The sequence below is a fragment of the Urocitellus parryii genome, chromosome 1 (assembly GCF_045843805.1).
Source record: "Urocitellus parryii isolate mUroPar1 chromosome 1, mUroPar1.hap1, whole genome shotgun sequence".
In the NCBI taxonomy this organism is placed as follows: domain Eukaryota; kingdom Metazoa; phylum Chordata; class Mammalia; order Rodentia; family Sciuridae; genus Urocitellus; species Urocitellus parryii.
In genome coordinates this window covers 139,183,922-139,305,945 of record NC_135531.1, presented here as the reverse complement: position 1 = coordinate 139,305,945, position 122,024 = coordinate 139,183,922, and the positions used below count along the sequence as shown (strand labels likewise).

Sequence of the window (122,024 nt, the reverse complement as noted above, 5' to 3'; positions counted from 1 at the left end):
CGAGGGCCAGGGAGGCAGGGTGGGGCATAGGTGGGGATGGGGAGTTGGGGAATAACAACTTTTAAAATTTGAGTCCGCGGACTGTGCAGTTTTCCTATTTGGAAGGAGAGTACAGTCTGCCCAGAGCAGAAGGAAAGCAATGTAATATATGATATATATTCATGCTTAATATTAATGCAAAACCACAAGAACAAAAGATTTGTTTCTTAACCTATCAGCCTAGTAACTGCTTAAATTTTTAAAGTCACAGAAGTGATGGACAATTTTTCCCAAAGTGGAAACAGTCACAAAATAAGCTTGCTCTGGCATGTGTCCCACATCATACCCCTCCAAATGCCATATCTGTCTTCAAACTGACCCATGTGGACACATGCCAAAAAGCCATTCCACCTCTGCTTCAAGAGGGTTGTACACATGGGCATGGGTAGTGGAGACGGGGAAAGGTGGACAGAGGAGAAGAGAGTGACTAAAGTTCAGAGGCCTGAGGATTGGGAATCAAGTGACCCCACCTCAATCCCCATGTCTCAAGTTGAGGGACCACACTCATTCTCCGGTAAGCCCTCTCGCTTCTGTGCTTCAACACCTACCCCCACTAACCCTCCACTAGTACCCGGAAATGGCCGCCATGGTTTTCTCATTATATTGCCAATATGCAATCTTTTTTATGGTTAAAAAAAGTAATAATCTCAAGAAGTAATATGCAGATAGACTGAGTATAAACAGATGTACTTTTTTCAAATGTCTATTTTTTTGGAGAGTCTCTTTGGAATTGCAAATGGGTGCATGTTGGGGAAGGTGGGGGGCCAGTTGGATGAAAAAGATTTATTACCTAGTGGATCTACAGAGGAAAGTTTTAAGAGGTGAAAGGGAAGTACTGAGGCTGCTGTGGATTAGGTGTATGTGGGGGAAGAGATGATAATATGTAGAAAGTCTATTCATTATATTTTGGCATTTCATGTATCATAGATAATGTGAGAAGTTTGGGGGGATGTCCCCATTATATTTTCATAAGTCTTTTTTTTTTTTCTTTTAGGTGCTTTGTTTAGCTTTAACATTTGGGAAAGTTAGATGAATATTTCCCTTTCCTCCTAACTCTGAAGTGCCAGAATTTTCCTAGGATAGTTAGGGCACTCCAGAGAAAAGAGAGCGGGAGTAGGAGATGAGTTGGGGGTTGGGGGGACTGGAGGGTGCTGATGAAGGACAAAGACATTCACAGATGGGAGGTCTGCAATGCAGAAACAGCAGGACTCTGTCCCCTCTGTCATCCCTATGCCTGAAATGATGGCACCATTGTCTACAGCAGTTTCCCTGCTTGGGCGCATGGCCCTAATACTGGAGTTCCATTTCTTACTTTGTACCTTAGTGGGCTGGCTTCTGATAAAAGTTGTAGGCAGCATGGCGAGAGATGGCTGACAATCAGTGTGTCCTGACGCTTTGGGGTTTTGCTTGTGTCTGTAGAGCAACCCCAAGATGGAGCAGATGGAAGAGGAGCGGTGCCTACCTGCTCCCTAAAGCACCTTTCCCCAGGGAATTACCTCCCATTCTCTGTGGCACAATTGTTAATGCCTATATAGGCTTATATATATATATAGGTAGGCTTATATTTAAAAAAAAAAAAGATTATTTTTAATTAAAAAAAAAAGCAGGCCAAGATGAAGAACTTGAGTGATTTAGATAAAGAGAATGCATTATGTGTCCCAAAAAAGTACTGACTTGGAGGCTTCGGTGTTTGCATCCAAGCCCAAGATCAATTGATTGTTGCCTTCCGTTCTCTTGGCCTGTGTAGACCAAAGAGGTTAACTATAACCCAGCTGTGGATAATGTGAGATAGAACCTGGAGTCCTTTTTTTTTTTTTTCCCCTAAGAAATCTTGAATGGTGGCAGCTGAGTTGCGTGGGAATCTTTCATCTAAGACCATCTTTTCCCCACCACAAATATGTGTCCAAAAGAGGAAAAGTCAAAAAGGACTTGAGCAACTACTACCAGTTCAGGGCTAGTGGTCTCTGAACTGCTATGAGCCTTTTTTCATTAGCACTGTATTCACTTTACTTAGGTAAAGATTATTTTTAATTAAAATAAAGAAATAAACAGTGATGCCCTTCTCCCCACTTTACTCCTTACTGGACTAAATTCAGGAAGTCTGCAGTAGAGGTGAATGAGGCACAAAGGCACCAGGTCTCTGTCAGAGATTAAAGACAATATCAATCCTTCTAAGAAATTCTTCCTACGCACACTCACAGTCAGCAGACTCTAACATCTGAGCACAGAACAAAGGCCAGAGAAATGCAAGAAAATAAATTTTAATTGTTCAAGAAAAAAAAAAAAAACCTGCAGGTTCCAAACTGGCTTTCTCAAAGGCAATATCCAGAATCCCACTGACACAGGAATCCCCTGGGCATTTGCCCAACCTCTGCTGGGTCCCTGGCTTCTGCCACCATACTGCCATATTTAACAAGTGGGGCCATTGGGAGCTGCCAAGACTGGGGGACAGTATCCAACAATCAAGGAAATCAGCTCTCTGGGAAACAGGAAGGTGATGTCCCTAAAATCTTCTCTCAGATTATTTCAAACTTACTCTTCCTTGTAGAGATTTGATGTGAAAGGAGAGTTCTACAAGCAGTGAAAAGAACCTGATTTTAGTCCTGCCACACTAATATGCTGAGTGACCTTAGATAAATGACTAAGCTTTAGTTTCTCTGAATACACAAAGGGGAGAGAGTGGGATAGTATCTAAACTCCACCCAGCCCTAACTGTTCTATGAATCTGTATATAAACAGGTCTATGGGATGTTGGCCCTCCTAAAAAATTTAATGTCACTTTGATTTTTTAACCCTCCTTGTGGGACCCTCACAATTCTTGTTGGCTTTCTTCTCTGGAAAATTTGCAGATTGTTTTTCTTTTTGTACCATTCTATCAAAGGTGAACAATGGTGAAAAAAGGACATCAATCATGATAAAATCAATGATTTAGGAAAGGAAGCATTTTGGAGGAGAAGACGCCATTATCCATGTATAATGTAGTAAGGCTTTAGCAATATATTATGTGAATTTCATCACTATAGAAAATCAAATATTTTTTAGGTGGCCCAATATTTTTTAGGTGGTTCCAAGCAGCAGTGCAATGCTTCTGAATTTCTTCTTCAGTTTGAGCACAGGAGATGGGAGTACAGATGCCAAGTGGTATGGTGAATGAAAAACTGGTTTAGGTGCAATGACTGACTCACTGGTTTCAAACCTTTTGCATGGACAGACTGGTATTTATACATAGTGGGAGGCTTAGATAGTGGCAGAGAGGAGTTGATGACTTCACTGGTCTCCAAAACTGAAACTAATCCCAGGAGCCAGATGGTAATATTTCCCTATTAGTTTACAATGTATTTTACTTGTTTGAAAAGTAGCCAAAATGAATGGCTGAACTCCTTTTTCTTCTTGTAATTTCAAACACCAAGGGTCGGTTCTTGGCTAAGTATATAAAACAGGAACAAAGACAGATGTGAACAGAAACAAAAATGTCTATTTGTGTGTATGTGTAATTAATATCTGGAATTAATTCTATTTTTTTGCTTGAGTCTAGAAAGACAAAGGGGGGTCAATCATTTGACTCCTATTATTTCTTCTTCCAAGCTGGCAATAAACAACAAATGGATCACTTTCAGAAGTTCACCAATATTTTTCATAGGCTTATTTTTTTTTAATACTTGGAAAGAAACTAATGAGAGATGGTTCCTTTCCTTCAGTATATGCATCTTCATGAGCATCATAAAAGAGATGGTGTTTGGTAAGGCTCCAGGATGTTAGATTGCATAGAGGAGGTTCGTGCTCTAGCCAAACTGGTACCACCCCTGATAATAGTCCTTTGTGAAAATTAGATCCTTAATTGAGACATACTGAAACTGAAGGGGGTTATCATTATGCCTATAGCAACTGCTTTCTTAGAAGAAGAATCTGGCAAGCAGAGTGCTTGGTGGTGGTACAGTCTGTATCAGCTTTAGGACTGGGGTCAGGATCTGAGATTTGCAACTATTTCCCAGTTTGGCCAGAAGCCCGGACCAGGGACAATGAACAGCACTCTGGAAGCTATCATACTTACTCAGCCAGCAATTTCTGCACCTTCTACCTACCCTGCACCCCAGCTCTGAAGAGACAGGCAAGACTGTGTTTTCTCTGTGGGTTATGTTTCCTTCGTGACTTACTAGCTAGGTGATTTGTACTCTGAGAAGCTACTAAGATCTGTTGAGAAAGGGTGAAAGGACCTTTATCCCATGATGTATGGAATCTTTACTTCATGAGCCAACCAATTTTTTTCTAATCAGACAGACAGGAAGTACATTCTTAAAATAGAATTTGGCTTCTTTTCCTTCACTAAGCCCCTCCCCTTAGAAACCAACTCCAGAAATATTAATCAAGAAGCTTCCAATGTTCCTCCACTTCTATGAAGCCAGGAACAAGAGCTTATGTTCAAAGGGAGGAATAAAAAAAAAATATCCCTTGTTTTAGTTGAGTTGTTTGCCCTTGAGAACCACTATATCAGTGTAAGAAAAATTATACATATTGGCAAAGCTTTGGTCTCCTGGTATACTGAAGTCCCAATGGACAGAGGGAACATCCTTGGATAGGGTGAAATCCCTGCAGAAATAAAGAACTTTTTGAAAGCCCTAAAATGATACCTCCCCTTCCCCAATCCAACGTTAACAGAAGGGAAGCAGTGACTTGGATCTGACTGTCTCAGTTGAGGATTTCAGAACTTCAGTGTGGTCGAGGGCACCCTACCACCATCTCCCAATCCTGAGTGACCTCCACTCTCGAGGGCCCAGACTAGATGATACCTCTACTGAACTGTTATTCTGATGCTTCCAGAGGATTTCTTAAGCCATAGAGACAGCTTTGCACAAGATAGCTTTGCTCTTACGTGGGTGCTAGTCTGTGCCATTTAGATGGAGCTGTGTGGTTACTTAAAGCAACAATTAAGGTGCTTTTTCATTCTTCAGAACAGCAAAATGAGTTTCAAAGCAGAAATTATTGCCCAATAATTTTTAGGATCATTAACGATTCCCCAGTTAGCATCCCAAACATCCCTTCTCCCTCTTTTGCTCTCCCCCTACTCCTCCCTCTGCTTCCTTCTCTGTTGGTATTTCCTGTTTCATCATTTTGCACGTCTTGTTTTATGAAACCAAGTTCTGCCAGAAGATGCTGATTTATTTCTGAGGGAGACGAGGGTTTGGTTTAAGGCTGAGGTTTCTATTTCTTCTCTTGCTCCATTCATTTTGAAATTTCATTGCTCTGGAAATTTTCCATTGGCACACTGGGTCAAAAAGTCATAGCGTAGAGGATGGATGGCAAGACAAAAACATGCCCTTCAGTGAGCCTAGCAATAAAACTTACATTCTACATAAGACCATTAACCAGCTACAAAGCAGTAACAGCTAACTAATCAGGGGATGAAAGACCTGCTGGCTTCGTGTAGCTTCTGCAATTCCCTGTGTTACCTTGTTGTGACTCTGCAGTTCTCCAAGTTCAATTGCTTTCTTACACAACTGCAGAAACCCAGTAACCTGGTTTGTGAAATAGACAGAGGTCAGTGAGAGGTGGCTCCTTGTTCTGGCATTACCTCAGGCTCAACATGGAACTATAGGCAAGCTACTTATTGGGCTGCTTACTCTCCTGGAAAGATGGGAGTTGAAGGAGATTTTCTAAAGCCAAATTTTGGACATTTTATAGGTTAAAAGAAAGGAGAAAAGGTATGCACCATGTTGTAAAGGATTTTGTCATTTCTCTATTTTAGTGCTAGGTTTGGAACCCCCTCCCAGGCATTCTGGTAGATAGGTAGGGGGAGATTTTTAAAAGAGGAGTCAGTTTGGGCCCTCAAGTTCACAGTCTTGATCTTTTCCCCTGAGAGCCAGGTATTTCACAACCCTGAGAGATTTGCCTCTGAATCCAGCTTCTCACCTGAGACTCTTGTCACAAATCAGGATACCATTTCACTCTGATATTTTAGCATATATGGCCTATGAAGGCTCGAACCCATTTCCCAAGGTTTTTTTGAATTCTTCTGCCCAAGCTTCTGGAAGAATCAAAAAAATGCATCAGAGCAGAACTCATGAGATGCCCTGAGGGAAACAACGCTGGTGACCCCAAGTCTGCTCCCTGCCTGCTTCCCCCTCCACAACTTAATCATAACAAGAAACTTCCCACAAGATTTAAGAATATTTCCCCCTGTGTATCCCTGTTATTTTGGTTGCAGTAGCAGAAAATGTGGGGCCACCTCAGACCATGGGGGGGGGTGTCTAAACTCATACCATTAGCTAAACTACAGTAATATGAAAAGAAATTACAGCAGGTGTGGCTGGTGCTGGGCCAGCTTTCTCCCACCCTCCCCACAAAATCTCACCCTGGGAATGTTCTTGAAATTGCTTCTGGACTCCTGTAGCTCCAAAAAACACTCCTTATAATCAGAAAACACAGTTCCCAACCTTTCCACAGAGACATATGTATGCTTTATATCAATGGAACTTCTTTCAGATGTTTATATGGTTGACACTTTGACAAATGGCCCTTACTCTTGTCTGGCCCTGGCATTAAAATACTGCAGACTAAAACTTTTTCTCAATCCCTGGTTTAAAAATGAACTAAAATGTTTTGACCTTTTAAATTTTTCATTAGTTGATTAAAAGACAAACTTATTTGAAACCAGTTTTTCCCACCCCTATTCCCCATCCTCACATAGCTACTTCTTTGCCCCCAAAAGATTCAAATAACAGACATTAAAGACCACTAGGATGGATAGAAGCATGATAAGACAAGTGGAATGATAAACACTATGTCATATGGTGAATATGGAGGCAGTCACAGTAAAATCACTTCCTGTTTTTCCCCTTACAGCTAGTTTTCCCATCTGTAAACAATAGTATTGAATTACTTGATCTTGAAAGGCTTTTCCACTCCACTTCTCCAGTTATCACTTTATTGCACACACACAAAAAGGACTTCCCCCTGACTCTGAGGTTTGTGGTTTCCTTATTGCAGTAGAAAAGGCACCAGCTTCCCACTCAAAGCCTTCCTGAGGTGCAACTACTGCAGGCCCATGACCTCATTGACCAAGACTTTTGTGGTGCTTGGTTTCTTTGGGGATAATAGTAACAACACAGGTCTGTCATCTAAACAAAATGACAGTGAATGTTAGCCCCACTTCCTCAGTGTAAACTGCAAAGCAGTCTCATTATCATCTCAGTCTCTCTCTGAAATTCTTATGTCCTCTTCCTCCATCAGAAGATGTCATCCAAGAACGGTCCTTCAGAATGGAGGCCTACCTGGGCACAGGGGCGCATGCCTGTAATCCCAGTGGCTTGTGAGGCTGAGACAGGAGAATCATGAGTTTAAAGCCAGCCTCAGCAACTGTGAGACGCTAAGTAACTCAGTGAGACCCTGTCTCTAATAAAATACAAAATCGGGCTGGGAAAGTGGCTCAGTGGTGGAGTGCCCCTGAGTTCAATCCCCGGTACCAAAACAAGCAAACATATTGGAGGCCTCCTCCCCAATCTATCTGCCCTGCAGAGCAGTGGGTTTAGTGACATTCCCTGACTTACGTCATGCTTGCCTCAGGGCTCAGTACTAAGAGACCTAAATTCTAGCTCCGATTGCACTTATCAAGCACTGATATGCCTTTTCCCCATAGCTAGCATTCAAGTATCAACTGAGTAGAAGGCACATAGTAGGCTCTACTATGGCTGTCATCACATGTAGACTAGGAAGATTGGGAAATCTGAATGCCACAATATTTTACTGAGCACCTGTTTTATGTTAGTCTCTATATAATTCCCACCATGACCTTGACCTTACTTTCCATTCATTGATGAAAATTTAAGGTAATTATCCCAAGTCAAAACCTTGCCAAAAAAGTTTGGGCATGACGCTAGACCATAGAAAGCTAAGTTTTGAAAGCCAAATGGCCTTAACTTACCTCTTCCATGTATATGTTTTTAACCTTCAACTAATCTTTTTCCCCTCTGTTGCCCTAAGTCATCCACCTGAAAAGCCTTGTCTTCCCAAACTGAGTATAAAATCAAGGAAACAAAGTGCCAGTTGACTATGTCATATGGATTAAACATTTATTAATTTAACTGAATCTTATAACTGCTGATAAAAGAAGTATGGACTCATTTGACCAAGGACAGCTCAACATACAAAAATTTAATCTAGTAACTTAATGAATACCATCTTGATTATATCTTGATCAGGAACCAAACAAACCAATCTTTTGTCTTTTTTTTCTCCAAACATGATCATAAACATAAATTGATCAGCCCACCTTACAAGGTTTAAGGACTTACTAATCTGGTATTTGATGCACAGATTTGGAGTTAATATGTAGGCATCCTCTAGTTTTTCAATTGTAGAATAAAGAATAAAAGGAGTAAGTACCAGGACAGGAGGGAATGGGTAGCACTTGGAGGATATTGAGAGCATCCATTATTTGTAGTCCTGTATGAGAGAAGCATGGGCCTAGGAGTCAAGGGTAAGATTGTACCTTCTCTGAAATCCTTTTGAACATTCGCTCAAGATAAAGAACCTACTATAAACAACGACAGGCACAGGAATTAAAGTGAGCATCATCCCTAACTACAGAACTTGAATGAAGATGTAATGTGGGTATAAATAACAAGTTTGGCGAGAGATGTGTTAACAAAAGGGGGAGAGAGTTCAGGGGAAAGAAGTCATGTCTCAAATCCAAGGTTTCTTGGACGATGGCATATTTGATCTCAAATTCCCAATTTTCCATAGCACCAGTTTACTGTATGAATTAACCATGGTCTTACTGACATTTTAAATGGTATAACTTCTAGTGGGCAGTTACCTAGTCATTTACTCCAAGCAGGTGTTCAGGTAAAAAGGGACCTTCTTTTCGTGTGGGATACTATTGAAACATAAGTATTCAAAGTGACAGCCTAGCCAGTATTCCAGATAAAGGAGGGACTTCTAATGGCTCTTTACTCCCATCCAAGCTCTAGCAACCGGCTGGGAAAATGGAGTTAGAAGGAAAATATGTGAATAGAGCCTTTCCCCTAACTATACATACACAAAATTAAGAAGATGGCTTCTGCTTGTCTCCAGGTCTTTCTGTTCCTGACCTAAGTATAGCCTAGGTAACTTGATGTGCACAAACTAGCCAGTCCAGTTCATGGGACAAGGCTTCTACCACTGTATCCTAGGACCCACTTGCCCTCACCTGTGTCTCTTAAGCTGCATCTATTAAGTTTGATCTTTGGCAAGACAGGACCATGAGTTACAATACAGTGATATCTGGAATGTCTTAGCACTTTCTAATCTAAAAGCCAGATTAGAACCCCTCTGTACAGCTCTAAATGTTGGTGAGGCAAGTGGCACTCTGGATCCCTCCTAGGGGCCCCAAGACTGGCTGGCTTAGTGAGTCTCCAGGCAACTTTTATACATTTACCTTTGAATTATTTTTCACAATGTCTCAGCCTAGGGAAAGCAAATAGGCCTTTTAGGTTGAAATGTGCACAGGGACATCTCCAAAGTTAGTGTCATATCCGCACTAGAACATATTCAATCATATGAAATATTGTCCAGTTTTTTTTAATCCTTTTTTTAACCTCCCCACATCTGCCTCTTCAAAGCTTCCACCTTTTTCATTAAATTTGTCATAAAAACATGACATCAGAATAAAACACAGCCTACTACTTTCCTATAATATAAAAGTACCAGTAATTATGAACAAGGAATGCATGAAGTATGTAACAGAAAGCAGAGTGTCATGAAGCAGGCAGAAAATAAATCAGCATGTTGCAAGGCCACTTGAGCAGTTAACTTAAAAGAACAGAAGAGAGTTGGGTGCAGTGGTGGCACAGGTCTATAATATTACCCAGTGCCTTGGGAAGCTGAGGCAGGATCTCAAGTTTGAGGACAGCCTCAGCAATTTAGGGAAACAGCATCTGAAATTTTAAAAATAAAAGGATAGGGGTGTAGCAAATAGTAAAGCGCCCCCGGGTTCAATCCTAGTACACCCCCCAAAAAAAAAAAAAAAAACATGAGAGCTGAAACAGACACTCACCTATAATACTAGTCACTGGGGAGGCTAAGGCAGGAAGATCACAAAGTTTGAGGTCAACTTGGACTACTTGGGGAGACCCTGTATCAAAATTTTAAAAAAGGGCTGGTGATATAACTCAGTGGTAAAACATCCCTGGATTCAATCCCCAGTAAGGAAGAGAGAGGGGTTTTGACAGATAGGGACAGTGGATTTCCAGGCAGAGAAAATATAGCATGAGCAAAAATATTGTGATAAAAAAATAAGGGGCACAGGCAAGGCAGCGATTAAACGCTTGGCTTGGGAAAGATACATTTGGAGTACATTGAAACATGCGTCAATAGGAATCCTATTAGGACTCACTGTAGCAGTTCTCAGTGGCAGAGTATTTCTTCATGAGCAGAACGGCTCATTCTGTCCCTTACTAGTTGACACTTCTACCCAGTTCAGATTTTTCTGTTCTTCTCTTGGAGGAACCTACCTTTTCTTCTCTCATAAGTATATATGGTACCCAGTAGCAATTTACACTTTCAAGGGCATCTGCTAAACGCAACAAGACTTGACATTGTATATGTGTGTGGGGAGGGGGAGTTAGTTGTAAAGTCATGGTTCTATACTCAGCTCCCATTTCTACATTAATTGTGAAAGTTATTCCCAGAGTTACTTACCACTTAGTACAATGAAGGAATCTAAAGGGGAGCTTGTGGTTCCAATGTTATCTTTTGTTGATTTGTTATGTGTAATAGAGTAGACCTTGAGAAAAAGTGTAACCTTGAATGTCTCTTAACCTTCAGATTGCATCTGAAATTCCTCCCCTCAACCCAAAAGCATCTCTATTCAAAGCTCGTAATTAGTCGATAAATTAAAAAAGAAAAAAAAAAGACATGATTAGTAGAAATAGAGATTAAGTGTAGTTGAGTTTTACCAAGTCATTGCTAGTGCAAACAGGTAGAAGGAATAGCCTTTTACAGTAAGCAAATCTAGAAAGAATATTGTGGGGAAAGCTTAGTATTATCTACCCTAGTAAATAAAAGATTGACCCCCAATCTTTTTGAAAACTGGTGCTTACATATCAAACAGTCAGTTTGGGAAACTCAACCTTTTCCATGTTAGATATGTTTCTACCTCATTTGAAAGTGTATACCATGTTCAACATGCCAATTTAGCCTGAATATTATGAAAGCAGAAAAAAAAAAAAGGACATTCTCATAGGGCATTTCGGAGTATTTAAAATTCATACTTCATATTTTAATGTTCAATCTTCCAATACCTAAGTCATTATGATATTTTCAGCACTAACAAGTTAAAATGAAATGAGTGAATTCCAAAGGGACCCATCCTGCTACTTCTTATATTGGACACAGATGAAATGCTTACTCCTTGGGATGCTTGTGCATGCTAGCAAGCTCTCTAAAAGTCTTTTACATCTGAGTTCTACTTTCAAAAAACAAATATAGTGGGCCTATCTCAGAGACCTTCAAGTAAAAAAATTGGGGGAAAAAATACAGCTAAAAAAACTCAGCAGCTTTGGTGTGAAATAGGCAGAATGAACCAGAGTGAAAAAAAAAAAAAACTCTTAATAAATTTATTATTATCCCAAGGATATTCTAGTCTCATTGTCTCAACATTACAACAGACCTGTTGGTTAAACCACCGTATTCAGAACAGATGCAAACTGCTGCAGTGTATATAACTAGTATCATTTGAAAGAGTGGTGCGTGACAGGAATGCAATGAGTTTTGCATGTGTTCAAAGTACAGTACTTCCAAATCAAAAATTAAATCAGATTGATTCAAAACATTCCAAATTGAGTTATAACATTGTAAAATAAATGCTCTAATTCAGCCATTGGGAAAAAGGGTTTTTTTATTTACATAATTTATCCTAGATTTAGAAACGTTTCAATTTTCATTTCAACTCAGGATGCATTCCGCCAAATTAAGATGGGCTGGTTTCTGCCAACAGAACCAAAGTGTGCAATCTGAGTCCCACCCAAATCTTGCCAAAGCAAGTGACTTCTGCATAGCTGGAAGTCCCCATTTTACCTGTTCAGGTATTTGCACAAAACTACCTTGTCTTAATAGTTCCCTGGTTTGATGTTTAGGCAGAAAAGCAAATTCCAGGTGATTTTTCTGAGCTACTTCACATTTTTTTCTCCAAAAAGATAGCTGCCAATTTTAACATGTCATGAAATACAAAGCATAAAATATCAGAAATTAAATTTCAACATGGGATATTTCTTGAAACCTAACTCTAGTCTAGTTGCCCATTATTCAAGTGAAGTTATTTTAACCCCAAAGAACAGAAGGGCATTGTATAATTCTTTAGGACAGTGTCTACATGGCTGTGAAGTCTGTTACAGGTATGACGCCCACAAGTTAGTATACTGTGATTCCATGTACTTCTGGGAGGAGATGCAAGACATATGCTTGGCTGGGCATTGAGCTCAGCTTAAAGTACCTGATCACGCGTAACATAAGAGATTCAAGGCGATTCATACTTCCAACATGAGACCAGAAAAATCACAAGCCCATATAGCAGCAACTCTATAAACAGGTAGCCGAAGTAGATTTAAAAGTAGCAGCCTGGGGGCATCTTAACTGGTCTGGAAAATTGAGTCAGAATTACTCAAGAAGTTCCTCAACCTTTCCCAGAAGAAAATGTAATAGTGTCTTTTATATGGAAATTTCTTTGTATATATGTATAAACTTGGTATGGCCTTAATGCTGCAGTTAAGGATTTGTTTGGCTACCACCTTAAGCAGCGTGTTAAGCAATCGCTTCCTTGATGTAACATTTTTACTTTTTATTGGACATTCAACCTTGAACAACCAATTCCCTGTGGCCCCTTACTCTTCCCTTTTTTGCATGGAGTCATAAAAGTTATGGCAGTTATTTTTTGGCTTGTAAAAAAATCTATTTCTGCAGTTTGAAGATGGAATGTAAAATTTCTGTGATACATGTATATAAAAGTATATTTATTGAACCATCCATACACATATCCATGCTGATTCCAATGGAAAAAAATTAAAGTTTTCTGAAATTTTCTGTGGTTAAGTCATAATTGTTATCATCAGACCAACTTCATGTGAGAAAACTTTTGAAGTCTTGCAATTACCCCAGAGAGAAACTTATGTATAACCTGAAAAACATTTCACTTTAGACAAGCTTTATGCTGAGAAATGAGAATTCATTTGTTCATTCAAGAAATATTTATTGGTAGGTGCTACGGGGGATAACAAAGATGACTCTAGACACAGGTCCTGCCCGTAAGGAGCTTACAGTCTAGTGGGGGAGATAGAACACACAAGTGGGTGGGATACATGGTCAGAGCTAGGCTTTGGTAAGATGAATCTAATATTGTGTATAAAATAAGCTGGAGTAAGGAGATAATGTGGAGCTAAAAACTACTGAAATTACCTAGGTGAGGAGAGATGTGAAAGACTACTGAGGTAGAATGATAGAGGACTTAGCTGGAGACTGGAGACTGGATGTAAGGAGTTAACAAAAAGGGAAGCAGATGACTCGTGTAGGATAGGCAATGTTATGAATGAAGAGCAATGAAGGAACAAAATCATTTTGTGTGGAAACCCGGCACTGGGATAGATCAGGGACAATCTGATACAACACCAGGAATGGAAGAAGCTCAAAACAGCCAGTGACTTCCTCCCCATCCCCTCCAAATTTCCAACATTTTCCCCTACTGAAGTGTCACAGTGCCTAAAATTTAGTGCATTCAAGACTACCTCCAGGCATTCTTTGCTTTTAATAATGAAAACTGAAAATTAAATTGTTATTTAGGACTTCTAGAATAAGTCACTGTACCTTCCTATAATTAGAAATATAGGAATTAATTCCCCAGTCCTTGTCCTCTAGGAGCTTATAGTCTAACAAGGTAGTGAACAGATATAATTCTAACTCTAGGTTTAAGGAGTAAGTTATAAACCATGAGAAAGGTATCAAGTGTTCTAGGAACACTTTAACTTTAAAAATGAAGGTCAGTTTGAAGATGGAATGTAAAATTCCTGTGATACATGTATATAAAAGAATATTTACTGAACCATCTGTATACACATATCCATGCTAATTCCAAAGGGGAGGAAAAATTACGTTTTCTGAAATTTCATATGGAAATTTCACATAAAACTCAAAGAGAGGGGACAAAATGGAAGGGAAACATAAGAACAAAACTGTTCCTCATTTTGAATCCTGGATACATCATCAGTCCCCAAAAGGGATTCCCTATTTTTGATACAAATTTTTTTTTGGGGGGGGGGGGGCGAGAAGGGGACCTCCTGAACTGAACCTTGATAAAAATTACTTTGATGGCAGACTGGGGTCCAGGGTACAGATGCAAAAATGTATTCAAGGAGAAAAGGCACTACCGCCAGGGAATTAGCAAGGCCAAGCTGATTAGGGGGACCACAAGCAGTTCAGCATACTGGAGCATCATTTCTATAACGAATGAGAGAAATAACTGGAAAGGAGTATTAGGACCCTGATACACATATGGCACTGCCAGGCACTAAACAGGGTATATGCCTAAGGCCAAATTGCTGCCCCCTAGGAGCTTACAGTTATAACAATACAAGGTGGAAAAACACCACAATGTACAGAATACAAAATGCTGAAGGATTTTAGAAGAAAATTACAGCTGAGTTTCAGCTATTAAAATATTAGGATACCCAATAGCTTTCTGAGAGAGCTAGTAGTAAACCCATCCCTGAGGGAAGCAAAAGTTTTTAATGTCCTTAGACAACAGACCCTGCTAGAGCTGGGCATGAAGCCAGTTCTAAAAGGAAGAAACACACACACACACACACAAAACCTGGGTATGAAAACTAGACTGAAGGGTGAACTGAGTAAGCAAATAAAATGTGGTGCCTTCCCTTCTCTTCCCACATCCTGAACTTTAGCAGCTCTGGCCTTCCTACAGGGAACCTGGACTGGTGATCCCTGAAGATTCTCCATATTTCTTCTACAAGCATATTAGGAACCATACTGACCAATCCTCTGAGCCATCTGTATCATCTGTAAAATGGAGGAGTTGGAAAAATCACGTATTAAGCCTTTCCAGCACTAACAATGTTTTTCTATGATTGAAAAACTACAGGAGTCTTAAGTCTTTCCTGTTGAAGATAATCAGAATGGGTGGGGGGGGGGACCAAGATAATATTCTCATTTTTCCTCACTTAAAAATGTTTTTCCATATAAATCACAAATAATTCCTATTCCATCAGCTAAAGACCACTTTCGTTCAACCCTCCCTTCAATATCTCTAACATCTACTTATACATGAATTTATTTTTAAAACATGTCCTACAAGCTACTCTAGTTAAATGTGCACCCAACTGGAGAGAGAGGGGGGAGAGAGAGAGAGAGAGAGAGAGAGAGAGAGAGAGAGAGAGAGAGAGCGAGCCAGCCAGCCCACCCTCTTCTTTCCTATGTCAGCTTCATGGTGTCTTCATTCAGTGCATACACAATCTTCACAACAAAGTTTTAAAATGTGAACAAATCCAAAGTAGAACAGGTAATATTGAAGCATGGCGAATACCAGCAACCAAAATGGCTTTAATTGCAGCAATAGTTGAAATTGTTTCTGCCCATATTGATACAATCTTCCCTCTAATTACTACCAAAAATATAGGCAAACATCTCATCTCGTAAGTGGATTCCTGAAAAACAAGTACTTGCTAAAGTATTTCAAAATGAATTGATAAATATGCTGTAACGTCCATCCCTTGCAAACCTGTGACTGGCCATATTTCAAAGTATTAAACATTTCTGTATTACTATAACCAACAACATCACACTTATAGAATTAACAGTGGAATAAAAAGAAAAAAGAAAAAGCTACCAGGCTCAAGTTGGAAGCCAGGGAGTAGAACGACTATCCACAAAGTTTTCAAAAAATATAAACAGAATTGAATATAATCTTGATTTTAAACCATAATCATAATCAAAACCAAAATTGGTTAAAGGTGACTTCGAATCAACTTTTCACTCATTCAGGTCATGCTTTCAGACAGTGACATGAAAACATGAGCAAGACAGTCTAATTTATTATTCTGAGCTAAAAACATATCCACTAAGAATGTACAGAATTAAAGTTTTATCTCAAGTGTGTCACCATTTTTCCCTTACTATAGAGTTCACAAGCCTACCTGTGGTCCCTAGAACCTCAACATCAAGTGAACAAATATAAACCCCAAATGGCATTACTTTAAGACCAGAACTCCTTATTTCACTGTCTGTAGTGCCATACGGCTATCATTGAACCAGCAACCTTCATCTGCCCCCCCATTTCACACAGGACATTGCCCAGTTTTTAAAACACTGTGGAAGGCTGTCTCCAACTGTCTGTTGTCTACTTTTGGTATATAAGAAGTTAGCTAAAATCCCCACATTCCTTCTTTTACAAGGTTAAAAATTGTTGAACTAAAGTCAGAAATTATCTCATCTGTATGCAGTTCTGCAGATTCTTTTAAATAGCACAAAAATAAAACGGAAACAACATCTTTAGATCAGCAGATTTGACAAAAGCAACCATTTACTTAAAACAAATAAGTCATTCAGCATAAATCATTGCCTACAAATCTAAACTTCATGGAAAGATTATTTCCATACTGAGACTAACCGCTTTCTATAAAGTGCAACATTTTCCACTGTATCACTAAATTCTAGAAGGGTCTTCAAAAAAGGGCTGAAAAAAAGTGTCAAGAATGGCAACTGTATGTATAAAACAATTATAAACTCACTTGAATTATAGTAAAAATATTGTGATCATCTACATTCAGATTTCAAATTTATATCAAATGAATTATCCAAATAGATTTTTTAAAAATGCAGAAACAGTCAGGCATGATAGTACATGCCTAAAATCCTAGCAAGTGAGGAGGCTAAGGCAGGAGGAATGCAAGTTCTAGGCCAGCTTCAGCCACTTAGTAAGAACCTGTCTCCAAATAAAAAAATAAAAAGGCAGGGAATGTAACTCAGTGGTAAAGCGCCCCTGGGTTCAATCCCCAGTTTAAAAAAAAAAAAAAATTAAGAACAAGTTTACTATTTTATGTTACTATACAATCTGCAAATATCAAAAGAAGCCCTAAATCCAAGTTCAATGATTTGATTTGCATTAAAGTAAGTGAACAGTAATGATAAACTTGTTCTGAATGTATTTCAGACTGAGGTCTCCATATAGTAGTAATTTTATTATAGAAATCCTACTCACTAAATATGCCATTCAAATATAAATAAGTAAACATGATTCCACAGAAAACACAATTTTGAAAGTCATTCTGCTCCTTGCTACAGATGACTTTTAAGGCCTCATAATTTACCTGTTCTAATGCCATTTCTTCCATCTGTTTTATTGAGGATAACACCATGTAATCTACAGAGTAGATGTGAGAATTAAGTTTTCTAACTTAAAACTGAAATGCAATTGAACTAATGCTGTGGTAGTAATCCAGTCATCCACAATCAGATAATTATTTTTGGACTATCCTCTTTACTACTCCCTAACAATAGCTCAAAAGACTTGAGAACACAGGAATACAATCTCACTAAGAAATAAAAATATTTTTAAAAAGCCAAGATCTACATATTATTTATTTATTTATTTATTAGTTGTAGATGGACACAATATATTTATTTATTTTTATGTGGTGCTGAGGATTGAACCCAATGCCTCACATGTGCAAGGCAGGTGCTCTACCACTGAGCTATAGCCCCAGCCCCCAAGATGGATATTCAACAAGCAGGTCTTAAAAGACCAAAACACACCAAACCAAATTAAATTCACCCAGTTAAAATATTTATGGGTCAAAAATCTCAAGCTCACTATCGAATTATGAATTGAGCTGTTCCTACAAATAAAAATTTGTACTTTAAAATCTGAAAAAGTTTTATGTAATAAGCTGCTGCTGCCTACAGAAATCTTAGAGCAACGTATTTCACTTCAACTTTCTAGCAGTGTCAATATATGCATCTTTATGCTCTCATGTTTATTCTGTAAGCAATAATGTAAATAATGGTATTGGGATTCTTAACAGTGTCAACTATGATGCTAAATCCTATTTCTTAGATCCAATGCCATTCAAAACCCCACATCCATCCCAATTCTGATGACTTGAAATTATTTAGGAAACAACTTTTGTTTTCCGAGATAATGCAACAATTCCTTGCAACATTATAAGCAGCCATATAGCACATATTGCTACACCTCTCCCCATTTAAACATTCATTTACACACACACACACACACACACACACACACACAATGCACGTGGCCGTACAAAAAATAGGAATTATTAATTACTTAGAACAGATGCTATTCTAATTCCTCAGAGAGATTTACATTTCCTAATTATTTATCTGAGGCTGAATTTTACTTCCTTCACTAGTTTCCCTAATCCCACTGTTCCACTTACCCACAGGAGTAGGGACCATTAGTGTTCTCAATGGGATTGCTTTACTTTTGCAAAACAACCTTGGTCCCCACCCAGTATATGTTATTGCTCCTCACAATCCTTCCAAATCTCACATTTCCAAATGCTCTCCAGGATGTACTAACAGCACCAACTCAAGAAATAACTATATCAAGTTAGTGCCCTTAAACTTCTGATTGATATGAACTTGTTTTTTTAAATGCACAACTTTGTACTCAATTATAAAAAGTAATTTCTAAGCTATCTTTAATTTATGACCTTGAAGTTACTGCCAATTTAAAGCTTTCTTTTTTAATCAAAAGCTTAATATAAGCTATGAATTTGCAAGTTGATTTCTTTCCAATTATCACTAATCTGGGCCAAATAAAGTGATTATCAAAGAGTTACTTAAAATGATCCACAAAACAGGCACGTAACTCAGTTACATAAATTTCTTTATGTGAAGGAGATGATGGCAATTTTCAAATAGCTGAGGTATGGAGACTAAATTGATAACATCACTTCAGTCTTAACCTAACCTGTTCACAAAAAAATCTATAATTTCTCAGCAATGGTGAAACAAAACTGCTATTTCTATGTTATCCTCAAATGAAAAGTCCTAAGCATGAACACTGTTAAGGGTAAAGACTAACCTGGTTGCCCTAATTATAACAAGTTACCAATATAAAGGCTTGTCTCACACATGTAAACAAAACCTTCACCCACCTCACACACAGCATGCAACAGATAACATACTATATAAAATGAGTATTATTAGTCTATATTGCCAGATTAAATTTTCTTCCAGAAATATTTTAATAAAAATTGGCCATTTCCAAGAAACACCCACTGCATGCCCATCAATAAAAGAGAACCATAACAAAATAGAAAATTTACCATATGGCTATGATTTAAAGAAAAAAAATTGCAGACACTAAACACATCAGCAAAGTCCAATATTAAAGTTGCATTCCTTCTTATGGGCTATGATTAAGAATCTGATTAGATATCAAAATAAAACTTAATACAAATGCTTAACTATTTAGGTCAAACGACCTCTACAAAAGTATCTGTCCTCCAAGGCATTCCAGTTTGAGACTCAGTTTTAGAATAAGGCATAACAAATATTAACAAAAGACATACAAGGTGATGAAAAGAGGAACTCTACAATTCCCCACATACTCTGAACCTAATAAAACAAATCTAATTTTTTTTTTTTATTTTTCTTTAAACAACTGCCAAGATTGGAACCGAAGATAAATAGAAGGCACAACAGTTTTTGCTCTGGTTGTTATTTGGTTGGGGGGGATTTTTTTTCTTTTCTTTTTTTTTTTTTTAAACAAATACAGATGAAACATGAAAAAACTCTACTTCAAAAGAATCTAACAGTTCAAGAAAAGCCTATTAATTGCATTCTAGACATTTAAAACCTATCTCACAATTTAAATTTCAATGGTAAAAACAGTAGGTTTTAGAATTATTTTGTGATCACATATCAAAAGAAAAAAGTTCTATTAACACCTTTTATTCAGTTTTTAACCACATCAGGGAGAATCAAATGTCAAATTTTCCAATGGCAATTTTTCCACATCAGAAGGTAGTCGTAACTCTCAAAGAATAAACAATTTGGATTTTTCCTGCCTCCAAAATGCTTACCAAATCCTGCATTCCTCACAGGTTTTGAAACACGTAGAAAATAAGTAAGAAATATTCCAATGAATGAAACATACCAAATGTCAGTAATAAGCAAGACACATTCCTTTGGGGAAATGGCTGTTTAAAAAAAAAAAAATCCAGTCTGTATATGCAAAGTAAGCAAGGAAATTCAGTCTTTTCGTTTTTTCTTCTTTAAAAATTCGTTATTCCTAAAATAGCGTTCCACAAAACTGGAAGTGAAGGACTAAAAGGCCAGGAGAAGGGAAAAGGGAAGGATCACACACCATTAACACAAAAAGAAGTAAAATTGTACAAACTTAAGCAGTTTATAAGACTAGGATCATCATACTCCAAGATAACAAAGGCTGGTTGAAGAAATTCACCATTCTGCAGAAGCTGGGATTTTTATGCTTCATGAAGACCAGTGAAGAGCAATTCACTGCCGTGGAGCAATCCCCCTTCCCACTCCAAATCCTGGTTTCTGCACCATGCCTCCACGGGGAGGGCCTCTCATTCCACCGCCCAGCCCACCTCGAGGGCCTCCAGGTCCCCGCAGGCGGTTATCTCGACGGTCCCCTTCCCGAGCAGCTCGAGTCTTCTTCTCTTCCACATTCAGTCGGACTTCACCTCTGAACATGATTGGCTGGAAGAAATCAAGGTAACCAGACTCAGCGCTTATGAACTACACCTACCAAAAGTAAAATGACACTACCAGAAAGAACCAGCAGCTTATAAATCAGTCAAGTTCTTGCAATCAATTTTTGTTTTAAGCTCAGACAACATATTTTCCTGTTAACAAAAGCAAGGAAATGTGGTAAGGTAGGCAGGCTAATTAAAAAAAGCCAAATTAAACAACATAAGTAATTGTCATTATATTTACTTAACAAATCCTAAACAGGATAATATAAATAAGAATTGCCACCTTCTCCATGGATTTAGAGGCTTAGGCTAAAACTTCATCATAGAATATGCAGAGATGGTACTATACATATTTATTCTAAGTACATTCTCATCTCAAAAAAATGTCATTATACCGAGGCAAATAAAATTCTAGATACTAGCAAATTAAAGGCCAGGGAAGTTAAGATACTTGTCCCTTACAAGGGACAAGAGTAAGTCTATGGGTCACTGCACTAGTGAATGGGGGGAAAAGGAACGTAATCCACGGCCTCCTGTCTGAGAAATATAAGCTTTAAACCTCTGTGCTATATTACAACATAACATAGCGATCAATGTTGCATAAACTATTTCTGTACTCACAAAACATTATTGAAGAGAGCACAGCAGCAGACTTCTACCTACGCAGTAAAATGAAGAAAAGGCAAGATACATCTATGGTTAACCCCAAAGAAGGAGTAATCTCCAAGTACAATTCCCAGACAGGTCTTAATGGGTTAAATATGATGGAATAAATTACATTTTACATATAAAGACACAGCTTAAGGATGAATACACTCTAAAGAACCAAAACATACCTATATTTCAAACATAAAAAAAGGAAGAAATCAAGATAAAAAAAATTGCTTACTCTGTTACTAAGAACTTTCTGAACAGGCTCAGAATCATCGAATACAACAAAACCAAAATTGGGTAATTTTCCACCACTGTTTATGCGCAGCTCCACCACATTCCCATAATCTGCAAGTGAAACAGATTTTCAAATAATTTATTAGCAGAAAGTTCCCTCTTAAATGTTAGATGTTCACTGTTCAGTATCACTAGACACTGAGCACCTCAAATACATCTAGTCCAAATGGACATGTACCTTGAGTGTAAAATACACACTGGATTTCAGAATTAGTATTTTTAAAAAATAAAAAAGGAAAGCAAAACACAGGCTGAGTATCCCTTATCTGAAATGCCTAAGAACAAAAGATTTCAGATTTTATTATGAAACATTTGTAAATGTATAAAAGATATTTTAGGGATGGAATCCAAATCTTAACACATGAGGTCAAGCGTGGATTTTTTTTTCTTTTTCTTGTTTTTTTTTTTTTTTTTTTTTTTTTTGGTGGTGCTGGGGATAGAACCCAGGGCCTGTGCATGCAAGACAAGCACTCTACCAACTGAGCTGTATCCCCAGCCCCAGGTGTGGAATTTTTCATCTGTGGCATAATGATGACACGCAAGAGTCAGGTTTTAGAGGATTCCAGATGCCTTTTTAAAAAAACTTTTTGGGGCCTGGGGCTGTGGCTCAGTGGTATAGTACTTGCCTCACACATGTGGGGCACTGGGTTCGATCCTCCACACCACATAAAAATAATAAATAAATAAAGATATTTTAAACAAACAACAAACAAAAACTTTTGGTAGTACTGGGGACTCAATCCAGGGTGCTCTACCACTTAGTCACACCCCCAGCCCCTTTTTATTTTCAGACAGGGTTTTGCTAAGATGCTAACACTGGCCTTCAATATAGGATTCTGTTACCTTAGCCTCACAAGTCACTGGGATTTTAGGTGTATACCACCATGCCAAGCTTAAGAGCATTTTGGATTTTCAGATTTAAGGAAGCGTAATCTGTACCTGATTTTTTGTTTTTGCAGGAACGGGTACGGGAGATTGAACCCAAGGGTGCTTTACCCCTGAGTCACATAGAGACAGGGTGTCACCAAGTTGCTTCTTAACTAAGATGCTGAGGCTGGCTTTGAACTAGAGATCCTTATGCCTCAGCCTTCCAAGCTACTGGGATTACAAGCACATGCCACTATGCCCAGATCCTCATATATTTATATTTTGAAATGATTTGTTTATACTTTAACATGACTACTAGAAAACTTAAAATTATATATGCAGCTCCTCTATTTCTACTGGACGGTGCTACACTAGATTAAGTAGTGGTTAAAACTAAATAACTTACTTTGAAAGAAATCTTTAAGTTCTGATTTGTCCACTTCATGAGGCAGGTTGCCAATGAAGAGTTGGTGACTGTCAGGATGTCTCACAATTCTTCGGGGCTCAATATCACCTTGCTCACCAGCCTCACGGACTTAAGAGACAAAAACAACAAGGAAAGACTAGAGAAAGACCTTTCAGGGACTATTCATAAGCAACACTTCTATTATTCCACAGTAAAAAATACTAAAATATCAATGTCTCCCAAGTTATCATCTCAAAATCACACAAACTAGAGAAATTTCCCAATTCAGCTCTTACTTGGTCTGGGTCCCCTCTGAGGAGGAATATTTATTCGTTGCTCTCGTACTCGTTGATCCCTCTGAGGCCTCTGTGGTGGAATCTGAGATTCAGGCTTAGACTCTGGACGGGGCTAAAATATTTACAAGTTAAGTTTTGTCTAAAAACAAAGCAGGCTCATATTTTTTCCTGTGAAGTTTCTAAACTAACAATTAAGGTTCAAAGTAAAATATGACAGTTCCCTCAAAAAAAAATCATTAAAAAACAACTATATGCCAGTTCCTGTTCTCTAAACCTCTGTTGAGTCGTATTAATTTGCCTCCAGTCAGAGCCTTACCTGTGAAGCTGGTACTTTAACTACATGAGGTGGTATTCCAGTAACAGGAACAGCTCCACTGGGAGGAAGGTTCTTACTGGTCACAGATGCCCAAGAAAATGTCTAAAGGACCAATGTTACATGATTACATTACTTATCAAAACAACATAAAAGCTATCAACTTTTGATTCCCTGTGCATAATGTATGTATCACATTCTCATAGATAGAATGGAGATTATAAACATCTTGCAATTTCTTTCCTTCATCTACTCACAAATTTAGGACTAAAACTCCTTGAACTAATGATCAAGTTAAAGTCAAAGATGAAAAGATTGGGGATAAAGAAGCTACTTTTAGTCAATAAGAAGATATACACACACACACACATAATATATGTACATGGATAATCCTCAACTAGATTTCACTGTTATTTTCATTAAACTGATTTTTGCATTTATATTGTGCTATAATACTAAAATAATGATTTACAATTTAAGAAGGATCACTAAGTTTGAGGCCAGCCTCAACAACTTAATGGGATCCTGTCTCAAAATAAATAAACAAATGAATAAACAAAAACAGCTAGGAATGCACCTCCATGGGTAAAAGCATCCATGGGTTCAATCCCCAATTCCACCACTAAAAAAAAAGATGAAGTATCAAAAGACTAGAGATTGTTGATAATGACTGATAAAAATGGAACTTACCATTTGAATACCTAAGAGGCATTCAAGCTACCTTTGAGGGGGTGGGAACCACAGGCCATTTCTTTTGATGTTACAAAGTGACAGGCATCATGCCTCTTATCTGAGACATGGCCTAGTATGTAAGAAATTTCCCTAAACCAATAGGAAATGCATCAAGAAGGTTAACAAAGCAACTAAAAAAGGAGAAAAGAGTTTTTTAAAAAGTAAAAATAGAATAAAGATGAAGACATGTTCCTTACCCTCAAGTCTTCCTGTACTGTTTGAGCTATATCTGTAGGTGCTGGAGAAGAACTCTTCTGAGCATCCTCAGGAGCAGGTTCTTCTAATACCGGCTCAGACTTTTCCTCTTGGATTTCAGATACGGGTTCTTGCTCTGGTTCTGGTTCAGGATCAGGCTCTGGTTCAGCAACAGGCTCCTCTAAATGTTCTTCCAAGTCATTGCTTTCACAGGAAAATTTGAGAAATATCATTCTGCCTCCACTGACTTAGAAATTTTTTGGGGGGGGGCAGGGGGGTGGGATACACCAGGGATTGAACCAGAGGAGCTTAAACACTGAGCCACATCCTCAGCCCTTTTTTACATTTTATTTAGAGACAGGGTCTCAGTGAGTTGCTTATTGTCTCACTAATTTGCTGAGGCTGCCTTTGAACTTACAATCCTCCTGCCTCAGCCTCCCAGGCCACTGGAATTAAGACATGTGCCACAGCATCTGGCAGAAATTCTTAATAATGTATTAACCATGGAAAAAACTTCTCTCAGGGAGGAGGCTAGAGCTTGATGGTGAAGCACATGTATAGGATGAGCAAGGTCTGGGTTGTATCTCCAGCACAAAAAAAAGATAAAAGAAGCAAGTTTAAGGGGCTGGGGTTGTGACTCAGCGGTAGAGCACTCGCCTAGCTAGGGTTCGATCCTCAGCACCACATAAAAATAGATTAATTAATTAAAGATACTGTATCCAACTAAAATTAAAAAAATAAATATTAAAAAGAAGCAAGTTTAAAAAGTTATTTGCTCAAATTCAAGTCAAAATATTTGCTCAAATTCATTCAAAACAAATGGAAAATTTTCTCATCCTATAGAAATTCTAAAAGTTTTGCCATTTACTTATAACACATCACAAAATCTCTCATACCTAATGGGCTGGGGGAAGAGGGAAAGAGGAAGTTGCTGTTCTTAAAATCTATAGTTTGTTTTGCACATTGAATGAAAAGTTCTAGAGATCTTTCATACATCTATGTGTACCTCGTTAAGACAACTGTACCTCATACTTAACACCTCATTCTTAAACTCTCATAAAAACACATAAGAAATTTTAGGAGAAATAAAGATAGTTGTAATTCAGAACACTTATTAAATTTCCACATAAATCACTAGTAATGCTGTTAAAACTGCAAGTGTATGCTGAGGCTGTAGCTCAGTGGCAGAGCACTTGCTTAGCATGTGTGAGGCACTGGGTTGGATCCTTAACACCATATAAAAATAAACAAATAAAATAAAGGCATTCTCTCCATCTACAACTACAATAAATAAATAAATAATTTTTTTTAAACTGCAGGTGTTTTTCCTCCTGAAATTCTAATTCAGCAGATTTGTGGCATGACCACCAATCTTCATTTTTAACCAGCAATCCAAATGAGTAATATCGTTAGACATCATCACATTTTGATAAACAACTGAAAATATTTATTATAATTTTTTGATATTAATTAATATTAAGCACTGAACATAACATTTAGGATGTCTCATGGCAACATCATTTCAATCCCTATCAAACACATTTCTGTCCCAAGCACAAAAATAAAAAAACCCTAAAATATAATGACATATTTGCCATCTGAGGTGGTAAAATTCTTTATTGCTACTTAGCTCACATATTTTAATTTCTACCTGGTCACTCAGTACTTAACAATTTATACTTCCCCAAAAGCATTTAATGAAATACCTTGATTTAGTGAACGATTGATAAAGAAATATTCAAAAATTTGTACTTGCCACCAAGAAAAAACTAAACCAAAAAGTAACTGATAGGTACTATTTAAACAGTCCTCATAGTACACTCTACTATTAATAAACATCATTTTTTTTATTTTGTCAGAGGTACCAAAGCCAAATCATTCTTCTAGAAAATTATAATTTGATATCAAATCTGAGACGGTATGATTGCTCTCTAACAAAGAGACAGATAATGCAATTTCTTATGTAGCCCTGGACATGTACACAAAAATTTCCTTACCTGACAGTCTGATCATAGAAAGTTCCAGAATCATCAGGTACCACCTCAGGTGTCTGCTGTCTTTCTTCAGGCTCCTCTACTTCTTCCTCAGATTCTGAGGAAAAGAAATTTAAAACATAATTTGTGCTTACCTAATTTTCAGTTCATTATAATGTCTACTACAGGAGATTCATATCTTTTAAACTGATTTTACCAATAAAGATGAGAATGGGAAAACAATGTCTACTATTTAAGAAAGAGAAAATGAGGTCATAAAGGGAAACATACATAGGGCAATTTGATAAAATCATGACACAGATTTGAAGGACAGATTAGTGTTTTGATTAACACAGAATATGAGGTCGTATTTCAGCAATCTAATGTACCTTACTAGCTACCACTACCTTAGGTAAACTATTATATTTCAATACCCTAATGTACTTTATTGGAGAAACAATACCTAAAGTACTGTCTATAAGGTGTATATTACATAATAAATATAAAGCACTTAGAACAGTCTGAGCCATGTAATAAAATTCAAACACTATCCATTGGTCTGCTTTTGCACATAATCCACATCTATCCTTTCTTTCAGGCTAATTTTCAAGAATATTTGCATAGCAAACAGCCTTAGAAAAAAGTATTCCTCAAGAGCAAAGGAGAGGCATGTTACTGCCTAGAAAAGATTTGGTTTCCCTGAAATAAGGGTTTCACACCTTTAACAACCCACTGCAATGCATTTATCATGAGACCTTCTTCATGGGGTCCTATGGGAACTAAAGCAAAAATGCTACTGTTGGCTGCTGAGAATGATAATCTACTTCTGACCTCCATGAAAAAAGCTAACCAATTAGCATCCAACAGGGTAAAAGCTGAGATTCTTCATGTCAAATACTACTTATTCACAATAAAGAACCAACAAAACTATTCAATAAACCCATTATTCTCTAAAGGTCCATCAGATGCTGTTTAAAATGTTTAGATAAGTAACATACAGTGCTTCACTACTTACCCTCCTGAGGCTCAGTGACAAAGCCACCAAAGACCTCATCTTGGTATCTGAAGATATCATTATGAACATAGAATTTATTTGCAACAGAGCCCTGCAATGCCAACAAAAAGTTTTAATTTATACAACAGACTTTCAAAGAGCCAAACAACTACACCAGTGTTCTAAACTAGCAGGAGATACTTGGCAATGTCTGGAGACATTTTAGTTTTCATGACTGGTACAGTCACTAACAACTATTAAGCAGAGTGCAAGGATGAATAAGATAGCCCCCAAAACAAAGAATTAGTTAACCCAAAATGCCAAAAGTACCAAGATTAAAAAGTCATGCTTTATACTATAGTTATTTTAAAAACTATATTCTAATATATTTTATTTGTTCAAAACATTTATCCTCATCACCAGATGAATACCAAAAAAAAAAGACAGAGAAGATTAAAAACTCTGAAGTATGTAAGATGCAAAAGCTAACACCTCAAATCATTTAGAGGCAATTAGATATTTTAAATTCCCTATATCTGCATCCAAAAATATTCATTCTAACATTCCGGGGTGGTTTAGCTAAGGGGGAAAAAAAATTGCTCACATTATGTCTAAGACATATCAAAGTCCAAATCCAGTTATGTTATTTAGTAGTTACTCAATTTCAAAGCTGTTCCCTCATCCATAAAAAAAAAGATCAACATATATACCACAGTGCATGTGTTCTCAAAGTTTATAAAACAATGCATTATGTTAACATGGAAGAGTCATCCCTTTAAAGTCTGATGTATAAAAATGAATAAAAATTTTAAAATAAACTTTTCCCTTTAAAAGGGAAAAAAAAAAGCTATACAAGAAAGTCCTTCAAATATTTTTTTGGGTGGGGGGGTACTGGAGATTAAAACAGGGGCACTTAACCACTGAGCCATATCCTAGGCTCCTTTCTATATCTCATTTAGAGATGATGTCTTATGAGTTGCTTATTAGGGCCTTGCTAAGTTGCCGAGGCTGGCTTTGAACTTATGATACTCTGGCCTCAGCCTTCTGAACTGCTGGGATTACAGGTGTATACCATTATACCTGGCTAGAATAGAAGTCCTTCAAATTTTTACCTTTCAATATAACCCTCCATTTAAAAGATGACTAAAATAATTTCATGTAACTTTTTCAAATAGACAAAAATATTCTCTTCTCAGTAAAAATATAGTATTGCATTCATTATTCTAAATATTAAAAATTATTTTAAAGATTAATACTAAAAAATAATGATCATTTTTTCATCAAGTTTTTAATGAGCCACTTCTACATATTTAAGCAGACAGGATTCTTGACTGTGATCAATCTGGAAGACTTTCATGATAAGCCTAACTACAAAGAACTACGGTTCCTTGAAGAAACAGCTGATTCTAGAATTGTGCTAAAGCAGGGTCTGTGCAAGCTGAGCCCAGAACATTTTGCTCCACAATGTTACAAAGTGGACCCCCCTCAAAAAATAAACAAACAAAAAGACACAAAAGAAGCTTGAAGGGGTTCCCTCTGCTTGGATCTAGAACATTTTAGACATGACAGTAACAGATTACAACTCATTAAATAAACTAAAAATCCACAAATGATTAACAGATAAGAAAGGGAAAGTCCTTCATAGCAGGATGCCAACTAATAGGGGATTATATAAACTCAATTTGTCACCATCAAAATAGCAACTGATTTCAACCAAGAATCAATGATTGCTAAAGTTAGCATACAAAAAGTTGATAAGTAACAGGATACAAATCTCAAACAATCTGCACAATGCATAAATCAGAAAAGGAAAAATACTTAACAACACAGCAGCAAAACCTAGTGAACATCACCTTACATAAGGTTAACATCATTAATAAAACTAAATAACAGGACTGGGGTTGTGGCTTAGCGGTGGAGCACCTGCCTGGCATGTGTGAAGCACTAGGTTAAATTCTCAGCACCACATACAAACTAATAAAATAAAGGTCCAGCAACTAAAATATATAAAAAAATTGAAAGACCCCTCCTCCCCTGCCCATCTAAAAAAAAAAAAAAAAAACTAAATGACATCACATGCCTCTTTGAGGTACTAAAAGATACTTAAGTATGAAGTGTTTACAAAATAACATGACCGTTCTCGAAAAACATCACTGCCATGACAAATAAAAGATTAAGAAACTACTACACATTAAGAGACTAGAGACACATTATAGCTAAAAGCAATGTATAACTGTGTATTGAATCTTGGACCTGGAAAAAAAAAAAATCACTATGAAGTTCAATATTCTGAAATTCAAATATGGACTACAGAATGATAGTAACATTACATCAATATTTCCTGAATTTAATTACTGCACTATGATTACAGGACAGAATTCCTTATTCTTAGAAATTACCCACTTAAGCTGGGAAGGTTGTGTGGTAAATCCCTTGCCTAACACAAGCAAAGACCTGGGTTCTTCCCCCAGCACCACAAAAGGAAGAACAAAATCAACATGCAAGTATTTAAAACAAAAAGAAAGAAAGAAAAAAGAAAATAAATGTCCACATAAGCATCTGAGCATGATTAGAAATGTCTTAAACTTCCTTTCAAATGATTTAGAAGAGGAAACCTTTTTAGGGATACATAAAAAAAAAAATATATAGGCTGGAGATGTAGTGCAATAATAGAGTGCTTGACTAGCATGGGCAAAGCCTTGTGTTCAATTTCCAGCATTACAAAAAAAAAAAAAAAGAACACAACCCACCATAAGTGGGCAAGTATTGACAGTAACTCTATAGCTATAGGTAAGGTTTACATAAGCATTGCTGCACTATTCTGACAACTCAATATGTTTGAAAGTTCAAAAACAATTTAAAGATATGCAAAACCTTTCATTTTTTCCCCACATTATTTCACTACTAAACATACCTCTGGGGCAAGGACAAATGTTTGCATGAATCTCCGCAAAGCCTGGTTGTTGTTTGATAAGAGACCCATCACCTGGACCACCACACCATCATTTAGAGTAGCATGAGCATCAACATGGCGAATCTTAGTGTGGCAGTTGGTGAAGTTTTGTGACATCACCTTCCTGTGAATTTCCTAAGGAATCAAGGCCAGTAGTTAATGCTTTAAATTTTACACCTTCAAAATATCCCCAAATATCCTAACACAACATAGCTAAAAGAGTATATACATGTTTAAGTTACAACAAGAGTTTTTTCTTTATTACTCTATTCCCAGTGAGTTGACTTGAATCCTTTAAAATAAATGTCCTGGATTAACACTTTTAAAAGCTTAGAAAACATGATCCCAGGCTAAAAGCAACTATATTCTAACACACAAAGCATTCAGAGTATATCATCCAATGTGAACAAATGAAAATCACAGGCCATTCAACAACTATCATATTTATAAAATAGTAACTACCTAAACTTCTATTACAATGTTGAAAAATTCAATCTTTCAGTATTATCAAATTTACTAAGCATGTATCTACCTCAACTTTATTATAGATTGGTTTCTAGATACTTCCAGATCCAAATAAAACTTGTACTTACTTTCTGTCCATAGACTGCATCTGCTGGCTTTCCATTTGAATCCAATCCCCCATGAACATAGGAAGAGTTCTTTCCATAAAATCTGTATCACGGGAAGATAATTTATTTTCTATCTTTAAGTACCCTAACAGTAAGTAAGTATTTTTCACATTATAAATCTACTTCACTGGCTGATTATTGAAGGCAGGAATGTGTTTTCTTTCTTTATCTATATGCAATCATCTATCCATCCCCTCCATGCCACTCAGTTAACATTTTCTGAATAGGAATGGATTTGGTTAGTGAGGCAGAACACTTATTTTCCAAGTGGTAACTTCCACATTTCAGGATTATCATGTTGGAAAAGATCTTACAGTTCATGACAGAATGATCAGTCACTTAAACTTAAGATTCCGTTTTCACTAGAAGGAAGAAAACAGCAGTTGGGCTGGGGGCAGTCACATTCTCCATAGGCTTGAAATCCTTTTAGATTTCAGAATGCATGTGAGCAGTTCCTATTAACTACTTGCAAACTCACACAGGCAGTTTTAGAAGTTTTTAACAATTTCTGCTGATGCAGTAAGAATTTTTAATTTCCTGTAGTTTTCGTTCATCTGTGTCTTCAAATACCGTTTTCACTACAACAATATTCTACCATACACACACACACAAATGCCCCCAAACTAGGCAAAAATCGCTATTAAGTATTTTTTGTTATCTGTCTTCCAGATAAGTATATTTTTGAATAAATAAGCCCATACATATTATTTTATATCCTGACTCCACTCCCCAACCCCCAAAAAAGGAATAGGTCTGGAATCACTAGAATAAGTCTTCCTTTCTACTTTTAAAAGCTACTAAGATGATGTACATGTGTCAGAGAATCCATTCACTACTGGCTAAGCCACCTTTCATTCTAAGATGTGCCTATGTACTTCAGAAATTAAAAAAAAAAACAGAGGGAAGGAAAAAAGCAGCCTTAGAATGACAATATTGACAAGAAAATACATTAATGCATTTGATTAGTTTCTTTAAATTCTTGCTTCTTTTTAAACTCCAAGTTTAACTAACTTCTAAGGACAGAAAATAATAAAACTTTCATAAAACAATGAACAGGAAGAATAAAAACCGATTTGGGGACTTGTTCTACCACTTAATAGACATGAGGATAATACTAGCAAATTTTTAACTCCTCTGAGCTTCTACATCCACAAAGTGAAGTTAATACCTTAATGTCTTACTGAAAAGTTTTTGTAGGTAAAGTATAAAGTGCTTGGAAATGATAAAACCTTAAAAAAATGTTTGTTTCCATTTTCAGTGTAAAGCCAAACCAGGTATTAAGAATGAATTTAGGGCTGGGGATGTGGCTCAAGCGGTAACGCGCTCGCCTGGCATGCGTGCGGCCTGGGTTGGATCCTCAGCACCACATACAAATAAAGATGTTGTGTCCGCCGAAAACTAAAAAATAAATAAATATTAAAAAAAAAAGAATGAATTTATAGGGCAGGGGTTGTGGCTCAGAGGTAGAGATCTTGCCTTGCACATGTGAGGAACTAGGTTTGATCCTTAGCACCATATAAAAATAAACAAAACAAAGGTATTGCGTCCATCTACAACTAAAAGAAATTTTAAAAAAGGATGAATTTATAGGGGCTGGGGATATAGCCCAGTTGGTAGAGTGCTTGCCTCACATGCACAAGGCCCTGGGTTCAATCCCCAACACCACCAAAAAAAAAAAAAAGAATGAATTTATAAACCAGGCACATTGGCACATACCTGTAATCCCAGAGGCCTGGGAGGCTTGAGACAGGAAGATCAAGAGTTCAAAGCCAACTTCAGCAACTTAGTGAGGTTCTAAGCAACTTAACAAGACCCTATCTCAAAAAATAAAAAGGGCTGGGGATGTGGCTCAGTAGTTAGGTACTCCCGAGTTCAATCTCCACTACCAAAACAAAAAACCAATCTGCAAATTTTCCTCATAACCACCGTACAAAGGAAAAAACAGTTCTGGCCCAACAAATATACATTTTGGAAATTACATGAAATTATCCCAACAAGTCCACATCAATAGTTTTGTATAATGTAACACTGTTTATAAAAGGATATACTGGAAGCAACCTACATCATTAGGAAATTAAAACATACTACATCTCTATAAAATATTCTGTCATCACTAAAATTAAGTGATACATGTACTACCATTAAAGATGACCTTAGATTACCAAGCAAAATAAGCTAAAAGAGTTTGTTAATGGAGTTTGTTAAAACATGTTTGCATATACAAAAAAAAAATTGTTAGTATGCTATTACCAAATTTTTTCACAATTTGTTTTGTTTTTCTGGTTTTTGCAATGCTAGGAATCAAACTGATGGCCTCTTACATGCTAAGGCAAGCGCTCTACCACTGAACAACATGCTCAGCACTTCACAATGTTTTTGTACATCTATGTTTTAACTTACAACAAGCATACAACATTTCTTGATACTTCCGTTTTTAAAAGCATATTAACGCAGAATGTTACTTCAGGAACAAACCTGGATCTTCTTAAATATATATAGTCTTAATAAGTGAGATTATAACATTTGTAAAATTTAGTTAATAGTTCTTTTTAAATACTATTTGGAAATTCTTTTAAATTTTATAATTTTAACATCCAGTACTTACAGGTACTTATGTAAAAGCACTGTTATACAACAACCTCATAAGAAATATGCTGCTGAATGGAAAAATCTCACGTATAAGCACCACACACTATAAAAGAAAGAATTAGATGAATAACTTCTTACCTATGTAGCATGTCTGGGGCCTGGTTCAGCAGTGTGTAATACTGTCTCACAAACTCCCGCCCGACCAGCAGGGGACTAGGCTTCTCCATAACCATTGCTTTGGTCAATTCAACCTGGGGAGTAGGGATGGGGATAAACATTAAAAAAACAAAACCCACACATACCAGGTAACATTTTACACATTCAAATTTACTAAAATCAGATGAACATGTGAGGGAAAAGTCACTATGAAGAATTCACCACTGGGGCTGGGGTTGTGGCTCTAAGGTAAAGTGCTTGCCTAGCATGAGGGAGGCATGGGTTCGATCTTCAAGCACCACATGAAAATAAAGATATTGTGTCCAACCATAACTAAAACATAAATATTAAAAAAATTTTTTAAATAAAAATTCACCATTGTTCCCAAAACTCAATTTCCTTAACTGGATAAAATAACCTCAATATACACCCTACCATAATTTTCTTGAGTTAGTAAGTACACAAAAAACTATGCTGTATTGTATGCATGTACATATATGTAGCAACTAATCCTGTCATTATGTGCATCTATAATGCACCAATAAAATAATGTAAGGAAGGGGCTGGGGCCATAGCTCAATGGTAGAGCACTTGTCCAGCACATGTGAGGCCCTAGGTTTGACCCTCAGCACCACAAAAAAAAAAATAAAAAAAAGTATTGTGTCCATCTACAACTAAAACAAATAAAATGAAAGAAAAAGTGAAGGGGATAAAACCAGCATTCTAATTGCAAAATCATAAACACATTCTTATTGTGGCAATAGAAGATTCAAGGACAATAACCTTAATATGGCTTTAACATCTAGGTACAACCTATCACACCTTCAACTCCATCTAAATCAGATAACCTTTAATATTATTTAAAAATAGAAACTATATATGTGTAATAAGAATTATGATGCATTTTGCTGTCATGTATTTAAAAAATAAAACCAATTAAAAAATAGAAACTATAAAATCAAGATTTCTAAATGTACTTATTAGCTCATCTTATAATGGAAACAAAATCTGATATTCAGACTTTTTATTTAAAACTGGAAAGAAAAACATTCTCAACTTACACAAATATACACACATACACACATATTAACCTAATTATGATATGCAAAAGGAGAAGAACTTTATTTTATATTTTAAAAAGATTGGCAAAATGGATTTTTCCCCTTCCCAGAACAAGGGACATGTACGCGCACATGCTAGGTCAAGTGGTCTACCATTGATCTACATCCCAGCCCCTTTTCTTCAATTTTTCTAGACTAGGTCTTAAGTTGCAGAGGCAGCATAAAACTTGTGATCTTCCTGCCTCAGCTCCCAAGTTGCTGGATTACAAGGTGCATACTACCATGCACAGCAAAATGGATTGATAAATTTCTGAATAAAAGATTTGTTTGTCCTAAAATCTAGTTTGTTTGTTTATTTAATAGATAATCTTGCTATGTTTTTCAGGCTAGCCTCAAACTCTTGGTGCAAGCTCAAACTCCTTAACAAATAATCCTCCCACCTCAACCTCATAAGCAGCTAGGATGAAAGAAGCAGCACTGAACATGGCTCTTGCATCATTCTTGAAGAGCTGTCCCGACTTACTACTTGTTTCACCAAAATCTGTATCAGTCCTAAGACTGTTCTTCATTTTCCCCCAATTATAGCCCCTCAACATGGATCAGCTTTCATAATAGGAAAATACATTGCCTTCAGGCATGGTTATCAAGATACCAGAAACAAAACTCTGGAACTGAAGTATTCAACTAATAAACTATCAACCTGAAGCAGAACGAGAGCCACATCCTTCACCTGTCTCTTGATCTAAAATAATTCCAGCGGGGCTTAGTGGCACACACATATCCCAGTAGCGTGGGAGGCTGAGAAGCAGAAAGCCAACTTCAACAAGTTGTCAAGGCCCCGAGCAACTTAGTGAGACTGTCTCAAAATTTGAAAAAAGGGATCTGGGGATGTATCCGTGTACCTCTGGATTCAATCCCCAGTATCAAAAAATAAAATAAAAATTTGAAAAATAAAATAATTTCAGGTTTTCTTATAGATCCCAGAATTTAAAGATATCTGGACATTAGAGATTCTTAGTTATCTATCTATAGCCTGCGGTTTCCAAGATTTAGATTTCCCCTTGCCGCACTTACATGAAAGCAATTTCACTTATTTATATATAAAAATTCCTTCTGTAAGGTTTCCTTTCTTAAAAGGGGTTCAGAGGGGTTAGTGGTATAGCTCAAAGGTAGAACACTTGCTTAGTATGCCTGACACCCTGGGTTGGATGTACAGTACCACAAACAAAACAATCCAGAGGGAAAAAAATTCCTAAAATTAAGATAATTTCAAGGACCTGGGTTCAATCCCAGCACAACAAAAGGGGAGGGGAAATTAACTACTCTCATTCAAAATTATTAGTATCTAACCCAAACAGATGAACAGGAAAAAAACACTATGATTATGTTATACTCTCAGACCTCACAACTAGTTTCAGAAATGAAGCAGATCTCTCTATCTCAGGAAAGGTAAAATATTTTCATTCCAATAAATTGCACTTTTATATTTATATAAAAGGGCTGAACATCAAGTTTTGCTTTCCTGTCTTATTCAAAATACATACTATATACACAATATAAAAAGTAATTCAAAAGGCACCTACTTCACAGGATAAAAGAAATCAGAAGCTGGTCATGATGGTACATACCTATAATCCCAGTGACTAGGAAGGATGAGTGAGATGCAGGAGGATTGCAAGTTGGAGGCCACCCTCCACAAATAAGCGAGACCCAGATTCCTTAGAAAACTTGGAATGGAACCACCATTTGATCCAGCTATGCCACTCCTTAGTATATACCCAAGGACTTAAAACTCAGCATATTAAGTGATGCAGCCACATCAGTATTTATAGCAGCTAAACTCACAATAGCTGAACTATGGAACCAACTTAAGTATCCTTCAACAGATGAATGGTTAAAGAAAATGTGAATACATACACAATGGAATATTACTCAGCCTTAAAGAATAAAATGGTGGCATATGTGGGTAAGTGGGGTGAAGCTGGAGAATATCATGTTCTAAGCAAAATAAGCCAATCCTAAAAAAACAAATGTTTTCTCCAATATGCAGATGCTAATTCACAATAAGGGGGATGGAGGCTAAGGAAGAATAGAGTTACTCTGGATTAGGCAGAGAAGAGGGGGGGGAAAGGGAGGGAATGAGAGTAGGAAGAAGAGTAGAATGAATTGGACAATGTTATTACCCTATGTGTTTATATGACTACCCTATGGGTATATGTGTGACTCTATATCATGTACAACCACAAGAATAAGAAATTATACTCCATTTATGTACAAGGTATCAAAGTGCATTCTACTGTCATGTGTAACTAATTAGAACAAATAAAAAGGGCCAGGTGCTTAGTAACTATTTTCATGTCCAGCCAAGATGTAGAGATTGCTGTGTGCTATAGGATTTTCTGTTGGCCTATTTTTTCAAAATGACAAACCCGTCTGATCCAAAATAAGTGGGAAACTGGTTTACCTATTACGGGTATATCTCAAATGATCTGTACATTTGGGTAGAACTCAATATTTTCTGTAGCTGGAAACTGCTAGTCTATCTCCTGTCACTATGTGGTAGTTACCTCAAGTCACAAGAAGTCATTTTCTTGCCTTCGATGTAGAGCCTAAAGGATTTTGATTGTATGAGAGTAGTAGTAATTGATAGAGTGTTATTTAGGAATTTATATTATGATGTAATTGGTATACTAATCATGCTTCAATAAAAGCTATGAGATGAATAGTCCTCTAGTTCCAGGAAACAGTCTTTAAAAAAAAAATGTAACAAAGATGCCATGGTATTTTTATTATTTTTTTTTAAGAGAGAGTGAGAGGAGAAGAGAGAGAGAGAATTTTTAATATTTATTTTTTAGTTCTCGGCGGACACAACATCTTTGTTGGTATGTGGTGCTGAGGATCGAACCTGGGTCGCACGCATGCCAGGCGAGTGCGCTACCGCTTGAGCCACATCCCCAGCCCGCCATGGTATTTTTAGATAACTCGGGATTATATTCGATTTAGTGACCATTTTATCATTTTATACTATGCCTTATTCTTTATTAATGAACACACTTTGATTCAAAAAATTAGCAAATGACTTTTCACTTATTAAAAAAGGGGGGTGGGACAAGGATGTGACTAAGTGGTGGAGTGCCCTGTATTCAATCCATAGAACTGTAAAAAAATTTAAAAATTAAAAAAAAAAAATCAGTAATTTACTTAATATGTACCTTTTTTCCCCTTTACTCTCAGTACTCTCTTCACCACTATCTGCTCTTCTTCCCTAGTTCATATAACAAAACACGATTAGTAGGCTGATGCAGGAGGATCACCAAGTTCAAAGCCCACCTTAGCAACTTAGTGAAGCCCTAAGCAACTTGGCAAGATCATCTCCAAAAATAAAAGGGGTTGGGGATGTGGCTCAGTGATTCAGTGCCTCTGGGTTCAATTCGTGGTACCTAAATAAATAAATATTGCTCCAAAGAGCTCAAGGGAAATGGTAGTGGTTATTTAGAATATTCCACATAGGGTGGATATACAGCAGGTTTATTTTCTAGGTCCCAGTGCTAAAAAAAAAAAAAAAAAAAAACGGGGGTTGGGGGGACCTAACATAATGAAAGACTGAAAGATTATCCTAAATAGTAAATTTCTTTTAGATTAGGGACAGACCACATATTGCTCAATTTTTTTAGCCCCTTAATTTTTTTTTTCCCTCATGGTACTGGTGATTCTATTCAGGGCCTTGTATATGCTAGGCTACCACTCTACTACTGCACCACCAGCGGCCCCCCCCCACTTTAAATCTTTATTATTTTATTCTGCTGAATCTGGTCTATAATTGACCCATCTCAGTCTCCCAAGTAGCTGGGATTATAAGCATGCACTATATCTGGCTACCCCCTAAAATTTAATGTCTGATAGATAAAAAAACTCTAAAGAACTTTTGTTCAACATTCTTACACAAGAGGAAGTTAGAATTCAATACAAACAAAATAGATTTTTTTTTCCCCCAGTGCTGGGGATTGAACCCAGGTCTAATGAACTCTAGGTAAGCTCTCTACCACTGAACTACATCCCCAGCAAGGGAAGCAGATTTCTTACCATCTATCAAAACTGAACTGTCAGATTTTTCAGTATTTACATAATAGAGGATACAACAGTCTCAATAAGATCAAAGAGAAAACTAACCTAAGGTGTCAGAATCCAAAAAAATGGTTGCCTAAAGGAAACTGACTAGTAAGGATGAAAAAGGAACCAGCTAGTTTAGAAACTTATGCAGTTGGATGGTTATATGAATATGTACAATTTAAAAATTATTCAAACTGAACTCTCAAAATTGTGTATATTTTATTGTGTATAAATTAAGACTTCTAAAAATAAAGAAACTAAAAAGCACTTTGACATTAAAGAAGAAAAAAAAAACTTCCAGATAAAGCGGCACATGCCTGTAAACAGCAATTCAGGAGGCTGAGGAAGGAGGATTTCAAGGTCAGCCCTGGCTGGCTGATGAGATGTAAAATAAAAAGAGCCAGGGATGTAGTTCAGTGGTAGATAGTCCCTGGGTTCAATCACCAGTGGGGGGGGGGGGGGGGGAGTCCTGGCGATATCAGAAGAATACATTAGAATAATTAGGGGATTTTTTTGGGGGGGGGGTCTGGCAGTAGGGACTGAACCTAGGGCCTCTGGGCACACAATGCTCTGCACTATAATTCCAGCAGAATAATTAAGAATATTAAAACAACATGTACCTGTACTACCAGTTACTACAGATAGGTCAGGAAAGTTCTTCAGTTACGTAAGATGATACACTGTTTTGTGGGTAACTTGATCATTCAATTTTAAAAAGTAGTCTGTTTGATCATTCTTAGTTTTTTTTTTTTTAAAGAGAGAGAGAGAGAGAGAGAAAATTTTGATATTTATTTTTTAGTTACCGGCAGACACAACATCTTTGTTGGTATGTGGTGCTGAGGATCAAACCCGGGCCGCACGCATGCCAGGCAAGCGCGCTACTGCTTGAGCCACATCCCCAGCCCGATCATTCTTAGTTTAAAAAAAAAAAAACCTTTGGCAATTTGAGCCCAGAAGACTTGTGTCTATTAAATGTCTCTATCAACCCTAATTAGAGGAAAATTTGTTTTTTATAAATCACTTCTGAAATCTTTATTCTTTTCTCACCCAAACATAAAACACAAGTTATGAGAAACACAGGACTAACAAAATAACTTGAGAATAGTCTCTATTCTCTTTATTCATCAACTCTCAATTATATAAAATCAAAATAATAAAAAAAAGCAAACTGAAATGGATTTATCATAGAAAGAACAATATTTTGCCAGTTACTGATCCACTATGACAAACGTTTTATAAAAACTATTGGGCTGCAGTTGTAGCTCAATGGTAGAGTGCTTGTCTAGCACATGTGCAGCACTGGGTTTGATCCTCAACACCATATAAAAAATACAGTTAAAAAACAAACAAACAAAAAAAAAACTATTAAATCGAAGGAAAGTACACACACCCAGAACTATGAAACTACTAGAAGAAAACACAGGGGGAAAGTTCCAATGAAAATATACACTAAAAAAAAGTTCCAAGATTCTCCCATTCTAACACTCTTGGATACACTGTGTCCTTTCCCCAAAGAATTTTTTAGAAATGCCTACAAATAGATTATAGTTATTCCCAATTTAAAAAAGCATATATCAAGAAAACAGTATTGGTTAGAATATAAACCATGTATCAAAATAAGAGTAAGAAATATGCCAGTTTTATTATTTCAACCATCAAAAACAACTCTCTTCCATGCTGATGTGATGGGCCTGGGGTCTTCCTATAAGACCAGAGCAGCTTTTCCAAGAAAACTAAGTTTGTAGTGACTCAGGGGGTTGAAGCCCCTAAGCAACTTAGTGACACCCTGTCTCAAAAAATAAAAAGCCAAGGAGGCTGGGCGCAGTAGTGTATGCCTGTAATCCCAGCAACTCAGGAGGCTAAAACAGGATGATCTCCAAGTTAAAAAAAAAAATTGGTGATTGTGTGAACTGTGTCAATGATATTTCCATGATGTGTGTTGTCTGTGTTATGTACATTTTTTGCAGTATTGGGGATGGAACTCAAGTTAGCCAAGCATGTTGTCTTATGCCTATAATCCCAGCTGCTTGGGAGGATGAGGCAGGAAGATTGCAAATTCAAAACCAGCCTCAGAAACTGAGTGAGGTGCTAAGCAACTTGGTGAGATCCTATCTCAAAGGACTGGAGATGTGGCTCAGTGGTTAAGTGCCCCTTCGCTTCAATCTCTAGTACCAAAAAAAAAAAAAAAAAAACACCTTAGGATATAAGTACTATAAGTACATGTAATCAACATAAAGTATAAAATACACATTGTTGCACTACATGTATTATGGAAAATTGTATTACATTACATATAATGTATATACAAAATTATGTAATTGAATACTATGTGGCTATTAAAAGGAAAAACTTTCAGGCTACTAAATGGGCAGAGAAATAACTATTTGATTCCTAGCACCAAAAATAAAATGTTAAAAATGTATCAAATGAGGAAAAGTTGCATAACAATAGGTATTTAGAACTAAATTTTTATAAGGAAAAAAATAAAAACGTAAACTTTAAGTACTCCTGAAAAAAAATCCAGAAAAACTTGTTATCAAATTTCTAAACCTCTAGGGCTACTTCTAAGACCTATGTATTACTGTACTGTCTTGGGATGAATATGCTTTACATTCATAATAAACAGAAACAGCAAAGACTACCAACATCCAATTACTAGTGGTATGGTATCTTACATATTTTAGCTCTCTTGAAATGATCTTAAAATCCCTGCTTCATAAATTCTGCTGTGTATGGCAGATCTGAAGATCATAGAACAGCTCTAATATTTATTAGCACAGGTGTAATTGGTCCAATTTTAACTTTTTTGCAGTGCAGGGACTTTTTTATGTCTGGCACTTTCTCCCAACTTTCAGAGGTAAGACCTCAGAGCCATGCATCCCACCCAAAAAATTGCTTAAAGAGGACAGGGAAGCATCTTTGTTTGCCTTTAAGTTTATATTAAAACAAGATATTTACTTGCTAATCAAGAACCATATTAGAATATTTTCTTAAGTTTTACATAAGAAGGAATTCATTTTGTGTTTGATTTCACTTTGTGGCTTTAGGATCTCTCTAAAATATAATGAAAGCATGATTACCAGTAAGGTATTTTACAGAGTAGGAAAAAAGTGAAACTGAAATTATCTGCTACCTACAAGCAGCAAAAAATGAATGTCACACTTCACACTTAAGTAACCTGAAAAGTACCTAATACCTTCAATAAACACTACTAGTATAAACCAGGTTAGGGGTTTATTTAGCTCAGCGGCAAAGTACTTGCATCCATCCTCAAGCCAAGTTCCACCCCCAGAACTGAAAAAACTACACATACCCACACAAATCATAGAAATATCAATGACATCAACAGTTCACATCACCAATTTTATTGATTGACCCTGACTTCAATGCTTTCAAATTTTTTACTTGCTTCCAAGTTTCTGGATTGCACAAGCAACTTTTTTTTTTCTTCTCTTTTTGGTACTGAGGATTGAACCCTGGGGTGCTCTACCACTGAACTACATCCCCAAGTACTTTTTAAAAATTTTTAATTTGGAGACAGGGTCTTGCTAAGTTGCTTAGGCTGACCTTGAACTTGTGATCCTCCTGCTTCAGACTCCTGAGTAGCTGAGATTACAGGTGTGTGCCATCATGCCCAGGTAACAACAACAGTAAAGAAAACTCTCCACTAGCAATTCTGCTAAAGTTAAGCATGAAATGTTAAGGGTGCTTCCTTTAAAGCTAAAGGAAATGAGGAGCAGGGAAACATAATGAAGGCCAACTATAGTCCACCTGAATTTAACAACAGAGCTTACTCTAACAAAATTTTTAAAAAATAGCAAATGCCTTAGTAGGTCACTATAATGGCAAATTTAAATTTTTTAAAAATATAACATCATGTAAGAGATCAATATATCCATAATATTGTATATAGGAATTAGGGTGTAGACTCAAGTCTAGACAGTGTAACTGGTATGAACATATGAACATGGACCTGGGTTTATTCCTAAGTATAACCAACCAACCCTGTATACAAATCACTAAAGAATAACTCTGGAGAAAAACACACAAAGGATAGGGATCTGGTAACCCAGGAAAGTACTAAATGGACAACCAAACATATGCCAAGTTACCAGTAAAATGCAAATTAAAACCCATCACTCCTGGGCTGGGGATGTGGCTCAAGCGGTAGCACGCTCGCCTGGCATGCGTGCGGCCCGGGTTCGATCCTCAGCACCACATACCAACAAAGATGTTGTGTCCCCCGAAAACTGAAAAATAAATAGTAAAAAAATTTAAAAAAAAAAAACCATCACTCCTCATTTGAGAAATCCTGAAGTATTAGTATATAAAATCTTTGTAAATACTAGACACAGGAAAGCATGAAGGAAGAACAGTACCTAAAGATGGAGCCTCAACTGGTTTAAACACAGTGGAAAACACTTTTGCAGTTACCTAAAAACACTGATTTTAAGTACATATCTAAAAGAGAAACTCAGCCATTTGCATAAGATGAATACAGAGAAGTAACAGCTGCCCTATTTCTAAAATATAAGACTAACAATCTCCATGTCCAACAAATGGAGAATGAGTTGAATTCTGGTTCATTCATACCATAGAAACCTCTATATTTAAGGATAACCACATGCACACTTATAAGATTGAAAACTAATACTATTAATTATGCCAGGTTAACTGGAGTGAATTAGGGTTATGGATATAAATAACTATACAGGTATTATATAAGATATAGTCCCCCTATTTATAGCTGTCAGAAAATCAGCATGGAATAGATCTCAAAAACAATGTCAAAAAGTCAGTTGCGAATATGTACTGTATGATATAGCCTGATATGTCTTAATGTGTTTTTAGCATATACAAAGCAATGACAAATTATTTATCCATGCAGATGTAAATAAAGTTTTAATAGGTTGAACATAATAGAAAAAATGGATCCATGGAACAGAACAAAGTTCACAAATATAGCCACATATCACTATATAACTAATTTCCAACAAAAGTAGAAAAACAATAGTTTGGTAAAAGGATACTCTTTTCAAGAACAGTGCCAAAAAAATTCAACATTCATATGAAAAAAAAAATAACAACTCATGACTTACACCATATATAAAACTTAACTCAAAATGGTCCAAACCAAAATGTAAAATTCAAAACTAAAGAAAACCTGTATGAGAACAAGGTAAGCAAAAATATCATACACACACACACACACACACACACACACACACACACCAAAAGCACATCACAACAACTGATAATGTGAACTTTTATCAAAATTAAAACCTGCTTTGCAAAAGACACTATTTAAAAGAATAAAAAGACAAGCCACAAACTGGGAGTAAATATTTGCAAAGCATATATCAGATTTAAAGAAAATACAAAAATACTTGAATCCAAGACCTATAAAGAATGCCTAATTGCAAGGACTCATCTGCAATTTCAACAACTTGGAGGCTGAGGCAGGAGATCGAAAGGTAAACACACACCCCCTAAAAGAAAGTTCAACGTCAGCCTGGATAACTTAAGAGAGACTGCTCAAACGAAATAATAAAAAGCCTAGGGATGTAGCTCAGTTGTACAGTGACCCTGAGTTCAATATCCAGTACCCCCGGCTCAAAAAAAAAAAAAAAAGCCATAAATTGTGTTTCAAGGTTACGTTGTGTATTCAAACATTTGAAATTCAGTTGACAATATTTTCCAAATACCAGAGCAACTTTAATACAAGCAATATAAGGGCCCAAAGAGCAACAGCACCAAATCTGGTTCCACTGACAATCTATTTCCCAAACTTTTCACATTAATCACCTATCACCTTCCCTTCAATATTCTGACTGCTCCTCAGAAGAACTGTTGATTCTAGCCCCAGTATAGGCAAAATATTTGTGAGCCTCAAGTACCTGATAATTAATACAACAAAGAAAATGCTTTAAAAAAAAAAAAAAGTCACACTGGGACACACCTGTAATACCAGCAACTCAGAGGCTGAGACAGGAGGACTCCAAATTCCAGGCCAGCCATGGCAACTTAGAAAGCCCATCTTGAAAAATTAAGAAGGGCTGGGTGAGCTGGGCATAGTGGTGCATGCCTGTAATCCCGGAGGCTGAGACAAGAGGATCCCAAGTTCAAAGCCAGCCTCAACAACTTATCAACACACTAAGCAACTCAGACCCTGTCTCTAAATAAAATACAAAATGAGGCTGGGGATATGCCTCAGTGGTTGAGTGCCTCTGAGCACTACCCCTCCAAAAACGGTGGGGGGTGGGGGGAATGCTGGCTGGGGATGTAGCTTAATGATAGAGTACCTCTGGGTTCAATCCCCAGTATTGCAAAAAAGAAGAAAAAAGGCTACCCATATTGACAAGATCCACTAATAAATGCTAAAACTAAGGGGAAAACTTTAAGGAGATGCAGATCATTTGCATAAAATATTTCTCCCCAAAGTATTATTAGTAGCCATGTGCCCACAAATTCTGATTCTGTTCCCTTTACAAGAATGTGATTCCTCCCTCCCCTTGAATTAGAGCTTTTAGTCATAGCTTCCCATGAATAGCAAAGAAAAGGGGAAAATACTAACCTGACAGATCACCTCAATCAAATGATCAAGGTTAAATTCAACTAATGATATTAGCACTTATGATACAATGTGATAAAGGGTATATGTTACACCTCTGTAGCACTCTTTCCCCAAAGCCATAAAATCAGTCAAATCATAGCATCAGACAAACTCAAATGAGATCTTAAGTTCATGAAACAAAACAAACACAGATTAGAGGAAACAAAGGAGAGAATTAGACTAAATGCAATGTGGCATCTCAACACAGATTGAGAAACTGAAGAGGCTTTTATTAAAAAAAAAAAAAAAAAAAAAAGCCTAAGGATACCAGGCAGAGTGGCTCTAGAGGTTAAGTCAGGAGGATCACAAGTTCTGCAACTTAGTGAGACCCTGTGTAGTTCAATAGTAAAGTGCCCCTGAGTTCAATTCCCAGTACCAAAGAAAAAAGGAAACTCAAATAAAGTCTATCTTTAACAGGATTTTGTTTTTTTGGTTTTTCTGCAGCATTGGGAATTGAACATAGGAACACTTGGCCACTGAGCTACATCCACAGCCTTTTGTTTTTGTTGTTTTGGGGGAAGGAGGGAGGCAGAATGGGGATTGAACCCAGGGGAGATTTACCATAAGCTATATCCTCAGCCCTTTTGAGACAGGGTCTCACTAAATTGCCCAGGCTGGCCTCAAACTTGTGATCACTGTCCCAAATAGCTGGGATCATAGGCATGTGCCACCAGGCCCTGCTAACAGGATTCTTATCAATGTTAATTTCTATTTTGATAAATGTACCAAGATTATGTTAGATGATAACATTAGAAAAGATTAATAACCAGTACCTAAGACTGCTAATTATCTCAGAATTACTAAATCGGGGAGGGGGGAGCTGAGGGGACACTTCAAGAGTCCACAAGCTTAATAATTTGCTATCTTTGAGTATCCTTTCTCTATTTCAAAATTAAAAACTAGTCACTTAGGTTCATAACTCAGAAAAAAACATTTTTCATCACATGAAAAGACAGATTACAGTTAATACTAATGCTTATTCATGAAACCTCTAAAAACATTAGCCTCCCGTTTTTTTGGATCTCATAGACATTGGTGCACACACCGTAGGAAATCCTAAGAGTAAGCTGAAAAATTTTAATAAAAATTTGTCAATTTTATTAAATTGACAAAAATTTTAAACCTAGATGTACTTAAAGCATAGCCTACAGGCCTACATCAATAGACGATAACACAGCCTATAGGCCAGCACAGAGGATGGGAGAAGACTGGAAAAGTAGGTAGACACAACATTCACGTTTCAGATTCTATATCCTTTTGGTTACAGCACCCTTTTAAGTACTACATGTGCACAAACTAGATATATTTGTGTTTCACAGCTTCAATTTTCAGCAAAAATATCAGAATACCTACAATGTGAAAATACTTTTAAAAACATGCAAATCAAGGAGGAACATGAGTTCAGCAGCTTAGTGAGACTCTGCCTCAAAATAAAGATTAAAAGGGCTGTGGATGTGGTGGTTAAGTGCCCCTGGGTTCAATCCCTCATACCAAAAAAACTAACCATGTAAATCAGTTGTGGTTGTAGCTCAGTATTAAAAGTTCATGCTTAGATCCTAGGTTCAATCCCTAGCAATAAACTAAAATATGCAAAAGAATAAAATACTCAAAAATACTGTTATATAGTCACTTAATACCCACCAAAAACTATACCCCTACAAAGCAGATATGTGTCCCACCCAAGAAGCCAGATTTTCTCCGAATTGTGTTTGCTTTTTATTCAATATCAAAAATGGAGCACATATGCTAAAAGGCAATATTAAAAAAAAACCTGAAGACTTCATTTACTAGGTCACAATCCATGAGGAAAAAATTTATATTGCTTTCTGCTTTTTAACCTAACTTTATTCTTCATGTGTCGATGATTCTCACTCTTAACCCCATCACCTGGCTTGCAATTCAGTCTTCCCTACTAAGGCCAGATGAGGTTTCCACACTTTAAAACAGAAAGCTGATTTAAGATATAAAAATATAAATGTAGTTAGCTGCCAGTGTGATCAAGAACTACAAGTGGGATTACAGTTGCTGAAATCTAAATTTAACTGCAGAGCTTGGAAGGACAGTTACAGGTTTTTCCCACTAACTGTTGCCAAAAGACTAGTGGGGGGAGGGGGTTTTGCTATTATATTCTTTGCAGAGTAATAGTTTTATCCAAGGCCATCAAAATGCACAATTTAATTAGATGAAGAGTACACAATGCCTACTTAAGGTCTGTAATTTTTAAATATCCAACCAATTCGCAAAATGTAAAAAGATCAAGCAATTTTATTAAATTGACAAAAATTTTAAAAATGGTTTTAATAACAAATTCAGGCTTTATATTAAATCTCACTTTTAACATTGATCACATTTTCATTCTAAGAACTATATACAATTATAAAGCTATAAAAATGTAAAATTTTGTGTCCCTCACTTTCCCTGTAAAGTACTAAAACAAGTTATTAAAAAAAAAATCCATGTTAAGTAACAACAACAAATACTTCACCATAAGTCAAGAACATACATTACCAAAGTCTCCTAATGTTTCTGTAATGGACTGTCAGCTGAAAAGCAAACGGAGTTAAAGAACTGCCTATTTTCTGCTAGAAACTCGGATTGAAAGGACTGAACTCCAACAAAACTAGCCTAAGGCTGGGGACGTGGCTCAGTAGTTGTGTCTGTCTGGCATACTTGAGGCCCTGGGTTTGATTCCCAGGACCATGCACAGAATAACCTATGTCTTGGGTGAGAAGTAAGGGAACAAAGTCTTACACTACTCTATTATCCCAATTTACTTCAATTCACTTTGGGAGGGAGGGTACTGAGGATTGAACCCAGGGGTCCTATAACTGGAACTACATCTGCACCTCTTTTTAGTTTGAAAGTGTTTCAAAAAAGTTTGCCAAATTTGTGATCCTCCTGCCTCAGTGTTCCTGGCAGCTGGGATTACAAGCATGTGCCTGCCACTAAAGCCATTCACTTGTTCTTGACAAACTAAAGCACAGGTCGTGACAGTAGCAATTTGTGAAATAATCATATAATGTTCATATTCCTGCCCACCTGATAACCATTTGCCTGAAGCCAATAAAAGTACATGTTTGTTTTTAATATCTGAAGGTGAAATTAATAAAATTTCCCTCAATTAACTAATGTATAATGTGTTTTCATTCTGATATATTCTGCCTGGAGCAATAATAAAGTTAGATGAACAAACTTAATACTTTAAATGTAAGTGGTTATTTTATTTATTTATTTTAATGTGTTGCTGAGGACTGAACCCAGTCAGTGTCTCACATGTGCTAGGCATGTGCTAGGAAAGCGCTCTACCACTGAGCTACAACCCCAGCCTCTAAATGTAAGTCATTATTGTTTTAACTTTTAATAAATTATTCAAACTTAAGATAAAATGCAAACTGAATAGGTAACCTATGTATAGAAGGTAGGCTAACCTGAACAGCACAGAGTGCAAGTTTCAAGTAAAACAATGTTATAATCCAAAGCAATCTGTTATTTATTGTAACACCAGCAAAGGTATGAACTTGTCTGTACAATATTTTGATTCTTTATCTATTGCTACTTTCTGGTAAGAAACAAAAGGTAACTACTTGGTAAATACATTTATAAATACTAAACTACCTGACTTTTTAACTTCTTTACATGGAAGTCAATTTCAAATTAATTCAGAACTGGCCCCAAAACTTTTGTGCTATAAAGTTAATCATGTGAATCTAGAAACATAGGAACACTTACTTTATAAAACCAAGGAGTATACTGTGTTTAAAATAATCTAAAATGACAACTGTACAAGAAAAACAAACTCAAGTTCTTGAAAGGTAAGAAAGGGGTCTTTGCATATAGATAGGATTCTAGTAGGATAAATGCAAAAAAAAAAAAAATCTGAATGTAGACAGACTTATCCACGAAAGACCCTAAACTACCCTAAGTATACTTTTCAATAAATCACAATCACTGGTTATTCACCTACAGTGATCCAGTTAATACTCTAAGGGGGCACCTTTCCATTCCAATTTCAAATGTTAGCCCAAGTCTCTGGTGAGATCTAAAATTCATTTTGAACCTCGTTCTCTTAATTAATTAATTGTAATGATAATCTCCAAGATCTTCCTCCACAAAAAAAAAAAAAAAAAAAACGGAAAAAGATTCAAGGTCTACTATCAGAGTCTAACTTGGGCTAGCGGGAATTTCCCATCACACTGTTATGACTTTCAAATCTGAGCCGGAACACTGTCCATGCTCATTTGCATTTACTCATTCTTTACTTTTTCCAGAAGCTGATCGGTCACATCTATCCACTGTACAGATACGGGTAGGGAAGTAGCCTTTCCTTTGTCATAATCCCACTTCCAACCCAGGTCTCCCTGGAAAGTCCTAGGACTGGCCTGTACAAATACGCTACTGCAGTCTTCTCTGCAGTTGGCCTTTCAAAGCTGAGGCTGACCTCAGGGGAAAGTGCTCAAGGGGCAAAGGTGCCCAGAGGGCGCACAAAGCTGAAGCAAAGAATAAGCTGGGTTGGAACCCAAAGAACACAGATCCAAATACCTTCCCCTTACCGTCTGAGTGCCTTTGACCAGGTCACTCCACTTCTGTGCCCTAGTCGCGATGAAATGAGAAAAATCGCACCTACCCCATTAGGTCGTTGTGAGAATCACATGAAGTAGATAAGTGGCTCAGCACAGTGCCTGGCACAGTGAGGGATTAGAATCCTAGGTGCTATTGTCACTAACTCTCCAAGCACTCGCTGTTCCCTCAACGCTAACTCCTGTAAAGCCAGAAAGCGGCACTTCTGCTTTGCGGGCCTAAAGAGTTATCACGCTTCAGTATTGTCCCCATTCCCAGATTAAAAAAAAAAAAAAAAAAAAAAAAAAACCTCCAGATCCCCACCAAGCCGTAGCTCGGTGACCAAGCGAGGAAAGACTACCCGGCGCGTGGCGGAAAAAGCAGGCGGGAAAAGCTGGCCAGCGGGCCGCGCAAAGCCCCCAGGCCGCGAGATCGCCAAGGGGCCCGGGCGGCGGCAGCTGCTCGCTCCCGCCCCGCGTGGCCGTTGGACGCGGCACGCGCACGCGGTGGACAGGGCCACGCGCTCGAGGCAGCGGGGGTTGGGGAGCCGCCGCGCACTCGTCGTCCGCTGCGCGCGCCGGCGGCCGTTGGGGTGGGGGTGGGGGTATGCGGCTCGCGGGCGCTTCTCTGACTTCTCCTCTCTTGCACCACCGCTCCAACTGGTCCTCGTCCTTAGGCCGCACTGTCCCGCCCACACCCCAGCGTACCTGCGCGGCTGAGCGGGAGAGGAACAAGCTTTGCCCCACAGCACAGAAGGTGGCAGAAATCCCTCACGCAAGTGCGTCCGCACACACGCGTGCTCCGCCGCCGGTCTATATAACCGTGATTCAACCTAACTTGTTGCGGCCAGGTCGGGGTAGCGGAGGACCAATCCCGACTGCGTCCTCTGAGCTCTTCGAATAGCAATTGGGTACTGACTCAGGATGAAGGCGTGGCTCTTGATTGGCTTTGACTCATGCCTATAAGACCGTGAAGATCCTGCTTCCCTATAAGGGATTGGCACTAAGAAAGGCCAATAACTTGAAAGCACACAGGGAAGGAGGGTGGGCAGTTCTTTGACCGATATCCAGGGTAGCCAATAACTACAGGGGACTGCTCTCATTGGTTAAAATGTCTTCCCCTGGGCGGAGATCCGTTTTCCTTGCAGGAGCGGTTGCTCCACAAGGTGGGACCCGTGTACTTTGGGGAAGTAAACCCCAAGCAACTAGGAGGTGGGCACTGGGGAAGCCAAGAAAGGCCCAGGCCAATCACAATGCCGGAAGGAGCTGATTGACACGGGGGCTGGACTGTTCCAACAAGGCAGAGACCCAGCGCCGCCCGGACCCTCTGTGGCGGTTATGAGGCTGAGCCCGGTTTCTGTCCCCTTTCCTTTCTTAACTTCCCTTGGGTCCGGACCCTGAGACTCCTCTCCCGCCTTTCCGCACAGTTTGGTACCCAAGGATCCAAATGGCAAAGTTTCTGGTTTTTTTAATTTATCATCCTTATTACAACTTTTTTCATTTCCGTGCGCTAAAGAGTACTTGCTGGCTCTTACCATTAGTCAGCACTATTGTTGGGCAACTGTTAGAGGAAAGCCAAAGAAAAGAATAGCTGTGTGTATGCAAGGTCCTGTAAAAAGGTCACACGCGAAAGCTATTGAGTTTGAGAATTTGCATTTCCATCCGGTTGCTTCTTGGCAGGTGCTGCTGCAGGTTGGCCCCATGGTCGATTCCTGGATCTTTCAGTGAAGTTTGGGGGGGTTGTTACTGAAAAAAATGGCAGTTTTTATATTCTCCGATCAAGTTTTGGCCTCCATGCAACATCCTGTGCGTCACCACCATTGTCATTCCGTTTTCTTATTGCTGTGGGTGAGGGGGACTATTACTTCGTGGCGTTGTGCTTTTAAAAGGTAACTTGCCAAGTCCTATGCGGACATCCTAAAGATCTTCCCGAAACACTTCACCGGTTAAGGAGCCCCAACCCGCTTCTGTCCGGTCTCGGTATTTTGCTGGGCCCTCTGTTGGTCACCAGGAGTATTTTATGTGGAAATAGCTTTGGTTCCCACGTGCTAGACATGGACACGCCCCGGCCCCGTTGTCTTTCCAAACATCTGACGATGCGGGAGGGTCACCGGTTAAGTTTTGCCGCAATTTTTTTAAAAATGAAGTAACATGGAGCGTACCTGTTGGCACAAAAGTAGAGGAGGCGCTCCAACCCAGCAGCAACCTGGTGCGACCCGGGCGATGCCCACTCGCGTCCTTCCAGGGACCAGACCTGAGTCCGAAACTCACGCGGGGAGGCCCAGGAGCGACAAGAAGAGTTCCTTTGGCCAGTAAGGCCGCACTTCCGCATCATTCCGGCTCATTCGGGCATTGAGATCTCCTGGTGCTGGGGTCGGAGTTGGTTGAAATGCAGTCGGGGTCACCCATTCAACAGTCAGACGCTGCGCTGACCCCGGAAACAGGCACCACCGAGTTATGCAAGCAGAGAGGAAACTGCGCACAGAGACACGCCGCTGAAAGTTTTCTACAGTTAAAGAAACTCCGAGATAGTGCTAGCCATGCCAAGGAACTTGGGCTTTAATCTGAGGGCAATGGGGAACACCTGAAAAGTTTCTTAAAAGGATGGACTAAGAGATTGCAACTTTTTTTTTTTCTAGATATTGTTTCCTGCATGGTTTGTCTCCTCTGAGAAGTCGTAGGAATATGCAGGTGCAGACACAAAGCCCAGCTTCATGTCCAACATTGTGGAAAGGGACTGTACATCATGAGGCAGAGCCCTATGCTCCCCTATGCCACCTGGACAGAGCCCGGGGAGAGTGACCTCCTGGGTTATCCACGTTGGAAGAGATTGCAACTTTTTTCCCCCAGAAAACTGTAAAACTTATTGATAATTTTAGCAATCAAGGTTTAATATCAAGACTGCACGCGTGGCTCTAGATTGTCTTATTTTCAACCCATAATGGTACTTAAATTGCTTCTGGCATTTTAAGGGGTTCTAGATTTGATAGAATCCATGCTTGGCATCAGAACCATCTCCACCTTGCACTTTTGGCCTCACACAGTTTCTGGAAATCAGCTTCCAGGTCAAGCCCTTGAAGCTCAGATTTCAGATGCTCCTTTGCTTTCTCCCTCTTGACCAGGTGTGATACCCTGACTTTCAGGTGGGGTGGATCCTCTTGTTGAGGTTGTTCATCACTGAACTGGGAAACGATAAGCTCAAGCAGATGAGAAAACTCTACATATAGATTTGGATCTCAATATTATTTTTTAACTGATGTTTCGCATGAGTCTCAGTTGGCTAAAAACAATGAAGATACCTGGGGCACTAACTCTCCTGGCGTATAGCTAAGCACAGAAAGCAATGGCATGATGCATGCACAGTGGAGACTTCAGTTTCCTAGATGACTCCCGGAACTGTAAGGCTAATGAGTGCAGATGGGCAAAATTTTTTACATTTATGGATTGGTAATATAACCCAAGTGGCCTGAATTATGTACATTCCTCCAAAACAACAATACTTTTTAGCCACATTTGTTGACAAACACAGGTACCAAGGTGTTCTGCAGCATTATCAGAATGCTTGAAAACAAATTTTCATCAATTGGCAAATTTTTAGGTGATATGCATATAATATTAAATGCAGCAGTTTTAAAAATAAGGTGGGTTCTGTCTCCAGTTGTTAGTTGGATTAACAATTGTTAAAATTGAGATTTCTGTAGGTTAAAATAGATATATAAGTGCATAGAGAAAGTGCTACATTTAAAATAAGAGTCATTAACCTCTAGGGAATCCACTAGATTGGGAGCAATGAAGCTAATGTGAAGGAAGGGGGAATGGATAGTGGGGGAGAAGTTGGCAGGACATCTCAGATGTCTATTGCTGTCTCCCAGAGGAGGGAAAGCAAGTTGGCATTCTCCTGTGGTAGTTTCCCCACCCAGATTAGAAACCCTTGAGCCCCAGATGCTGGATACTTAGTACTTGGTAAATGTTCCATGAATAACTTACCACTAATGAATTGTCTAAAGCAGTAGTTGGAGTAGGGGTGGGGGTCATGGCCACAACTGGGTAGGGGGGCTATTGGCATTTACCAGATAGAGGCCAGGTATGCACAGGAGAGTGACCCCATAACAACAAAAAAAAATTATCCACCCAAAAAATCAACAGTGCTGTGGCTAAGAAACCCTAGTCAAGTTATCTTAGCCTTCTAAGGGAAAGTCCCTGGCCTCTTTCTGGTCTTTTATCTCCACCACAAAGCAAAATCTGCAAACCCCTGCACAACGCTACTTCACCTTGCTCTTTCTGCGGGTTCTTCTCAAATCTCAAGAGAATGGGGGCGGGGGGCAGGGGGAAATATGGGCAAGACCTCAGAAGATAGTATGACAGGTAGTGAATGGGAAATATTAGGTAAGAAATTGTCTGATCAGATTAACCCAACATAGTAAATCATTCATGAAGGGTGATTAAAAATACTCACTGCAGTATTCTTTGTAGTAGAAAGAGACTGGAAATAGCTCAAATGTCTGACTACACAGGGCAATTAGAAACAATACTACAATGCGTATATTTGCAGGGGATTCTCATGCAATCATATGGAAAATGAGAGCAGATCTACATGTTAAGTTATAGAATGATCTCCAGAAGATACTAAGAAAGCAAAGTGCAGAATATTAGGGAGAGAATACCTAATAGCATTTGAGTAAAAAGGGGTAGAGGGATGCCATTTTCTATTAAGACATGGGTATTGCTGTAGTTATATGTATACATTCCTGTATGGTTTTGCTGTATATGCATAAGTCACAAGAAACTGTTAAAGATTCCTAACAGGGAGATGAACTTCAGCTAGGACAGGAAAAAGGCTGTTTTCATTCTGTACTCTTTGGTAATGTATGATTTATTTTTAATGTGTCTATTAGTTTTCATAAAAATTAATGTTAATTACAGATTATGAATAACATAAGGAACTACAATAGACAGATTTTGATCTTTAAACAGGATAGAATACTCTATTACCTCTTGTGGGTGGGTACGTGAAGGGTCTTGAAAATGAGGCATCAAAGTTGTAATCTGCCTCTTCTGGACTGCTAACCTCTTTTCCTCTTGCTTCTTCCCAAAGATCCAAAGAGAACTTGAAGCTGCACCTGTACTCCCAACTGCTGGGGAGGCTGAGGCCAGTGCTGCAGCCAACCTCTGCCACATAGTGAGAACCTATCTCTTAACTTGGGGGGGGGGGTGTGCTCTCAAAGAGAAGTTTACTGGCTTAGAAATTCATGCCTAATTGAATTTCCCCCTCTGGCTTTGACTGTCTGCAAACACATATCCTCAAACTGTGGGGCACTGACCATGAGCCAGGCTTCTTGCTAGTATTTTTCTCAAGGAAAAAACCTCATTTAATATTCACAAGCCCCTCTTTTCCATTTCTCAAGTACAGAAACAAATTCAAAGATGTTAACTTGCCCAAGATCACACAACTAGGCCTAGAAGCTACAACTCTGATTTTTTTTTTTTTTTAAAGAGAGAGAGAGAGAGAATTTTTAATATTTATTTTTTTAGTTCTCGGTGGACACAACGTCTTTGTTGGTATGTGGTGCTGAGGATCAAACCCAGGCCGCACGCATGCCAGGCAAGCGCGGTACCGCTTGAGCCACATCCCCAGCCCCTACAATTCTGATTTCCAAGTCCATGTTATTTTACCCACTTGTTAATACTGCCCAGAAGGAGGATAAAGCCCTGACTACAGGGACATTGTCTCCTGGGAAACTCCTGAAAGGTTGGGATTATTTTTTCCCCCTTAGGCATGGCATCAGGTAATCCTACAGAGACAGATTTCCAAGTGGTTTGAAAGTTATGGAGTCCAAGACAAAGTCCTTTGCATATTTGGCACATATACACCTTTAAGAGTCCTTACTTCCTGTGGCTTAGACAAGGCTAAATAACATTGTGTCAAACACTACTACATGTCAGAGTGCCGGTCTGTTTTTCCATTCATCCTCACAAAAAACAACTCCAGTTGAGAAAGTTTTGATGACTAGCTCAAGATTACATAGCTTAGAAGTGGTGGAACTGGTATTTAGCATCAGGTTTTTTTGGTTGTTGTTGTTTTTAAAGACTACTCCCGGAGGAAGAAGGGGAGAGGTCTTCCCTCTTTTTTATTTATTTTTTAAGAGAGTAGATGGACACAACACAATGCCTTTATTTTTATGTGGTGCAACCTGGGTTGCGTCCGTGCTAGGTGAGTGCTCTACCGCTGAGCCACAATCCCAGACCTCAGCATCAGGTTTTTATCACTATAAATTTGAAGCCCAGTCAGGCACAGTGGCTCACATCTGTAATCCCAAAGACTAAGGAGGCTGAGTCAGGAGGATGGAAAATTTGAGACCAACCTCAGCAACTGGGTGAGACCCTGTCTCAAAGTACAAAATAAAAAAGGGCTGAAGATGTGGCTCAGTGGTAGAGTGCTATATATATGCTCATTCCATCAAATTTTGAAAAATGATTACTAATATCAAATGTTAGCAAAAGTGCAGGGAAATAATTATTATGGTTAATATATAATGTAAATTGACATGGGCTTTCAGAGAGCAATTTGAAAGCATCTATTAAGTTTTTTGTATGTGTGGTATTGGGGCTCAAAGCCTTGCTTTGAGCATACTAATCATGTGCTCTACCATTGAACTACACCCCAGACCTCTGAAAATTTTAAATCCACCTATTGTAGGAAATAGAAATGCTACTTTTTGGTGTTCATTCTGAAGAAACTCTCCCACACATATAGAGAGAACAAAGATAGCATTGTTTGTAATTTTTAAAATAATCTAAAACAGGGAAATAATGTCAACAAGGGAATAGCTAAATTTGCTATATTGTTTATGCAGCAATTGAAAGATTAATCTAGTTTAAATATATGCATAGGGGCTGTGATTGTAGCTCAATGGTACAGCACTTGCCTCTCACATGTGGAGTACTGAGTTCCATCCTCAGCACCACGTAAGAATAAAGGTATTATATCCATCTACAACTAAAAAATAAAAAAAACATATGCATATCCATGTTTATGTATATTCATATACCTAGAAAATATATGTAACATTATATACAAAACATGAATCTCACCAGGTTCACACCTATAATCCCAACCACTCAGGAGGTTGTAGAAGGAAAAACACAAGTTTAAGGCCAGTCTGTGTGACTTAGTAAAATAATGTCTTAAAATTGAAGAAAAAAATGTTATAGGAAGCTGTTGTTTTAAACTAAACTACTGCCCTGGGCCCCAACAGACCAGGTTAAAAAAAAAAAATGGATCCCCTTGGGCTGGGGATGTGGCTCAAGCGGTAGCGCGATCGCCATGCGTGCGGCCCGGGTTCGATCCTCAGCACCACATACAAAGATGTTGTGTCTACTAAAAACTAAAAAATATTAAAATTCTCTCTCTTTGAAAAAAAAAAAATGGACCCACTCATGCTAAAGTTCCAGTTACCAAGTTTATCTGACCTTCCAGAGAAATCAGGATTTGAGATAATAGCCAAATTTCTTCTCTTAGCCTGTTTCAATTGTCATGATAATGAGATTCCCTCTGCCTTAATCCTTTCACACACCAAACAAGGTAACCTGAAGCAATCTGGTGTTAACTGACCCATTCTTTTTCATTGCTCTGTTTCCCTGTGCCCATCTTACTTGGAAAGTAACTTTGAAATGATTCATCTGCTTTTTGGTTTTTGTTTGTTTTCTACAGGTCTTTCCTATCTTTAAAAGCAAACTCTTGGGGCTGGGGATGTGGCTCAAGCGGTAGCGCGCTCGCCTGGCATGCGTGCGGCCCTGGTTCGATCCTCAGCACCACATACCAACAAAGATGTTGTGTCCACCGAGAACTAAAAAATAAATATTAAAAAAAAAAAAATTCTCTCTCCTCTCTCACTCTCTCTTTAAAAAAATAAAAAAAATAAAAGCAAACTCTTCTGTTCTCTGCTTATGAGAATACATCGTATTTTTTTAGTTTTATTTTTTTAGTTGTAGATGAACAAAGTATGTTTATTTTATTTCTATTTTTTTTTCCCACTGGTGTTGGAGATCGAACCCAGGGCCTTACACATACTACATAAGTGCTCTACCACTGAGCCAGCCCCCAGAGAGCACATTGTATTTTATGGAACAAAGTGTGGTCTGATTCTAGTGTTGAAAAGATCATTAAACTAAATTATTGTTTGATAATAGAAAAACATCTGAATATATATATACAACAATCTGATAGCAATTGCTATGTCTGTGATGCTATGTCTGTGAAAGAAAGTGATCCTAAGGGTTTTAAAGGCACTTTTTCTTTATGTGTATTGTTTTATAATTTTTTTGTATTAAAAAACTTTTTATATACTGTACAATTAAAAAAAAATTGTCATAATCCAAAGAGTAGTTCCTGGGTACTTATTGTGCACTAGTCACAGGGTTGAGTGTTTTATGAGTGTTTTTATTTCTCACAACAGTACCAAGTAGATCTAATAATTACCTTTATTTTACAGGGGAAGAAAGAGGTTCACAGAGGTTAACTGCCTGAAATGCTGGAAAATGAATGTCTCATTAAACATACCTTTAAAACCCTGAAGTCTAGAGAATCTAAAAACCGGAGGGCAGCCAACAAAGGTTCTCAGACTCTTGGCTGTGGTGTTAGGAGTTCACTTAAGCAGTGTTGGGGACTGTGGTACCCAGACAGTGCTTATCTAAAGTGCCCCATGGCAGGCAGTCAGTGGTGTTGTCTCCTGACTTTGCTATTTCTCTTCCTTCCGGGCACCTGGGAGGATTATTATGCTTTCCTGCCCCTTTAAGGATAGGCATAACAGGTCAGGCATAGTGGTTGCACACCTGTAATCCCAGCAACTCGGGGAGACTAATGCCAGGGGATTGCAAGTTCCCAGCCAGCCTCAGAAATTTAGCGAGATCCTGTCTCAAAACAAAAGGATAAAAAGGACTGGGGATATAACTCAGTGATAAAGCACCCCTAGATTCAATCCGCGGTAGCAAACAAAGGTATGACTGGACTGGGAATGTGGCTTAGTGGTAAAGTATGTGAGGCATGGGTTCAGTGTTTGAGGCCCTGGGTTCAATCCCCAGCACCATACCACATGCACTCAAACATACACAAATGTAGGCGTGACTATGTGCCCAGCTTTGCTAGAAAAATGTGAGTAGAAGGTAGATGTGTCTCTTCTAAGAAGATGGCTTGAGGAACTGGTGACTGATTTGTTGAGATCTTCCCTATCCCAACTATGTCCAGTGTCTTCATCCATGACCTGCTATAACAAAATACCACAAACTGGGTTTTTCGAAATTTATTGTATGCATAAGGGCCTCGATAAGTTGCCAAGATTGGCCTTAAACTTTCCATCCTCCTGTCTCAGCCTCACTAGTTGCTGGGATTACAGGCATGTGCTGCTATAAGCAAAGGCATATATATATGAATTGTCATTACATTATTAACAGCATTCGATGAGTGGAAACAATCTATATGTTTGTTAGTTGGGGCAAGTAACAAAGTATTACTACCAGTAGGAATAAAGATGGGCTTATATTTCTCATATAACAAGTCTAGAAAACAGCTATGGCTGGCATTGGTTCAGTGTCAGACTCAACTGTGATTCTCCTGGCATTTCCTTCATGGTGACAAAATGGTGCCCTTTTACTCTACATATCAGTCACATTATAGTGTTCTAGGCAGGAAAGGCAAAGGAGTGGTGTATGTTTCCTTTATGAGGAATGCAAGAGCTTTCCCAGAATGGGTATGGTGGCATACACTTGTATTTTTTTTTTAAACTTTTTTTTTGAATTGCTTAAGGGAAATTTTCTTTTTTTTTTTTTTTTAAGAGTGAGAGAGAGGGAGAGAGAGGGAGAGAGAGAGAGAGAGAGAGAGAGAGAGAGAACTTTAATATTTATTTTTCAGTATTTGGCGGACACAGCATCTTTGTATGTGGTGCTGAGGATTGAACCCGGGCTGCACGCATGCCAGGCGAGCGTGCTACCACTTGAGCCACATCCCCAGCCCGGCATACACTTGTAATCCCAGTGACACTGAAGGCTGAGGCAGGAGGACTGCAAGTTCAAAGCCAGCCTCAGCCATTTAGCGAGACCTTGTTTCAAAATAAAACAGGATTGGGGATGTGGCTCAGTCGTTAAGCACCCCTGGATTTAATCCCTGGTACCAAAAGAAAAGCTTTCCCAGAATCATCCTAGCAAACTTTTCTTTTTTATCATTGTCCAGAGCCATGTTATGTGGGTACACCTGTGGCTGCCTGGGAGGGTGGAAAAGCAAGTATTAAGGGATCCCGGCCTCTCTAGCAGTAAGAGTAAAGAAATTGGAAATGGGGCTGGGGATAAAGCTCAGTTGGTAGAGTACTTGCCTCCCATGCACAAAGCCCTGGGTTTAATCCAGCGCATCACAAAAAAAAAAAAAAAAGAGAAAAAAAAAGAAATTGGAAATGGATATTGAATTTGTCAACCGATGATTTCTACCATAGGGACTGATGAGACAAATTATGGTACAACTGAATAATAGGATTCATGGCATTAAAAAGAATGAGAGGGGACTGTGGCTGTGGCTCAGAGGTAGAACACCTGCCTTGCATGTGTCAGGCACTGAGTTCGATCCTCAGCACCACATAAAAATATAATGTGTCCATCTATAACTAGAAAAATATTAAAAACAAAAAGGAATGAGAGGGATCCATGTGTATTACTAAGTACAATTTCTAAGATTGAGAAAACACTGTTAAAGTACAGTGCATGTATTTAGCAAGCCTTTTGTTTCAGATGGGGAGAGCCGAAATGTGGCTCAGTGGTGGAGGTAAGGGTAGAGTAGAAGGAAGACTTCTTTTTACCTTATACCATCTTGTGCTATTTGAAAAATTTTAAACTGTGTACATTGGAATCCTGCCTGTAATCCTGCACTCAGTTCAAGATAAGTTCTAGTAACAGCTGTAGATTACTTTAATTTGGGGGGTAAATAGATAGAATTTATCTATATGTTCACAGAGGAACTATAATCCTATACATCCTCTTCTTTAATAGATCTTCACCTGTCATCTCCATAATGCTGTGTTCTCATTAAATTGCTCTTTCCTTCTCTCTGCTTAACTTCCCCCTTCTCAGTTCTCTAAGCCATACACTCTAACTTGGGTTGCTTTCCTGGTGCACTACAGTCTTTGAGCTGGATTTCCTTTCTCTGGCTCACTGCAATCTTGCTATCCCCAACCCCAGTGCAGTCTGCTAAGACCATCCACTTGCCTTTGCTGGACCTAAGTTTGCCTGCATCATTGCTCCCCACCTTCCCCTTTTCCCTTCCTCTCTCCTCCCTCCCTTCCTTCCAGCTTTAGGAATTTCTGGCAGGCAGAGAGGGGGTAGAGGATCAAGGGGTATTTTGTCAGTAAAAGCAAACCCAGTGCCAGCAAGGTGGGCCTAGCACTTAGGAGAATTCTTAGATTTTTTTGGTGCCTTCCATGTGCAAGCATTGTGCTAAGTGGTTTGCACACATTTATTCCAATAGTACTGCAAAGAAGTTTCTTTGATAGAACAATGTACCCTTGGTTTGCCTGAATGGATCATGATATATGCCTGGCAAAATTTTCTGTCTCAGAAGGTTTAGATCAAAAATTGTATAATCATCCTAACTATCTCCATTTTATAAATGAGGATATTTAGACTTACAGAAGTAAATTACTCTGCCTAAGGTCATACAACTAGTAAATGAAAGGGCTGAGATTCAAACCCTGGTCTGTAAGATTCTGCTCTGTGTGCTTTCCAAAATTCGTAAGCCATAACCCTCAATGGGACCTTATGTGGAGACAGGACCTGTGAAGAGGTGATAACAGTGAGGTAGTTAATATGAGGTCACAATATGAAGGCCCTAAACTGACAGGGCTGGTGCCCTATATATAGGAAAGGAAGAGTCACCAGAACTCTCACTCTCTGCTGTGTGCACAAAGGTGACTGCAAGTCAGGAAAAGAGACCACCACCAGCAACCAGATGGGCTGGTACCTTTATCTTGAACTTCTTAGCCTTTAGAACTGTGAGAAAAGAAATTTCTCACAATAACTACCACCTAATCTGTGGTATTTTGTACTGGAAACCCTAGCAGATGAAGACAGGCTCCAACATCCATGCCTTTCACTCAGCGTGCTACAGCTGGCTTCCTCACCCAGGGCCAGTGCAAGCCAGTGATGAGGGCTGGCTTAGACTTATCTTTCATTTATGTTCCTTGGATTTAGGCCACGAGTAGATCTGTTAACCTCTTCTTTGAAGTAAGCAACTTGTTGTATTTCTCTGTATCAGAGTTAATCAGAAACCACTCTGTAATTTGGACAAGGGAAGTTTAAAGATTATAATGGGACTATAGTAATAACAGGTTGGCTAATAAGAGGAAGGAAAGCTCTAAAGAATATATAAAAAAAAAATAACAGATGTAAGGAGCTGCCATGGCCCAGTTAAGATAGACCATCTAAGGAAGAGTGCCCCCTACACACTCTACACTCTGAAATCCAGACCCCGGTGGAGAGGGCATAGCTGTGGCCCACTCAATGGCAGGGAAGTGACTGTGGTACTGTGCTGGTGGAAATTGCTAGAAAATCACCTTCTAGGCTGGAAAACTATCCTCCAGGATGCTGGAGAAAGCTCTTTGCAGAGAGGCTCTCTCTGGAAGCACTGTGCTATACAAACACATAATAGGGGGTACTGGGGAAGCTACCTGCTGCCAGGTGCCATCGGTCCCTGTACACAGGAGAGGCTGTCCTCAGAGGTCTGGTATGGGGAAACCACAGAGGAAAATCTTCCTTCAGTGTCTCTCTCAGTACGTATCTGTCTTATTCACTGCAGTGTCCTTGCTTTGTATTCCCTAACACAAGCATATATGAAGTAGGTGACCAGAGACTTACTGAAACAGCTTGATATCCTCCCAGCAGGCAAAGGGATAAAATTTTTTAAAGAGTTTAGATCCATTTTTTAGAGTAAGCAAAAAGGATGAATGGGAGCTGAGAAACAATAAATCAATAACCAGTACATTTTCTCAAAAGGTATTAGGGCTATTACAGCTGAGGATGTAGCTCAGTGATAGAGTGCTTGCCTACCATGCATCAGGCCCTGGGTTCAATCCCCAGCATGGCAAAAAATAAAAATAAAAAAGTAAATAAAAAAAAAAAAAACTATAGTTTTCCTCAGCCAGATTTCCCAGAGCACAGCAAGGAAGGGGACTGAAAAACAGTACATCTTGAAATTAGAGGGTAGTGTATCTAGGATGAGGGTGAGGTGTCTGAGTTTTTTTTTTTTTTTTTTTTTTTTGGTTTTGGTACTGGGGATAAAATCCAGGGACATTTAAACACTGAACTGCATCTCCAGTCCTTTTTAATTTTTAATTTTGAGACAGGGTCTTGCTAAGTTGCTTAGGGCCTCACTAAATTGCTGAGGTTGGCCTTTAACTTGCCATCCTCCTGCCTCAGTTTCCCAAGTCACTGGGATTGCAGGCAAGCACCACCGTGCCCTGCAGGTGTCTGAGTTTTTAATAAACTCTCCAAACAGTTCTGTAGAAGAGAGATCTTTTTTTAAAAAAAAACTACTTAGACTGAACCTCTGGCAGGGAATATCAAAGGACAAAATGACCCTACTGCTGTGCCTAGATGTGTTTGTGTGTTTGGAGTTCCAGGCCGGCTTATTTCTCTGTAAGTGCCCTAAAGCACTTCTACCTTCATCTACTTCCACCTCATGGAAGTCCTCCTCATGTCTGTTACTGCATTTCTCCATCTTTCTGAGCATACTTGCCTTAGTCTTTATCTCTGCCTGTACATTCTTATCCTCCTGCTTTTGTACATACTGTTCTGCCTTTGCCTCTCTCCCTCCCAATTTGCCCATCTTTGCTCAGTATTACCTTCTTCCAGAGCCTCCCTTCTTTAAGAACATCCCCCACCCAGCTCTTTCTGAATTAAGGACCCTTTCCCTTCTGCTAGGACACAGATCCTTTAACACTGCATTATCATCTCGGCCTGCTAGGCTAGGTCTTTACCATCACTGCATCTAGGATGATGGCTGGCACAGTGCTGGCCCCTGGCCGGCTCTCAGCACGTATCTGTCTTATTCCCTGCAGTGTCCTTTCTTTGTGTTCCCTAACACAAGCATATATGAAGTAGGCGACCTAAAAATGGCCAACAATAGATGGAGGCTAGCGCTGCGTCAGTCTCACCCCTTTTTTTCAAACGTGGCAGGTGGCCCAAGATCCTCGCTCGCCGGAAGAAGGCGGCACCGCAGGCTGACTGCCGGCCTCTCCCAGCCCTCCGGGCCGGGGGGGCGTGGTTTAGCCCGAGCCCAGCCTAGGGGGCGGAGCCTACCCCGCAGTCGGGCCGGGGAAGGGAGGGGTCTAAACCGAGGCCAGCCCAGGGGCGGGGCCTAGCCGATGGCCGGACCCCCGAGGGGTGGGGTCTCCCCGCGAGCACTCCCGGAAGCGAAGCCGAGCCCGCCCTCAAGTCCCGGAGAGGCGTCGCCTTTGTCGCCGCTCGCGTCTCAGCCGCCGCCGCCGCCACTTCGGACGCAGTTGCTGCCGATTCAGTCATGCCGGTAAGTGGCCGCGCACCTCCCGCGGTCCTCGGCCTGCGCCTCGGTGCCCTGCCACTTGACCAGATGTTGCTTTTAAGGGACTCAAGCCGAGACCGGAGCTACTATTGTCCCACTGCTTACCCCTCCCCACTCACCCTTTGGCTTTTGCGACCCTCCAGAAAATAGGACCGGAAGGAAGTTTAGAAGCCAGGCTTCGCGAAGACTCCAGGACTTACCAGCCCAAACCTTCCCTGCATATGTGGGGAAACAGACCCGGAGAGTGGGCAGAGAGCCGGAACGGGGATCTAGTTCCTGCGCCTTCCCCCTGGGGATCCCTTGCTATTGGAGCTGAACCGATAGAGCAGTGAGGTGGCGCTGAGCAGATGGGTGGCCCCGGCTGTTTCCTCCTGGACAGCAGTGTTTTTCAGAGGTTCATGTTTTTCTTCTCTTCCCCTGCCCTTTCCGGCCTACTTCCAGGTCATTAAATGAACAGGGTAACACTAAATGAAGAGGGTGTTTTTTACAAAAAGAAAAAAAAAAAAAAGCCCAGTAACTTGTTTAAGCTCCTGGCAGGAGTTAGGTAGAACCATACTTTAAGCCCCTTATCTCAGGCTCCCCTTCTCTCCTGGCCATACCACACCGCCTGGGAAATGCTGGGCAAAAGCTGTCATACCGGCTTGGATCCCAGCTGCATTCCTGAGATGCTGGTTGGAGTAATGAAGTGTTTAGCAGTTTCCTCCAGGGTACTTAGTTCATAAGTCTGTGACACGTAGGTACCCAGAGATATCCCACAGTTTTGTCCCGTGTCTTAGTAGCCTATCTTTTGAGAGTTGACAGATGAGCCTGAGGTTGCTGAGCAAAGTCTTAAACATATCAGGTATCATTTGGTGTTCCCAGTTACCTTGAGACAAATCCTCACAAAATTTACACAAAGTATGGACAAAGAACCTGATAGAATGAGCCTTACCAGTTTGGCAAGTCCTCCTGAGTTAGAGGAGAGCCTTAATCACCCATGAACTGAAAGAGCAGAGGCCCTAGGGTTTTTGTGGAGGCTAGCAGTAAGGGAAAGGTGGGTTGAGGAAAACTGTATTTTGTTTCCACGTCTGGGGATTTTGAGCAGATGGTTGGACTGAGGAGGGCACTTGGCACCATATTCCAAGATGAACAACTGAAGGAAGGAGGGGATTAGTCAAGGATGATGTGATACCTGAGAGGGTTCTTAGCAAAAGTTGATAGCACAGGGCTTAGAAAATCTGTACCCTGGCTTGCCACTGAGTGATCTTAGGCAAGTTGCTTCCTCTTTCTATGCCTTGATTTTTTTCATTTGTAAAATAGGGGTTAAACTGACTTCACAACTGGGTTTGGTGGTATACCCCAGTAATCCCAGTGTTTTGGAAGTCTGAGGCAGGAGGGTTGTAAGTTCAAGGCCAGCTTTACTAATTTAGCAAGACCCTCAACAACTTAGCAAGATCTGGTCTCAAAATAAAAAAAGGACCTGGGGAATGTAGCTCATGTCTTGAGTTTAATCCTTGGTGCAAAAAAAAAAAGTAAGTTGTGGAATTCTTTAATGGACTCTCAGAACTGGAAGTCCCCTCCTAGAAAAGGAATCTTTTTCACATATTTAGGACATTTTGTCCTTGAAAACCCTAGTGGTTGGGAGTATACTAATATTTGAGTGCCCACTATATGCCAGGCATTGTTCTGAATACTTTACATGCATGACCTTGTTTATTCCTCACAATAGTCCCTCAAGGCAGGTACTACTATTATCTCTTCTTAAAGCTCAGGAAACTGAGGTTGAGCTTAGGCCTGGACTGGTCAGTATCCAAAAGTCAGCTCCTAAATGCTGAGACCCATTTTATTTTTATTTATTTATTTTAAGAGAGAGAATTTTTTTTTAATATTTATTTTTTAGTTTTTGGTGGACACACATCTTTATTATATTTTTATGTGGTGCTGAGGTTCGAACCCAGCACCCTGTGCATGCCAGGCAAGTGCGCTACCGCTTGAGCCACATCCCCAGCCCAAGACCCATTTTAAATGGGGGTGAAATCTGCCTATCTACAGTTCTACCCAACTTGTCCTGGACCTACATAAGAGTTGTTATGCCGGGCTTGGTGGCACATGCATTTAATCCCAACAACTTGGGAGGCTGAGGAAGAAGGATGGCAAGTTCAAGATCAGCTTGGGCAATTTAGGGAGACCCTATCTTGAAAAAACTAAAAAAAGGGCTGGTGTTGCAGCTTAGTGGTGGAATACCCTGGGTTTAATTCCACCACACACACACAGACAAAAATTACTTTTTCTTGTGTATTAGATGTCAATGACTATGCTATATATTTTATTTGTGTTTTCCAGTTAATACTAACAGTAGTCCAATAAGGTCAGTTTTTTTTGTTTGTTTGTTTGGTATTGGGAATTGAACCCAGGCCACTGAAATGCATCCCCAGCCTTTTTTGGAGTGGGTATTGGGGATTGAACTCAGGGGCACTCAACCACTGAGCAACATCGCCAGCCCTATTTTGAATTTTATTTAGACAGGGTCTCACTGAGTTGCTTAGCACCTCGCTTTTGCTGAGGCTGGCTTTGAACTTGCGATTTTCCTCTCTCAGCTCCAGAGCCGCTGGAATTATAGGTATGTGCCACCATGCCTGGTGATCCTCAGACTTTTTTAAAGTCTTTTTTTTTTAATTTTAGAGACAAGGTCTTACTAAACTGGCTTTGAACTTGTGATCCTCTGTCTGCATCAGCCTCCTGAGTCACTGGGATTAGAGACATGTACATGCCACAATGCTTGACTAAATTTACTTATTTTTTATTTTTATTTATTTTTTGGTATCAAGTATTGAACCCAGGGGCACATAACCACTGAGGCACATCCCTAGCCATTTTTTTATTTTGAGACAAAGTCTCACTAAGTAGCTAAGGGCCTAGCTAAATTGCTGAGGCTGGCTTTGAATTTGCAATCCTCCTGCCTCAGCCTCCCAAACTGCTGATATTACAGGCATGCACACTGCGCCTAGAGAATTTATTTACTTTTTAAAGGACCTGTTTTGTAAGTGACAAAGCAAAAGGCCCTGAAAAGTTGGAACTGCCCAGAGTCAAGCATCTGCTGGTGCAGTGGGTCCTTGACATTTTCCTATAAAGAATGGATTATTTGCCAGGCGTGGTGATGCGCTCCTGTAATCTCAGTGGTTTGGAGGCTGAGTCTGGAGGATCAAGAGTTCAAAGCTAGCCTCAGCAAAAGTGAGGCACTAATTAACTCAGTGAGACCCTATCTCTAAATAAAAATACAAAACAGGGATGGGGATGTGGCTCAGTGGTCAAGTGCCCCTGAGTTCAATCTCTGGTGCAAAAAAAAAAAAAAAGAATGGATTACTCTATCCATTAAGCCGACTTTCTGTTACCCTCAAATTTAGTTTTGCAATTCAAGGGTGGAACAGTAGAGTACTGAATTGTAATGCTTGCTATCCAGAAGCAAGCCAAAAGCCACCTCCTGTGGCTTCTGACCTTTGCTTTTTGACCTTTGAAAGGAAACCCGCTCCCTGTGGTCAGCAGCAGAAAGCTTCAGATATCTGGTGACTTTAGATCATAGGGCAACAGAAAATTGTGCTTTTTAACAATGTGTTCCCATTTTAGAGATTTGAGGTGGGTGGCGGTGCACTTTGCTTTTCTAGAACCAACAAAATTTCCCTGGGTTCATATCCTGACCTCAATGATTATTTACCCAAGACTGGGCACCTTAGTGAAACCTTGGAAACTTCACTTTCCTCTTGAGTAAAATTATTTGAATAGCTCCCTTTCAGGCTAGAAAGATACTGTATAAAGAGAATTGACATATAGTAGGCATTCAAGAGGTTTAGCTCTTATGTTAATCTTGGAAATTCTTAAAAGCTTGAGCTCAGTATACAGCTGCAAACCACCGATGATTTTTGATTCTCTTGGTTATACTGGATCAAGACTCAGCAAACCTTTTCTTAAAGGGCTAGCTAGTATGTACTTTAGGCTTTACAAACAATATGATCTCTGTTACAATGACTGAACTCTGCTGTTCTAGTGCAAAACTAAACAAACAAGTTTGGCTGTGTTCCACAAAAACTTTTATTTGTAAAACCAAATCACAAGCAGGCTGTAGGTTGCCTATCCATGTTCTTGAGCATCATTCAGACTGTAATATGGATAGTGACCTGGGTGTCTTATTTAAATGAGGACTTTGATTTAGGATGTCTGGTGTGGGACATAAGAGTCTGCATTTCTGACAAGCTTTCAGATGATGCTGATCCTGTTGGTCTGAGGACCATACTTTAAACATAAGATTTTGGAATATCCATTATAACCTTCCCAGAACTTGTTGTTGAATAGTCGTGAAACAAACTGAAGGAATCAGAATATGTTTAACTAGAAGAAGAGAAAAACTGACCATTTTCTTTAAAGTAGGTTCCATAGCTTTGGCCTCAGTAAGGGGTAGTGGTGTACTGCTCATGAAGGTGAAAGAATCCAGTTCTGGAAAATCAAGCTGCTTAACTCTTGGAGTCAGTATCCTCTGTAGAGCGTGAGGATGATCTAGATGCAAATATGTTTAGAGACTTTTCCATTTTCCTCAGGAGGGGAGTTTTGCCTCCATGTCTATCCCCAGAAGGTTAATAATGGAGAGTCCCACCCCAGGTCCACCCAGCCAGTTGAGGCATTACATTGAAGTTGAGAAAATTGAGTTGGCTAATACCCTTTTGGTATAGAAAAGAAAACTGGAGCCATGTGGGGCAGGGATTGCAGGATATATTGCTATATTCAGAATTCCAATTGAGTTACAAATTGAGCATCCCCACAGGTGTGGTGGCCCATGCATGTAATCTTAGTGACTCTGAAGGCTGGGATACAAGGATTGCAAGTTTGAGGCCAGCTTCAGCTACTTAATGTGGCCCTAAACAATTTAGTGAGACCCTGTCTCATAATGAAAAATTAAAAGAGCTGGGGATGTAACTGAGTGGTAAAGCACTCCTAGGTTCAACCCCCAATACCAAAACAAAACAAAACAACCAAAAAACCAAGTTGAGCAAACCTTGTCAGAAAATCTGAAGTCCAAAATACTCCAAAACCCAAAATTTTTGAGTGATGATATGATACCACAAGTGGAAAATTCCACACCTGAGTTTATGTGATAGGTCACAGTCAAAACACAGTCTAAAAATATTGCATAAGATTATATTCAGCCTATGTGTACAAGATATAATGACATGTAAATAGATTTTGTGTTTAGACTTGTGTTCATCCCCAAGATATCTCATTATATGAATGCAAATATTCCAGAATCTGAAAAAATCAGAAATATAAAACACTCGGGTCCCAAGCATTTCAGATACTTGACCTGTAGTAGATTTGAAATATTTTGATTTGCGTCATGAAAAAGGTAAACGTTGGTTTTGTTTATTTGTTTGCTAAGCTGGAGATCCAACCCAAGGCCTTGAGTATGCTATGTAAGTGTTTTACCACTGAGCTACATCCCAACCCTAGACATTGTTTTATTTTGGTGCTGGAGATTGAACCCAGGGGCACTTAACCATTGAGGCACATCCCCAGCCTGTTTTTTATTTTTTATTCTGAGTCAGGGACTTGCTAAGTTGCTTAGGGCCTCACTAAATTGCTGAGGCTGGCTTTAAACTTTAGATCTTCCTGCCTCAGTCTCCTGAGCCACTGGGATTATAGGCATACGCCACCGTGACCAACCTAGATGATGTTTTTTGAAGGGAAAGAGAAGAGAGAAATGGAAGGAATTATTTATAATAATTTAATAATTAACTTTTTTTTTTTACATAAAGGAACCCAGTACTGGGCTCTAATCTCTAGATTACTAATGGATTAGTTATCTACTGCTCTTTTTTATTTATCCCCAAACACGTTTTGGGTAGTTATGTGGTTTTAAGAGTCAGGAATCTGGGAGCAGCTTAGGTTCAAGTGCAAGGTCTCTCATGAAAGTGCATTGAAGATGTTGTCTGAGGCAGCAGTCATCTGAAGGCTCGACTGGTGCTGAAGAATCTACTTCCAGGATGGTGCACTCACTTTGTAGCTAGAGGATTCAGTTTCTCACCTTGTAGACCTCTATTTGCTTGAGTGCCCTTATAATGTGACAACTAGCTTTTTCTAGAATGAGCAATCCCAGAAACAGCAGGGCAGAAGCTACAGTGTCTTTTTATGACATTGTGATAGGCTCAGAAGTCATATAATATTGCTTCAGCCATATTCTATTTGACACACAGTCCAACCCAAGATGTTGTGAAATGGGACTGCTCAAGGAGATAAATACCAGGAGACAAAGAAGATTGAGGCCATTTTGGATGTTAGCTACCATGATTAAAATCCTCTGTTCATCCCATGCACTTATCTGGAGAGAACTGTTATCTGTGTTTGGAAACCAAGCCATAGAGGAGTTAGGTAACTTACTTCTGGCCACTTACTTTGACACTAGAAGTGTCAAAGCTAGTATCTGAAGCCAGAACTGTCTGATTCCAGATGTTCTCATTTCTAGAGATTTTAAAATGAGTAAGTGTTGGTATAAATAATCCTTATCTGAAAGCAAAGGACCCAGAAGTTGTCACCCAGCCATATCAGTCATCCATTTACTCAACAAAATGCATTAAGCACCTGCCCTGTGCCAGGTACTATTTCAGGTATTGTGATTGCAACACTGTGAACAAAACCCCTATCTCCTGGGAACCTGCCTTTTGACATTGATCACCACCTATCAGTATCACCTGGAATGCTCAGTAGACATAACAGATGTCCCAGCCCAGGCCTTCTGATTAGAACCTGTGGTTCTTGTAAACTCCCAGTTGATTCAAATACAGAAAACAATTTTCTGTGGCATAAATGGGCCCATTACTGAGTACGGGGGCACATCCATGCCAGAGTTCTTGATGATCTGAGACAAAGTCCACAGCTAATTAATTGAAGGTAGAACTGTGAAAAAAAAAATTTTTTTTTAAAAACTAGCTTTCCAGGTGATCCTATTCATGTGTACCAGACCCTGCTAGAGGATTTATGGGGAATATTTCATTTAGTATAACCTGTGATGTGTAGAAACCCTTATTCCACTTTACAGTTGGAGAGACTGGGCCTCAGAAACAGGCTCCCAAGGAGCCCCATACCACCCAGGCCTTGCCCAACCTCTGCACTCTGTTGGGCCCTGAGTAGCCTGCCTGCTGTTACAGAGTGTAGGTCCCTGCAGGGCTTGACTCATTGTCTCCCTTTGTTTCAGAAGCACGAGTTCTCTGTGGACATGACCTGTGAAGGATGCGCTGAAGCTGTCTCCCGAGTCCTCAACAAGCTGGGCGGTGAGTGAGTCGCCGTGAGTTGAAGGTGGGATGGAGGGACACAACTGAGGTCATGTTTGGATGCACACTGATGGAGCAGGAGAGGCTTTAGTTTAAGCTGGTGATAACAGTAAAACAAAATATATTGGGTACTTCTCATTTACTGAGTACTTCACTTAATAGCTTCTGTGGATCTCATCATTGAATCCTTTCTACAGCCATTTCCTGTAACTTTTTTGATTGTCTCCATTTGAAGTAGGAGGGAACTGAAGTTCAGAGAAGCTCAGTAACTTGGCTGGAATCAGAGACAGTGTCAGAGCTGGGATTTTGCCCCACAGCCCAGCTCTAGAGCCCTGGCATTGCTGGTTAATATGTTGGTGATCTCCATTGTGACAAGTTTTGCCGTATGACACATTTCAGTGTCATTTTCCATTAACACTTTTAAAATGGTAACAAGTTTAGAAATTAATTTTGAACCTGTCATGTATAGAACTCTTAATGAATCTCCTTTGAACATGCTTAGAAAATCATTATTCTCCTTTAGCACCCCACTTCACAGCTGGGGAAACTGAGGTCCAAAGAAGGTTGAGAGCTGGCCCTAAGGTTCAATGAGGCAGTGACCAAGTTGCCATCAGAGTTCTGGTAATCTCGGGCTCAGCCAGTCTTCTAAGATTTTCTTTTTTCATCTTAATTAATTAATTTGTTGAGTTATCTATTTTGCAGTACTAGGAATTGAACCAGGGCTGCTCTACCACTGAGCTGTATCTCCAACCCCTTCTTCCTTTTTTGAGATAGGATCTCACTATGTTGCCAAAGCTGGCCTTGAACTTGCAGTTCTCCTACCTTAGCCTCTCAGTAGCTGAAATTATAAGTGTATACCATAGTGCCAGGCTAGAATTTTATTTTTTAAAACCATAAATAATGATAATAGTCAGTTTTCCAGTTGTTTCCACGTGGATGTGATCTCATTAGCAGTCCTCTGAGTTGTACTTTCCCCCAGTGGAATGGGGGTGTTGATACCAGTGTCAGGAGGGGAAGTCCAGAGGTCCCAGAGCAAGTTAGTGGCTGGCTTCAAGCTCTGTAACCTGGGATCCTAATCTGAAAAAATCCAAAACAGTGAAAAGAACCTGGCTGGGGATTTGCCACATGACTATTAGCTCTTCTCCCTGGGGCCTGGGTGTCCCTGCTGTATTATGGAACTCGCCCTTTTGTTTAATTTAAATAACAAGTATGTGGCTCAGGGACCGCGCCTGTTTTAGGTTGTCCAATACTACATATGGTCCTTACCCGTCATTGGATGGTCTGACCTCAAATCGTCAGCCTCCTGTCTTAGGTTGGTACCATTGTAATTGGATCTTACCCAGCTTTGACTACCGGCCCAACATACTCAACCACACTTGTGGATAACGACCATAGTGGTTTTATACAAACACCATAATCTGCCACAAGCAGAAGGGGAGGATACAAAATGCCACCAAGCCAATTGATCGCTCCAAGTAAGAAGCCCTTGGAATTGTATCACAGATGACACCATCAGCAAAGATACCCTGGTACTACTGCAATTCGTTGCATCAACAGATAGTTCACAATGCATATAAGTGACACATAGTCCAGGTAAATCACAGTCCAGGTAAGTTCAAAGCTCAATAGATTAATTAAATCACAGTCCAGGTAAGTTCACAGTCCAGGTAATGTCCACACTCTGGAAAGACTGTGTAGCTGTTTTAAAAAGAAAAAAAAGAAGAATGAGGAACTGGGGGTATAGCTCAGTGGTAGAGTACATACTTAGCATGCTCAAGGCCTTAGGTTTGAATTCCCAGCACCACATTTTTTTGGTACCAGGGATTGAACTTGGGGTGCTCTACCACTGAACCACATCCCCACCCCTATTTTGTATTTTATTTAGAGAGAGGGTCTCACTGAGTTGCCTAGTGCCTCATTGTTGCTGAGGCTGGCTTTGAACTCAAAATCCTCTCACCTCAGCCTCCCGAGCTGCTGGAATTACAGGTGTGCGCCACCATACCAGCCTCCAGCACCACATTTTAAGCAATTAATTAAAGGTCTGGGGATATAGCTCAGTTGGTAGAGTGCTTGCCTTGCATGCATAAGGCCCTGGGTTCGATGCCCAGCACATACACACACAAAAAAATGATAAAAAAATTAGAATGAAGCCAGGTGCAGTGGTGCATGCCTGTAATCCCAGCAGTTCAGGAAGCTGAGGCAAGAGGATCATAAGTTTAAAGCCAGCCTTAGCAACTTAGTGATACCCTGTTTCAAAATAAAAATAAGATAAAAAGAGCAAGGCTTGTAATTCAGTGGTAAGGTGCCCCTGGTACTCCCAAAAATGGGGAAAAGGAAAGAAAGAAAGAAGGAATAACTAACTAAATAAAATATCTATATTTACATTTTTTATTTTAAAAAAAGTCTTAAGCCCTTGTCTAGAGCAGGGATTGAAAAGTACAGACTGTGGCTCAAATCTATCCCCCTTCCTGTTTTGCAGTGGAGAATGTTATTAAATTTTTAAAGTACAGTCAAGTACACAGACAAGAATATATAAGTCTACATGTGGCCCACAATACCTAAAACATTTATATCTCTGCCCCGTACAGTAAAGGTTTGCCTGTCCCTGGTCTTGAGTAATAATTCAGGAACCTAAACTCTTTCTTGCTGTAACTGGGAGTGTCTTCCTTTCCCCACACCCGTTTCCTCTTCCTGCAGGGGTTGATTTTAACATTGATCTGCCGAACAAGAAGGTTTGCATTGAATCTGAGCACAGCATGGACACTCTGCTGGCGACGCTGAATAAAACGGGAAAGGCTGTTTCCTACCTCGGCCCCAAGTAACACAGGCTGACAGTGTGGAGTGAAGAGGGCAGGTGAGTAAGGTTCCAGCACTTGTTGAACAGACCTGCTTCTCACACTCTGGTCAGGGGTAATACAAGTTGAACATACCTTATTCAAAATGACTGGTATCAGAATTGTTTCAGAATTCAAAGTTTTCCGGTTTTAGAATATTTGCATAGGCTTTATTTTAGTATTTCTAATCAGAAAAATCTGAGATCCGAAACCTTTTTGAGAATCATGTTGGCACTCAAAAAATTTCCTATTCGGAGCATTTTGGAACTTAGATTTTCAGATTAGGAATGCTCAACTTATACCTTGGCCTTAGAGCTTGCACGGGGCAGGAGAGTGCCCTGGTTTATTTTTAACCCACTGTCTACTTTCTTTGGAGTGGTTCCATATATTTCGTTTTTGTCTAATACAATTTACAAGTTTTGGGGATTCCCCACAGCCCCTTATGAATAGGCAGATTTCTTTATTAGCACCCTTTTAGGATTTAAGGAGTATATTTCGTGGTCAGCAGGGTTCAAGTTTGGAGTGCATGACCCTGAGTCTTTTGCTTTGATAAAATGGCTGTCCCTTCAGAGTTGCCACCTGTGCTAACCTGGGCATTGTGCTCCTGAGTGCACTCACCTACTGAATTAATTCAGACTGTGCCTTTCTCTGCTGTCAGCTTCCTGAGCATGACCTTTGCCCAGACTGGTGCAAAAAGAGTAGCTCATCTAAGCTGGATCTTCCCTTTGGTTTTACATAACTCAGGGAGGCAGTAAGTGGCACTGTTGCAGCTCTCTTCACTCTGAAACCAGGGCAGCCTTTGCTCATCAATCTAACATTCCTTCCCATTGTGCCCAGCCAGTCTTAGCAGAGTACTCCTGGCTGTCACTGACCATGTAGTACATTTGATATATGAAAAACAATGGCTCCCTGATATGGTTCAGTGTCCTCACTGTAATTGAGAAAAATGAGCCCTGGAGAAGGAAGTTACTCAACCAGAGCCTTGCAGATGAGTGACAAAGGCAGAAAAGTCCAGTATCCTGAATCAGAGTTCTATAATGACTGTTATGGTAGCATTAACCCTCCAAATAGGTCCAGGGAGAGCTTCCCAGGCAGAGACCAGCTACTATCAACTGGCAATTTGTGAGGGCCCCCTGTGAGTGTAGTCTACTTCCTTCCTAAAGGTGAACATTTGGAACCTAAGGCATGTTCCATTTATATAGTGACCTCACATGCAAGTCAAGAGATTTCAGATGCATCATACAACCCATGTTCAGGAATGAGTACAGGATGAATAGTCAGGAGTCTGACATTCAAATTCCAGCTCTGCCCTCATATTTAACACTGACTTTGGGAACTTTTTTTTTTTCCCCAAGTACTAGGGATTGAACCCAGGGGTGCTTTATCAGTGAGCTACATACTCAATCCTTTGTATTTTATATTTTGAGAAAGGGTCTTGTTAAGTTGCTGAGGCTGGCTTTGAGCTTATAATCCTCCTGCCTCCTCAGTTTCCTATGTAGCTGGGATTGCAAGCATGCACCACCACGCCTGGCTGACTTTTTGAACTTTGTATATACTTGAACTTTGTATATACTACTATCTGTAAAATGGGGCTAAAGCCTCCACCCTACTTTTCTGCCTTGTAGGTTACTGTGCAATCCCTCTATGAAGGACTTCTATATAGGAGTAAAGCACTAGCAGTTTCCCCATTCTGAGAAACACTGTTCTCACAGTTCCTTTATCTCTAGGTGCTTGTGGGGAGAATGAAGGGGGTGTTCAGGACTCTTCCATGTCTCCCAAAAGCCCTGAATCATATTGGGCCTCCAAGTAAGATTGTATTTGCTCTATGTGCTCTGTGACATGAAGAAATGGAGGAAAGGTTGGGGGGAACCTCTTTCTCTTTCTGAGCTGTCTGTATACATGGGGAAGCCCAACACAGACACCTTGGATTGAAAACCTGGCATGGGCATGCAAGCATTTTTGACTAAAAAAGTAGTGCCTGCTATTTATAAATCATGTGTAGATTAATGTGAGTTTTTCTCATAGTAGCTTTTTTTATTGAAGTAAAATTGACATGATATATAATTAACCATTTTAAAGTGTGCCATTCAGTGCATTTTTTTTCTCCTTTTACAATCTACAACCATTTCCTCTATCTAGTTTCAAAACTTTTTATTATCCTAGAAGAACACCCTAGGAATTACACAATATGTGACCTTTTTTGGGGTCTGGTGTCTATCAACTTGATGTAATGTTTTGAAGATTCATCCAAGTTGTATCTGTACTTCATTATTTTCTTGCCAAATAATTCTCAATTTTTATTTATTTTAGCTTCTTGTTATAGGAGGCTTCCAACATTTATAAGTAGTGTTAAAAAAAGTGAATCTCAAGTACCCATCACCCAGGTCCAACAGTTATCAGATCTCTGCCATCGCTGTTTTATCTGTGCTCCCACCTGTTATTTCAAAGTGAATTCTAATCATCACATAATTTCATCTCTATATAGCTCAGTAACCATGTGTAGTATGGAAAAGCTTCTAAAGATTCAGATGTACAGCCAGGCGCATTGGCGCACTACTGTAATCCCCCAGCGGCTTGGGAGGTTGAGGCAGGAGGATAGAGACGTTCAAAGCCAACCTCAGCAAAAGCGAGGTACTAAGCAACTCAGTGAGACACTGTTAATACAAAACAGGGCTGGGGATGTGGCTCAGTGGTTGAGTGCCCCTGAGTTCAATCCCCAGAACCTACCCCCAGCCACCCGCCCCAGAAAGATTCAGATGTACAATATTCAGTAAGAATCACTGAACAGACAGGCTTTACCTCATACACACAAGGGACGTCCATCTTTGACATCAGTTTTAAGAGTCTCTCCAGTGATTGATTTGAGGCCAGATTTGGTAACCACAGAGATAGAATGTTCATTGGTTACAAAGTCACCTAGATTGTCTGGTTCTTGGTAGATAATTTGCTTGTGCTTCTGTTTTATTGCCTTTCTATCATAAACCAAAATAGGACATGAAACTGGGGATCCCAGCAGCCTTGATAATTCCCCAGAAGAGAGTCAGCAAGGTTAGTGAGTTCTGGCCAACCCAGGTATAACGGACTTGGTGGGTCCAGTGTGCAGGGCTGAATATGGGAATTTTAGATGTGCTCTGCAGCCTGGTTTCCCACCTCACCCCCAAATGCTACCTCTTAGTGCAACTGTTACTGCTTTTGCAATGTTGCTATGTCCACAGTAGATGGCACCTTTGTTCCACCTAACTTTCAGCTCTCCTAGGACGCTGATGTGGCTTCTACATGGACCTGGGATTTGGCAGTCCTGCTCACTGAAGGAGTTCCTGCAGAGACCCTCACTTGCCCTGCTTCTTCCTGCCTTCCCTGCAATAAAGTCATGCTGCTTTTGTTGGAGAAGTTGTCTCTTGCATTGTCTTGATGTTCTTTCTCATGTGCAGTCGTTGGTAGGCTTACTTACATGAAGTGTCTAGACCTTCCTACTAGGAGTCTGGGACCCTGTGGATTCTGATTCTTTCCATGTGATCTTTAGCAAGTCATTTCCTTTCTCTGGACCTCATTTGTAGAGGAAAGTTGTTGGACTAAGGGCTGGGGCTGTAGCTCAGTGGTAGAGCATTTACCTAGCATGTGTGAGGCACTGGGTTCGATCCTCAGCACCACATTAAAGTAAATAAATAAGTAAATGAAATAAAAGTATTGTGTCCATCTACAACTGAAAAAAAAAATTAAAAGATGTTGTACCAAATCAGTGATTTTCTTTCCTTTTTCTTTCTTTCTGTTTTAAAAATACTTTCTTAAATTCCATATTTTGAAAAACTAGTGGACCAAGTAAGTTGCAGTTAAGAGATATCAAATGTTAAGGAGTCGGGATAATGGGAAGAGACTGTGGAAACAGGTTGCCTGGGGCAGAGCCCAAGTTTCGGTACCTCCCTGAGGTACTGGGCCATTTAACCTCAGTGTCTTCAGGTATAAAATGTGATAATAGCATCTGTAGCAAATGATGGTTGTGGGGATTAAATGTGTTTTAGCCAGTTAGAAAACACTAAAAAAAAAAAATTTCTCGGGCTGGAGATGTGGCTCAGCGGTAGCGAGCTCGTCTGGCATGCGTGCGGCCCGGGTTCGATCCTCAGCACCACATACCAACAAAGATGTTGTGTCCGCCGAGAACTAAAAAATAAATATTAAAAAAAAATTCTCTCTCTCTCCTCTCTCACTCTCTCTTTAAAAAAAAAAAATTTCTCTATTCACTAGTTTTGCATATTTCATTAATCCAAGATCTACAGAAATGACAGAATTCCAGATGTTAAAGTGAGATTGCAATAAATCACTGAGTCGATCTTCAAGCAGGAGATGGAAACTTTATTCACAGGCCGGTGGTCCGAATTCACTAGTTGGCAGGCCAAGGGGTAGGCTGTAAGTCTACATCCTTCGACTTCCTCCTGGAGTTTGAATATACCTTTTGTAATCCAAAATCATATTAATTATAAGTGGCTGTTGCTACAATTCAAAACCATAAACAAATAGTCATCAGATCTAAAATCATAAGCAGAAACCCTAATTGAGTACAAGTTACAGAATGGTTACTAATGTCTAGACAATCAATCTCTGACAGGGTACATAGTCCAAGAAAAATGGAATCCAAAGAGAACACTTTTACATTGTATAAGAATTGCCATTTTGTGTTGCCAAACATACTATGCTAAGCAACTGTTGATGGGTACAGAGGCGGGGCTTTCCATGGGAGAAGCATTTCTTTCATCACCTGGAGTCTGTCATTGCAATATAGCCTCAGAGTTACTACCTTGCAGAGTTCTTGTTTTTTTTCGTTCTTTCTTTTTGACCCTGAGGATTGAACCCGGGAACACTTTACCACTGATCTATATCCCCAGTCCTTTTTAAATTTCAGACAAGGTCTTACTCACTTGCTGATGAGTTACTTGTGATCCTCCTGCCTTACCCTCCCAAGGTGCTGGGATTATAACAGTATTTGAACCAGCAGATTTCATACTTTTTCTTCTTACATATAAAAATTATTGAGAAATTCAAAGAGCTTTTGTTTATATGAATAATGTCATATTAGAAATTGAAACAGGAATTTTTAAAACACATGAATACCCAAGCACACATCCTGGTAGCCATCAGAACTAGATGAGGTCTAGGTCAATGCATGTTAGACGCTGGAAAAATGAAGTTGTAAAAGAAAAAAGCATCTCACAAAAATAGTAGGTTTTTACCTATCAAATTTTTACTTGGTATATTTTCTGAAAGGGTCTTGGAGACCACACATGGAAAATCATTGCTTTAACCATTTAGTGGGCACATACTGGAAACCCAATGCTGCTGGACCTGGGATAAGACTCAACTTCACATTGGCCAGCTGTAACTAGTCACCCAATCTCTCCCAGAGGCAGTGTCTTCATTGCACAATACCTACTACCTGTACTTCAGGGAACTTGGTAGGCAGAAATAAGACCTCATTTTCACTCTTGAATTGATATGCTTGCACAATTTGGGGCGTGTTATGTAAGTGTTAAACAAGTCTCAGACCCATTTCTGCCTTTGTGGTCCCTTGGGGGCACAGGGACTTCACAGCTCTCATGGTGTCTAGGTTTCTTGGCCACCAGATGGCAGTGTTCTTTGAATTTGATCGTCCACCAAGAAGTTTCTGTGGGCCGTGGGAGGACAAACTTGAGGAATTTTTTTTTGCATTTTGTTTCCCCAGGAGACCTGGTTCAGGCTGGCTGGCCCACAGGGACACCCAAGGCCTGAAACACTGGTGCCTCTTGCACTGTTTTCCAGAGGGTCATTTCCCCCCCCACTCAGCAGCCAGCCTAGCTGGAATCTAAGTGTTCCTTAGTTCTGCTGTTCAAGGCTTCAGAGGGGTTGGGGAAGTGCCTGCATCTGCCAGCAGCTCAGCAGCTGTCCATGGAACCAATGAGAGCCTAGCAGAGCCCAGGATTCTGCAGGGGAGGGGGGCAGGGAGCAGATGTGTCTGCAGATCACTCACATCTTCCAGCCCTGGCCAGGCCCACCCCTCCAGGCTTCCCCACTCCTCCCTGCAGCCAGTCTCCCCAGGTGTCTTGCATTACTTGTGCTGCCCCCTGTAAATGGAATGATCTCCCCCAGCTTCCCTGCCACCTCCCACTTTCCTCCCAACCTGCCCGCCCTACATCCACAAATTCCTTTCCCTCTCCTACACAGCACAGCCTCCGGGAACCCTCTGCACAACTGGAAGTCATTTATGTATCCTCTTGGCCCTCAGCTTGAGTGTTGTGGCAAAGCTTTGTGTCCACGTGTCTTCCTGTCCTCAAGGATCTGGCCAAGCATTCACTCTCTCTACACACAGAACAGGCACACAGGGGTATTGATTTGAGGCATGTGTAATGGCTCTGTTGGGGCCATTATTTGCTGTGTCATGCCCTTGGATCTCATTCCAACCTCAGCTGGTCAAAACAAGACAGCGGAGTAGGACAGTCCCAGATACCTGGTAGGTGCTCAGTAGGTGTCTGTTAATTTTAAGAACAGCAGCGGAGGCTGTAACCATCCATTGTTCCTGTGTCTGATGGAATGTCTTTGTTGACCTACCTATCCATCTTGAGGCCAAAGCCTTGTTCAATATCAGAATCACTCAACTGAAGAGAAGCCACTCTGCCCCTGAGGTGCTGAAGTAGAGCCCTGGGGCTAGACTCTTGGGAAGTTCCCTTCTCCATGGCATCGTGATCCCCAGAGGGAGCTCTGACTGGCCCAGCTCCCTATCGGTGACACAAGCAAGTCTGACTTGGAAGATGTTATTTTTGGTACTGGGGATTGAACCCAGGGATTGCTCAATCACTGAGCCACATCCTCAGCCCTTTTTAATATTTTATTTAGAGACAGGGTCTCACTGAATTGCTAAGTAGCCTCACTAAATGGCTGAAACTGGCTTTGAATTTGTATTTCACTTGCCTTAGCCTCCTGAGCTGCTGGGATTATAGGTGTGTAACACCATGCTGGGTTTCAAGAGTTTTTGTTGTTGTTGTTTATACTGGGAATTGAACCCAGTGGTGCTTTACTGCTGAGCTGCATCCCCAGTCACTTTTATCTTTTTTATTTTGAGACAGGGTCTCCATAAATTGCTGAGGCTGGCTTCCAATTTATAATCCTCCTGAGTCAGCCTCCCAAATTGCTGGGATTACAAGCATGTACCACCAAACTTTTCAGTGATTTTTGTTTTGTTTTGTTTTGTTTTAAAACAGCTTTTTTGAGGTGTAAATTCATTGGAACACTGGAAGTATTTAAAGTATGCAATTTTAAGATATAATGCATATCTTACAATTGCAAAACCTTCACCATAATCAAGATAGAGTAAATAAACTGGGTGTGGTAGTGCATGCCTGTAATCCCAGTGGTTTGGGAAGCTGAGGCAGGAGGATGGCAAAGTTTAAGGCCAGCCTCAGAAAGTTAAGGAGGACTTATGCAACTTAGCAGGACCCTGTCTCAAAATAAATAAAAAGGGTTAAGGATGTGGCTCAGTGATTAAGTGGCCCCCTGGGTTCAATCTCTAGTACAACAACAAAAAAAAGATAGAGTAATGACCTATATTCAAAAATTTTCTCAAAATTTTTCCCCACTCAAAAATGTTCCCCTTGTCTCCTAGCAAGTCTTCTTCCACTTTTCTCCAATCCCAAGTAACCACCGACCTGCTTTTTTTTCTTTTCTTTTTACTAGAGCTTAATAGTTATACATAGTAGTTGGGTTCACCCCAACAAACTCATACATGCATGGAAATCAATTTAAGCTTACGATCCCCCTTTTCCCTCCTGCCCCCATTCTCCTTCCTCTACTAGATATTCCTTTTCTGGTCTATTAATTTATATTTGATTGGCTCTATTTTATTTACTGGTTCTTTTTAGTTGTACATGATGACAGAATCCATTTTGGTATAATTATATAAGCATGGAATATGTCTTATTCTAGTTAGGACCCCATTCTTGTCGATGTATGTGATAGTTTTCATATACGTACATAGGAAAATTATGTCAGATTCATTCCACTACATTTCCTTTTCCTATCCTCCCTCCTCTCTTCCCTTTATTCCCTATTGTCTAATCTATTGAACTTCTATTCTCCCCTGATTGTGGGTTAGCATCTATATATCAGAGAGAATATTTAACCTCTGGCTTTTGGGGACTGGCTTATTTCACTTAGCATGATAATCTCCGGATTCATTCATTTTCAGTGAATATCATAAAGTCATTCTTCTTTTTTTTTTTAATAATTTGTTTTTTTTAGAGAGAGAGAGAGAGAGAGTTTTTTAATATTTATTTTTTAGTTTTCGGCGGACGAAACATCTTTGTTTGTATGTGGTGCTGAGGATCGAACCCGGGCCGCACGCATGCGAGACGAGCGCGCTACCGCTTGAGCCACATCCCCATCCCCAAAGTCATTCTTCTTTATGGATGAGTATATTCCATTGTGTATATATACCACAATTTATTTGTCTATTTATCTGTTGAAGGGCACCTTGGTTGGTTCCATGGCTTGGCTATTATGAATTGAGCTGTTATAAACATTGATGTGGCTGTGTCACTATAGTATGCTGATTTTAAATCCTTTGGATATATACCAAGGAGTGGGATAACTGGGTCAAATGGTAGTTCCATTCCTAGTTTTTGAGGAATCTCCCATACTGCTTTCCATAATGGTTGTACCAATTTGCAGTCTCACCAGCAATGTATGAAAATATTTTTTTCCCCACATCTTTACCAACATTTATTGTTACTTGTATTCTTGATGATTGCCATTCTGATAGGAGTGATGAAATCTTAGTGTAGTTTAATTTTCATTTCTCTAATTGCTAGAGATATTGAACGTTTTTCATATATTTGTTGATCATCCATATTTCTTCTGTGAAGTGTCTGTTCAGTTCCTTTGCCCATTTATTGATTTGTTTTCTGGTGTTGATTAGTTTTTTTTTTTTTTTAAAGAGAGAGTGAGAGAGGAGAGAGAGAGAGAGAGAGAGAGAGAATTTTTTAATATTTATTTTTTAGTTCTCGGCGGACACAACATCTTTGTTGGTATGTGGTGCTGAGGATCGAACCCGGGTCGCACGCATGCGAGACGAGCGCGCTACCGCTTGAGCCACATCCCCAGCCCAGATTAGTTTTTTATATAATCTTTTCCTTCCCTCCCATGGACCTGCTTTCTGTCACTGCTGATTAGTTCATATTTTCAAAAGTTTTCTGTAAATGCAATCACAGTATGTTCTCATTTTTGTCCAGCTAATTTTCATTCAGCATAATTAATTTTCTCTGTTGTTATTGTTTTGATACTGGGGATTGAATTCAGTTCTACCACTAAGCTACCTCCCCAGCACTTTTTTTTTTTTTTTTAAATTTTGAGACAGAGTCTCACTACATTGCTTAGGGCCTTGCTGAGTTGCTGAGGCTGGCCTCAATCTTGTGATCCTTCTCCCCCCAGCCTCCTGATTAGCTAGGATCATAGGTGTGCACCACTGTGCCCAGCTTAGCATAGTTAAATTTTGAGATTCATCTACATTGTTGTGAATATTAGTAGTTCTTTTCTGTTCATCACTCAATGGTAACTATTGCATTGTCTGAATATACCACAAGGTGTTAGTCATCCCTGTGGAGGGACCTTTGAGTTTCTTCCAGTTTTTTAAACTGCTCTGTTGTTAACAACGTTCCCCCAGGGTCCTACAATGCACAAGGGAGAATCTTGGGAGGCTGGATTCTTCTAACCCAACGTACCCAAACACCAGCCAAGGCAGCTCAACACAGGTTGATGTACTGGGCTTCCCTGCAGCCACATACTGGACTTCAGCACACCTGGATTCAAATTTCTCCCCTGCCACTTGATTGCTGTGACCTTGGGAAAGTTACCGTTTCTTTTTTTCTCAGTTTTCTCATTTATATCATAGGAATTACGCTAGTACCAACTGTGATGATCTGAGAAATAAATAAAATCATCATAGCTGCGCATGATGGTGCCCACTTGTAATCCCAGTGATTTGAGAGACCGAGGCAGAAGGATCTAAAGTTTGAGGCCAGTGTCAGCAATTTAGCAATGTCCTGTCTCAAAATAAAATTTTGAAAAAAAAGGACTGCGGGTGTGGCTCAGTGGTGGGGTGCTTGCCAAGCATGTGTGAAGCCCTTGGTTCAATCCTGGGTGGGGGGGGCGGGGTGCGGAATCACCATTTGCTTAATTCTTTGTAACATTAATACCACAAATAAAGCTTTTGTATCAACAGAAAGTCTCATAATGATGCCTTTTGAAGTTTGATAACTCAAGGTTGCAAAACTTCAGATCCAGATCCTTTCCACGCTGGGAGACTATAAAAAGTACAAACGGAACATGGAGGATTGTGCTGAGTGGGAGGTGAGCAGCAGATCTTGTTTGGGTCACCACCCTCTCCGAGGCATTCTCCTTTAATTAGTGCCAGTCTCTTACAAAGCCCAAGTCTATAATTTCTTGGGAGTGTCCATCAAAGCCACTTTTAGATTTCCATGTTTTAGGAGTTTAAGTGGACAAAGACAAGCTTCCTAATCTGCTTCCTAAGAGAGGGCAAGTCTTCCTGCTCCTGCACATCTCATGACCACTGACCAAAGCCCTGGAATAAACTATCAGAGCCTCTGGAAACAAGAGACCCTTGCCTCTGGCCTGCTTATCCTGCACCCTAATCCTTTTGGAACTATGGATCTCCAGGTGCCTAGAAGCAGGCTGAATCTTGGATGAGAACTGGCTGTCTGTTTATTAGTGGTGCAAACTCAGGTGCATTGCTTAACTGTCCAGAGCCTCAGTTTTCTCATCTGTAAAGTGGGAATAAAAGCAATATATTTTTTGCACGGGGAGGGGCGGCTAACTAAGCCCTGTGATGCCGAGAATGTGTTCTACCACTGAGCTATGCCCCAACCCCAACAACACGGTCTCAGAGTGAAGCGGGATGACGTCTGCAGGTGGAAGGCACCCAGCGAGGCTATCGTTATTATCACTATTATCACTGCAGGATCTTAGAATCAGGAAGATCTAGCTGGTCCCTTGTTCCTGTGAAGGGTTGTCCCCAAGCCTTGGCCCACACACTGCCCTGAGAAGCAGCACTGTGAGCAACTTGCCCTGCTCCGGACAGCTCTGCCTGGGGGAAGTTCTGATGTGGAGCACCCCACCCCACCCCACCCCCGCCACTTGATCCTTGGCCTTTCTCATGCCTGGTACTGGTTTGTCCTGACATCAGTCTACCCTCCCACGTGGAGGTCCCTCAAGGCAGAGAAGTCTGTTTCCCATCCTGCTACTCTGTCCTACCCCACAAGGAATATCCCACCTTAGAAAGTTCTGGATTAACAGAAGCACCTGGTCCCTAGCCTCTTTTTCCCATGTCTTTTTGATAAAAGAAGCAGAGAAAACATGGGAGAGGCCAAGCAGTCCTGGCCCCCAGGATCCTAAACCCGCTCACATGTTCTTAAGCAGCAGGGAGAGAGCCGCACTGAACTGCAACAGGCCGAGTTTGTCGAAAGGAGGGGTCCTGGGTGGGTTACTCCATCTGTCTCCACCTGGGAATGTGGCTCCTGATGGCACCCATCACACAGGTAATGGCGTTCAGCACCCAGTGTGGTAGGTCAAGGCTGGCTTCTGGAGTTCACACAGTTGAGAACAAGTCCCTGAATCTTACCACGTGGGAAAAGGGCTGAGCCTGCTGAGCAGGGCTGTTCCCCCGACAGGCCTGGCTCTTCTCTCTCCTCAAACAGGGCCCAATTTGGAAACAGCCCTCATCGAGACAGCGGTTTGTGGGTACACGGCTCATTTTTTTACCAAAACAGAAGCTGTGGTTTCCCGTATGTTCCTAGTAATTAGAGAGGCCAGGAAGGCCGTTGAGATGGCAAGGAGAAGTCAGAAGGGCAACCTGGAGTCTCTTAAATCTGCCCCCCATCCTCGGGCTGACACTCTCCCAACACACCTGGGGCCTCTGCCTCCCCCTCCAGAGACATCAAGTGCCTTAGGAATTCTAGACTGTTAGAACTGGGCAGGACTAAGCTGACACCACCCGCTTTCCCACCACTGTCCTTCTTCTGTCCCAGGATCCCATCCAGGGTTCCATGTTTCATTTAGTCCTGATGGTGGCAAGCTGGCTGCTCCTCTGGGGCTGAGAGTTACTCTTGGGCATCCAGCCTCAGCCCCTTCCTCTAGCCTCTCCAACCTGTAAGTACTTCATGAAGTTTCTGAGCTCAAATGACACCCATGGCCTGCATCTGAACTCAAATGGATAGGAACTATTCAGATTGTTTCCAGAATTTATTAAAACATACTGTGTGTTCAGGTTTTCCCTAGTTCCTAGGGTAGTGTCCTACAAGTGGAACCATTGGAAGATCCTCATTGTACATATATAACAAAGCAACAGAGAAGTGAAGGCACTTACCTGAGTTCACATAGGAAGTGGGGACAGATGGTGGTTCTCTTTCCATTAATCCATGCTGGTCTCTCAGGCTTACTAAATCTCCGCAGGTGAAAAGGGTCCACTCACATTCACCCAAATAATTAACGACAAAGACTGCTAATTGCCTATTCAAAAGTCATTTATTTATTTATTTATTTATTTATTTATTTATTTATTTATTTTAGCAGGGATTGAACCCAGGGGCACTCATTCACTGAGCCACATCCCCACCCCCTTTTTATATTTTATTTAGAGACAGGACCTATCTGAGTTGTTAAGGCCCTCACTAAGTTGCTGAGTCTGGCTTTGAACTTGCAATCTTCCCGCCTCAACTTCCCAAGCTGCTAGGATGACAGGCATTTGCCACTATGCTCAGCTATCTTTTATTTATTTTAATGAGCAAAGACGAAATGAGAACATCTGGGGTTATACATGAAGGACGGCATACATAAATAGAAGAATTCCAAGAGTCAGGATAGGGGCTAGGGCACAGCTGGGTGGTAGATCTCTTACCTAACACATGCAAGGCTCTGGGCTCATGTACCTCTGTTTTCTGCGGTTGTGTTGCCTGTGTGAATTCTGCTTTTTTTTTCCTGAGCACCTAGGCAATCCACATTGCTCCCTGAAGTCATCGCATACCTTATATACAAAATAGCATAGGTACAAAACAGAAAATCACCGCTGCTCTCACTGCACTGAGAGACCACTGCTGCTGCCGCCACCTCAAAAATCCTTCCTGCCTTTTTCCTAAGTCATAGAATCCAGTTTCTAAAGGGTACAACCCCAAACGAAGACTTCATTTCCCAGGTTCCTTTGCTCCTAAGTGTGGCGTATGAATAAGTTCTGAATAATGAAATGGGAGGACATTTTGCAATGGCTCTTGGAAGTGAGTTGATGCAGTTAGAAATTCTTCCCACTTTGCTCCCCCTGCTGCCTGAAGTAAAAGATGTAATGGTGGAACTGCAGCAGCCATCACTTGAAGATGGAAGCCATGGGTTGAAGACAGTGCCTGGGTCTCTGAAGATAACGGATCCTATGGATGTAACTAGACTGTGAACCGCCAGACTGTGTTTCCATGTGGCATGGAATGACTTTTTGTGGTTGTTACTTTGGGCTTGCTGGTGTGCATGAACCTAATGCTAATTGATACACAAGCCTTTGTTTCCCTGGTGGTTTTTCACCCACCTACCATACCATACTCTTGCCTTCATTTGCCCAGAGCCTTCAAGGTACCAAAGGCCTAAAGCCAGTTGCCTTTTCAAGGTCCTATTTTATTATGGAACCTCCTCCTCCTCCTCCCCCCTCCCACTCCCCCCAGGGGAGCTCTACCACTGTGCTATATTCCCAGTCCTTTTTTTTTTTTTTTTGGAGAAAAAAAAATTTTAAAAATGATTTTAGCAACATTACTGCTTATTGTTTTGCTATTTTTTATTACTTTTAATTTATAAACAGTAAGATTTACTTGACTTATGATTTTGGAGGCTGGAAAGTCCATGGCAGTGGCACATGAGATAGAAGAGGAAAATAGGGCCAAACTCATCCTTTTTATCAGACATTCATTATTTTTAAATTGGAAAATGTATATATGAAAGCCAGGTGCAATGACATATGCCTATAATCCCGGCAGCTCAGGAGGCTGAGGCAGGAGGATCACCAATTCAGGGCCAGCCTGGACAACTTAGCAAGACCCTGTCTCAAAATAAAAAGTTAACAATAAAAAAAAAATCAAAATAAAAAGTTAAGGGCTGGGAATGTGGCTCAAGTGGTATGCGTGAGACACTGGGTTTGATCCTCGGCACCACATAAAAGTAAAATAAAGATATTGTGTCCACCTAAAACTAAAAAAAAAAAAAATTAAAAAGAAAATAAAAAATTAAAAGGACTAGGGATGTAACTCAGTGGTAAAGCACCCTGTGATCAATCCCTAGGACTGGAAAAAAAAAAGTTATCTATGCACAATTGTTAAAAAAAAATTCCAAACATATCCTTAAAATTTGATGAAAATCAGCCCTCTCATTTTCTTATGACGGCATACATAAATAGATAAGAAGGCACAAACTTCATTTTATTATATGAATAAATCCATGATTGCTCCCCTTTAGGGAAAGGGGTGGGTGGAGATCTTTTCATTATAACTTGAGATAATTTCTTGTTTCTTAGCAGCCCATATGCTTTTATCCTTTTATTTATAGAACAAATACTGTCTCTATTTCATTTGTGAACATACTGGCTTATTATTCACATAGGCTAAACTTAACAACCATCTTTCTATTCTTTCTAAAATAACATTTTGATTTCTACTAAGTATAGGGCAACCAACTCATCCCTTTACCTGGGATTTCCTTGGTTTTAGCATTTAAAGTCCTTTATCCCAGAAAACCCTTCAGTTCTGAGCAAGTCAGGATGTTTGGTCACCATAGTTAAATACCAAGTAAACATTAGACAAATTTGAAGAGGAGGTGGTGGATTTTAACAAAACAGTAGTGATTTTGCTCTTGGCCCTAAAATGGAACTGTAAACCAAGTACTGTCCATATAAAATAAAGATTTTTTTTTCACAGAACTTTTGCAGTTATTGTGGGGACATGCCTTATGCTTTTAGATGGCTGAATAGTATTCCATTGTATGATTTCACCATCCATCAATTTATTTAACTTGTCCCTACTGATGGACATTTAGTTCCTTTCCAGTGTTTTGCTCTAATAAACAGGCCTACCATAAATGTCCTTATTTATCTGTTCTATAAATTGGTGGATTCTGCGTAATAATTTGTTTGGAAAATAAGGTTTTCCTGCTAAAAACAAAACTCAGAAAGCCACAGGATTAAAGACTCTTTCATCTCGGGCCTCCTGTGAGTCCCTTTGCCTTCAGGTGACTGAATGGGCTTGAGGATGAGTTAAAGCGAATTGGCAGCCAAGGGCCCTGGGAAGGAAGCCCAAGGCAGAGGGGAGAGGTTTCCTGGGGTGTGCGAGGGAGAAAAACAGCCCGGTGCTGTGGTTCCCAGCTTGGAGGGGGTTGTTTATCAAGGCGGGTGGGAGAGGAGTTGGCCAGACTTGGAGGGGTCCAGCGTTGGCTAGGAGCAGGACTGAGAGACTGGGGCCATTCAGCCACACTGTGAAAGGAGCAGGGAAAGGAAGGAAAAACAAGTCCAGACACACACTGGGTGGCTGCCGGCTGGCCAGGGCTCTTGGTACAATAGGTCTGGTGCCAGGCTGTGGGGCCCAGCCAGCTTTTCCCCAGGAACCCACCCCAGACTGGGCAGGTTTAGATCAGCTCCACAGTTGCTTCTTGGGACTGTGAAGAATGGATTTTTATGAAGTTTGGGATAATTCAGTACTTTTCCAGAGAGTCGGGCCACCTGGGCCAGAAAGGTGATTTTCCAGCCATGTTGGGTATCCTGTGTGTATTAATGCATCCTTTATCCTTCAAAGAGAGTGCAGTATCATTTGCCAAACTGTCCTGTGCAGAAGGCTGCTAGTAAGAGACAAAAGTCCCCAAGTCAAAAAAATCTTGGTCCATCAAAATCAAGCAAAATCATTTTCTAAGGGAATTCTCAGAGACTTTGGCATGCTAATAATACTGTACTTGGGAATGAAAACAAAGCAAAACAAAACTGCTTCATTTCCCAAACTTTTAGCGCTCGGAATAATTGCCTCCCCTGAAGAACACAGAATAACATCTTTCCTGATCCTAATGCATAGAATAAGGCAGGAGCCAACAGACCTGTCCTTAAATATCCAAGAATCTAGGACAGAGGGGACTAAGGGATCTGGCCATTGAGAGTCCTTGAACACTGCCAGGTCCTACACCAAAGCATGGTGGGCACCCTTGACAATAATAAACCAATTGTGTTTCATGAGAGTTAGAAGGAAACACATGTTGACCGGGACAGTGGAGCATATGTGGCAGGAGCTCAGGCTTGCTCTATGCCACACGCTTCTGTCTCCATAGACTCAGCACATCCTTAACCACAGGGATGGATCTCTGAGGGCCACTGTACGTCAGGTTGGTGCAGATAGTACCATGGAGGAGATGCACCAGTGTTGGTTCCTGAAGAGGCCCGAGAAGACTGCTTCATCTGATTGGCATTCCCATAGCAAGGCCCTGGGTCAGCTCCACCTTTGCTGATCCATTGGGTTAAAATGCAAAGTCATTTGGGAAGAACTATTGCCCGGGGCCTTGGCAGCCTCTTTTCCCTGAGATCTCTGTGGTGCAGAGAAGAGCCAGGTTTGATGTTGCTTGGAGATGGGATGCCCCTTCCTAGAGATTGCACTTGCAAGTCTTTCCCATCCTAGAATCACTGGGCAATGTGGGTACCATGTATCTGGGGCCCTTCCTCTGAAATGAATATAGGCTAAAGAGTCAGGGAGGACCTCAGTCGTAGTCTACTTTGCCACTGTTTTAATTGATCTTGGAAAATCCTTTCCCGTGTGTGTGTGTGTGTGTGTGTGTGTGTGTGTGTGTGTGTGTAAACATTTTATTGCATTACATAAATATATACAACTTTCATCAACTAAAATGAGAAAGTACAGATGAAAGCAAAAGAAAAGGAAAATGAAAGGGAGGAAGAAAGATAGTCCTTTCCCCTCTCTGAGCTCCATTTTCTTCCTCTGTACAGTGAATGGGTCAGACTATTTCAATTTTGATCAGAGGAAGCCTTTTTGATCACAGGAAACCTTCTGTCAAACAAAGGCTTAAGCAACATCCCCATATGAAGCAGATGAAAATAGTCTTTGACTGAAATGTTTTAAGGGAATATTAGGGCATTCACTTCGTGATAGCACGGAAGTGTTTATTCTCCAAATTCAGGACAGAGGTTACTTTAGGAGGAAGGAGTTGGTATGATTAGGGAAGGGCATCTGGAAGGTTTCAGGGGTGTCTGCGAAATTCCATTTCTTGACCTAAGTTGGGGTTACAAGTGGTATTTTCCTTATTTATTCAGCATGCTATAAAACATTACATACCTGCTGTACTGTAAAGTCAACCACTGAAAACAAATTTCTTAGCTCCCCAGATTTGGCTGTGAAAAGCAGAAAACTGGGAATAGAAGCAGCCTAAATGAGAGAAATTACCTCTTTTGTGTAAATGAAATCTATAAATGAGTAGTCCAGGGCACTCAATGTAAGAAAGTGACTGAGGTACTTCTGTGATCAAGAACCCAAATCTCATTCATTCTCTCTTTGTCCACAACCCTCAATATAAGACCTCCAAGTCCAAGTCCATCGCAGCTGGTTGGGTTCCACTATCACATCCATATTGGGATAAGAGGACATACCCCCTCACTTTAAGGAAACCCCTAGAAGTCACACTAGCAACTATTACTTATGTCCCATAAATCAAGACCTAATTATAGGGCTGGGGATATAGCTTAGTTGGTAGAGTGATTGCCTTGCATGCACAAGGCCCTGGGTTCAATTCCCAGCACAACAAACAAAAAAGCTCTTACCTAGCTGTAAGGGAGGCTGGGAAAATAGTCCCTAATCTGGGTGGCTATGGGATCCTCACAGTAGTTTCCACAATCAAAGAAAAGGTAAAGCTACTTTTGGGGAACATCCAGCAGAATCTGCCACAACATATTGATTTTGGTCTCTGATATCTTAAAATTTGATGGGTGAGTTGGGTGCAATAGTGCACACATAATCCTAGCTATTTGGGAGGTTGAGGCAGGAGGATTATTAGTTCAAGGCTAGCCAAGGCAATTTAGCAACATACCATCTCAAAAATGAATTGTAAAAGGGGTGGGCATGTATTGCAATGGTAGAGCACTTGCCTAACATGCATGAGCCCCTGGGTTGAATCCCCAGCACTCTCCCTACAACCACTCTCCCCACAACACACACATACACACAAATTGATGGGTGGCCAATTTAGGAGTCTTCATTGTTTTCAATCATAATTTTAAGTGTAAATTCAGGTATAGAAAATGAGAAGAATATTACTAGTTTATGAAACTGCAGAAATACACCCAGAATGTGGCTTTAAAATTCTGAACTAGAAACTCCCTAAGAACATTTCCAGAACATTCTTAGAATTCTGTGGAAGTCCCGCCCCCATCCATGAGATTACAGAGGGCTTTCTCTCAGGAGACTGGCAGGGCCCACTGGTTACCTTCAGGACTCAGGACTGTGCTCATTGTTTGGGTCAGCACAGCTGCAGCCAACTATGCTGAAAGGCTCCTTGTCATTCACCAGTCTTCCCCCTTGGGCTGGGAGTTCCCCCCAAGGAGGAGTAACTTGCAGCTTCTTCACAGAGAGAGACTCAGGCTTTCCCTCCAGAATTTCAGAGTTTGTTGAAGTGTCTCTCCTTGGTTACCCTTGGTTTGATCCTCTCAGTTTTCAGAGGAGAAAGCCTGGATTCAGAGAGCCTGAGAAATTTACTTGAAGTGACCAGTAACCTAAGGCAGGGCTGAGCCTAGTACTGACTTGTTCTGATACTTTCCATTACATGAATTACCGCATCTTGAATTTAACATACACTGAGTACGTGCCAGGCTCTGGGCTAAGCACATGGCACGCATTATTTAATTTAATCCTCATAACAACCTTAAGAAATAGGTACCTCCCCACCTCCCCCACTGCCCCCCAGTTTGCAACCCAGAGAGGTAACTTGCCCAAGGTCACATTGTTACTCAAAGCAGACAGAATTTGTAAGCAGACAGAATTTGTATATAGCCTGTGTACCTGCATGACTTAGAGCAGAAGCATTACGTCACACTGCCTGGATGTCACATCCCTTCAGACCACCCTTGGCAACAGTCCCGTGTTCCTTCATCAACCTTTTGATATTTAATTCAGCACCTTGGCACATGGAAGATGCCCTGGAGTGTAGATACAGAACTTTCCACTAGCCCCAAAGTCCATTCCCCAGGCGAGGGAGATGCTCCTAGTATTTGCCAGGAACATCTATCTCCCCTTGCCTGTGTACAGCAGTCTTCCAACACTGCAAACTGATCAAGCCGAGCCTCACAACCACAAAGGTGCAGACCCTGGATAGGTGGGGACCATAGCTTCCTCCAAAGGCAGTATCTTTTCAGGGCTGTGCGGAGCACCTAACTGTGGGTCTCCCTTTCTAACCACGCTATATGTTGTGTCCAGGGTAGTGTTGCAAAAGCAGGACCTTTGTCTTTTTCCCAGGGCAAAGAAGCTGGGGAAACCACTCAACTGGCCTAAGACAGCAGAAGGTCTCAGACTGAGCAGCACTGTGAGGGCCATGTGGTGACCCTAGTGCTCGATTACACCCCACTCTCCAGGCTTCTCCTTATCCTTTGGCTTTGAAAGCACTCAGAGGGGGAGGGCAGATAGGATGAGGTAATGGCCTGAGCCGAGAGTTACATCTTTATTTCTTTTCTTTTGGTATCAGGGTTTGAACTCAGGGGCACTTAATCACTGAGCCACATCCCCAGCCCTTTTTTTGTATTTTATTTAGACAGGATCTTGCTGAGTTGCTTAGGGCCTTACTCATTTACTGAGGCTGGCTTTGAACTTGCCATCCTCCTGCCTCAGCCTCCCGAGCTGCTGGGATTACAGGTGTGCACCAACACACTGGGCGAATTATGTCTTAGAAGTTCTAAAAAGATCAAAGACAGAGGGTGTTGGTTTTGTCCTAATTCTGACAACTGCTCTGAGAGGAATGTTTGGGGGTGGGCTGTCCAGAGGGTAGGGAGGCTGGAACAATGGAAGGGATATAGGGACCTCCCGCCTGTACGAAGAGCATAACTCTAGAAAATCCCACAGCCGAGCCACTCAAAGAAAATAGCCTCACAGTCACAAATGATTTAAAAGCTCTATACTTTTCACTTTTGTATTTGTAAGAGCATTAAAAGGTGTCAAATTAATAATTCATAGAAAATTCCATTTCCTTTCCCATGAAATTCTCTCTCATCTTCTTATTCCTATCACTCAATTGCTAGGAAAATCTATAAACCCTCATCCCCAGGACTTGTGGATTTTTTTTATCTCTCTCTTCTCTCATTAATTTTTTGAAACTTTAATGTCAACATAATTCAACAAGAAGTTGAAAAGATACTAGTTGAAAAGATACTTCACTCATTTATCGAGACTGGCTTTACAGAGGTCCTTACCTAGTTTTCTCCAATGGTGACATCTTACATAATTATTTCCTAGAACAGTTTGTTTGTTTGTTTATATTTTTATCTATTTATTTATTTATTTCTGCAGTACTGGGAATTGAACCGAGGGATGCTCTACCACTAAGCTACATCCCCATCCCTTTGTATATTTTTATTTTAATATAAAGACTCACTAAGTTACCCAGGATGGCCTTGAACTTGCCATCTGCCTGTCTCGGGCTCCCTGGTAGCTGGGATTACAAGTGTGTGCCACTTCTAGTAAATTTTCATAGCTCATTAATCCTTGAAATAACCCTATAAGAATACTATTATCAGCCTGATGTTGTGGCTTACCCCTATAATCACAGCAAATCAAGGAGGCTGAGACAGGAGTATCACAAGTTTGAGGCTAGACTCAGCAACTTAGTAAGGCCCTGTCTCAAAAATCAATAAATCAATAAATAAAAGGGCTGGGGATGAAGCTTAGTGGTAAAATGCCCCTGGCTAAATCCTTGGTACCAAAAAAAAAAAAAAAAGAAAAGAAAAAGAAAAAGAAAGAAAGAAAGAAAAGGAGAGGGAGAAAAAACATGATCAGCAACACTTTATGTTTGAAGAAATAAAGTTTGAGCAATACATTGCTCAAAGTCCCCAGCAATTTGGTGCAGAATCAAGATATATCTCTATATCTTACTGACTCCAGGTTGGCTAATGCTCACATTAATTCCTATTCTCCCCTCTCCCTGCCTCCGACCTCTCCAGGCAGGAGCCAAACTCCTAGGGAGGCCCAGGTCCCCAAAGAATGCAGTACTTCACATGCCTCTGAAGAGCAAGGGCCAACGATAATTTGCTGAGAGCTGAGCAGCCTCGCCAACATAGCTTCCTTGTACAGTCATCGGGATTATTTTTGTGACCCAGACAGTAGCCTAGACACTGCTTCAGCTCCTTCCCGAAGCCAGAGCAAACTTTCTGCTACCCCTGACGCTCTCCTTTGTCCCCCTCCTATGATCTTCTTCCTTTCCCCACCTCCTGCTTTGAAGTTCTTGAGGAATATCATCTTTTTCCTCAAGGACAGTTGTTGTTCACTGTATCTTGGGCCGTCAGAAACCAGATGCTGGCTGCTGAAAGTGATGGAAAACCCAGCCCAAACCAGCATAAGCCAAAGGGCTTTATTGGTTCATGGGAAGGAAGAGTCCAGGAGTGGGGGCTGCACACCATGCAGGGATTGCTCTGTGTGTGTGTGTGTGTGTGTGTGTGTGTGTGTGTGTGGCAGAAACTTGATTCCAGCAGCTTGTATCTATCTCCCTTTGCTGGCAATCTAGCTGCCTGCGGCTGGTGCCAAGTCAGCGAGCAACATCATCAGGGCTGTGGGTCCTTCTGTCAGCTTTTCCTTGTGGCTTTCAATCTCCTGCAGCTCCACCTCTCATGCCTGCTGTCCCAGAGGGAAAGAGGGATACAGGGCAGTATCCCTGCTTTCGCGGGCTTCCCCAGAAGCTCCATGCCTGATTGCTGCTTATAAGTCATTGGTGAGAACCGTGTCACTTGGCCTCTATCCTCTACAGTAGAATCTAGGAGGCTGAGTAATTGGGCCTGGACATAGGGTTCTCTGAGCAGAACTAAGGGTGTGTCAGTTTGGCAGAGGAGAAAGGATTTCTTTCTTTTCTTTTTTGCACCAGGGATTGAACCCCGGGCTCTTTTACCATTGAGCTGTATCTCCAACCCTTTTTATTTATTTATGTATTTATTTATTTATTTTGAGACGGCATCTCACTAAATTGCTGAGGCCTTTCTAAGTTGCTAAAGCTAGCTTTGAACTTGCAATCCTCCTTCCCCAGCCTCTCAAGTCTCCAGGATTACAGGCACGTGCCATAGTGCCTGGCAAGAAAGAATATTGAGCACTTTGCAAGTAGCAGTGCCTGCCGAGGCTGGTTTAGGAGCTCAGGCCAGTGTCCCAGGATGATCAATATCAGTTTCCATCTCTGCCTTTCTCTGTCTCTCTGTCTCCCCGACCCCAACTCTGTTCTTCCTGTTGGCTCCCCATTCACGCAATCTTCCCCTGTGATGTTAATTAGGAAGGTTCCTGCCACTATGAATCTTATACCCACTCCTAGTCAGGCTCTGGAGGAAAGGGCCAGATGCCGCATTGCAGCCTCATATCCCATCTCATTTCAGCCCCAAAAGGGTGACTGTGCAGGGGAGAGATGACTTAGCTTAGGTACACCCTCTTTCTAAGCTGAACTAAGCTTGAAGGAGAGGGGTTTTGACCTCTGAGTGCAAAATTAAGGCCTGGCTCTCAAAGATGGGAAATGAATGCTGATATCTCCAAACCAAACCAAATGAATCATAAATACGTACTGCAGAATCTTAGGGATCATCATGTTCAGAGAAGTTTACATCACTGAAGGTATATCAGGCCCTCCCTAAAAATTTGATTAAAATTTCATGTTTCAGGTCAGTGTTCCCAAGCATAGTTTGGGGATGCTAGGGGGGTACTCAAGAATCATCAAAAGACAAAATTATAACAAATTTGGTTTAAACATTGAATTGGTTTTTTGTTAGTGATTCACGAATGGGGAGTGTCTTCTCTAAAGACTTAGAAAAGGTGTTCCAGGGGCTGAGCAGAGGAAGTTGGCTTTGTAGGCCAAAAAAGACGGAATAAAGAAGAAACAGGACACAAAAAGCAGCTTGGGCCTTTCCAAGTTTCTTTCCTTATAGGGTAAAACAGAGGGGCCTTCCTTATTAGGCTGGCTCAGGTAAACTGGGCCACTTGTTATTGGTTACTGTGAATCTCCTGTGTTTGGAAAACTGACCTGTTCCAATGTTCAGTTTGGTTATGTGGCATCTAGCGTGAGTGTCTCCATTCTGGTTTGGTTTGGTCTGGTCTGTTGGACTTAGTACAGGGGCTCAGTCCAAATCAGCAGCCTTCCCAAAATTTTATTGAACAATGTCTACAAGCTCTGACCTATTTCCATAATCATTCTAAGATGTTATCTTCCTTTTTCATGCTCATTCTCTCCTAAATCTGCAGTGGCGTTTTCCAGAGGTTTCTTAATGTTTGTTTGTGTGACACATAATGATATCATTGCTCTGACAAATTAATTGGATATCTACTTGAATCCTCCTGTGTTTTTTTTAAAGGTCTTAGTTTTAATTTCTAATATAGTAAAACATTCACTAAAGTTCATAATAATTTTGAAGAAAATAACAGCATCCTTGGACCAAAAGTTTGAGTACTGCTATTTTTAAATATTAGGTTTACTGGAAAATCTTAAATAAGGTGCAATAGATACACTTATAACTGTTATAAACCACTCCCTGCTCTATTTCCATGACCTCAGCAGATTGCCTCTGCCACACTCTTCCGTCCAGGAGAGCTGCTTCACCTTGGGCCCAGAGCAATGGACTGGGCTTGCCATCGACTCACCTCTGAACCATTGCTTTCCCACTGACTGGGAAGATTCCTAAGATGTAAATGTGAGACTGAGGGTCTCCAGAGAAGCTACATCTATATTCAAGATTCAGCAGACTCTTTGACCTTGGCTGAGTAGAAGATAGTGATTGGTGGAGAGATGAAATATCGGACATCTAGGGGCTGGCAAGCGGTAGCGCGCTCGCCTGGCATGCATGCGGCCTGGGTTCGATCCTCAGCACCACATACAAAGATGTTGTGTCCGCCGAAAACTAGAAAATGAATATTAAAGAATTCTCTCTCTCTCTCTCTCTCTCTCTCTCTTGCTCTTAAAAAAAAAATATCGGACATCTAGAGTTGAAATTATTTGGGGTGATCATAGGCCCTTTAGAAAACTAGTAATTTACTTCTACAGTTTGTATCTGATCTAATAGTCTCCAGTTAGTTAGATAATTATTTATTTATTTATTTAAAATTAATTTATTTATAAATTAATTTAATTAATTTATAAATTTCAGAATTTATTTATTAATTTAAAAAATTATATTTAGTAGTTTTTGATTAACCTTTATTTATTTGTTTATATGTGGTGTTGAGAACTCAACTCAGTGCCTCACACGTGCTAGGCAAGCCCTCTGCCACTGGGCCACAACCCCAGGCCTGAGAATTTTTTTTTTTTTTTTTTTTTTAAGAGAGAGTGAGAGAGGAGAGAGAGAGAGAATTTTTAATATTTATTTTTTAATTCTCGGTGGACATAACGACTTTGTTGGTATGTGGTGCTGAGGATCGAACCCAGGCGGCACGCATGCCAGGCGAGCGCACTACCGCCTGAGCCACATTCCCAGCCCGAGAATTTATTTTTAAGCTTAGCTGAGCATTAGCCTTCACCAAACCTAAAGCTAAGAAGGCCACAAGATAACATCTGAAACCTATAGAAGAGATTTGCCTGCTTTGCTGTAGCCTACCTATCCAATGCCCCCACCAATGTATTTGTTAAATGTATTGATTTGTGATTTTCTTTGTTGTTTGGCTATAAGAATTCACATAATCTCTTCCATCTCAGGGCACATCATTCAGGGTGACTTTAAATCTGTGTCCTGGGGCCATGGTTACTCGTATTTGGATCAAATTAATTTTTTTTATGGTACTGGGGATTGAACCCAGGAGCACTTAACCACAGAGCCACATCCCCAGCCCTTTTTAAAATATTTTATTTAGAGACAGGGTCTTGCTGAGTTTCTTAGTGCCTCACTCTGTTGCTGAGGCTGGCTTTGAACTCAGTATCCTCCTGTCTCAGCCTCCTAAGCTGCTGGAATTACAGGCATGTGCCACCACCATGCCTGGGAGATTAAGCTCTCTTTAAGGCAGATTGTTATTACACACTGACAGGCACATGCAAAATTTTCTGTGACTTTGTTTCTGTGATTGTTGTTTTTGCAGCTGGTCACCCAGTGCTAATAATGTCAGCTATAAAACAGCAACAACAACACATCCTTGGACTCAGAAATCGCAGATGAACACGTGTCTTCTTCTTGTGAAGTCCCTTCCTGAATCTCATCAACCAGAGAAAATCAACTCATATCACAGAGAAGGAAGTTAAGCGACCCTCCCAGAGACACTCTGGCACAGCCTGCCACTCACCCTTTCTGCGGGCTGCTACTTGACTTTACCTGCATAACATGACTACCCTTCACCATCCTATTCCTCCCCTCAGCTCCACAGCCCATGGCCACCTCCCTCCAGAATGCCACACCCCTATTTTCCCAGTAGCTCAATTCAAATTAAGCTCCAACCATCTGGTGCTCATTTCAGGGTCTTATGTACATGGTTCCCAGGTGCATGCCATTAATAAATTCACAGACTTTTTCTTTGGTTAAAAATAACTGTTACATACCAAATTTTATCATACTCAAAGCCAACATCAATTTAGCATTTTTTTTTCCCATCTTTTTTTTTCTACTGGGATTGAATCCAGGGGCACTTTATTATTAAGCACCTTTTTCATGTTGAGACAGGACCTCACTAAGTTGCTTAGGGCCTCACTAAGTTGCTGAGGCTGGCTTCAGACTTGCAAGTCCCCCCCTGCCTCAGGGTCCTGAGGATTATAGGTATGTGCCACAAGGCCCAGCATCAATGTAGCTTTTTCTGAGTCAGTCCGCTGTGACAGAAAACAAAGTAGCACAGGGTGTGGACTCTGGAGGCTGAGGCAGGAGGATGGCAAGTTAGAAGCCAGCCTGGAAAATTTAATGAGACCCCGTGTCAAGATAATATAAAAGGGGAAAGGTGCTGGGAATGTAGCTCAGTGACAGGGTGTCCCTGGGTTCAATCCTCAGTTCCCCAACCCACCACTAAAAAAAAAAAAAAAAAAAAAAAAAAGAACACACACACAAAAAAGAAAGAAAACAAAGTAGCAATGTCTTAAACCATATAGAAATTTGTATTCTTCTACATAAACAAAATTTGAGTCCAAGTAATCAAAGGCTGAGATTGTGGTTCTGTCATCATAGGAGATATAGACTCATTCTATTTTGTTGCTCCGTCACCTTCAACATGGGATTTAAGCCTCACATTACAAAATGGTTGCTGCTCAAAGTCCAACTACCTCAACTGTATTCTGTCAGCTGGATGTGTCCCAGAAATTGCACACAACACTATGGCTTATATTCTTTTGACCAGCCCTTAGTGAAATGGTAACACTTAACTGCAAAGGAGACTGGGAAATGCATTTTAAAAATTCTGTTGCATATCCTGCTAAAATGCAAGATTTTATTTCTGAGGGAGAAAAGAATATAAAATATGGGTGGTCAATCAGTCTGTAACCTTTGTGCTCTCAGGTTAACTCAGTTTTGTAATACAGCTTTTCCTTTATTCTATCAAATTGCAAAACATTCTGCATTTGGAGGTGAGCTGAGTATAAATAGTGACTATTTAAATACTTGTAAGTTGGTATTTTCTCAGTAACATCCAATGAATTGACAGCAAAGGCTGTTTCAAGACTGTAATTGTTATCCAAGCTCCAGTTTCAGTTTTAAGTTTTTTGACCATCTATACTTATTCTTCTCAAAAACTGGGTTTAAAAACCTATGGAAAATGTTTAAGAAACATGTTATATAAGGAGTGTGTGTGTTTGTGTGTGTGCATGTGTGTCTGTGTTGTCTGTGTACTTTTTTGTAGTGTAGAGCCAACCCAGGGTCTTGCACATACTAAGTATGTGCTCTTACACCAAGCTATACCCCCATATATATTATACCCCATATATATTATATGTGTAAGTATATTTTACACATATAGAAATATTCATTTGTAAACAGTAAAAATTTTAAGATGAAATAATATTTCAACAACATAAAATATATTTATATCAATAAATGACTCCTTCATAAATTATTTTTTAATTTTAATTTTTAGTTATACTGAATTTTAGGGTACAATTTGATATTTCAATACCTACATACAATGTGTACTGATTAAGTCAGGGTGATTAGCATCTCCAACTCTTGTTATGGTATCAGGCCCGTTTTTCCCTGCATATGGTAATACTACAAGAACTTTTGCAGAAGAGAAAGAGTTCATTGGCAAGGTGGCTGAGCAAGACCAGGAGACCCGTCTATCAAATCCACCTCTCTGAGCGGAGGGCTTGAGGCTATTTACAGGATAAAGAGGTAGGGTGATTTAAGGCCTGGGGAAGGATGACTGTAGGTGAGGTCATCAAGCTTCATGGCCCTTCCTTGGGTGCCATTAGAAAACAGTGCCAATAGCATGATCTGAGGTGGACTTTTCAGCCTCCTGACATCAAAACAGAACTCATCAAATATCTGCAGGCCCAAGTGAAGAGCCAGTGCTTTTGACAAAAGCAGCCTTAAAGTCCTTGAAGAGTCACCTAGGCAACTGTTATCATCCTAACCCACACATCACGGGTGCTACCTACAGCAAAGCTAGTAGGAGAGAATCACATATTTTTCAGCTGAGTGACTCTAAACTTCATGGTTTTTAAAGTCAACTAAAAGTAAGTAACTAAAAGCAAGCAAAGCTAGAGGGTTTATTAAGGGTTTTCCCTCCTTATTGTTTCTTTATGTTTGGAAGCTTCAAGCTCCTCTCTCTACTTCTTCATAAAATATGTAATAGGTCATTTTTTTAAAAAAAATTATTTATTTATTCTAATTTGTTATACATGAGAGCAGAATGCATTTCAATTCATAGGACACATATAGAACACAAGTTTTCATTTCTTTGGTTGCGCACAAAGTAGAGTCACACTATTCGTGTCTTCATACATGTACTTAGGGTAAGATATCCATCTTATTCCACCATCTTTCCTATTCCCCTGCCCCCTCCCTTCCCCTCCCTCCTCTTTGCCCTATCCTTCCTCCCATGCTCGCCCACCCCACCCCCATTATAGACCATCATCCACATATCAGAGAAAACATTTGGCATTTGGTTTTTTGGGACTGGCTTACTTTATTTAGCATATTCTCCAACTCTATCCATTTACCTGCAAATGCCATGATTTTATTCTCTTTTATTGCTGAGTAGTATTCCATTGTGTATGTATACCACAGTTTCTTTATCCATTCATCTACTGAAGGGCATCTAGGTTGGTTCCACAGTTTAGCTATTATGAATTGAGCTGCTATAAACATTGATGTGGCTGTGTCACTGTAGTATGCTATTTTTAAGTCCTTTGGGTATAAACTGAGGAGTTGAATAGCTGGGTCAAATGGTGGTTCCATTTTAAGTTTTACAAGGAATATGTAATAGGTTATTTTGAATTGTAGTCACCCTACTGTATATAGCAGTAGAAACTGGGTTTTTGTGCTGTATTATCCAACCTCCGTCTACCTCCATTCCCCTCTTTTATAATGAAATTCTGTTTTAATTTCATTTGGAATTGGGCTGCATTATCAAAGAATTTGAAGACTATCATCTTCTGCAGGACCCAGACCTGTTTGGCTGTCACTTGATTGTTAAGCCTTGTGCATTTGAATGCAAAATTTAGAGTAAAGACAACTACTCCCCAGTTCTTCAAAGTCTTTAAATCATCCTCTTGGATTAAATGGGGGCTCTTTCATCAATTCTTAGTATCTACCTGATCCCTGGAAACATCCGCAATGTCTAATAGACTTTAAAGAGAGGGAAAGAACCTTCCTAAAAATCAAGTTTGCCAGGCACAGTGGTGCACACCTGTAATCCCAGCAACTTGGGAAGCTGAGGCAAAAGGATTGTCAAGTTTGAGACTAGCCTCAGCAGCTTAGTGAGGCCCTAAGCAACTTAGTGGGACCCTGTCTCAAAATAAAAAATGAAAAGATGTGGCTCCATGGTTAAGTGTCTCTGGGTTCAATCCCTCGAACCAAGACAAACAAACAAAACCCCAACAAGTATATATTTATTAACTTGGAGAAAACCCAGGTGTGTAAGTGTTCTTGTAAAGAGTAGCCACTAAAGTACAAATCAAGCACAGGTTGTGCACAAGTTCATGGAAGAAGTTGAGGTCAGGTGCTAGAAAGTCTTGGAGGTGAGCTGAGCATTCTGGCCTTGACCACAACAGACAGGGAACCCTGAATGCTGAATGGTAAAGGGTTTAGAATTGGTAGGTAGATTCTAGGGAGTGCCTCTCTACAACCAGGATGAAACCATCTGTTCTGGAGGCAAGACTCAGAGAACTAAGGCAGGTTCAAACAAGGCACATAAGACCTGGGGCTAGTATTAATGGAGGTAAGGGCTGGTGTGTCAGCAGAGTTTGGCAAAGTCTTCCAGAGAGCAATGGATCAGATCCATCCCAGCATCTGGTGTGTGTGTCTTAGGGCCATTAGTATTCCAAAGAACATTCAGAAACAAGAATTTGTTTGGCAAAGGTAGTTGGGCCTTCAACCCAGAGAATGACCCCGTGGACCATTAGCTAAATGACCTGAGCCATGTTCTCGCTGTGACTATGGGAAGGAGGAAGCTGTAGAGAACCAACTAGAAGGGCCCACTCTGGGACAGCTGAGAAAGCCAGGAAGTTGCTTTCTGGGTGCAGTAAACTGGAATGATGGGCAAGAAATGGTGAGATAACTGCCGTTTGAGTGGCTCTTTTTCTACGTCAGGCATGGTGCTAAACATTTTGCATGAATTATCTCTCCCAAATGTTCTCACTGCTCTATAATAGGGATAAGTATGACTATCCCCATTTCAATTTCTTCTTTGGACTAATCTCTATTGATGGGATGAGTTGAGAAATATAATCAGTTTTTTTTTGTTGTTGTTGTTGTTTGTTTGTTTTGTTTGGGTACTGGGGATGAACCCATGGTCGCTTAGCCACTGAACCACATCCCCAACTCATCCCCCCTTTAAAAAAATATTTTATTTTTAGATAGGGTCTGGCTAAGTTGCCTCAGCCTCCTGAGCCGCTGGGCTTACAGGCATGCACCACCATGCCCAGCTATAATCAATTTTAAAAAATCATCTAAGAAACATACTTGGAAATGAGGAAGTTTGCTTTGTTTCCTCTAGTACTTGCGGTGAATTAAAAAGGTAGTGGGGCTGGCCGGCAACTCAGAAGCTGAGACAGTGTACCAGTCTTGGAGATCAGGCCCTTGTTCCCCTGGTGTTGAAGACTAAACACCCAAGAAACACTGAGGCCAGTTTTATTTAAGAAAGAGACGGGGACAGCAGATTTCTCCGAAGAGAAGGGGCCCCAGAGCTGGGTGTCTGTGGGAGTGGGCGTGTCTTACTCTCTGATAGGCCCCAGAAACCCCTCCCCACTTCTCTTTTTTTTCTGTGTATTTGCCTAAGGGCAGGAAGGAGGGGGTGGATTGCTAGCAACCGCTTAGCCTGGGAGTGTCTCTGTAGGTTAACTGTTAGCAACACATTGTCTTTTCTTTGATAACCAGTCCTAATCTTCTTGACCCTCATCATTCATTACCTACACTGACTGGCAAGTCTTCACCTTTTACCTCAGTTTGTTGAGTAAGGTGACATATTCCCTCAGGCCAGGCAGGGCTGCAGGCAAATTGCTTTTTGGCAAAGAATGCATGGGGGTGTCAGTATACAGTGGGTTCATTTTATAGAATTATTTTCTTCATCTCGTTTTCCCACTGTCCTCAACTATTTGTTCCCTTCCAGCAAGAGGATCACAAGTCCAAAGCCAGCCTCCGCAATCTAGCGAGGCCCTAAGCAAATTAGTGAGACTCTGTCTCAAAGTAAAACTTAAAAAGAGCTGGGGATGTAGCTCAGTGGTTAAGCGCCCTTGGCTTCAATTCCTGATACACACACACACACACAAAAAAAAAAAAAAAAAAAAGAAAAAGAAAAGTTGTGGCACAGGTGACTTTTGTCCTTAATGTCCACAGATCCTTCGTTCAGTAACAGCACCTGGGCTTTCCTCCACAGGATCATACCTTTGTGCTCAGCACCTATGTAGGGATACAGCGATTCTGCTCTAGTGTCCTGAAGTCTGGCCAATCAGAGCATTGCATTTCCAGGACACAGGCAGGCAGTAGGTGTTCTAAAATGCAGATGGTCTAGGGAGGAAGGGTCCAGACATTTGAGATTTGAGTAGAGAGAAGGCTAGGGATAAACAGCTCCATCTTCCTTCCCAAAGGTAGCACTAGGCCAGGGTCGGTTTTTCAGACCTCTCTTGGAAATGATGAATGACAGCTAGATTACGAGTTCTATGAACCTGGAGGACTATGTCCAGCTGCATCCCAGCCCCCAGCATATTTTTTTTTTTTTTTTTTTTTGGTACTGGGGATTGAACCTAGGGGCACTTAACCACTAAGCAACATCCCCAACCTTTTTTTGAATTTTATTTAGAGAAAGGGTCTCACTGAGTTGCTTATGACCCCACTAAGTTGCTGAAGCTAGCTTTGAACTTGCAATCCTCCTACCTCAGCCTCCCAAGTCACTGGGATTACAGGTGTGCACCACCAAGCCCAGCTCCTAATGATCTTTTAGTCAGATTTCTCACATTTTACAGAGGAAGAAACCAAGACAAGCAGTGAAAATATATTAATGCTGGCAATTTTATTGCAGTGCATTGTGATAGTTGTTCTGTTTCTTCGTTGATTTTTGCTGTTAATCTTTTACTATGTCTAATTTATAAATTAAACTATATCATAGGTATATGTGTATAGGATAAAACATAGGATATGTAGGGTTCTGTACTCTCTGTGGTTTCAGGCATCCAATACTGGGGGTCTTGGAATGTATGCCCCACAGATAAGGGGGGACTGCTGTGCATGTTTTTTAGTTTTTCCTCCCTTTCACTCTAAACATTGTCCTGCACCTTGGTTTTTATTTTTTATTTTTATTTATTATTATTTTTTTACTTAACGTGTCCTGGAGAACATTCTATAGCATTATATACACATTCTTCATTCCTTTTTTTTTAAACTTTTTTATTTGTTTTAATTAATCACACATGACAGTACAATGACCTCGACATATCATACATTTGAATCAGATGGGATATCATTTCTCATTTTTCTGAGTGTACAGGTTGCAGAATCATATTGGTCATGCGTCTTCATTCCTTTTTATATCCAATCAAAATTTAGCAGCAGGATTTTATTATTATTGCCAACTACGTTCTATTTATGACAGGTGTACCGGGAAAGTTTCTAGCAGGAAACATGGCACCTTCGAAATGAGAAATCTGAGGATTCAATCAAGGGACTATTTATAAGATACGGGCCCTGTGGGAGTAAACCACAGGGCTGCTGGCAGTGCCAGGGCTAATCCTCTGCAAGGTGACTGAGGGTGTGAGGAGTTGTTAGTAGGACTAGAGAGGGCTGCCCAGGGTCAGCTGGGCCCCCGATGGAGGAACTGAGTCAGCCTGCTGTCAACTCCACCCCAGGGAAGAAGTTGGGAACAAACACTCCAACTTCATTCTTCTCTCCTTACCCAATCTCCTGATGTTCCCTAGTGGCCAACCCCAAATGCAAACGGAGGGCATGTGTGCCTGTGATACTGGCCATGAGGCCAGCGTCCATGGGAAGAGGTGAAGAGTGGATACGTGGGGCAAACTGGATACATCCAGCATGACAGGGACACTTTTTTTTTCCCCAATTTTAATGATGTCAGTTTTCCTTTAAAAGTTAAATGTATTTAGGTTTTAAATAATTAGTTGAAATAAAGCAAATACTTTTTTTTTTCCCTAGCACTGGGAATTGAACCCAGGGGTACTCTACCACTGAGCTACTACTCCAGCCCTTTTTATCTTGAGACAGGGTTTCCCCAGATTGCCCAGGCTGGCCTCAAACGTTCCATCTTTCTGCCTCAGCCTCTGGAGTAGCTGGGATTACAGCCTGCCTCTCAGTGCCCAGTTTAAAGCAAATAATTCTGTAGGTGTGATGAGGACCTGGCAAAAAAAGGTGAAACTGTTAGGGGGTGACAGTCTGGGCCACGCTGCCCAGGACCACTGTCCCTGTAGTTTGCATCCCCTTCCTCCAGACCCTCCCTGGCTTCCTCTACCGAGTTGTTCCAGAGCCTCTGGGCAACTTTAGGACAATGTTAATTTTAAGTATAAAGCTCTAGAGAGGCCCAGGGAGGTCACTGTGAGCAGATGTTTCATTTTTCTGTTTTTTGTTTTGGTACTGGGTGTTGAATTCAGGAATGTTTTACTGCTGAGCTAAATTCTCAACCCTTTTTAAGTTTTCATTTCAAGACAGGGTCTCCTTGAAGTTGCTTAAGGGTCTTGCTAAATTGTTGAGGCTGGCCTCAAACTTGGGATCCCATGTCTCAGTCTCCCTAGTTTTGGGGATTATAGACCTGTGCCACTGCACCTGGGTCTGGGGTTAAAGGGTCTGAGAGCATCTGCAGTGCATCCCTCCTCTCCTGGGTGATCCATGGGGCTCTGCCCCAACTCCAGACCCAGGGCCCTGGCTGCCCTCCGAGTGAGCATGAGGCCCACTTTCTTCCTCCTTGGCCTCTCAGGCAGCTGAGGAAAGCTGACTGCTGCCTGTCTGTTGGGCTGGAAACTGGAGAAGGACCTCAAGGGCTGGAAGGTTCTAGATCCTGATTCAGTTCAAGTCACACCTGGCCCTCACAAGTCATGTAAGGGGCTAAGACAACCCCAGAGAAGCTTTGATTTCTTTCAGAGGAGTAGGGGGACAGGAAGCTATGTGACTGGGAGTGGGGTAGGAGGAATACGGCACTCCTAATTGGAGGTATCCCCACTGCTTTACCCTTGATTTCCATCTCTAGGTATGATCCCATTCTCTCAAATGACACAAGTGTCCTTTCTGGGGCAGGTTGTATGCGGGTGGTGTTCTGGGGATTGAACCCAGGGTACTTAACCACTGAGTCACATCCTCAGCCCTTTTTATTTTTTAATTTTGAGACAGGGTCTCACTAAGTTGCTTAGGGCCTTGCTGAGTTGCTGAGCTGGCCTTGAACTTGAGATCCTCCTGCCTCAGGCTCCTGCTTCATTGAGCTGATAGAACAATTTCAAGTGGGTCCACATTGGAACTGTTGGGATGAATGCCAGGGGTGGGTATTCAGGCTGGAGGGGCTGGTGGGGAGAGGAGAAGCTGGTTTAAGGAAGTCGAAAAGTATCCTGGCCAGAAGGAGGATTCTGGAGGGACCTTGACACAATCAGACTTGGGTTTAAGTGGGTCATACTGCCCTAAAGCTGCCCGAAGATATGTTTCTACATTTCTCTCCTCTCTCTCATTCCTTAGATCTTAAGAATAGCAAGTTCTCCTTCCTGAATCCCCCAGAAAGCTGTGCATCTCGGTGTACTGCCTGCCTTCCTTTCCCTTTGCCCTTCTTCCTCCCCTCCATCCTCCTTCCTTCTTCCTTCCCTCCCCCTCTTGCCCTCCTTCCCTTTCTCTCTCACACTGTTTATTGAACCCAGGGGTGCCCTACCACGTCACCCTTTTTATATATTTTATTTGGAGATGGGGGTTTTGGTAAGTTGCTGAGGCAGTCCTCTAACACAGTTGTGATCCTCCTTCCTCAGCCTCCTGCGTGGCTGGGATTGCAAGCACGGGCCACTGACCTGGCCTCTTTTTAAAAACTTTAGTAGCCATATTGGGTTGTCATTTACATGTCATATTTTATAGGCCAAATTGTGTCCCTCTAAAAATTCACATCGAAGTCCTAACATCTAGTACCTCAGAATGTGATCTTTTAGAGACTGGCTTTAAAGAAAAATTAAGTAAAATGAGTATTAGAGTGGGCCCTAATCCAATATGACTGGTGTCCTTATTTAATTTTTTTTAACCTTTTTAGAAATCTATGATCTTAGCTGCCTAGAGATAATCACTGTTAACTGCAACACAAATACATCCAACTTCTTGGCCCCTCACATTTTTACAATCGACATTTTTAAACATAGCATATATTTATACTGTAATACCATGAATATGTTTCTGAAAGCTGCTTTCCTAAGAGCGTATAGTGTAAGCACTTTTTGTATGTTTCTTTAAAAAAGCTTTGGCATTTCCTGTTTCTGCATAGGATCCAGAGAGTCCCAGGGAGGTCTGGTGTGCTGATAAGAGGAGATTTATACACAGACATATGCAGAAGGGGGGCACATGAAGCCATGGGAAGAAGGTAGTCATCCATAAGCCAAGAGAAAGGCCTCAGAGGAACCAGCCTTGCCCACGTCTTAACCTCAGGCTTCTGAGTATCTAGAACTGTGAGAAAATAATTTTCTATTATTCAAAACTTCCCGACTGTGACATTTTGTTATGGCATCCCCAGAAAACTCATATCCCAAGCAATTAAAGTATACAATTCAGTGGTTTCATATATTCAGAGTTGTACAACTATCATATGATGAATTTTAGAATGTTTATCATCCAGGTGCAGTGGTGCATGCCTGTAGTCTCAGCTGCTCAGGAGATGGAGGCAGGAGAATTACTTGAGTTCAGCCTGGGCAAAATAGTAAGACTCTCTCTTTATCACTCCAAAAGCAAACCCATACCCATTAATAGTAATTCCCCATGTGCCCACAGTATCTTCCCAGGCCTAGATAGCCATTAAACTATTTTATGTCTCCATATGTTTACCTCTTCTGGATATTTCAAATCCATGATGTCTTACTCCATTTTTCTGTTGCTATAACAAAATACTGAAAGCCAGGTGATTTATAAAGACAGAGGTTGGGCTCAATAGTAGAGCACTTGTCTAGCATGTGCTAGGCGCTGGGTTTCAATCCTAGCACTGCAAAAAAGAAAAGAAATATTAGAGGTTTATTTGGTTCATGGCTCTAGAAGTTGGGAAGAAAGTTCAAGAGCATGGCACCAACATTTGGTTCTCATCTGGTGAAGCCTTCTTGGTGTATCAGAATGTGCCAGAAGGCATCTCATGGTGTGGCAGAACCAGCATGCCAGAGAGAGCTTGCTTTTATAACAAACCACTCCTTTGATAATCTGTTAATCTGTTAATCCATGGATGAATTAATCCTTTCAAGGGCGCAGAGCACTCATGGCGTGTTCACCTCTCCGAGGCCCCACCTCCAAACGCCATCGACACATGAATTTGAGGACTAGGTTGCTGACACATGGATGGGGGGCGATACAGTCAAACCACAGCAAGGGCTGTCATACGATGTGTGGTCTTCCGCCACTGCTCTTTTCACTTAGTAAAATGTTTTAAGGCTCAGGTGAGCCACTCTCCATGGTGTCTTTATCTTTGTGTTCTGTGCCCTTTTCTCACAAGCAAAGCCTTAGCACCCAAGGGCACATCACATGCCTGATTCATGCCTTATGGTCACAGCATGTGTTTGACATATGATGGGGACTTTAATATAAATAATCAATATAAGGACAAAAAGCAATTTCTGTCCTTTTTTTTTGCAGTGCTAGGAATGGAACCCAGGGCCTCACCCTTCCTAAGGCAGTGCTCTACCACTGAGCTACATACACCCCCAGACCTAGGGAAAAAGCAAATTTTAAAAATCCAATATATAAACTGGGCACAGTGACATACACCTGTAGTCCTGGTGACTCAGGAGAGTGAGAAAGAAGGCTACAATTCTGAGGCTAGCCTCAGCAATTTAGTAAGATCCTGTCTCAGTATTTAAAAAATAAAAATTAAAAAAAAAAGGCTGGAGATGGAACTCAGTGATAGAGCACCTCTGGGTTCAATCTCAAGTACAAAAAAAAATCAATATATAGTTCTTAGAAAAGATAGCAATATTTGAGTTTGCGTTCTTAGAAAAGATAGCAATATTTGAGTTTGCCAATAGGTTAAAACCAAATTAATGCTGGGTGTGTTGATTCACATTTATAATCCCAGTTACTTAGGATTATAAATGTCACTTGGGAGGTTGAAGCAGGAGAATCACAAATTTGAAGCCAACCTTGGCAACTTAGCAAGGCTGTCTTGAAATAAAAACTAAAAAGATCTGGGGATGTAGCTCAAGCACTTGCCTCTAACTTTTTAATGTCGGCACCTATTCAGGATGATATTTATTTATTTATTTATTGTAGTCCTGGGGACGGAACTCAGGGCCTTGTGCATGCTAAGCAAGTGTTCTACATCGATGCTACATCCCAGTCCAGGGTGATTTTTTTTTTTTTTTTTTTTTTGGTAAAACAAATATAACGTAACATCCAGTAATCCCCAGCAACTTGGGAAGCTGAGGCAGGAGGATTGCAAGTTCAAGGTCAAGGTCAGTTTGGGCAATGCAGCAAGACACTACCTCAAAATAAAATTTTGTAGTTCAGTGGTAGATCACTCTGGGGCTTCAATCACTAATACTAAAAAAAAAAAAAAAAAAAAAAAATCCATCTGGTGAGTTCTTGATCAGGGAGGAATCATTCCTGTCAAATCACTGCAGGCATTGTGTGAGGCACCAGGGCTGTAGCTGTGACCACACCTGACAAGGTGCCCACCCTCAAGGCTCTTCCACTCTGGAGAGAAGGTGATGGGGAACAGCCCATAAATCATCACACGAGACAGCTTTATTTTGTGATGGGTGGAATGAAGGCAATACCCCGGGGTGGTGTCACAGTGAGAGGAGGTTGGGGGTTGGTGACGCACCTTCTGGACTAGGTGATTGGCGAAGGTTTCTCTCTTGAGTTAGTAGAGCTGAGATTGGTGGAGGGGAATGACTCAGCTGTGAAGACCTAGAAAGAGCATTCCAGGCAGAAGAATAGCAAGTGCCAGGTCCCTAAGTTGGGAGCACAACAAGGGCTTGACAGCTCGGGAGAGGTTGAGCAAGGCCAAGTGGTTTGAGCTGGGACGTGGTAGACTGGGCCACGTCAAGTAGGGCTCTGAGGACCAGGAGATGTGGACTTGGTTCTACTGGAATAGAACACACCAACATCCCTCTGGCTGCACCTGGCATCTCCAGTTCCCCGGTTTTTAAAATTTATTTATTTTAACACACACACACACACACACACACACACACATTAGTTGTGGATGAACCTTATTTTAACTAATGTATTTTTATGTGGTGCTAACGATCAAACCCTGTGCCTAGGCAAGTGCTCTACCACTGAGCCACAACCCCAGCTCACCCCTGTTTCTTCTGGGTGGCCTTCCTATCCTTTATCTCTTTGATCTGCAGGCCTGGGGAGTCTGGATCCAAAGTGAGGGGGAGTCCTATCCTGGCTCTGTTGACTCCTGCTGCATGTCCGCCTCTCTCTCTATCTGTGTTTGCCTCTTCTCTGCTTCCTCCATCTCTGTGTCAGCCTCCTACATAAACTGATAGCAGCACCCTGTGCTAAGGCCATTAGAAGTGCAGATGTAACCATTCTTGTCCCTGTCTTCAAAAGCCTTCCAGTGTAGCTGGAGAGACTAACAATGAAAAACAACCTCCTGGCCCGGAGCTGTGGTGCATGCCTGTAATCTTGGGAGGCTTGAGAGGAAGGAGGCTGAGGAAGGAGGATTGCAAGTTGGAGGACAGCCTTGGTATCTTAGCAAGATCCCCAGCAATTTAGTGAGACTTGTCTCAAAATTAAAAAAATAATAATAAAATAAAATAAAATAAAAAAGACTGGGGATGTAGCTCGGTGGTAAAGCATCCCTGAGTTCAATCCCCAGTACCAAAAAAACTTAAGTGACCTCCTGTAGTTTAGCTCCAGCTTGTTTCTGTCTGCCAGAGAAAGCTGACTTTCTCTGCTTTTGCTACTCTTTTTTTGTTTTATTTCTGTAGTGCTGGGAAATGGAACTCAGGGCTTGTGCATGCTAAGCCCCTACTCTACCATTGAGCCACATCCCCAACCCTTCTCCTTTGATGGTTTCATCTCTCTCTGGTGGTTTCTGCTCTTCTCACAGTCTCACTTTCCCTTTCTCTCTGTGTCTGATTCTCTGTTTTATTTTATTCTGTTTGTTTATTGGTATTAGGGATTGAACCCAGGGGCACTAAACCACGGAGCCCTTTTTAATTTTGAAACAGGGTCTCCCTAAGTTGCTGAAGCTGGCTTTGAACTTGTGATCCTCCTACCTCAGCCTTCTGAGCAATTGGGATTAAAAAGGCAAGCGCCACTGCGCCTGGCTCTTGTCTTAGCATCTTTATGTCTGTTATTCTTTCTCTGTCGGCCTTTGTCTCTTACTTTCTTCATCTCTGACTTGTTCTAATTCTGCCTCTTATCAAAATTTGTTGTTTTGGTGGTTAATAGCATGACTCATGCAAACAAAAGAATAAGCCATGTCGATGAATAAGCAGGATGATAAATTTGGTCCAAAGAGAGATTATGTACAGGTAGGTGCTGGAAGAATTCTGGGAAAAGACCTCTGGGTCAATGTAGCCTACTGGTTAATGTCCTACCAGGCGACAGCACTGTGGAGCCTCTTTGGTGTGGAGTTGTTTTGTGTTGCTGCTCAGAAATCTAGGAGTTAACATGTAACTTCAGGGTCACTCTCTTAATCCATCGTGAAGTCAAACAAAGATGATCCCCCAGAGAAGATGATCCTGGGTGGGTCCAATCCACCATTGAAAGGACTGCTGGTCGCCCTTTGGTCTCACCGACCTTTCAGCGAGTCTGGTTGCCATTGTTTCCTGTTATCGCCTCACCTTTGTCTCCTGTCTCTCTTGATCTCGGACAGCCTCACCTTTGTCTCCTGTCTCTCTTGATCTCGGACAGCCTCCCTCTTTCAGCTTCTGCCTCCCTTCCTTTGACTCCATCTCTTTCTCTGTGCTGGTGATGAAGATGACCTTAATCACTTATCAGTGGGGGCTGACCAGGAGCTCTGGGCAAAGGACAGAGCTGAATCTGCCTCACCCTGGCCTGCTCTGTCTGCGTTTCTTTGCAAAACTGGAAGGAACTCAAATGGAAATTCTGAGTGCCTGGAGGAGAGGACTGAGAGTGTGTGGACGTGGCAGGGGAAGGGAGGGCCGGGAGCTGCAGTGGGCTGAGGCAAGCTCCGGGCTCCAGCTGGCTAGGGTGGAGATGATTTCACACCACAAAAATGTCTGAATCAGGAGAATAACCCAACTTGGGATGGGGCTGGGAAGGGCACCGTTGACTGGGGGTGGGGAAGGAGTTGGGGATCTCAGTGTTGGACCAGATGGGGTGCCTGGCTAGGATCTGTCACATCCCTTGGGTGTTACTCATTCTGGGATCTCTGGGAGGAAGGAATTCTGCTCCCACATTCCAAGTGAAAGAGCAGAGTCGGGCCTCTAGAGAGATAGTGAGATAGACTCTGTGTGGTGATGTGAAGAATCCTAAGGCTCTGCCAGAAAACCAGAGGAGCCCAAGGGGTGTGGGGCCAGGGGAGAGAAGCAGGAGACAGAAGAAGGGAGGCAAATGTGGACTCTAAAGGCTGGAAGGCCTTTAGGGGAATGGCCTGGTCATTTTCAAATGTTTTATTAGCCCTTAGATCCCTTGCTTACAATTTCACTAGCAAAATGCCAGCCTCCTCTGGGTAGAAGGGGAGGGGGCATCTGAGCCCACCCTCCTGGTCCTTGTAGTCCACTGTTTGGAAACTATGACCCAAGCCAGTACTCTCATTTTACACGTGATCAAACTAACACCCAGAGATGGGAGATGATTTGCCCACATCATTTACTGATGGGGTGAGGGACCCAGGTCTCTCAGTTTGTTGTCCAGTGCTTTTTAAACAAAGTTTGGAAGGACAGAAAGAGGAAGAGAAGAGAGATGAGAGATGGAGGAGAAGAGGAATAGATTCTTTTTTTTAAATGGAAATATCTTTATTTCATTTTTTTAAGAGAGAGATAATTTTAATATTTCTTCTTTAGTTCTCGGCGGACACAACATCTTTGTTGGTATGTGGTGCTGAGGATCGAACCCGGGCTGCACGCATGCCAGGCGAGCGCGCTACCACTTGAGCCACATCCCCAGCCCGAGGAATAGATTCTAACTGAGAAAGAAGCAAGAGGCTGAGGTGTTTTGTTCAAACCCAGGGGAAGTAATGCAGGCTTTTCAGCTGGTCATGGTGGTGCACGCTGTAATCCCGGCAATTTGGGAGGCTGAGGCAGGAAGATTGCAAGTGAGACCAGTCTTGGAAACTTAGTAAGATCCTGTCTCAAAATTAAAAATAAGGCTGAGAAAAAAATAATAAGGCTAAAGCAGAAGGATTGCAAGTTCAAGGCCAGCCTCAGTACTCAGCAACTTAGCAAGACCCTGTCTCAAAATAAATAAATAAATAAATAAATAAATAAATAAATAAATAAGGATGGTGATGTAGCTCAGTGATAAAGTTTCCCTGGGTTCAATCTCCAGTACCATTAAAAAAAAAAAAAAAAAAAAAAAAAAAAAGATGTCGCCTCCCCATACAAAGAATAGGAGAGGATACTCTGATCCCTTGAAGAATGGTGAATCTGGCTCCTAATTCTCTTGTGGATGAGTCGTAGTTGTTGATGGTTGTTTTGGTATTGGGAATTGAACCTAGGGGTGCTTTTTCATTGATCCCCATCTCTACCCCTTTTTATTTATTTTGAGACAGGGTCTCACTAAGTTGCAGAGGCTGGCCTCAAATTTGGGATCACCCTGTCTCAGCTTCCCGAGTTGCAGGGATTTCTGCTGCCGGCCGCAGATGAGTTTTGCTAGGAGAAAACCTTTCAAAAGGGGGAGAAAGGATCCACAAGCCTGCAGGTGGGCATTTGTACTCTGAGTGGGCAGAGGCTCCACTTCTCCTGGTATATGGTAGTAGAGGGGCTGGTCATCTGTTTCCTGCCCGTGCCTAAAGATGCTGTGTCTGCCTCCTGTATCCCTGGTGTTTGCCTCTGGGGAGATACCCAGCTGGTAGGTGGAACCGCATCCTCCTGCTCCCAGGTGACCTACTGGGCTTTCCTGAAGTAAATCTGGTGTCTTCCATGGCTGCTGGTTGGCTCTTGGAGCCCTCCCCCTCTCCACAGTGTCCACTACAGTTTGTGATAGCCTGTGTCTTTGTACAGATCACCTCTTCTTTCCAGGTTACCTTTTTTGGTCACCTGGAAAGCCGGTGGGTTCAAAATAAATTAGTATATTTCAAACTTCTTCTTTTTTATTTTTTATTCCAATGTGATATATATGACAGCAGAATGCATTACAATTCATATTACACATATAGAACACAATTTTTCATATCTCTGGTTTTATACAATGTATATTCACACTATTCATGTCTTCATACATGTCCATCTCATTCCACCGTCTTTTCTACCCCTATCACCCTCCCTTCCTCTCCCATCCCTCCTCCCTAACTAGAGTTCATCTAATCCTCCCATGCTCCCTCTCCCAAACCCACTATGAATCAGCCTCCTTATATCAGAGAAAATATTTGGCATTTGGTTTTTTGGGATTGGCTAACTTCACTTAGCATTATATTCTTCAACTCCATCCGTTAACCTGCAAATGCCATGATTTCATTCTCTTGTATTGCTGAGTAATATTCCACTGTGTATATATACCACATTTTCTTTATCCATCTGTCTACTGAAGGGCATCTAGGTTGGTTCCACGTTTAACTACTGGGAATTGTGCTGCAATAAACATTGATGTGGCTGTGTCCCTGTAGTTTGCTGTTTTTAAATTCTTTAAGTATAGACCTAGGAGTGGGATACCTGGGTCAAGAGGTGATTCCATTCCCAGTTTTCCAAGGAATCTCCACACTGCTTTCCATATTGGCTGCACCATTTTGCAGTCCCACTAGCAATGTGTGAGTGTGCCAATTTCCCCACATCCTGGTCAACACTTATTGTTGTTGTGTTCTTAATTGCTGCCATTCTGACTGGAGTGAGATGAAATCTTAGAGTAGTTTTAATTTGCATTTCTCTAATTGCTAGAGATGTTGAACATGTTTCCACATATTTCTTGGTTGATTGTCTATCACCTTCTGAGAGGTGTCTGTTTAGTTCCTTGGCCCATTTATTGATTGGGATATTTGTTTTTGTGTGTGTGTTTAGCTTTTTGAGACTAGTGCTGTATCTGATGTGCATGAGGCAAAAATTTGTTCTCAAGCTGTAGGCTCTCTACTCACCTCACTGATTATTCCTTTTGCTGAGAAGAAGCTTTTTAGTTTGAATCCATCCCATTTATTAATTATTGATTTTAATTCTTGTGCAATAGGAGTCTTATTAAGGAATCAGGGCCTAATCCGATATGATGGAGATTAGGGCCTACTTTTTCCTCTATTAGATGCAGGGTCTCTAGTTTAATTCCTAGGTCTTTGACCCACTTTGAGTTGTGTTCTGTTCATGGTGAGAGAGAGGGGTTTAATCTCATTTTGTTGCATATGGATTTCCAGTTTTCCCAGCACCATTTGTTGAAGAGGCTGTCTTTTCTCCAATGTATGGTGAACTTCTTTTTTTAAATAGTAAAATAATTTTTAGATATAAAAGTTTTTAGGCAAATAGATTGAGATAGTTCTTGGGTCTAAGCAGAGTTGGGTTAGGGTCCTCAAGGCCTCCCTGGCCTCATTGTTTTAGGCCGTTAGGCTTCCAGATTGGTACATCCAGTGGTACCCAGAAAGCTTGAAAACCACCGACATGGAGAATCTTGAAGACTCCATGCCAGGAGCTCCCGTCTGAGGAAAGGTACAGGAGTGGGGAGAGATGATGGGGCAGGAGGGCAGGAGGAGAGAAGAGATGGGTGGTAGAGAAGTGGGAGGGCCTGAGTCACCTAATCCCCATCTCCCTTCCTCATCTGCACCTGGGATCCTGAGAAGAGAGGACAGACAAGGATGTCGCCCCCAGGCTGCCTGTGGGATGAGTCACATGGCCAGGGCTGCCACGTCCCTGGCCTCACAGATGCTGAGACTGAAGAGAGGTTTGGTTTGTGGTCCACGTCAGGGAACGTGTAAGAGCTGCCACGCTGTCAGGGTTGGGCTCTGGGGCTGCTTTCATCCTCCCTGCAGAAAAGGTTTCCAGGCCTGTGGGGTTTCCGAAGAAAATTGGTGCCTGCCTGTGAGTGTTCCCTGGACCTGGACCTGGACCAGCAGCTAAGGCATTACAGACCCAGGGATGGGAAGACAGAACCAATCCACTGCCGAGCTCCTCCAACCCTGCCCAGGGAGCCCTGCACCATCAGAGTCCTGGGTACAGAGCCCTGGAGAAGGCTAAAGGGCTAGGAAACCAACAACACAAATCTTTAATGTTTCACCAGCGCTTATCCACATCAACAGCGGAAGACATTTTCTTAGTGTGATTTACTAGAAAATGCAACAGGCCAAAGAATTAGTGAGCTTGAGTCAGGCCTCAGCTCTGCTGTTTATGGGCTACTGGGCAGGATGACCCAGGACAGGCCACCGCACTTTCTAAACTTCAATTTCTTGGCATTGGATCAGATAAACATTTCTCGGGGCTGGAGTGGTGGCTGAGTGGTAGAGTGCCCGTCTAGCATGCACGAGGCACTGGGTTTGATCCTCAGCACCACATAAATGTAAAAAAAAGATATTGTGTCCAGCTAAAACTAAAAAATAAATGTTTAAAAAAGACATTTCTCAAGGAGTTTGTCATGAAACACAAGTTCTGTGGGATGAATTCAGAAATTCATTCAAAAGAAGGATCTGGGATAGGTTAGACAGAGTCCAAACCTTAGAAAAGTTTTCTTTTCTGCACACCTTTTCAGAGCCTTTAGTGTTTTATTTATTTAATTAATTGCTTAATCAATTTTTTAGTACTAGGAATTAAATCCAGAGGCACTTAAACTGAGTCAAATCCCCAGCCCCTTTTTAAAGAGTATTTTAATTAGAGACAGGGTATCACTGAGTTGCTGAGGCTGGCTTTGAACTTTCAATCGTCCTGCTTCAGCCTCCAGAGCCGCTGGGATTATAGGCATGTGCCACTGTGCCTGGCAAGCCTTTAGAGTTTTAAGGTGCTTCAGAAATATCCATGAGGAAGGTGGTGGATGTCTCATTTCCCAAATTTATTTGAACTAGGGATGTTATAGGACTACTGTTTTGTGGAACATACAGACTGGGGAATTTCAAATTAGATGATGTAATCATAAGGTTATTAACATTTATGAAGTGCTTAGGGCATGCAACAGTGAACTAAATCTATTACATGTATTATTTCATTTAATCCTATGAGAACCTCATAATGTGGGGGGAGGGCAGTTCTTTATACTTGAGGAAACTGAGGCTGGAGTTTAAATAATATGCCTCAAATTTTCTGGAGTTAAATAACTTGGCCCAGGACCCCAATCCTGGAGATCTGACTCCAAAGCTGGACCTCTTAAACTTTCTTTTTTGTATTAGTAGAGTCTCCAAAATCCATGTCCACTTGAATCTTTTTTTTTTTTTCGGGGGGCAGGGGAATACCAGGGAGTGAACTTGGGGGTACTTAACCCCTGAGCCACCTCTTCAGCCCCTATTTAAAATAATTTGTTTGAAGCCAGGGTCTCTCTGAGTTGCTTACAGTCTCACTAAGTTGCTGAGACTGGCTTTGAACTTGTGATCCTTCTCCCCCAGCTCCCAAGCTGCTGGGATTGCAGGCGTGAGGCCTGCACCACCATGCCTGGGTCCACTTGAACCTTAATGCTGACTTTGTACCCAGGAGATGAAGTATTGTAATCACACACAGGTAAGGAAACCCTGGTTGAGAGAGAAAAGGTGAGCTGCCCAAGTCAGACTAGTTCTAGGGCCTTAGGTCCCAGGTCCTACAAGGAGCAGAACCCAGACCTGAACTCACTTAACGCTTCTCCTTGGGGTGGCTGTGTGTAGAGCACGAAGGTCCAGCCAACACATAGCCCACCACTGGTCCCCGAGAAGCAAGTGGTTCAGCAAGCTCTCCCTGGGGCCCTGGGTGGAGGCAGCAGGTGCAGAGGAGTCTCCACTGAGTGTTGAGATTGGGGCCTTTCATTTCAGCTTCCCTATGGGCCAGCTGTGTGGCCTTGGGCAAGTTCCTCTGTCTGCCCAAGCACAAAATGTGCTTAGCGAATCCCAAACTCTTCTACCTGATAGACTAAGTAAATGGTCCAGGCGAGTTGGAGGATCAAAGGCCTTCAGAGGGAGAGCATCTCATGGGGAGTGCTGGGAGCCGGAGGGGCACTGAAGTCAAATTCCACTCTCCTCTGTGTTTGGCCTTGCCCTGGTCAGTGGCCATTTACCCAGGGGACCAGGGGTCAGATGACAATGGGACTTTTGTGCCCTCCAGCCAATGGGAGGGCCTGCCTGGGGAAAGATACAGTAACAAGGCAGCGGGCTGAGCCAGTCTCCAATGCCTGGCCTCCTTAGCTGGGCAGCCTTGACTCTGAGCCAGACACACAAAGGGTGCATTTGAGAGTTTTGATACATAATCCCCCGCCCTGCTTCTAGAGATTTGGAGCAGGCCCCAGCTGCCCTTAGCCTGGGCCTGGAGTTGGGAGAAGGGCCCTGGCTGTCCACACTGAACACTGAGCTCTGTAAACCTCCCCTTCCCCAGCCATCCAAGGACAGGGTGGCACGTTACAGGGCCTAAGGACTGAATCAACCCTAAGCTTTAAAAGAACAGGAGAGCCAGGCGTGGGGATGCACACTGTAATCCCAAAGATCTGGGGGTCTGAGGCAGAAGGATCTCAAATTTGAGGCCAGGCTTAGCAACTTAAGGAGACCCTATCTCAAAATAAAAAGTAAAAAGGACTGGGAAAGCAATTCAGTGGTAAAGTGCCCCAGTGTTTCCCCACCCCTGAGAGAGAGAGAGAGAGAGAGAGAGAGAGAGAGAGAGAGAGAGAGAATATGCAGGTCTGGAACTGAGCCACTTGTGTGGATTCCTGGCTTTGCCTCTGTGAGACATTGAACAAGTTATTCAGTCTATTTAGTTCTCTGACCTTTTATTTCATCGTCTTTTTTTTTTTTTTTTTGGTTTTGGGGATTGAACCCAGGAATGTTTACCACTGAGCTACATCTCAGATCTTTTTATTTTTATTTAATAAAAATAGCAAGACAGAGTCTCACTAAGTTGCTCAGGGCCT

At 40.8% G+C, this 122,024-nt stretch overlaps 2 protein-coding genes and 1 non-coding gene across 9 annotated transcripts; 1 reads left to right on the top strand and 2 right to left on the bottom strand.

Annotated features, from left to right (window-relative positions):
• Positions 1–13,233: 13,233 nt before the first annotated feature.
• On the bottom strand, positions 13,234–50,964 carry G3bp1 (G3BP stress granule assembly factor 1). Its single transcript, XM_026388284.2, has 12 exons — positions 50,868–50,964; positions 33,802–33,914; positions 31,036–31,117; positions 30,404–30,577; positions 27,511–27,601; positions 26,520–26,613; positions 24,525–24,726; positions 23,599–23,700; positions 23,283–23,394; positions 22,987–23,115; positions 21,655–21,764; positions 13,234–20,769 (listed from the first exon to the last, which is right to left on the bottom strand). Exons 2-12 carry the CDS (start codon positions 33,894–33,896, stop codon positions 20,563–20,565), a joined length of 1,398 nt encoding a protein of 465 aa, XP_026244069.1. The 5' UTR covers positions 33,897–33,914; positions 50,868–50,964; the 3' UTR covers positions 13,234–20,562.
• A 1,835-nt stretch (positions 50,965–52,799) lies between these two features.
• LOC113182441 (small nucleolar RNA SNORA73 family) lies at positions 52,800–52,983 on the bottom strand. Its single transcript, XR_003300729.1, has one exon. It is a non-coding gene; the product is annotated as a small nucleolar RNA SNORA73 family (small nucleolar RNA).
• Positions 52,984–64,513: 11,530 nt separating this feature from the next.
• Positions 64,514–101,017, top strand: Atox1 (antioxidant 1 copper chaperone). Of its 7 annotated transcripts, none has more exons than XM_026388304.2 (4): positions 64,514–64,719; positions 71,951–72,026; positions 74,724–74,880; positions 100,192–101,017. In XM_026388304.2, the coding sequence occupies exons 1-3, from the start codon at positions 64,714–64,716 to the stop codon at positions 74,846–74,848; spliced, it is 207 nt and encodes a 68-aa protein (XP_026244089.1). In that variant the 5' UTR covers positions 64,514–64,713; the 3' UTR covers positions 74,849–74,880; positions 100,192–101,017. The 7 variants fall into 7 exon arrangements, with proteins under 7 accessions (XP_026244089.1, XP_026244091.1, XP_077653568.1 ...); XM_026388306.2 differs by lacking the exon at positions 100,192–101,017 and adding an exon at positions 84,543–84,993; XM_077797442.1 differs by lacking the exon at positions 100,192–101,017 and adding an exon at positions 83,163–83,298.
• The last annotated feature ends 21,007 nt before the right edge of the window (positions 101,018–122,024 follow it).

Excerpts from the sequence above, each read along its gene's own strand:
- G3bp1 (XM_026388284.2), bottom strand. The coding sequence starts at position 33,896 with ATGGTTATGGAGAAGCCTAGTCCCCTGCTGGTCGGGCGGGAGTTTGTG. Across the intron at positions 27,602-30,403 it reads CATTTGTCCTTGCCCCAGAG|GGCTCTGTTGCAAATAAATT; the intron begins GTATGTTTAGTA and ends TTGGCATTGCAG. Across the intron at positions 24,727-26,519 it reads TTCTATGATCAGACTGTCAG|CAATGACTTGGAAGAACATT; the intron begins GTAAGGAAATTT and ends TTCCTGTGAAAG.
- Atox1 (XM_026388304.2), top strand. Across the intron at positions 72,027-74,723 it reads AGTCCTCAACAAGCTGGGCG|GGGTTGATTTTAACATTGAT; the intron begins GTGAGTGAGTCG and ends CTCTTCCTGCAG.